We start from the raw sequence: 123,408 nt of genomic DNA on the forward strand, positions 1-123,408 counted from the left end.
GGTTTTGGGGTGGTCTGCAGGTAGGCTGAGATACATTTGGGGTGGTCTGCAGGTGTTTTGAGAGGGGGTACAGCGGGTGCTGGAGGCTTTCCCTGAGCATCTCCAACTCCACAGTGCCACCTCCATGTCACCTGACTTTTGAGCGATGTGAGCCCTGGCTACTGAAAGCTCCTGACCTCGCACCCAACGCCAGAAAAAGCCGTAATCTGTGTCTGAGTGAAAGCAAAGAAAGGTTTTAGGAGGGACTGGTTCAGAGGCGGTGCAGCCTCTGTCTTTGGGGAGGGGAGGTGCAGGGCACAGCCGGGGTGATCTCTCCCAGACATGATCCTTCAGGTGGAGGTTGGAGCACTCCGTGGGACAAGTTGTAGAAGCAGTTTCCATAGCTGAGCTGCAACCCACTCCCGAGGCGCCTTATCTTCATCTCTAATTGTGTCTATTCACATGCAATCAAAACCCTCGGGGTTTGGGATTAGATCTGCTCTGACGCTACCCGGGGCAAAACTGCAGTTGGGTGTAGAGTGTTTGTTTTGGGTGTTTGTGCCATGGCAGAGGAAGAAGAGGCTGCGATGCAAAGCGGCTGCGAGGTAAAGCACATCTCAGCTTGAGTCGTGGCTCGGCTTTGCTCAACAAGTCATCGCTCTTGCTTCCTCGCCTTGCTGGTGACTGCTGTGAACTTAAAGCCCAATGAATGGAAACACTGGGGGGGGGGGGAGGGAAGGAGGGTTGAAGTTAAAATAATAGTACTGCCAGGATTAGATTAAAATAAAATAGGAAAACCCCATTTAGAAATCAACCGCCACTAAATAATTCATCTCTCTCTCCCGTGGACCCTATTTTCCTGCCTTGTGCTTCAACAAGTAAAACTTTTTGGTTGGTGGAGCAGTTTGGAAAAAAAAAAAGGGGGGGGAGGAAAGTTGCTTAAAAAGTAAGTCAAAGGCTCCAACATGTGTTCTTGGCTGGTTGAATTCAAGATGAGGGTTTTAGGCTTCCCGTGGGAGCTCCCTTTCACAGCTCTCCCCTAATCCTCTGGAAATCGCCTGTTCCCTACAGCTGTTGGTTCACCAGATAAACTATTTGTTCAATTATTCTTGGCCGAGATGGCGCGGGCTGCCTCAAAGGCGGCCGGCTCCATCCCTCGGCCCACTTCAATCGCCTTCGGAGGAGCCCCAGCCCGTTTGAAGCCCACCGTCCTCCTCGCAAGACCGTCTCCGCTCCTGCCCCCGCATCCTTTTTTATCTCGCCACGGCGTCCCCAAGCGCGGCCGACGCTGCTGCCGTGCGGCTGCAGGGGCGGGTTGGGAGGGCGGCTCCGGTGTCGGAGCGCCTGGGCGAGAAAATAATTACAAATGAAAGAGAGATTAGCAGAAGCTGTTGCGACAAATGCTGCCGAAATGGTTTCTGGAGCGGCGGCGGTCCCTTCTAACGGAAGAAGTCAGCTGCAGCTGCCGTCCCCATGGCGATGCGGAGAAACACGGGTCCGCTGGGACCGCGGCATGAAAGCCTAAGACCCGACAAACTGCGGCTCAGGGGGACGAGATGACGGACCGGGGCAGCTTCGCGTCATACAAATGGACCGGTAATTAACACAATTTTTTTTTTTTTTTTTTTTCTTCCACATTTGTCTGCCGCCTCCGTCCCCCGGGCTCGGGTTTTGGAGAAGCGCTCAAAACCATCTAATAAATGGCTCGCAGCTGCTGAAAGATGGCTCTGGGAATCGCTCTGGGTTCACCTTGTGAGGGGTCTGAGCCTTCAGCCTCTCCGAAACGGGCATGCAGCTCCTAAACGGTTTGCCTTCATTCCACATAAAGCCCCGTTTCAGTTTGCCAAACCTCCCCCCATTTAACCAAAAGGTGAGGATAACACATCATGGCTATCCGAGTATGGCTGGACACGGACATGCGGCAAAAGCCTTGATGGTCTTTACGTGTCCCCTTAAATAGCTGATTATTTGTGGAAGGAGGAGAGATGGCTTTTGGGACGTTCTTCCTTCTGGGTGCAAGGCTGAAAGCATCCCACATGTCTGCCCATGCCTGGCTTGGCCCAGCCTGGGGGGGGGGGAATCTCTGATGGAGCCAAAGTGTGAGACGGACAGGCGTCTGCACCGCGAGAGAGGGTGCGACGACACACCGCTTTCCTTAATTCCTTAATTGGAATGGCGGTGGAAGAGCCAACTCAGTCCTCGTGTGTAACACCTACACCGTGCAGGCATGAGGTGAGCCATGAGTGAGAGCTGTGGAAAGTGGCAGTGCCCAACTGATCAGCATGCTAATTATGGGGGGTTTGCCCCCAGAAAATCAAAGTTGAGGGCTAACTAACCATCAGACCATCTGGAGGAGCAGCACTCCCGCCAGCACACAGGCAGAGCAAGAGGCCAAGGTGAACTCAGCCTCCTTGTCTTCTCCCGGCCATCCGGCCTCACACTAACCAAAGGGAATGACTGTGTGGGTTTTCCTTCACCAATAATGCTTTAATCACCATCTCTTATGCTATAGGCAGCATAAAAAGTATTGCCTTTGGCCTGGAGCTATGGGGAAGCTCTGCCTTGATGACCAAGGCACGGTCAAAGCTTGGTACTCCTGTGGGATTAGATGTGTTTCCCTCTTCCTCCAGACTCCGAGTTTTGCCCCAGTGAGCGGAGATACCGGCTGCGTCGCTGTCTGAAGTGGTGTGGGACAAGGAGAAAAGCTATGGTGAGATGCGCTTCCCTCCGGGCTCACGTCTCTGTGCCTGCAGCCACCCAGGGCTTGGCGCACCTGAGCAGAGGTACTGCTTTGGGTTTTTTTTTCCCCCCAGTTTCTAAAGTCAAATGGGATGTGCAGCCTCGCCACGTCTGCATTCCTCTCCCAGCCTCCCTCTTATCCCCCCCTACCCTTCACCCATCCTCCCTCCATCACCCCCCAGGTCCTTCCCAGCTGCTCCCCGCATCTCCCAAGTCCCACCAATTGCTTTTGAAACCACACGTCAAAACACCATTAGCTCGTCCCCGGCCAGCCTGGCTCCCTTCCCCGGCCGAAACGGCGAGGACAGGCTGGCGCTGAGGCATCCCGCCCGGTACTTTGAAGCACCCGCCCGCGCTCGGCGGGGACAGCTGTGCCATGCCACAATCCCCACGGCCCTTTGGGCTAAGCCGGGCGTTTTAAAATAGTCCCCCCGCCCTTCCCCTACCCAACGGTGACAACTGCGCAATTATTTTAGACGCTGTTTACGGACCCGCGGCGTAACCGGAGCCAGCGGGCGGCGGGAGGAATGGGAGGTGGTGGGCGAAGGGGGTTGGGGGAGAAAGGGGGAGGGGTGGGGGTCTGCCCTGCGTGGGTTTTACCCTAATTAACAGCCCCTTCGTTTCTCACAGGGGCTGGAAAACTCATGTTTGCAGCACCGAAGAGATGGGTGGCTGAGAACAGGCGCTTTGCTGCAGTCCTTATTTTTTTAAGGATGGTTTGAAACCTTTGGCATCAGTTTTAGGGCTCAGTCAAAGGCTCCTCGCTGGAAAAGCGATGCTGCCGGGTGGGCTGGGACGGCGGGTGGGGATGGAAACTGCCCCGGCTAATGCCTCGCCTTGTGCCTCAGTTTCCCCATCAGTAAACCAGAGATGCGGTGGAGGACACAGCCCTGGAAAAAGAGGCGAAGGGACCAGGGTAGAGCTGGTCTTCCTAAAGCCGGCTGCTGCCAAGTGCCTTTAGCAGAGGGAGGGCAGTGTCAAAGTGACACAAGGAGCTTCTCGCAGGCAGCGTGGGGCCAACTAGGGGAAAGCCAACCCCGAAATGGGGATGCGGCCCCCAGCCCCCCCAGGCCTGCAGCCCCTGAGCATCCCTTGGCGGTGGCGGCGGCGTGGGAGCCTTTCTGCGAGCCCTCAGCACCACCTAGTGTTCCCAAATTTTCCTGGGGTTCATTTCTGCACACCCGAAACACGTTTGGCCACGCCGCGCGGCTCCTGGTCCCCAAAGCCGGGACAGCAGCAGCATCCCCCAACCCTTATCCCTGCATCCACAAGGACCCCACACACACACGCTTTCTCCCTCTCTTCTCCCAGTGAACACCCCCAAATCCCTTGTGTAAACTCTCAGGTGTGAAAGCTGCTCCCCAAAAACCCAGCACCCGCTTCCCACAGCATCCTCCTCCCCGGGGCACGCGGTGATGGGGCAGGCTGAAACGCTTCGCTGGTGCAGAGCTTGGGGAGATGCCGGTTTGGAGCATGTCGGGGCTGTATTTCTGTCGCTAAAGGTCAATAAATAACAGGTTTTTGAATGTGCCGTTGCCCCCGGGTACAGTTTTCGACGAAATGCAACTTTTAGGGTTGTTTGGGATACTGAATATTAGCAGAAGAGAATTGGAGTGCTGGGGAGGAGGGGTAGCAGCAGGCAAAAATTGTCACTGATGATAAATACGGGGAAAAAGAAAATATCGGTATTTTCCCAAACCTGATTTAAAACCCAGCGAGTTTAGCGTTAACGTGTCAAGACGATGCACTGATTTTTTCCCCTCTCTCTTTTCAGATGAAACTACCCACCCCGTCTGCTCCAGCCCACCCCTCGCAGCCTCACGTCCCCTCTATCCTCACCAGCACTCAGAGACATTTATTCTACCTCCCGGTGCTCACGATCAACCGTTCCCCGAATAAACGCCACTTGTTTTAAGAGGTGACAGGGGTTGGGCACAGCCGCGGGGCCGGGGAGGTGACATTCCTCCCTCCGCCACCGCGATGTGCCCTTGCTCCACTCACTGCCGAATGGCAGCTCGAAGGAAGGGATTAAAAAAAAAACAAAACCCGAAAGCCAAACCTCTGGGAAGTAATTTTTTTTTTTTTTCTTTTTTTTCCTTTTTGCTGTGCCCTTCCTCCGCCTGCACCGGCGCCCTTCAAAAGGGCCTGGGCAAAAATGGCAATTTATATAGCCGAGAAGCGCTGCAAATTGTGCAAAGAATGTGGAAATAAAAAGGGGCAGCTCCCAGGATTTTAAGATTTCATTTGGCCGGGTAAAATTAATGGCACAGCCCTCTGGCACCTGCGGGCAGGGGGTGCCCAGCGCCCCACCGGCTGCCTGGACCTCTCCCTGGGGGGGATGGAGATGGGTTCATCCAGCATTTTGTTGCCTGCCTGCTTTTTGGGTTTTTTTTGTTCCACATTCAGCTGTGAGTTTGATTGTTGTTTTTTGTTTGTTTTTTTTTTATTATTATCCTGCTTACAATTTCCCACGGAGTTTCGCCCATTCTCTGCTCCCTTTTCGGTACAATTGCTTTCACCTTCAGCCTTCCTCACCTCTCCCTGTATCTCCCTTTCACTGTTTTCTTGCTCTCCTCTTTCTCTTTCTCTTACATTTCTTTTATCTGGCTACAGAGTTTGCTTTCTAATGATCTTCTATCCCTTATTAACGCTTTTGCCTTGCCCGAGCACGCTGCTGCGCTGGCATCCAGCTGGGACTGATGCGGTTTGAATGGCATCGTGGCTCAGCTCGCCCCGCTTTTATTTAATTCCAGTCCCCTCTCGCCTGTTTCTTACCCAGCCGGGGTCTCAGATCTGTGCACGCGGGGGGGGCTGTAATAGAAACCATTGAGGTTTTTTTCTTTGCTTGCGTCTGCTTTCTTTGCCAAGCTCTCCCCCAGAGTGATCCCTTTTCGCTCCAGCCGTGCACGGATGCTGTTCGCTCTTTGCAGCTGCAGATGTGCCATATTGGATTTATTCATCTCCTTTCGCCATCTGGCAAACTCCTTCCTCGGCGTCTTTGCGAGGGAGCAAGAATTGGGTCGTAGTCGACAAGTCCCTCGCCATCTCCCTCGCTAATTCCCAGTTTGCGCCTCCCCGGGGGCTCTTTTCACTCCCCTTCGCAGCCCGCGTGGGGAGTAGAGCTGCCCAGGGTGAGGAGTAAATTGTGCTGACGGTAGTTTGGAGGCAGATCTCTGCCCCATCCCCTGTTGCGAGCTACTTCGGCATCCCCGCAAAGCCGGCTTGCCTGCGATGGGCTGACAAAGACGGGCGAGATGGGAGGATGTTTTGAAGGCATCCTCCCCTGGGTACCAGGAAGGCTGACGGGACAGAGCTGCTGGCTGTCACATCTGCACGCGGTGGCTCATTTAAAAAAAGGGAGATGTGGGTATGTGACCATATATTGCCCACGGCGGGTGCTACATTGCACAGCACCCACTCATTTAGGTGGGTTTTGTGTGCGCTCATACACAGGTGCGGGAGCCGGGGAGGAGGGGGGGGAAGGAAAACAAGGCGTAATTATCCTGGTTGGAAAACACGTTGATATCCCAGCGAGGGACCACATAAGCATCCGTGTCTGGGCGAGCGTGCCAGGCAGCTCTCCAGCTTGTTTTCCCATTTTCCTGCATCCTAAACCTGCCGGCAGCCTGTGCGGCTCGTCTCTCCGCATGCGGGTGATGACGCTTTCACCCATCCCCTCTGCCAGCACACGGGAACCGCGGAACTAATTCCCTGGCACTGACGTTCCATCATTTCTCCCCATTTCTCCCAGTAATTAATTCTGAGCTTTTCCCGAGCAAATTCACACGTCGCTCCCTCCTTTCCCTCCTGCGTGCTCCCGCCTGTATCTGCCACTGCATCCTTGGAGATGGCAGGTACCAGTGTATGATCTTCCCCGAGGGCATCCTGAGATGTTCCCCAGAGCAGCAAACTCCCGTTTTCCTGGTCGCTCCCTGCAGATTTGCGTGTTGGTGTGAGGAGATTGGCAGGCTGCCGTTTGCTCTCAGAGGTCCTGCGGGTATGTTTAGGGGTTGCAGTTCTGGGTGGGACAGGCAGGGAGGAAAAAAGCCATCAGGAGGTGGAAAATTAGAGACAGGCAGGACACGAACCAGCTTTGCTTTTGGCGTCAAAAACTCCTAGAACAGGAATGGGGAATTTTTTCCAGGACTGATTTCATGTGAATACAACAAGATTTAGAAAAGCTGCTAATCGGGACCTGAGCCCCGGGGTGTTTTTTATTTGGCTGTGCGGTGCGGCGTGGTGACTAGGAGTCCCACCTCCGGTGGTAGCCCAGTGCCTGTGGCTGGTGAGAAGCCAAAATCTGGACAACAGGTCAGACGACAGCCTTTACGTGGGATTTCAAGGCCGTTTAAGGAACTGCGAGGGTTTTAAGGAGTGGCTGAGCTCCAGCTATAAATTAGAGATGACTTTGTGTTTTGATGTGTTTTATCGGGAAACGGTTGCTCTGCACCGTGTGGAAACGAGAAGTTTTGCTGAGGTCGGATTCTGTTTCACCTCCAGCGCGGGGATGGTCAATGCACATGGAGGGGTTATTTGTTTCCTTATAGTAAGATCCACACCCACACCCGGTGGTTTCGTTCCGCAAATATTTGACGGTGCAAATTTCCTGGTAGCCGAGAAACAGCAACGCGACGCAGCAGAGAGTTCGGTATGGGCAAACTCCTGTTGCAGAGTCAGGTTTAAGCTAAAGGTTTCGTTTTTAGCTAAACTCAGCCTTTTGAGATGAGAGGAGCTGTGGGATTTATGTACTGGGTCCTGCAACTTCACCACTAACAACCATTTAATTTGAACAGCGTTTTTGGTGCTTCAGTTGCATTTTTGGACATGTTCTCTCGCTTTTTCTTTTTTTTTTCCCCCTCCATGAGATCGCACAGAGAAGCAGCAAATTGCCAGCCGAATAATTCTTTGCGTTTCCAGGCCCTCCATCCCACCTCTTGTTTTTCCTCCCATTTATTTCTCAACCTCAGTTTCAGGTGTAGGGTTGTTTTTTTTTTTGGGGGGGGGGCTGGGGGGGGTGGGCGTAAAGCCTCCCATGTGCCTGCAGCACCCCGCTTTATTCTGATTTATTCCAGGGCATGCAGGACACCCATTGACATGGCAGCAGGCTCCTAGGACCTTCATGGAACAAGTTAATAGAGGAGCTGCCTGGCTAGAGGAAAAAAATGCCTGAAGCTTGGCTTTTGCCTCTGGAAAATTTGAATCGCCCCCGCCTGAAAAAACACGCACGGTTTGGGCATCCACCCCCCCCCCCCACCGATAAAATCAGCGGCGAGAGGATGCCTGGGGGATGCCCAGCAGCACCCACCTCTCCCAGCGGTGAGACAGGATGAATTCATGGATAATGAAGTCACCTGTTTAAACAGCAGGGTGAGGGAATGGATTTGATTTTAATAAATCAAAGTAATAATAATAAAAAATAATAATAATAAAAAATAATAATAATAAAAAAAAGACAGGAGATTGCCAGACAGCGCTTCTAACCATGAAGTCATTTATAAAACTGGGTGGATGTATTTAAAACGTTAAAATTCAGCTTTCTCACTACAAATTCCCTGCGGCAGGTGTATCTGCTCTCAGTGATGTAAGTACCTGCGCTGCTCTGTAAAAGTGAGTTAAACCCAGGGCTATTGCACAGAAGGCTCTGTCAGTGCTTCTTTTACAAATAGCGATAATAACGCTTACCTCTCTCCCAAGGGCGTCGTGGGGGTTAATTATTTAACATTTGTAAAGCACTCGCCAGGCTGGAGATGAAAGTGGAAAGTATTATTAAGAATAAACTACGTTTTATAGGAGGCCTGGTCAGAAAATTGCGTTCGGACTTGAAAGATGGGTTATGAGCGGGGTTCCCCGGAGGAGCATCCATCATGACCTGGGAAGCACGGAAAAGGAAGTGTTTCCAAGAAATTAATTCGTTCTGCAGTGGTTCGTGGCTGGGGGGGGTGTGTGTGTGTGCAGGAACCTGGAGTGGGGGGTAATGCCCCGTAGAGCCCCCCTTGTATGAGGTGGGTGATGGGGGAGTCTGATAGGAATTTAATCATTGCAATGAAATGTGAGAAAATAAAGATTTGGGGGTAAAAGCCTTGAGACAGACAGTTTTTCAAGTCAGATGAGTTTTGGGGGAAAAACCTGCAAATGTAGGCACCCCATGTGCCCAACAATGGGTTGTTTGTTGTTTGTTTTTTTTTAACGTGTCCTGGGTCATCTTTGCCTTCTGGCGGGGGTTTGGGGAAAGCTGGGAGCTCCAAGGGCTGGCAGGGAGGAGGCAGGAGCTGCAGGCAGGGAGGAGGCAGGAGCTGCAGGCAGGGAGGAGGCAGGTGCCGCAGGCAGGGGAGGAGCACGGCTCACCTGGGCGCAGGTACAGCAGCGGGATCACCGGGGCAGGTAAGGGTCCACTGGCCGGGAAATGGCACGGGGAGGGGGGCTTCGTGTTGGGAAAGGGCTGGGGAAAGTCACCCCGAGCCGTGGGACTCACCCCCCCGGCGCTGGGAGGGGAAGGGTCCCCATCCACCCACCCTTTGGGTGGGCAGGGATGGGGAGACCCCCAAATTTGGGATCCGATCAAGCCCCGTAGGGAGAGAGGAGAGGGGTTGGGGTGGGAGAGACTGGACCCGCTCCCCTTGGAAAAGCAAATTGTGGGGAATACGGGGGGGGGTTGGGGGGTTCCTCAACCCACCGGGGGGTCCCACCGCCCCGGGGTCCCGGCGGGACGGGGCAGAGGAGGGTTTGCTGGTGCCCCCGCTGCGGCGGTAGGAGGTGATGGGGCAGCCGGGCAGCAACGTTTTCCGAGGAGGAAGTCAAAAAATAAACACCACGATATGCCGGGCCCGAAAACAGGCAGAGGAGAGAGCGGGGCAGCCCTGGGGGGCACAGCGTCGTCGTCGTCCCCCCCCCCCAAAACCCCCTCCAGCCCTTCGCTGGGCTGCTTGTGGGGAGCCCTGGCCGGCTCCCCGCTCCGCTCCCCAGCCGAATTAAACGCGAAAGCTCTGCCCAAACGCTAGACCCAAATCCCTGCTGCGTGCCCTGAACCAGAAACTCCCTCCCCACCCTCCCCTCCTTACAGAATCGCCGGGAAAAGTCTCTTTCAGGGAGCAAAAATGTGCGGGTTAGGAGGAAAACCAGAGTCCCGGGGACCGCCCTGCCCGAGGGACGGTGCCTCCCTTAGCGGGGCGCTGCTGGGGACGGGTTTCTTCCTTCTTCCTACCACCTCGTCGTTAAAAAAAAAGCCTAATAACATCCCGCTTTTGCAGCGCAGGGTGCGACGGCCGAGGCACGGGGCGCCTGCAGAGCTTTGTGTGGGGGCAGCCACAGCTGTCTCACAGACCGTGGGGTGGCCGCGGTACCCAACAGGCTCAGGTTTATGTGTTTAAGGTGAATAACTGCATCTATCGCGATACGGTTCCTTCAGCAGCTCGTCTTGGACGGTTTTCCTTGAGGGATGTTGAAGGCAGATGGGAGGAGCGCTGAGCCTGGACCGCACCGTGGGGCAATTGGGGCGGTTTTAGCATCTCGTCTTTGGAAAATACCCGTTTTGGGGGCATTGGTGGTGGCGGCAGTTTCGAGTCCCTGTTTTGTGTGGGTACTGGGTGAGGGGACAGGGGTTGGGGGAGTCGGGGCTGTTCCATCATGGGCCGTCGCGGGGCTGGGGAGGCACAGACCTCGGCTCGCCGAGTCCCACCGCCGCCACCGCCTTTAGAAAGCACTTTAATCTCATAGGCACCGTGCGGAGGCGAAGAAGAAAAACGGCCTTTGAGATGGTAACACGCATTTCCCAAACCAGATCATTTTTAAAGTCAGCCCTCGTTGCCTCCAAACCACAAATAAACAACTGCAGGTCATAAAGAGAAGCGAAGGGATGATGAAGCGCCCGCTCCGAGCCCCTGTAATTAAGATGGCTTTGGCTAATTTGTTTTATTTCTCAGCTTTCTCGGCTGGGCTGTAACTCGGAGCTGCTTCTTGCTGTTTTTCCGACGGCGGGGCTCAGGGCAGGGGTGGGGATGGAGAGCCCAAAGCGGGGACCTGGAAAACAGGAGGCAAAAAGAGGCGGCGGGCAGAGAGCGGTACCCCCCCTCCAGCCCCGGCGTCTCTTTCCAGTTGGCTCCGTTGCGCCTATTATAAAGAGATCTCAGGTCCGGCATCCCGAGTGCGACGTTTTCATCCCGGTTTGAACGTCCACGCTGAATTTTCCCCGTCGCAGCGTTTTTGGCTTAGGGCGGTCTGTCTCCTGTGTCTATCAACAGCCGCTGTACACGCTCCTGCAGCACCTGACGGTCCCTTCAGATATTCCCCGGCAATTCCGCCTAATAGGTTCCAATGATGATGATAATTTTTAACCCAAGACTAAAACCCCTAAGGATCCTTTAGAGGCAGAGAAGTTGCTTTCCTGGGCTGGCAGATGCGGCTGGGCTATTTGGTAACAAATAACATGATTGCTCGGTGTCACCGTCAGCGCTCCCCGGTGCGGATGGAGGCAGAGACAGAAGAAAAACCGGGGATAATGGGCTGAAATGGTTCAGAGTGGGGTTTCAGTCTGACATTAATGCATTAGGGCTGCAACTCCTGGGGGAGCTAATGGAAGCGCTGCTATGATTAGAAGTGCCTCTGCAGACAAATAAGACAGCGCTGGTCGGGAGTGAGGCAGCGCAGGCAGGCAGCGGGAGAGCTTCTATTTGTAGGTGATGCCTCTGCCGACGTCTCTTGGTGCCTCTTCTGACATTTCTTCTCCTCTGCCATCTTTCTGCCCTCAGAGGCGCGGTTATGTCACCTCTGCGTCTCCAGTCGAGACCGCTGCCTTCCCTCCCAGCCTCCCGGGAGGAGGGGTGTTTGGGCCGGGGGGTTACGTTGCGTTGGGAGATGCTCACGGAGAACACGTTGGGTAGGAAAGGGGCTGATGGAGGGTGCTTTTTTGGGCCGAAGCGCCTCAGCTGCTGTCTGTCTGGGTTGGATGCTGTCCTCCTGCAGTCTCGGATTCAGCATGAGGAGACCCAGACCACCACGAGAGGGCTGGAAATAGCTTGGTTATATCCAGGTATACACCCCAGTGGCATTCCCCAGCTCAGCCTGAGCTCAGCCTTTTTTTTTTTTTCCTTCTTCACTGAGTCAGCCTTTTGCCGGGGACCGTCCCTGTTGCCCGCAGACGCTGCGAGAGCCAGGCGGCGCGTCCCTCGGTGAGCAAGCCGGCTCTGGGGTGCCCAAACTGCCCGATTTGCGGAGGTCAAGGGGCAAAGTTAATTGCGGGGGTGACGGCTGCGAGCTCTTCCCAACGGCGAACTTTAGACTGTCGTTTCCAAGCTGGGGAAATGGAAGCGATGCCCTCACCGAGATGCTATCAATGCACTAAATAAAACCCTTACCAAAAAAAAAAAACCAAAACAACCAAACCACTCGGTAAAGCAAAGGAGACCTTTGGAAAACTCCAAAAGGTCCAGGGTTTGGTTGAAAAGGGATTCTCTGTGGGTGCCAGGGTAAGGCGAGAGGAGGAGGCGACAACCCCGTGGGGGTCCTCGCCACCCTGCGGACGCCTGCCCGGCTGGTTGGGCGCATTAGCCCTAAGCCAAGAGGCAACCAGCTCTTTTGGGAGGTGATAAGAGCAGACGAAAACAGTAAATCATTAAGCCGGCGCGGCGCACGGTGTTGGAATAAACAGGGGGCAAAGTGCATTCATTACAAAGCAGCAGGGACGTGGGTATGTTATCGAACGCGCAGTTAGGTGACGAGGGAACGGGGCAAAGTCGGGCCCTGCAGGGATGCCCCGCAGCGGCGGGTGGTGCTGCCCACCCCACCATCAGGCGGACCTTCAGCTTTTTCTTTTCCCCCAGCGATTGCAGGCAAAGCCTCGTTGCGTTTAGAGCTGTCGGGATAAAGGAGAGCTGTTTGCTCACAGCTGAAAACGTAATTGTTTGGTTTTTTTTTTCCACCTCCCCTCTCCCCCCACGCTCACCTTTTGCATGTTTTCAGAGGAGGAAGAGAAGCAGGAGAAATAGTTTTGCTGGTCACACGTCCCAGGTGAGCTGCCCTGCTTCCTGCTAGCGAAGCCATCGGGCGGGTACGGAGGGCAGCGACCCCGAAAAAGTGCCCGTCGCCCTGCCGAGCTCACCCCAGCACACGTCAGCCCCGTAAGGGGGATGTGCTGGCTGCCGTACTCCATTTAAGTGACCTTTAAGTTTCTTTGCTCGATCAGTGCGTTCTTTAGTTCATCCTATTTTGGCCGCGGCGATCTTATGTGGGAAACCATCAGGTCGCATTAAGTATCTGCCTTTAAGCTATAACTGCTTAATGGGGTTATGTATTTGACTATATGTTGCTGTGACAGTGTTCTAATTATAGCATTGATATGGCATGATATGGCTGCAGTACTTCTTCTGGTGGTATTCCGGGATCGGTTCAGTTCTGCTTTCAGTCATTATCCGGATGTTCTACCACTGCGCGTATGTGATGGGATTCTCGGCTCACCCCAAAAATACAGATTTCTCAGGCGTCTCCCTGGGTCGGGAACACTGCTCCCCTAACCCCAGCGATACAGGTGGATGCTCCGATTCCCCGCTTGTCTTTTTCAAAGGACTAAAAAGACCATTGTATTAACCCACTGGACTGTGCTACCATTGCTGGTGGATGGCGTCTTGCTTTGATTTTGTGTTTAATTACCCAATGCACCCGCTGTCAATAAATCTCTCCTTTTAAGTCATGAAATAGGCAGAGCCTTGCAGTGCCGCTAACAGCAGCCTGCAGAGCTGCTCAGCCGACAGGGTAGAAAATAATACTTCCAGGCACGGCTTTTCCACCCTGGGATCAAATCCCCTCCTAAATTTGTTTGCAAGAACCCTTCAGCGGTAGCTCATGGGAATTTGGTGAAGGCAGGACTGCGGGACCAGCCTGGAAGGACGTCAGCCGCGTAGCTGCGTGCACCGGGGTGGTGTTTGCAGGAGGAGGCAAATGTTTGCTTCCCTCAAGGTGTTGGATTAGCTGGTTTGGTTAAACCAGTTTGAATCGGGCAGGTCGGCGACAGGGTTTTAGCAGGTCTGGTCTCACCCCAGTGGATTTTTCTGCCTCGGGGAGATGGTATCTGCACGCAGCTGAGCTCCGGGGGCATGGGCTTAACGGGGCGAAACAAGGTGCCCCCGGCACAAACCGACCTGAAATCAGATATTAATAAAGCCAAAGCGACCGCTCTCCCCTCTCAAAGGCCGCTGGCAGCAGCAAGCCGTCTTCACCCTCTTGCCCAAGTTACCCTTTATTGTTGTGGAAACTCCATCCCTGGAGGTGTTCAAGGCCAGGTTGGACGGGGCTTGGAGGGAGGTGTCCCTGCCCAGGGCAGGAGGCTGGAACGAGATGATCTTCAAGGTCCCTTCCAACCCAAACCATTCCGTGAATCTATGATTTGTGCGGAAGGCAGGCAACAGCAGAATAAGAGCATTTTTTTTTTTTTTTTGGTTTATATTTCCAGCGAGTAGGGACCGAAGCCCAAAACGCAGCTGGGGAAGACAGTTTAAGGAAAACCGGGTTGTGGGGGTCTGGGATGGGGGGGGACTCAGGTCCTGTGCCAAACTCCGCAGCCCCTTGCTGCATGGATGGATGGCATCCACGCCACGAGGGAGCTGGTTTCTGCCCGGCGTTAAGCTCAGCCCAGCGCGGAGAAGAGCGTTAATAAATGGCGAAGGAAGTCCTGGGTGCCGGCAGCACAGCCTTTGCTATCAATTAAAAAAATCCTAATTGACCAGCCTGACTCAACCGACCTGTGATCGCGCCAAGGCAGGCCCCCGAACATACGCTGGAGCCCACATCAAAGAGCTAATCGTTTCTCCACCTAATTAAGCAAACCAGCAAATGGCAAACAGGAGCCGGATGGGTTTTAATTGCTGTAATTCTCCTAGGAAACGGGTCCCCTGGCTCTCCTCCAAATGGTGCACGTGTGTGCGCTCGGGCACGGAGGCTGGAGCGGCTCGGCTGGGATCCCGGGGCTCCGCGCGGTGCAAATCCTGACTTAGCCATGCTCCGGAGAGAGAAGAAGGGGTGGGAGGAGGCGGTGATATGGGGAGCGAGTTGGTTCCTTTGCCCAGAACCAAAATGTTTCGTTTCCCACAGTTTTGGGGGTATTTTTTTGAAGCTATGTTTTTAACAAAACGCTTTGGCTTTGTGAAATAGATGTGGGGTGGGTTTTTTCCCCTCCGTGGGCTGAAAAAATTCTGGGAATTTAACAAAATTTTGGACATAGCACATCACTCCCGTGGCCATTCAGGGAGCTAAGGAAACCCACTGATGTTATCCCTAGAGGTTACTGCTTTCCGGGTGTATTTTCTCTCCTGCCTGGTCCCGAAAAGCCCACCTTGCCCTGGTCTGCAGCGGATGCTTTTGCTCGTACCTGCAGAAGGGTGGGAAAAGCAGGAGCTACAGCTGGGAGGGATCCCAGGGGTGCAAAGTTCAGGCTGGGATGCGTCAGAGATTGCAGCAGATATGGGGCCTCTGCTAAACTAGTCCGGGCTCTGGCTTTTTCAGCTATTTCCTAATCTTGGGGCAAGGACCTCAGAGAGGTCCCTGATGTTCCCACCTCTCACCCTCGGAGGGTTCCCCAGTGCTCCTTCCTATTCCTGGTCAAGCCTTTTCCAGTCCTCCCTGAAAGGGAAATCCCATTTCTCTCAGCGTTACGTCAAATAACCGGTGTCAGCTGTATAATGACATTGTTTTTCTTTGCCTTGCAGCCGGAGGACGTTGTCGGGATGGCAAACTTCAAGGGTCACGCGCTTCCAGGCAGTTTCTTCCTGCTCTTCGGGCTCTGGTGGTCTGTGAAATACCCGCTGCAGTATCTCAGCCAAAAAGCAAATAAGAAATCCCACAGGACTTATTGTTTCCAGCGTGTGGATGCCATCGAAGGGGGAATCAAAATCATCTTTGCTGTAATAGGTAAGGGTTATATCTGACTAGCTATGCTGGTAACTTCCCAGCCTGTAGCGATAGCTGTACTGGAGCCCTTACTCCAGAGAAACTGGTCCAGACATGGAAGGATGTGTTATAGAATCATAGAATTGCTGAGGTTGGAAGGGACCTTTAAGGTCATCAAGTCCAACCATTAACCTACCCTGACAAAAACCACTTCTAAACCATGTCCCTAAGTACCGCATCTACGCTCTTTTTAAATACCTCCAGGGGTGGCGAATCCACCCCCTCCCTGGGCAGCCTCTTCCAATGTTTGATAACCCTTTCAGTGAAAAAATGTTTCCTAATAGCCAATCTAAACCTCGCCTGGCATAACTTGAACCCATTTCCTCTCGTCCTATCACTTGTCACCAGGGAGGTCATCCCCCGCTTTCAGGCAGTTGTAGAGGGTGATAAGGTCTCCCCTCAGCCTCCTCTTCTCCAGGCTAAACAACCCTAGTTCCCTCCGTCGTTCCTCATAAGATTTGTCCTCCAGACCCCTCACCAGCTTTGTAGCTCTTCTCTGGACACACTCCAACACCTCAATGTCCTTCTTGTAGTGAGGGGCCCAAAACTGAACGCAGTACTCGAGGTGGGGCCTCACCAGTGCCGAGTACAGGGGGGCAATCACTTCCCTAGTCCTGCCGGCCACACTGTTCTTGATACAGGACAGGATGCTGTTGGCCTTCTTGGCCACGTGGGTACACTGCCGGCTCATATTCAGCTGTCTGTCCACCAACACCCCCCGGTCCTTCTCCGCTGGGCAGCTTTCCAGCCACTCCGCCCCAATCCTGTAGCACTGCATGGGGTTGTTGTGACCCAAGTGCAGGACCTGGCACTTGGCCTTGTTGAACCTCATACCATTGGCCACGGCCTATCAGTCCAGCCTGTCCAGATCCCTCTGTAGAGCCATCCTACCCTCAGGCAGATCAACACGCCCACCTAGCTTAGTGTCATCTGTGAACTTACTGAGGGTGCATTCGATCCCCTCATCAAGATCATTGATGTCTTTGATGTTCATCTTCTTGTGATCTCTAATAGAGTTTGATGTGAAAAGACCAAGTCTCGTAGCCCTTTCCCAAAGCTGAGCTGCCATTAATACAGGATTTTTATATCCAGTCCTTTCCCCCTAATGCTTCAGAACCCTCCCACTCCCGCAGCAATGAGTAGCATCAACCATCTCATTGCGTATAAACCATCAGAAACGACATGCTCTTGCGTGTCCACGCAGGGATGCTGGCGGAGCAGTTCGTCCCGGACGGTCCGCACATGTACCTCTACAGCGGGGAGAACCACGACTGGGTGAAGCTGATGAACTGGCAGCACACCACCATGTACCTCTTCTACGGCCTCTCCGGGGTGGTGGACGTCTTCACCTACATCTCCCAGGTGGTGCCGCGGGGTCTGGACCGCCTCATGCTGTCCGTGGCTGTGTTCGTCGAAGGTCGGTAGAAGGTGGCGCTTAATTCAGGGAGGGATGTTGGAGGGTGAGTCAGAGAGGGACCAACATTTTCCAGCCGGAGATATCGCTCTGAACGCCCCTGAAGGTAGGACACATAGTAGGTGATATATTACTGAAGGGTGGTCTGTAGCAAGATGGGAAATGCAGGCATCAATAGGTCCTGGCTTCCCCTGGTTTGGGATTTCTGGGGTGACAGCAGTACAAAGCAGCAGGCTGAGTTTCCTCGTTATGATAAATGGCGGGTGGACGCCACATTTATCTTATATCTACAGAGCTGTTTGCGTGCCCCACGTTGTCCCCCGAGAGCCATTAATTGCAATGCAGGCACCATCATCCTCATCTGCTTGCGTTGCACGTGGCAAATTCAAGTGACTTATTCTGGCTTCAGCACATCATGAATATCATTTTGTCTTCAGGCTGTCTTGTGAGTCGCCAGCCAGGATTTCAGACCCCTCTTGGAAAAGACAATAGGAAATGAAGGTCTTGCTTTTATAGAAAACCCCTTAATGAGGGCACATCTCTTGCTATTTTCCCTTCCCTGACACCCCTGGTTTTTGAAGCAGCAGCGGGGGCAGCTCAACAGGCACAGTTTGGTGTGAAAGAAAAGGAAACTTATCATTTCCAGCTCCTAAGAAAATGGTGAGGTTTAGCGATAGAAAAGCAGGAGGCAGCAGAAGCCTGGCTAGGAGCAGACAGTGATCTGAAGAGGTGACAGCACCAAGATGGGAAGAAAACCACCCTTCTGTTGTCCTCTGCCTTTGGTCCCCATCTTGCCCCGATCCTCCTTGCCCCAGGGTTGGGCATCTCATCCCTCCAGGATGGTGGGATATTAGGAGACCTGGTGGGATGATGCTATGTGGAGTCCCTTGTTTTCACGGTGACCCGTCTCAGTCCACCAACCGGGCAGGTGATTTACTCCACCAGGGCTTTGTGGTCATGGCTGGTGTCGTTAATTCTACTCTAAGGGCGGTACATATCTTGGCAGGTTGTCTCTTTTATTATCACGTCCTTCACCGCCCCATGCTGGATCAGCATATCCACTCCCTGCTGCTCATCGCCATCTTTTCAGGGGCCTGCAGCATCATGCTGGAGGTCTTCCTCCGCGACAACATTGTCCTGGAGATGTTCAGAGCCAGTGTCACCATCGTCCAGGGAACGTGGTTCTGGCAGGTCAGTTCTGCCTTCTCTTGTGGAGCAGAGCACAGAGGTAGGAGAGCAATGGGGCGAAGAGGAGAAGAAGCTGTACATCACGTATCAATCGCGCGTCTCCGAAGGATAATTTTGCCGAGCTCGCTTCATAAATAGATCATAACCCAGGATGAAAATTTACTCATCACAGGTCATCTCCGATGACTGCTCCTGCTGAAAGAGCTGTTTGTCTTGGCTTATTGCTTCTCTGGGGGGAACAGCAAAAGCGAGCGCTCGCAGCGAGCGAGCAACATTCCGCAGTATCTAACGACCAAGTACTAATTGCTTAATGTGTCTAATGCACCCCGCAGCACTCCCTCTGGTTTAGCGGAAAGATGCAAACCCCACCGAGCAATAAAATGGCTGAGTAAAAATACGGCCAGCTGCTTGCCTTGGTAGTAGTTGGAGAAGCAAAGAAATTTTGGGAGGTAACCACTCCCAAAATTAGGCTGCCAAAAAGAAATGTGAGTTGCCCTCCTCTGTCCCAGCCCCAGGGGCTGCTGTGCCAACTCCAGATCGGAGGTTGGAAACTGTGCTGAGCTCACAAAAATATAAACTGTGGAGTTTTTGCAGGACAGCTAGGACTCTGCACTGCAGAGGGACAATTGCGCTTGGATATTGTACAGAAAAAAGAGGGAGACCGCAGGCACAGACTTGCTTTGTGTGGCCTCTCGTTGCAAAGCGGGACTTCACTGAGACCAGAACTGCCTCAGCAAAAATCCACTGTCCTGGTCAGGGCTCAAGTCCCTCGGTCACCACGTGGATCGTGGTGATAACCAAGATGGACAGAGGGGTGCTGGAGTCCTTCAATACCTTGATTCTTTTTTTTTTCTCCCGAGGTAATAAATTGCTTGTTCCACCCAGATCGGTGTCGTGCTGTTCCGGCCATGGGGAGGTCCGGTGTGGGATGAGGAGGACCACAGCAACATCATGTTCCTCACCATGTGCTTCTTCTGGCACTGGGCAGCCGCCGTGGCCATCCTGGCTATAAACTACACCCTCGCTTACTGGTACGGCTGGGGCATGAATTTGGGCAGGAGCATGGTGGGCAGACAGGGATGGGGACAACTGGAGTGAGATGCAGATGTTCTCCAGCCGATCCCGGAGTACAAAGTCACAGCTGAATAAGCAGCCCCTGACCGCTGCAAGTTTTAGGGCACGGCGGCAAGCGAGCGCGTTATTTGTTGAGTGCACAGAATGCAAAATCATGTCAGCGAGCATTAAACACGGAGAAGTCAAATAATCGAGCCCCCGAAGCTGCTGCTGGAAGTCATGCCGCTTTTTTTTTTTTCTCTGCACCGGGAGCTGGAAGTCAAACTTTAATTCGATAGAGAAAACAAAGCATGACCAGGACCCCCTGACACGTTGTCCCCTCCCCTGCGAGGATTTCAAAGTGGTGACGGTCACCGAGTTATTAAATGTACAACACCACTGTCTGATGGCTAAAACGTCGCCAGCCGCAGCTACACCTTCTCCAAGGAGATGGGAAGGGGACATTATCCCACTATCAAGGGTGCTCCGACAGCTGACGAGGCTCTAAGGGGTGCTGCATGGTTTGCCGAGACATGGGCTACAGAAGGGATGGTCCAGTCTGTGCAAGCAGATACTTTATACAGAATAAAAGGCCCCCAAACAGCGTTTTAGGACCTCTATAATAGTTTCTCCCCTGAGCAGTTTGGTGAAGGGCGCTAGTTTTGGGGGGGGGGTTGCTAACAGTGGTTTATTGCTCATGTGTTCCAGCTGCATCCAGAGGTGCCGGAGAGGCAGCGGAGAGCCCTACATCAATCTCGGAGTCCGGCAGCAAAAGTGCGACACGGGCTCCCAAGCCGCCTTCTTGAATGGATCTGACGAAGAGTGAAGAGGGGGCGATCTCCTTCTCCAAATACGCGAAGAATCCGTTTACTAGAAGAAAAAAATAAATTTAAATCTAATGAAATATTTATGTTTTGAGAGAGCAAAGAGAGGGGCCACCGTTCTGCTGCTGGGAAGCACTTTGAGCTCACGGGTGGTAGCTGCCCTCCATCCGTACCCGCATATCGCCCTCTCTGAAATGAGCACTGTTTGCAGTGATTTTTAGCAACAAAATTAAGTGCAGAAATTCAACAGGACGAGATCGCTTCGTCCTACGGGTTCCCAGGCGTGTTTCCGTAGTGATGGACAGCATCCTTTGGCCAGCTGACTTTTCCAAGCGCCTGGAGGCTTTGACCTGCCGTGATTGAAGTCAAGGAAACCTCCAGGAGGAGGTCACGTACCTCCGGACCGAGGCATCATCCCAAGGAGGTGGAGTAAAAGAGCGTTAAATGCGAGATTATGTCAAATTTGCAACATCATGGCTTGATTGTGCACAATACTTGAACTAAAGAGGGGTTTTGTTAATAGTTTTCATGTTCACTTAAAGGCTGAAAGAGCGCATAAATGCGAAATAAAAATCTTCACTGAGCTGATATCCTTAAATTTAAGTCTGATAAATTATAGAGTGTGTAATAACAGCTTAGACAAATCCATCCCTCAGACCTGTAAAGCCTGAAGGGCTGTAAGATGCACAGCTAAGCAGCAGGGATTCATAAAACGTCCCCGTTTTCCATTGAAAATAAACTCTTCAGCTTGGAAAGTGGGATGAAACGGACACACGTGTTGTTTTTAGCCTGCCCGTGCCAGCTAATTTATCGCGAAAAGTGACTGGAAATGTCACCTCCTAGATAGGAGGAAAATGTGCCAAAATGTACTGGGATTAAATAAATGAATGAATAAATAAATAAATAAATAATATAAAATAAAGACCAGCGCAAGCGGAATTGCAACTGTTCGTGTCTCAGACCCTGGGGCTGGAAGGATGCTCTGCACGGGCGTCTTCTCGCTGCTGCGGTGACGGGGTGAGATGGATGGCAGCTGATTTTTGTGCTCGTGTTCATGCCCGAAGAGTAAAAAGCAGCGCTGAGCAGGTCCCGGCGTTTGCGACGGCGTGCTCCCACCCGGGGAAATCGGCAACGCTCACCTTTTAACACCCCTTCCCCTTGCGCAAAGGGCTTCTTGCAGACTAAGGGGGCTGTAGCTTGGATTTTATTGCTTATTAACAGTGCTGTAAAGACTAACTGGCTTTTAAAGACTAACTGGCTTTCCTTGAATGCCAGCTTTCCTGTATTTCCACCACCGAGATGGTTTATTTTGCAGGGCTGGATAGCGGGAGCTGCAAACAGGCTTGGTGTGAAGAGGGTTAAGCAGCGGAGCAATACCTCTCCCTAAATCCATCTGATAAACGCCGCGCAATTAGGTCGCGCGAGTTGTAACCGCTGAACACGGGGAGCGTTTTGCAGACACTTTTTTTTTTTTTTTTCCCCCTCTGCCAAATGGGGTGGTTTTTCTAAACCGCCCAAATTCCTCTTGCTGCGACGATGAGCCGCAGCCCGGGGAAGAGCGATTTGCCGGCTGCCGCCTCCACGCGCGCAGAGAAAACCCTCTTTGCAAGCCGACAAACCGCGTTACCTGGAGGGCTGCAGGACTCAAACCGAGCTTAATTGGCGCTCTGAATTATTTCTGGTCTGCTCTGCATTCTTTTCTTTGGGGAAAAAAAGACCAAACATCACTATTCCCATTAAATAGCCGCACGAGGGCAGCACCGGGTGGCAGAGCCGTGGAGGAACCCACTCCGGTCTGGCTGAGGTCACGGTCACCTTGCGGCCACCTTCCTCTTTTGCCGCCCCAAAAAGTCAGAGGTTATTTCCACCCGAGGGCAGGCAGATTAAAGCTGACCTCGGTTTTTAAAAGCACTCCTTGCTTTTCAAGGTGGGAGAGGGTCGATTTAATTCCTCACGGCTCCCTTCGCTGCCGTCTCCTTTCACCCCGAGTTTTTCTTTGTCCCCTGTCACCGCGTGGCCACAAAACGCTTTTCCCCTCCATAGCACTCGGTGTCTGGAATGGTTTCTGTCTGCCTCATTAATTCCCCTCTCCTACAAACATCCCCGGACTTTTCAGTATAGCGCTGGCTAATTTGTTTTCCAACGCGGAAGCACATTCTTTCCCGAGGTATGAAGGTCAGCAAAGGAGGAGAGATACAGCCTGCGATTAAGTAAGCAAATACAGGTGCTGTTCATTTCTGCGTGAGAATTAAGGATTTTCATTTCAGCTAAAAACCCACATTCGCAAATTGCCTGGGTACCCAAACACGGGCATGAAGATTGCTGGGGGCACAGGAGTTGGTCCAGAGATGGTTTATCATGTAGTGATGTGCAATCATAACCCATCTTCGTATTTATTGCTTTAGGTGATAGATATATCAGGACAGTCCGAAACCGAGCATGGCTTTTAACACAACCTTAGTATCAACCAGTAGACCTGGATTATGTTTTTCACTGTATAAATTGAATTATCAGCGTCTTTGTACTGGACCCGTTGGCTGTGCAGCTGGAGTGGACCAGGGGTATATTTGTAGCTGTACCCACAGCTGGCTTTGCAAGGACCGCGCTGCCCTGGACAATGTCTCGGGGTGGGTTTTGTCTTGTCTAACTGCAGCCTGATGTTGTTGGATGGTGATGACCAAGGATGGGGGCTGCCCTGCCCAGCCCAGGCAAGGAAGGAGCTGCTGAGCATCCCAATGGTGGCACCTAACCTCCTCTTACGGAGGAACCCAGCCAACAACCCCCCCCCCCCCCCCGAAATGCAGCCAAATAGCTTGGCAGCTGGCTCTTCCTCCAGCTAGAAAGACAGGAGCCCATCCCCAAGCCGCCGATTGCTCGGGCAGAGATAGGATCTGCCGCTGCCGCCCTTCGGGGCCACGTTTATGTAAGGCTGAAGTGATGGTGTAGGCAGCAGAACAAGCCCTGCCTGTGCTCGTACCACCTGCTTCACCTCCTCTGTTGCCTGTTTATGAGAGCCGGTGTTAGCATTCGTCATAATAACAATAATAATACTTTGCACTTCCCGAACCACCATCCATCTGCAGCGCTCGGGCTGCTGGCAAACCTTTAATTAGATTGTGCCTCCCACCACCCCCAGGAAGCAGGCAAACATTATCACATTTTTTCATTAGCACCGAGGCTGATGATGAACCTTCAGGGAGAGGATGTTGCAGTTACAGCTGAGAAAAAAAAAAAAAAAAAAAAAGAAAAAGAAGAAAAAAACCATATAATAAATCAAATTCAGTTCAAGGTTTGAGCTTGAGAACATCAGAGGGGCTGGAGGGGGTCGCACATAGATCCGCCTCCCCGGGAGGAAGTGGAAGGCAGGCATCTGCTGGTACAATCCCATAATACTCCACCGTGCCTCAGCGGTTTGCAGCTCAGGAACTGTAATGGAGTTGTATCCGTTCGTGCCTGCAGTGATTTTAGCAAACGCGGTGTGGGAGTGACACGCTCTGTGATTTGGAGGGGGGGGGGGGGAGGGAGGGCAAAGAACGTGCTGTCCTTTCCCCGGGTGTCCCCTCATGGGGCTGTTGTTCCCAACCACTTGTCACAGTTTCACCCTCATTTTTATCGTGGGGTTGGTTTGAAAAGGCTGGAGAACCCTTTTCCTCAACCATTTCATACACCTATAACTTTTTCCGCTGTCTGATTGGCAGCTGCTTGAATACGAGTCGCCTTTTTCACAGAAACCTTTCTCCGTGTGCTTTATTCTTTTGTGGTCCTTTAAGCCCCGTGGGAAAAGGCACCTCCAGCCTCTGAGCAGATAGGTTTCAGCTGGACCTCGTTCCCTCCCCTCTTCCTCCAGCTGCTGCCCTCCCAGCTCACATTTTCCCCACTTTCTCCAAGGATTTGGCTCGTCCTGCTTGGGAAGCGGCTTTGGGCTAAGCTGCCCTTTGGGGTGGTGGTTTGCCGAGCTGGGCGGTTGCAGAAAGAGCTGCGAAGAGGTCCCTGACGGTGCTGCTGTTCTTTTTTTCCGGCAAGAAAGGTATTTTCTGTATATTTTTAGGGGTTGGTCCATAAAGAAGAGCTGCTATGAGGGTTGTGTTTCTCTCTGTGCTTGAGCGTGGTAGCAAGCTCCTGGACCGTTAGCTTGGGTGAAGTTTTTGGAAGCCCCTCTGCTCCTTGGGGGTTTCCCTGATGTTACAGGACCCTTTTGCGTGTGTGCTCAGCCTTCTGCTACACGTTTTGGAGGTGAGCAGTGATGGGTGTACGCAGCAGCGCAGCTGCAGCGTTCTTTTTCCTTCCTTCCTCCTCCTTGCTACTGCTGGTATGGAGATAATGGGGTTAAAAGAGCTCCTGGCTATGGCTTGGTGGTTTTTACGGCTGTGCTGGAGAACAGCCCATCGCCCTGGGGAGGGTTGTGCAGGCTGGTTTGCTTCCATGCTATTCCAGCCTCAGGGCTTCCCTGGGGTGCGGGCTCACGTGTGTTGGTCTCGGCAGGGCTGGGCACGGCTTGTCCTGCGCCCGCGCTTGGGGTGGTTTTGGTGGCACGAGGAGTTATGTGCGTGTGGTTGCCACCTGGAGAAGTACCGTGTTGGGAATGCGGGGAGTGGTTGTTAGTGGTCCTCAGCTGGTGGGAGGCTTGGGTGGTGCTCCTGAGCATGTTTTTGCACCATCAACTCGGTGCTTCGGTGGGAGATGGGGACGCCAGGGTGGCCCGTGGTATTTGTTTGCCTTGAGGCACTTGTGTTGCTCATCTATGCAGCCGGCAAGGTGCTAAGGCTGGGCCGACAGATTGGGGGTGGCCTTGTGTCTGTGGGTGCTTGGTGTTGGGCAGCGTCTGGTATTGGATAGGTAAAAAGGAGTGGAAACAGGCTGCTGTGTCCTGCCAACCCATGTTTTTTTTGGGGGGAGAGGGCCATCACCCCCCTCCTCTTGGCTGCTATGGGCTGGGAGATGGAGCGCACAAGGGCTCCGCTCTGGTTTGCGAGCTCCTGGCCCAAAATCTCCTGTCTATAGGCACCTTTTGTAAGGCCAGACCCCCCAAAAGGATTATCGTGTAGCTGGCAGCCCAGTTTGGAGATTTCAGAGCCCTTCCAGCAGAGACTGGCCACGTCGGGCGATACTGTACCCATGTCTCCTCTTGGCTCCTTCCCCAGTCAACCAAAAACCCCAACATAATAACTGAATATACACGGTTGCCATGGGAACGGGGATTGGCCGCTCATCCTGATTTTTGTGGCAAACTCTGGGAGGAATTGTATTTATTTTTTTTTTTCCTTTAATAACAGACAGGAGGTGTCCCAGGTTGTGAAAGCCGGTTGACTCAGCGCGCGTTGAAATGGCCCACAGGATGTTCGGCTCTAAACATCCTGTCTGAGGGCCACCTCCCCGTGGTGGCTTCTCCCTTTATCTGCCTCTTCTGAGTAATAACCGCTCCTTGCTGCCACATCTGGAGAGGGAGAAGGACAGGCAGGAGTCGCAGGTAAACTCTCTTAGCCATAGAGAGAAATACGTTGGTGAGCAGCTGTACATGGGATGGAGGTGGCTTCCTGAGCTTGCGAAGAAGGCAAGGCAAAGGTTTAGGGTGACAACAGCCACCGATAGGGCTGGTGGAAGTGGTGCTGATGGAGGCAGTCTGCTGGCAATTTGTGGCTTTAGCTTTTCTCAGGGGAGTTATCAGGTTTTGGAGGTGCATCATGGCAGAGGAGTGGCAGGAGAGGGAGCTTGTGCCTCTTCTGTTGGGTGAGGGCAGTTGGCACAAGAGAGATGTGCCTGGGTAGCAAGGATGGAGGAGGATCCACAAAGAGAATACTCTCCAGATGTGCATGGCCAGGTGCATTCAGGCTGGCTGTCCTGGGCTGATGGTCACACCCATGGGTGCTTGTAGGGGATGGTCATGTGTCCGCATGGACAGCATCTTCCTGGTAGCATCGATCCCCCTGCATCAGCGGGAACAAGCCCCTGCCTGGAGCCAAAACCATCAATGCTGATGGACCTGGAGCTGCGCCGGCTCCAGGAGGAGAGCCTGGAAATCGGGTAGAAATGCCATCCTTCCCGAGCCGAGCCTGGGGAAGATGCGAGCAGTCAGCGCGAGGCCCCGTAAGGAGAGCAGGCAGCTCCCGTATGGCTATTAAGCAAAAGCATCGCAGCCTGGAAACTGCGGAGGGAGAAGGGCAGCTCAGGTAATAACTTCTGACTGCAGCCATATTTCAAGTCCTCCGACAGACAAAGTAGCTCGCAGGAAAAATAAATAACCCGGGTGCCTCTCCTCAATGGGTGCGCTCTTCCCTGGCTGCGGCTCACTTGGAGCTTAATCAGCTTTTATGCGAGCGTGGACCCAAATGCTGGGGCTGGGGGAAGCCGGTGGGTGAGAGGTATCAGTTCTGGGCTCGGTGGGCTGGTGGAGGGGCTGTGTGGATGGGGGGGTGCGTGTTTTGCTGTGCATTGAGTACCTGAGCTGTGCAAGTGGACTGTTGCTTTGGAAACACGTCTGGTTTCTCTGCTAAATGGTGGCTGTTTTCTAAAAGAAGGTGGTTTTGGTTGGTGGGCTTTGTTTGTTTTTTTTTTTTTTTTGAGTGGGTTACATCCAAGCTTCTGCTTGACAGAAAGGTGGGTTTGGGACATCTTGGCTAAGTCAGAGATGCCCCAGGATATGGGATGGCTGAAGAGCTGGGTCTGGGTGGTGGGAAGCAAAGAGGACTTGTGACAACTACCAAAAGCCTTGCTGAATTGGGCTGCTGAGAGGTTACAAAGCAAAAGGGTCCCCAGCACCAAGAAGAAGAGGAAGAGTGAGGCTGCGCTGCTGGGGAGAGGGATGGTTGGAGTAGGAGATGCCGGGGACAGCTCTGAATCGGAGTGGTTTGGAGGCTGCTGGAACGGAAGGTGAAGAGGGAATGCCCGCTGGATGTGGGGTGATAAATGCCTGGGTTAAAGCTGGATGCTGTTGTGACTTGGAATTGCAGGTGGGAGGATGTGTCGGTTGTCATTTCTGATGCCTGGGCATTGGGATGTCTCTGCTCTCCTCCAGTTAAGCATGTCAAGTTAACGCTCCTGCTGTGTGACTTGATCAGGGTATGCTCCTGACTCCAGCTTCAAGCTGTTGCCCTTGTAGCCACAGTACCAGTAGGACAATGGTAAAATTTGGTTATGCATCATGCAATTGTGCGCTGCTTAAATGTGCTCTAATCTCGTTTGTTCTTAGTTACTTCAGCGTATGGATGTCTGTGCAGGGAAGATACATGCCCTGGACCGGGTGTCCAGGCTGTAATGAGGAAAGACATGGGGCATGAGCCGTGTCATCCCAACGCAGGCATCCAAAACAGAGCAGAAAGCCATCACCATCCCAAAACCAGCTCCTGGGATGGGGTGTCTCTCCCCTACCTGAAAGGCTCTTTAGTAACTTCCCTCCTAAAAGGAAACCTTGACACGGTGTAAACAGTTCGAGCCTTTCCCGGGTTACCCGTGTCCTGGAGATGCAGTGGATGATGATAGTCTCTCAACCCAAACGCCACGCTTGCCCACGCAGGGCTGAGCCAGTTCGACCGACTCCAGTTCTGCAGCCAAAACCCAACCGGGGACGTCTTGCAGAGCTCTCCCTCACCTAAGGCACTTGCCACGCCACATCCTCCCCTTATTTTGTGGTGCCTAATTACTTTCTAGTGTGGGAGGACTCGAAAAACGTGCTGGAGTTGTTCATCCAGCCTCTGCAATTTGCTTTGGTATTTATAAACACGGCGAGGATGTGATTTGTGATGCAAGGGCAAGTCAGTGTGGTAGCTTCAGGATGAGTAATGCCTTCTTCCATGCACATCTGAGCTGCAGAAAAGGACCAGAAAGCCTGGGAGGAGGGAAAGAGAGAGACCTCCTTAGGTGGTAGATGCATACAGAGAGCAAGGAGAGAGGTCTTGCTGGAGGAAACAAGACCGTCCCAAGGTAGCATCAGAAGCTCGCTGCTGCAAGCGTTTAGATCGTTACTTATTCCCTTCTGTGCTTGCTGTTCTGTTTTTTATTTTTTTCAACAGTTTGAGTATGGGCCTAAATACTTTGCAGGATATAACGTTGCACTGCCGTACCGTTGCTCCTCTCCATCCTTGCTGGTACTTGGCGGCGTTGGTCTGGCTTAGCGCGAAGGCAATTTTCATGCCTTTAAGTCTTCAAGCTCTTCCTACTGGAGATGAAATCTCTTTCCCTTGTGTCAAATCACTGCTCGTGTGCTACACAAAGGTTGTGGGGAATATGCATGAGGCTCCTTTTGGAAATGGTGATGGTTCCTGGGTTGCCGCCGCCTCCTGTTGCACAGCCCAGCAAAGCCTTGACTGGCTGGAGCTGCCGATTCACGCCCTGGTAATTAGCTAGTTTGGAGGGAGTTTATGTTCCAAGGAAATAATTATCACGTTGCTTTTTATTAGCAAAAACTTTGTTATGGTTCCTCTCCTGATAGCATGTAGCTGTTAGTACTTTCTTGGGCACTGATGCGTTTTTTCTCTGGCGTGATGAAGTCCTGATGATTGCCCTGCGTGCAACCACACAGATATCTATGTACACATATATCTACAGTGGCCCGAGGTGGCAGCTTTCCCAAGGTGGTGTCACATCTCTGGGACTACCTGTTTACAGCTGATTGGCAAAGCTGTGCGCACCCGCTCTGTTGGGATGCAGCTCCCCGAGGACACTGAGCAAGCGAGCAGCCCGACATCTCTCTTGGGGGTGATTTGAGTCAGTCCCTAGGCACTGTTTGTCCTTGCAGGTCCAGCAAGCGAGCCCGATGCCAACAAGTTTCCTCGGCAGCGCCCTCCGGGGCACCTTCTTCTTCATTTTTGGTCTCTGGTGGTCTGTGCGGTACCCCCTGAAATACCTCAGGCGGAAAGCCAACGCCGAGAGCCAGCCAAGCTATGGGGTCCAGCGCATGGAAGTCTTTGAAGGGGCGGTCAAAGCTTTCTTTGCTCTAGCAGGTAAGAGATGATGATGAGTCTCTGCTTTAACATCTGCTGGCACTGCGGCCGCTCTCTCCCACGAGAGCTGGGGCTGTTTGTAGTGGGAAACGGCTGTGGGAGGGCTTGGGGATGTGCTGGTGGCATGCTCTGTGATGGGACCTTGGTAGGGTTCCTCTGGGCAAATACGACTTCACCATTGCAAAGAAAGCTTTCCTACAAGCTTGTCCTTTCCACTCTCTGCCCAGGGATACTGGTGGAGCAGTTTATTCCTTCCGGTCCTCACCTGCAGCTGTACAGCCCCAAGACACACAGCTGGACCGACCTCACCCACTGGCACTACACCACCATGTACCTCTTCTTCCTCCTCTCCGGCATCGTGGACATCTCGCACTCCTCGCTCAAGCTGCCGCTTGGCTTAGATCGGCTCTCGCTGTCCGTGGCTCTGTTCATCGAAGGTAAATCGCACGCAGTGTCCGGTAGAGTAGGGAATACGGGACAGGGGCAGCACTGGGAAGGTCACCCATGTGCGGCAGCCCAAAATCCCTGGGCTGTTTTGAGGCTGGCGAGGTATTGTGCAAGCAACCGGAGCTGGAGGGTGTGCAGATGTGCAATGGCACCCCCTCCCTATTCTTTTCCAAATATGAACCTGGCCTTGGCAGGGTGCCCCAGGTACGTAGGGGGCACGAAGCCCTAGGGATGTGTGCTTCTCCTGGTGACAAGCAGCTGGCTCTCCCTGGAGTTACAAAAAGGCGGTGTCCCCCTGCCTCGGTTGGGTGCACAGCAGGACAAACCCTGATACAAAACTCCCCACCGCCTTCCGAGTCGAAGGTCCCCATGAGGTGATTCTGCCCCTCTATTCTACTCTGGTGAGAACCCACCTGGAGTACTGCTTCCAGCTCTGGAGCCCCCAACAGCAGAAGGACACGGAGCTGTTGGAGCGGGGCCAGAGGAGGCCCCGGAGATGCTGGGAGGGCTGGAGCCCCTCTGCTGGGAGGACAGGCTGGGAGAGTTGGGGGGGTTCAGCCTGGAGAAGAGAAGGCTCCGGGGAGACCTTAGAGCCCCTTCCAGTGCCTAAAGGGGCTCCAGGAGAGCTGGGGAGGGACTTTTTACAAGGCCACGTAGTGATAGGACGAGGGTAAATGGCTTCAAACTGGTAGAGGGGAGATTTAGAGTAGATATCAAGAAGAAATTTTTCACTTTGAGGGCTGTGAGCCCCTGGCGCAGGTTGCCCCGAGCAGCTGTGGCTGCCCCATCCCTTGAGGTGCTCAAGGCCAGGTTGGACGGGGCTTGGAGCAACCTGGGCTGGTGGGAGGTGTCCCTGCCCAGGGCAGGGGCTTGGAACTGGATGATTTTTAAGACCCTTCCAACCCAAACCATTCTGTGATTCTATGATCACCGTGCTCCTCCTGACAGCCCTGGCCAGGGATCCCCACGGTTACGGGGGCTACTCTGCGGGCAGAGCAGATCCCGGCGCTGGGGGCTGCATGGTCCTCGCAGAGTGAGGGTGATGACAGTAGGCTGTTTGCCCTTTGGCTCTTCCCAACAGGCAGATCACAGCAGGACCTGGAGCATAGTCTCAGTTTTCAGATGTGTGTTTGTTGTGTGGGTTTTTTTGGTTTGGTTTGGGTTTTTTTTTTGTTTGTTTGTTTTGTTTTTTGTTTTTTTTTAAAAAAACACCCAAATCTCAGAGCATCCTTTTCTAATGCAGTGTGAATCTTGGCAGGTTTGCTCTTCTGTTTCTATGACTACAGCGATGGTGCACTGGACCGCCACCTCCATTCCCTGCTGGCCATGGCTATCTTTGCTGGAGCCCTCTGTGCCCTCCTAGAGGTGTTTCTCCGAGACCACATCATCCTGGAGACCTTCAGGACCAGCTCCTTCCTTCTCCAGGGCTCTTGGCTTTGGCAGGTCAGTGTGCATCCAGTGCTCTCCTCCGAGCAGTGGGCTTCGCAGCCAGGAAGGCAAGCGGAGGGGGGCTGCTCTGCCCTTAATGGCGTGTCTGTAAGGGTTAAACTTCTAAGCTGGTTGGAATATCTTAGTAAATAAGAGGAGGGAAAGTGCCAGAGCCGCCCTCGTAGAGATATGCGCATTTAATGTATGCAGCACGGGCAAACCTGCATGATAAATGGAAATTAGACCCCACGAGCGTGGGAAACCACAATCATGAGGTTTGTATTCTTTTTATTACGTCCAATTTTTTTCCCTCTATGTGTTCCAAGTAACTGGAAATATCTGGAAACCTCTCACAATCACCCAGCTTTGGGTCTAGGGAGAAATGCACAGCCTGGCAATGCAGCCTTTGGGTCGTCAGCTTTCTCTGGGGATGCTGGGCTGCGCTGTGAGCCCTAAGGCTTGTCCTCAGAGCATCCCTCTCCTCCTGAAACATCCCCCCCCGTGTCAATGTGGGGAGGCAAGTGTGCTTGGGGGTGCTGGGGGCAATGGTCCGGGTGTTACTTGGGATTATCGTGCCTCTAGTCCATAGCCAGCTGCCGCAGCGTGGCTAAAATCAGGAGGAAAAGAGAGGAGGGATGCGCTAACACCTGACATGTGCCGGTGCATAACATCTCTTGTGTCTGCGACCAGATTGGGTTCGTGCTCTTCCCTCCGTGGGGAGGACCGGGCTGGGATCAGACCGACCGCAGCAACTTCGTGTTCCTCACCATGTGTTTCTGCTGGCACTACGCGGGCGCGCTCGCCGTCTTGGCAGCAAACTCTGCTGCATCTCGCTGGTACGTGGGGGAGGGGGGTCCCGGCACCGTGCACGAGCTGGGATGGTCAAGAGCAACACCTAGACCCGATGCTATGCTGGGAAACCCAGCCACCGGCATCTCATGGGATAAGAAAAGCGGGTGTCCAAGCATGGATGAGTCCATGGCTTGGCTGGAAAGGGTGGGTTTGGTGCCACCGCGGAGCAGACCGTCCTTCGCATCCTTCCTGAGTGGGTTGGGGGTGTGCTGATGGCTCTCGCTGCCCACAGATTCCTGACCAGTGTCACTGTCCCTCCCATAGCTGCAACGAGTCCTGCCAGCTGAAATTCGGGGACATCGACGTGGAACTGGACTGCGGCATGTGCATCCGCAAAGGCAACAAGAGCTCCAGCGGCGCCCTGCTGCCGGAGAGCGCCTCGGATGACAAATGAGGCCATGGAAACATCTTTCCCGCTGTGGCTTAGCGCTCTTGAGATGAAGTTTTTAATTAGTCTTGATAAACTATGCTGGCACTTGATGGTGGAGCATCAGAAGTGGGAGGCGGGACCCTGAAGGCAGAACGCGGCAGGAGATGCGAAGCCTTTCCCATGCATCCCTTTGGCGGTAGCAAGAGCAAACCGGGCTCGTCTGAGAGGCAGGTTTTTAATTTTCCATGCTGCATCTGGGGCTGTGAACTGCAGGACTGGTTTGCTGGTGGAGTCCAACTGGTGTTGCCGATCTGGCTATTTTTTTAATGTTATTTTCGCTTCTGCTCCTGCAGAAGGGAGCCAATCCAGCGTTTGAAGCTCCTGGTGGCTGTTGCTCACTCTGGTGTTAATTGGAGGGTGTTTTGTACAAAGCTTAATGTGCACAGAGTATACGTGATCACCAATAAAGTACTTCAACAAACCACCTCGATGGATCTCTTCAATACGATGCCTTGAGATTGAAGGTTAAGGTGATGTCTGGCCTCAAAACAGTTTGGGGAGGGGGATGAAATATCAGAGGGAGGGGAATGTGTGTGGCTTTAATGTGGCCAAACCTGCCTGGAGAAAGGGCTGATGGCCAGGGATGGGGTTTTTCCCCGTTAGCACTGGCACGTAGCTGCTCTCTTGCATGTTTTTCATCAGAAGCTCAGGATGATGTGGATAGGCGAGGCAGCCTGTTTGCAACGGGTTTTGGCATGCCTGGGAGATGGGGTGTTTTTGCCGGGCAGGGTTCAGCTTAGGGAGAGGCCCTGGAAGCGAGGTGGTGGCTTCAGCCGGTCCGGGCTGGGCGTACGGATGCTCCTGGTGAGTCTCCGAGAGCCGGGCTGTGCGGCGATCTCGGAGCAGGTATGGCTTTTCTTCTCCTCTGACAGCTTTATTCCCTCCCTGGAGCTGGTCAGAAACAAACCTGTCCCTTCTTGGTGTCCAGGGCTGTGTGTTTGGTTTTGGTTTTTTTTTCCCCTTTGGGCCTTTCATTTGGTTTGCAGCAGAATAGCACAGGGAGATGCTTCCTGCCATCAAGATCAAAACCTACTTTAAAAGATGTCATTAAACAGGATTAGTGGAAGAACAGCAAGTCCATCAGAAAGTTCATCATCAACATTTTAAATATGTGTGCCGTGTCCTTCGCTAAGGGCTGGGCTAGTTGAACAGGGGAGCACAAACAGGGTTGTTATTATCTTCTAATGCCTTTGCTGTACTGCTCTCGGACGTACCAGAGACAGCTCAGTCTAAACGCATCACTGCCGGTCTGCACAACTCCAGAAACTCAAGCAAGCGTCGGGAGGAAAGAAAAAAATCCTCCCTGGCTCAAAGCAGTTGCAATCCCCAGTGCCACGGGAGGTCCCTGGAAGAGTGAGCACTTCATATTTTATTTTATTTTATATTTTCTCCCTTTGGAGCAGGGCTGGAAGGAGAGCAACGCTTCGTGCTGCTGGCGGCTGTCAAGAAAAGGACCTTGAGGAGCAAAGAAACCAAGGCGAGTGCTGCGTTTTGGGCTGCCAGGTTTTTGCACCCATACACCGAGGGCTGTTATTTGGGGTCGTAAAGCAGGCTAGCGCTCACAAGCGGAGGTTTCTGCAGGGTCTGGTGGGAAGCGTTGCCTTTAACTCGGGCTGATGCGGATCTCCCGTGCCGGAGCGAGAGCTCCGAATGTGCTCCGTGGAGGTGATGTGCTCTGGTTATTAATAATCCTCATGGGACGAGGAGCCGGGTCATTCGGTCAAGTTGTTATAGACTAGCTGCCATTAACGGGAAGCTTAGTGCATAGGTTATAACCCTATGTACTGCACTTCGATTGAAAAGAAAGGGGGGGGAAAAATCTCTTTCTCCTTTGATCAAGTCATGTTCCGTTTTTTGTTGTGTTTTTTTTTTTTTTTTTCCTATTTTTTCTTGTCCTGGTGTTATCTAAGAAATGCTGAATCCCCCTCTTAGTGAGGTTTTAGCTACTGAAAATGTAGGTGTTTAGTGGGGATGTTTGTTCTTTCCTTGAATAAATGCAAATAAGAGCAAACGCTCACTGATCATCCTGGCTGCGTGTTTTACCAAGCGTTGTTGGATCACGCTCTGAGCCTAAAGCGAACACGTGGGGGTTTCTTTGAACAGGGCCCGCAAAATTACCTGTCGTCTACTCAGGTGACAGAGGTGCCCCATATCTGCGATATGACTAATAGTTGGGTCAATAGAGTAGAAAGAAGTAATGGGTTGTTGTGGCTGTAATTGCCTTTGTAGAGCGGTTCCGAGCCAGCCTGCGTGTGGAACCGAGTTCCTTGGTAACGAGCCTTTAACCCAAAGCACTTTTTCCCATTGAAGCTGGAAGGCAGCAGAACTCACGGAGGAGGCAATGCGGTATTGGCCGGCAAAGCCTGCGCTGTCCACCCAAAACCGATGGTCTCCATGCCGGTACCGTGCTATGGATGGACACGGGCGGCCCTGAAATAGGATGGGAGCACAGAGCTGTGATGCCATCCCTGCCCCCACCAGGGGGGTGACAACACGTGCCTGGGTGGGTTTAATTACCGGGGACCTCGTTATTATACACAAACCCAACTGATGCTCTTCCCCTGATGATACAGTGTTGATTCCCTGTGGAGCTCCTGTGGTCTGTCCATGCTGTTGGTCCCCAGGGAGACGGCAGCGTTGCGGATGTCCCATTCCAGCACCGATTTACCTTTTTTTCATAGCCTGGGATGTCCGGTGGGCTGTGATCTATCCCTGGAAGCACCTTGGCCAGAAGGTGGTGCCGCGTCTCTCTGCTGCTCCACACATTAGCCAGTTGTTAAAGTTTAACCAACCGCTACTGCAGGAGCTCAGGTAATACTTACCCACATTTTATCTTTGTTTTCGGCCTATCAGCGTACGGAAATGCTAAGATCGATGTTTTTAACGGCAAATACTTAATGGCTGCAAGCGGACCACGGAAAGGGGGAGATGAAAGTTTTCCCCTTTCCACAAATCCTCTGCTGCTGGCGAATGTCAGGGACAGGCTTCTAGCCCGGAGGAACCGGCCGTGAAAGCTTAGAATGGCCGGTGAAGGCATGGTGTGATTCGGGGTACCCTCTTGGTGCCGCTGGAGGGAGGAGAAGCTTCTCGAGACCATCTGGAAAGGTGCTGCTGGAAGAGCTGAAGTGCTTTGTAGACTCTGAGTACCCGGCATCTGTACGCCAAACTTTGTATTGTTATTGCTGAGAGACTTTGCTGGAGATTCAGAGTTTAAAGAGGAGTTGAAATTAGCACTTTAAGCACCACTGAAATCTACCGTTTCAGTTTAATTAGTGAATTTAGTTTCCAAACTTAGTGCAATTACCATTCAGAGGACAATTCGATTTTATAGGTCACCTTTCTCTTGCAGAACTTTTAATTTTGGGGGGTGCTTTTTTTTTTTATCTTAATGCATTTCTTGCCGATTAACCCAAGCGATTTGAGTAACAATAGTAAGCAGTACGTGCTTACGCATCCCCTATAAGTATCTGTAACTCGAATCTCATCCAAAACTCGGGGATAGGCTGCGTTTGATAACAGCAACCGGTAACAAACAGTTCAGCAGTTTTAGTAATGCGATAGCTGGGTCCTACCTCTGCTGGCTGCCCTTCGGAATTTGGAGGTTGCTCACGGACCTCAGCTGCAAACAACCGTCCCGGAGCAGTCAGTAAGATTCGTGGCAAGCGGTACGGCAATATTTGGCCATCGTCACCCCTGACAAATGCCGGGGGCGGGCTAGCCTCCAGCTTGCACACCCCAGCCAGGTCAAAGGAGCGATGTTGGATTGGGGAAGGTCCGTCCCCGAACGGGCATGGTTTTGCCCGGTGGGCGTTTCCCGCAGTACTGTTGTGGAAGGAGTGATGCACTTCACTCCTAAGAGGGAAGGAGCAATGTGTTTATTGATGCAAAACAATGATTTGGCTAAGTTTGACAGTAAATGTGACAGGGTTTTGACAAGATTTGATGGCAAGGCACACTTGGTTATTTACTGCATGGAGCACAGGGCCAGACAGAGCTGTCAGGGAGACCCTCCTGTTGAGTTGAGGTTCAGAGAGGACCCCCTGGCTTTTTCAACTCCTTCTCAGAAAGGAGCCTGGAGTGTGGCTGGATCCAGTCCTAGTCCCAGACTTGGTCAACGGCTTATGCCTAAAGGATGATACATGCGCAATTGATCCTTTATATCACTTAGCTAAGAATTTCAAAGTTTAGCATGCCAGAAACCACTTACCCAGGACCTGGTTGAGGAATCTCTTAACCTCGAGGAATAACCTTAAGAGGTGTCCCTACCCGAGGGGACATCATAGAAGCATAGAATGGTTTGGGTTGGAAGGGACCTTAAAGACCATCTCATTCCACCCCCCTGCCGTGGGCAGGGACACCTCCCCCCAGCCCAGGTTGCTCCAAGCCCCGTCCAACCTGGTCTTGAACACCTCTGGGGATGGGGCAGCCACAGCTGCTCTGGGCAACTTGTGCCAGTGCCAATTCGGCACTGATCCCAGCATGCAGCCCGCTGCTCTGCAGGAGATCTCCAAAGGCTCTTGGGCTGGTCAGTATTCATGGGGGTAAGACGATTGACTTCTAGTCATGTGTGCGTATCGACCACAGTACCGGTGGTGTGGTTAGGTGGGCGCGTTGCTCCGGTTATCCCTGGGCTATTGTGGTGTTACCTGTCTCCCTGAAAGCATGTTGAGCAGGATGCCACCATCACGACTAGGTGCAGCCATGATGACCACCGTGGGTGGGTGTTGCTTGGACAGGGTTACAGGAGATAAAGGTCAGGTTGGGGATAGCACACCCTCCCAATTACTGCTTGAAACAGCACCCATGTCTAGATTTTCATTGCAGCAGCCTTAAGAGATGGAAGAGGATCCAGAGCGGGATGGATCAAGATTGAAAACCTGAAGCCAGAGGTGTTCATGTACCCTGTCCTTCCCGCCGGCTCCCGGGAACAATGTGCACGAGGCATCGCAGCTCCTGGCTTTATCTCCTGCCAGGTAAGAGGTATTTTAAGAAGAAGCAACTTTGGGGTTGGGGTTCAGTGAATCTGTACAGATGATGCCTCTGGGGCAGGCGGGGGGAAGCGTGATATCTATCCTCGGATAGGCAGAGGGTCAAGATGTGGGAGATTTGCTTTGCTAATAGCATTAGAGCTGTTCAGAGCAGGTGTAAATCCTTCCTTCCATTAATGAACAAACTGAGTATTTGGCTGAATAAAGAATAATAGAATCATTTTGGTTGGAAGAGACCTTTAAGATCATCAAGCCCAACCGGTCACCCAGCACTGCCAAGTTGCCGCTAAACCGTGTCCCTCACCACCACATCTACCTGGCTTTGAAATACCCCCAGGGATGATGACTCCACCACTTCCCTGGGCAGCCTGTTCCAAGGCTTGATACCCAGAAGAGGGTGCAAGCTTTCACAGGAAACCGAAGCATAGAGGAGGGCAATGTTTTCCAGCTATGGCTGGGATAGTGTTTTTTTTCTGGTGAGGCTGCTGGGGCGTTCGTCTGCTGATGGTGTGCTTGGTAAGAGACGGAGCGTGTTAAACTTAGGGAAAGGGTCCCGTACTGATGTGAGTGCTTCAGCATTTCCCTGGGTGTTTAGCGCCGCGGTGGGTTGAATTCCTGGCTGGTGCACGCTCATCAGTCATCCAGCGCCTTGGGCTGTGTCAGGATGGTGGCCATGAAGTGGTTGTGGAGAAGGTGGTGAGGAGGCTGCTCTTTGCTGCTCGGTGCTCTGCTGTTGTGTAGTTTTAGGTTTCAGCAGGAATAATACAATGCGGTAGAGACGATAAACGACTTGTTACTTGTTAACATATGTGCTCTAAAATTCGTGGGATTTCAGACCAGCAAACGCTGTGCTGAATGCGTGTGTTTGTAACGTGCTGCTCGTAAATCATGCATTTTAGGGGACCCAGTGACGCTTGCATTAAGGTGGTGTTATTGAAATAATGTTTGATTTTTCCCTTGGTATATCATCTGTGGGGTCTAACCTGCTCAGGTCACTCGCATCTTGCCTGACACACGGACAGGTATATGAATTTTTGGTAGTTGTGGGTCTGGTGTTTGTTTTTTGTTTGGGTTTTTCTTTTTTTTTTTTTTTTTTTCCATCACTGCTTGGAAAATAGATAGGAGCCACTCTATTTCTGGACGGGGGAATAAAACAAAAAAAACCCAAACAAGTGGGCCGATGTGCTTCATAAAACAAATTGCCGTGTTTGTAGGGCAGCCTTTGGTATCAAACAGCAGCCCTGTAGATTTATGGTTGTTCAGCGAACAGGCAAGGTGTAATGCGCTTGGTACTTCAGATAAGAGCAGCTGCTTTGCCAAACATAGAAACCTCGGCAGCTTTAGGTGAGCCAAACCCCCTGGGTATAGTGGAGGTATTTAAAATATACTAAAAAACCCCTAAACAATTGCAATCTATATACTTACAATCTTATACATAAGGTTAGTAATACCTTTTTGCCTTACAGGACATGGTGATGTTCATGCATTGTGTCTACCTGTCAAGACTGGTCTTGGGCTACCTAGTAGTGCTGAATGGCCAGCTTGTGCTGGCTCTGAAGTTCAACGAGAGCACCATTGACAGTGGACCAGTACAGCGTTGCTGGTCACCCACGAAGTTCCCAGGTCAACATCTTGCTGAGAGAAGGCCGTTTTCCTCGGTGGCTCCAGGTAAGTCCGTGCCCTTGTCACTCCCCAGTAGAGCTCAGCAGCAGGTGGAAAGGTGTAGGAGGAACATCAGCGAGTCGGAGCCCCTCCAGCTTTCCCCAACTACCGCTCCGCAGTTGGTGCGTTGATGCTGTAAAGATGAAGGCAATGAAACACAGCAGGCAGCCGGGGAACAGATGCACACACCAGTAGTGCTGGTAAGTGCTCAGCGCTTCCGATGTTTCCGTACAGCGGTGTCCAATGAGTTTGTAATTACCTGTCCTACTGTTTTCCTTAAAGAAGTTTGAAAACATCTTGCGTGCAACTGCTAAAAGGCGGTAAACCTTTTGTCCTCGTTATGCCAAGCAGACCCGCGGTTGTCCTCGGAGTCCCCGACCGCAGCAGCGGTCAGGTGTGTCCCTACAGCTCCTGGCTTGGGCGAGAGGTTGGGTATAAATATAAAGAAAGGTTGTTCTAAGTGGTTAGTATCGTTGTTAGGACTTTGCTTGTCTAGAATCTGGTTTGATTGCATGTGCTGGATAGAAATAATCACGTGTAGCGATATTCGGCCAAGGGCACGGGATTCTGGATTCTGGATTAAACGATGTGCTGCCAGTGCTGCTTGGAAACACAGCTCAAGCCATTGATACTCTATCAAAAAGTGGAATAGTTTTTGTAAGTTAAGCTCCATAACTGGTGCTGCGATGATGAAAGAACAGCAGTTGCTTCTTACCTGCAGGCTTTCCTCCCCTGGTGACTGTCACTGCCCCTCGTTTCTCTAGTCTGAGGGTGATACTGTTGGAAAATGAAACATCTGTAGTACCCGCTTTGTTGCATGAGCTTAGTAGAAAGATGGTTTTAATTGTGAACCTATTAGATAACCCACTGTTTTTATTTGATTTGCAGCATATTTGTGATACATCTTTTTTTGGCGACCTGGCTGCTCCATCACCTGGTGAGTACTGTCCCTGAGATGCCAGGGTGGAAAAAAGGTCTGCTTTGTTGGGGTTTTGGTTGTTGGTTTTTTTTTTCCCTGTGGGCTAGTGGCAGCTGATGGACACGTGCAGCTCTGTTTCCTCCCCATTGGGAGACTCTATTTGCAACCCAAGGGACAAACCCCCACCCAGGTCTCGAATTTGCCTGGAAGAGGTACCCGGACAAGCCGTGGCACGGCTCAACTGAAGGGCTTGAAGGAGATGTCCGGGTCTGAATTAGAGCTTGGGACCCAGCAGTGTCACCTAAATAGGAAGTTTTATTCTTAAAATCGCAATGGAATGAAACTGATTTAGTTTATCTTGAAAATCAAAATATTTGTCTTAGATCTTTTAGTGTTCTACACAGGGCCAGTAATGGTGTGTTTAAGTTCTTTGGGGGTGAAAGTTTTTGCTTTGTGCTGTCATTGCGCATTGTAGTTCTGCTTTAAATTTACACTGCACCAAAACTTTTTGTTACAGAATCCTTTGGAAGCTGCAGCCAGCGAAGAGGTGGTGGCCTAAAGTTGTGCGTCTACCCTGTATGGCTGAGAGGATCCACAGAAGAAGGATGGAAAAGGCTCAGCTGCTGTTTTATTTTAGTGACTGAAGGAAAATGATGTTATTGTGTGTGTATTTCTACAGTTGAAGCCTTGCTGATATTGTTCTGCAAAGCACAGGTAAGACTCAAATTTAACTGGCACCAAGACAGAAGACTGGAGATGCACCTTACAGCTTAGTTCCTGGAGCCACAGCTGGAGCAGTTTACTTCATAAACTAATTGATTAATTATCACTTGAGCTCAGAGGCTGGGACTTTTGTGAGTCATGTATGACTTGATGCTTTTTATGTAGAAACTAGTTTACGTTTTGGACCAGGCTTAAGCACGGTGTCGGAGCCTGTACTGATGTCAGCCCACGATGGATGTACGGAGATGAGTGTAGAGCTGGTGTGCTGCTCTCTGGGGGTGAAGACTGAGCATCTGTGCCTGGTCTTGTTTTGACAGAAAGCTTTTATTCAGTGTTTTATGTTTTATATATACGTGTTATGTGTTATGTTTTATATATGCATGCTTTCTCTTGTTGTGATTCAACAGGTGGAAGTGGAGAAGCTTCACAATGAAAGATGCTTTATCCCATGTGCCTGACATCTTTTATCTTGGTCCAGTTCCAGTTAAGAGTGATGTATGGATGCAGATGAAGGCACACACCTCTCTGCGAACAATCATCTCTCTAAGTCTGTTCAAGTTCAACATGCTTTATTTTAGGCTTGTGATGGTAATAATTATTAGAAGTTAAAGTAAAAATAAAATAGTAATAATAAACAACACAAAAAATAATAAAACCACAACACCAAAATAATAAAACCAAACTAACTCCTTAAGTTACCCCTCCTCCCCCCTCCTTACCTTGGCTCTAGCCCAAACGCACGAGATAGGTTCCGGCCTGACGTTTACTACTGTAGAAAGGAAAATTGCAGCCCCCCCCCCCCTTAGAGTTTTTACAAGGAAAAAAAAAAAAAGCCGCCACCCCCCCCCCAAAAAAGAGGCTAAGTCCTGCATTTTTTTATTCAGCATCATCTATAAAGTACATAACAAAGAGGACTTGCTACTGCCATTTCAGTACAAGCAACAATACTACACTGACAGGAGCTTGGCATGTTCCTGTCCTCTAAGCAGCCATGGACATGTAATAACACAACACAGAATACTAACATCTCATTCAAGTGAAGAAAAAAGCCTAAGTCCTTCATTGAAAAAAAAAACCCAAACATAAATTCCGAGCTGAAGCTTCTGTCTTCATAAAGATATTTCAAACGTTACTGTGGAGCAGGTTCCCCCGCTGCTAAGTAGTGCGTTGCTGCATGGACTCAATCCAGTCCCGCATCCCTTACTGATTATGTAGTCTATAAAAGTAGAGAAGACTTGAACGCCTCAAAAATAAGCCAATATTTAAGTCCCTTGTAAAAATATGAACCGACAGGAAAAAATGCACCGCCTAAGCCAAGAGCGTGCGATAGCCGACTTGCAGCGCTGCTCTGCTGGGGAAGATGCAACACCACTAATGAGTTTAGGTTGTAGACAATTCAAGCGTGCTCTCTTTTTACAAATAAACTCAAACAAATAGGCCTGGATGTAAAATACAGGCGCTTTTCTCATCTTCAGCTTGTAGTTCTTCATGCATCATCTGGAAAAATGAAGGATGCCTCATCTCGTAGTGGTAGTGCAGTAACGTCCTCTCCGCTGTTCTTGGTATTCACCTTTGAGAACAAGGAGACAGCAGCAAGAAAAAAAAAATCTCCCTGAATTATGAGCAGAGGGCACACAATATACAAAATACACAGCGGAATAGCTGTGAGACCCGAGAGCTCGGCCCAAATGGCGCCCTGGGACCGTCCCAGTCTGGCTCTCATTCTCGGCAGCTGGACTGAGCTCCAGCCCTTTGCTTCACCAGCAAGTGCTCAAAACCAAATTCAGCCCAGAAAAACCACAAAGCACCGTAAAGGTATCCCAGCAAAGAACAGCCAGATCATCGCTTTTGCCTGCAGTTTGTTTCTGTTCCAGCATGCGGGTACTCACGCGGCAACGAGCCCTTCTCCAAAGACGCTGCGCGAGGAGGAGTGTCACCTGCTGAGAGTCCACATCTGCGCTTCTTCACAGGATAAGACAAAATCTCGAAGCCTGTAAAGCAGATTATCCCGTTCCATCAAAAGAACAGATACCAAACAGAAAGGCAGCCACACACAAAAAAGTACATTTGCCTCGTGGAGGAAAAAAGGATGCCTTTTTCCTGTTAGGGTGGAGTACGAATTCACCTTTACTGACCTCATATAATTATTCACATAGTTTTTTTTGTGCCCCAAAACCCATGGAGAGGGGAAGGGGAGCCGCTGCAGGAGAAGGCGGCATTATGTCCAGCGACCTGATCTGACTTTGGAGTTGGCCCTTCCAATCTATATATCTGCACCAGCTGCAGGATCATTCCCTGCCAAACCGTGCCACGCTGGAGAAAATGATTATTGCTCACCTTGCATTTGATTACGCGGTGCCAGCCCCCAGAGAATCGGCTCCCCTTTGTTCTTGGGCCAGTCTCCTCCGCTGCAGAAACCGGAGGTCCCGGTAAACACACCGAAAAACAACTCCCCCCTCCCAAACACAGCCCGCAAACACAAGCAGCCCACCATGTAACTTCGCTAGGTGTTCAAAGGCACGTCCTGGGGGCACCAAGCCCTGCTCCAGAGGAGGAGTTGCAGGTCTCCGGGTGCTCCTCAGGGAGCACAAAGGCAGAGCAGCCACCCAGGGAATCAATCGTTCCCTCCCTTCCTCCTCCGGCTCAGAGAACAGGAGCTTCTGTCTGTCTTCATTAAGATATTTCAAATATACCAGTGAAGTAGTGCGTTGCTGGACAGACTCAATCCAGTCCCGCATCCCTTACGGATTATAGTCTATAAAAGTAGAGAAGACTTGAACATCTCAAAATTAAGCCAATGTCTACTTTCTACCACTTTCTCCCTGCAGGTGTTTTCTCTGAAGCAGATGCGCTTTCAGCTCCAAAAAAAAATATAATAATTACTTAATCCACCCTGGCACCATCCGACAGACCAGAATTTTCCTACATTTCGAGCTTGCCGTTGCTGGACAGACCCAGCAACCTCAGAGACCTTGCAGGAGGACGCACTAAACAATTGCTACGATCCAACCCAGAAGGGATATTCAATCTAACGCAGTCACAATGACACCTTCCCTACTCCTCATCTACATTGCCAGCAAGTTTGGCTAACGTGGACCTTCTCAAGGTTTTGGCACCAGAGACGCCTCTCATCAGCTTTACAGCTACACACGAATTCCTAAAGTGACCGCGGCTTATATGCTATGTAAAGTACCTTTCATCCTCGTAACAAAGAGCTTCCTTTCTCGCAGGAAATGCGCCTTCTACTTCCTCGGAGGGAAGAAGCCCCGCAGCTCCTGGTAAAGCCGACGGCGCGCTGCAGTCTTAGAAGTCACCAGGTTGGCATCAAAGGCAGCCTCCGCCGTCCCGGGGGGAATCGCATCCTTCTCCGCTCTCCCAGCACAGAAACCCGGAAGAAAACACACAGCTGGTGTGAGCAGAAGGTTCAAAGCAAAGAGCAAACTACGATTGCTACGCAGTGGGGTGGAGAAAAGCCATGTGGACTCGGGGGTGATCCGTGGGGCACACCCACGCCATCCCCAGCCAGAGGATGGACGGGCTCCCCGCCACGGAAGGGTTTTGCGGGGGGCAGGTGAGGAGGAGGAAGGGCTGAGGCTGCCTTCTGAGGGAATTCGTGCTCTCGCATGAAAGCACGGTGAGAAGCTCCCGGCCTCGGGAGGTTTCTGCCTCTGGAGCGGCCGGCGTCCCACGCTCCGAGGAAGGATTTGGACCAGCTCGCGTTGCCGTGGGGACCGCAGGGCATTAGAGGATGCCAGGAGGAAAACTCACCGGTAAAACTGCCTCCCCCAGCCCCTTCTGCTCTCCCTTCCAGAGATCAAAGGGACCATTGGGGGAAGTCTAAGGGACGGCCAGCAGAAAACCCTGCTAAATCACGTACCTTCCCACCGCACACACGGCCGGGCTGTAGGACCCACAGCTCCACGGAGCTGTAAGGAAGGAGGGTGAGGAAGCCTCCGGAAAACAGGAATATCCCCAGGTTGTTCCAGCAATTCTAGAAGAGGATATGAAGCTTGAGACTCCATCACCGCCCCCTCTTTACCTCTGCCACGCGGGGCCTTGACACACCCCATGTCCCCTTTTGGGGAGATGGGACCCAGCTTTTCCCATCGCTTTCAGCCCAAATGCTCCGGAGCACCGCGTTTGTCCGGTGACCGGCACGGAGAACCTCCCAGACGCCATCCAGAGGGCAGCTGATGCTATTTAACAACCGACTCGGTTCAGCCCGCCGCCTATTCTCAAATTGCTCTCGGGAAAGGCGAGCCGCTTGAAATAAAACAGGGTACAAACCATCCCGAAGAGGCGACAGGCCAGAGGCTAAGCGCTCCTGCGACAAAGCACAAGCTCCCCACAGGTCACCGTGGGAAATACAGCGAAACTCTTGCGGTTTCACATGCTCTTTCCTGCAGAATCACATATACGCGCGTTACCGCCTCGTCTCTGCTAAGCGCTGCCCTCAGCAGAGCCTTCTCACCGCACCTGCAGCGCGGCCACCAGTGCCCGCTGGCAGCAAAGGGTGAATTTGGGGAGAGCGGCATCCAAGCGCCAGCTGGCACGGGTTAAGGATGCCCCGTGCCGCTTTCCACGCAAAAGACAAGGGAGGTGCGTGAAGTAAATCCGCCCACGCTACATCCACTCAGCACTGCGCGCAGAAGGGTTTCGTCGTACGTTACCCCACCGCACCCTCGGAGAAGCGGGATTCACACACAGCTTTATGGTAAGAAAGGAGGAGACAAACCGAGCCGGCGCTTCCCCCTCCGCTCAGCGCTCCCACTTCCCAGAGGCCCCTCTCTCAAAAATCCTTCTGCCTTAACCGACAACTACACCGCTCCTCTTCAAAGGTAAGCGGGGGACTACTATTTTTTTAAAAATCACAGTTTTCTTCCGAAATGCAGCTCTCTGCGACACTCTGCAAGTCTTTTACTACACCACAGTGCTTCAGACCATCTAATTTTAAGTGTCTTATCACAACGACACTTTTGACGCTTCCCCCAACTGCCCCGTGGCCTCTGCTGGGACACCGGCCCTTCATTTGCACGGCTCATACCAGTAACGTCTGGGACGTGTCTTAGCACCCGTCATCAGGCCAATACTTTTAAACATGACTTTTCAGAAGCTGCGGTTAAAATCCATCATAAAGAATCGATCCTGAGCACTTGGCAGTCTGCGCCAAAGCATGTAACTAATAGACTTTGATTCCAGCCTGACGTATTTATTTGGTTGGACTAATAGAATTTATCGAAGGAAAAATCTAATACCCAAATTCAATTCTGGAATTCAATCCACAGCCTCTGTAATCTGTTTCTCTTTCAGGTCACCCTACCTGAGGGTGCAGTTCAAGACACAGCTTTGGACTGGAGATATGCTCTGGCATCATTGGAATTAAATTTACAGTTTAAAATCAAAACTCTTTCCCAAGTAGTTGTGACAAGCCAACAGACGGCATTTTCTAGGACAGCATCTGTTCTCTCCTGCAGAGTCTGAATAATTTAACCAGAACATGGAAGTTCCAGTGGAACCGAGGAGCCCACGATTAAGGAGAAAGAGGACGCACGATTGTTTCCTCTTCAAAATCGCTAAGCCTTTGGGTTTCCTCCTACCTCCGCTCCCCCTCTTCGTTCAGACCTACTGGGAACTGCTCAGATCAACGCGAAGGAAGATTAATTCTGTCTCTTGGCCTCCTAAAACAGCGTTCAAATGGCAATGACTCTTCGGTCACTTCACCGAGACACGAGAGAGGAGGAATTTGCGTTCGAGGTCACACTTCAAAGGAGGCAAATAGAAGAGGAATGCCATACGGGAGCAGAGACAACTGGGAGCCTTACACAATGTTAGATTTACATGTTCTGCAAGAGAAAGTTACACCAAACAGTTGAGTTATTTCCCTTTGTAAAACAAAATGAGTAGAAGTGATACAAAAAACACCAGTTAGCCAATTACTGCCCCGGGCTCTTTACGTCTCCGTTCAACGTATTTCAGATCCGGTCATCCACCACAGGAAGCGTCCGAGGAAATTGTCACTGTTTGAAGCTCGTCTTCTTCTATGCCGTCTTATCTATGAATTTGAACGCTTCCTGCAGCCCCCCTTCTCCTGTCCAACCCTATTTCTGAGACACGCGGGCAATACAGGCCCCGAGCGCAAAGCCGGCCCCATCACCGTGCTAGCCAAACGCAGCTCCCCACTACCTGGAGCAGTTCCTACAGCTCGCTGGGAGTGCAGGTGGACGGCCGAGCGACAGGAACAGCTTGCTTTGGCAGAGCGCTTTGGCTCTGCTCGCTCCGAGAAGCCGTGCCAGCGGCCGCCTTCATCCGGGGAGCGGTTCCGGCATTTTTACTGCCGCAAAACCATTCGTGATATCTTCTACAGCCAGCCAGATGACAAACAGCAGCCACCGCTCTAACTGACCTGCGCGCCAGCGTCTAACGGCTGCAGCGTGAGGATGTCATGCTATTCAGGAGTCCCAGCCTCGGTTTTGTATCGCGCCTTCTCCTCTCCGCAAAGGTCAGCAGGATCTGCAAGTTCCACGTTCCTTCTCGCCGAAGCGAAGGTGGACAAAAAGGTGGGGAAAGGTCTCTGCAGGTTTGGCGAGCACACGGTGGGAGGAGAAATTCAAGCAAAGCCGTGAATAAAGAGAAGAAACCATCTGGAAGTTAAAGTGTTTATTGATGTGTTTAAACTTTGTACATTCCCCACAGACCACACTAAGGAGTTTGCAGGTAAATCTGTGCATAGTGGGAAGAGACACGGAAGGGGGAAGAAAAAATAAAGTCACAGGAAAAATAGAAAAAATACACCACAGGTTACCAGAACCTCCAGATTTAAAAAAGCCGTGAGCATTAACACCAACTATACAAGCATTACAAAGACATGATGGCGAGTGGAACAATACCCCTGTTGTTCTTCTCAGGGCCTACGCATCCAATTTCCCTTAAAGCAGGCAGTATCCCTTCCCCAACTTACCCCTCTCTTAACCCCAGTTAAAGTGAACTCCACGTTCATCAGCTCCCAAGGTATTGATTATTGCGGTGAATTGTCAATTCCGGGCAAACACCCAAAGCCGTGCCCATGGCCCAACATCATCGAAAGAGACGCGAGGGTTCAAAAACCTGCGTCTCTTAACTACTTACCACGTTGGTGAGGCAGGAGAGCTGGGGGAAATTAGAAAGTAGTAGCAAGAGGGGGCTGTTAATGCCAGGTGAGTACTGAAGGAAACTGGTTCAGAACGGAGGATTTAAATTCAATACCGGGAACTTCCAACTCTAGAGCAGAACTGAATCTGGAAGGGGAATGTGCAGACCCCAGTATGCACAAACCATGTTCTAACATTCCACTAGAATAACTATAAACAGAGATGCTAGAAGCCTTTTAACTCCTTGCCTCCAGGGAGTCTTGATTCCTAGAGCCCAAACTGCTAAGCAGCAGGGTGCACGTCACTGGCAGATGAGGATGGGGCTTTTTTTCTTTTTTTTTTTTCTTTTATTTTTCTTTTTTTTTTTCTTGTTATAAGGATTTTTGTTAGTTACCATTCCCAACTGCTTCCTTGCTTATGCTGTCATAGATGCTAAACCTAAATTAATCTCTTTGCAACTCCCAGTGAAGTTCACTTAAAAAAAAAAAAAAAAAAAAAAAAAGGAAAAAAGAATACTGCTTTATATATAAAAGCCAAAATGACTGAAGAGCCACAACTGTCTCCTTTTTACAAGGCGGGCTGGTACAAACGACCCTCAATATACAGGTGGTCTATCAGAAATAAAATCAACATTTTCCATTTTATATATATAGAGCTTGTATCAGACAACAGTACAACAGAACTGGTATTTTTCAGATTATTAAAAAAAAAAAAAAGAAAACTACATCTCAGTCAAATATCTGCAATAGATCCATTTTTCCCATTTAAGGAGATTTATATATCATATTGTTATATTATCATTTCTTCACCCATTTAAAAGAATGGAAATTGCAACTCTACAGTAGTAATTATAGTCTTAATGATCCAGGAGTTCTGAATGTAAGATGAAGTCCTCTCAAAGCAACTGTTGGTCAGTAGTTGATCCAAAACGCTGGACCACTTTGGCCCTCCGCCCTGCGCCTTTCCCAGTCAGGGCTGTTGTATCTTCATCGCTTTTATATCTGCATCTGCTCCAGGTATTTGTAAGTGGGGTTCTCGTAGCCGTGGTTTTGCATCTTGCTCAGATGCCGCTCTTCTGGAGTAAGCATCGGGTCGACCTTTAGAAAGACCGGACAGTTACTGGTCAAAGGAGGTACTTGCAAGCCTTATTTCATAGGAACGAGAGCTGACAGACAAACGTGGGATAAATACCGTGGCAAGCAGCAAACAGGAAAAAAACATCGGCCACAAAAAATAATTTGCTTAACAGAGTTCCTCACTGGGGTGCTAACGCCTCCTGCCTGCCCACGCCTCTTGGGGATGTTCTCTATACATCATAGAACGGTTTAGGCGGGAAGGGACCTTAAAGACCATCTCGTTCCACCCCCCTGCCCCGGGCAGGGCCACCTCCCCCCAGCCCAGGTTGCTCCAAGCCCCGTCCAACCTGGCCTCGAACACCTCCAGGGACGGGGCAGCCACAGCTGCTCGGGGCAACCTGCGCCAGTGCCTCACCACCCTCACAGGAAAGAATTTCTTCCTAATATCTACTCTAAATCTCCTCTCTTTCAGCTGAATACCGTTCCCCCTCAACCTATGGCTGCACTCCCTGATCAAGAGCCCCTCCCCAGCTTTCCTGGAGCCTCTTTAGGCAGTGGACAGACCTCTAGGGTCTCCCTGGAGCCTTCTCTTCTCCAGGCTAAATCTCTAATAAGTTAGCTAACGTTACAAATTTGGGACCCACTTCTCTCATTAAGGAGGTCGTTACAATTTCACACATGGGTTGGGCAAAGGGGAAAAGCAGCTTTCTGCAGACTCCATTAAGCTGTCATTAGAAATGAGCACATTGGAGGCAGAAGGAAGAAGAAGGAGACGCTTCTCAGCGTTCAGCCGATCGCACTGTCTTAATAGTTGTTACATTAGTTGGGAGGACAAATTACTTTAGATTGACTGACTTACTCCCCTGCTAAAGATATCGCCCGAAAAGCTCATTTACTGCTAAATCCTATCCTGAGCCAGACAGGGAAGCCTAATTGAATTCCTGGTGACAAGCGAATACCACTGTGAAGTGACAGGTCCCAGCATGGCACGCCGATGACTGATACCTGCATACTAATAAATAAGCGATGAAGATGTCAGCAGCTACAGAGTTAAGTCCCATCTAGCTAGGAGCAGAGCAGCTGATGGCTTGGCAGCTACTGCCATCTTCGCCCCCTACACACAACATGTGATTCAACGCTGACTATTTTCATCCTCGGTTATGGAGCAGGAGTTGTTTCTCACCTCCACAATTCCATGGCTGATGGTCCCATACTGCCTCTTCCTCAGCATCACCAAGCTGATGACTATAACGGTAGCTATGGCAACAGCGATCACCAACAGACCAATAAGGGCGCTGCTGCTGAAACTGAAGTCGTCGCGAAGGGAGTTGTCATTATCCTGAAGGGAAGAAAACAACGGAGCGGGTAGAGGAAGAGCGATGCGGGAGATGCACTGCAAAATGCAAACCTAAAAGGCGGCCACCGATAAGGTCTTCAGCCGTCTGTGGTATCAAGACATGACTGATTACACTAGACAGTGTAAATGTTTCACTTCTAAACAAATATTTTACCACAAGGATAACGAACACAAAATTGTTTCCCCACTTCAGCACTCTGGAAGGCACTGACCCACACCGCTTTCCTATCCCACTAAACTCTTTCGCAACTAAAGAGTCAGGATTGCATCTACGCGCGTTTACTGTTTACATCTTTACGCAGAAACGCTGCACTGCATTGTACTCTGTGTGAGTTCTCGGAGCAGTGTCGAGGCACCAAACCCCTGGAATTCAGAAACATACAGGGACCAGAATCCAGCTTTAGGAATTCGCTGATCACTGGGCTAGACTTGATAGACGCATACATACCGGCTCGTCCACCAGTCCACCGACACGCTCCGCGTTGAAAATCATTTCCTTCACATCGAGGGTTTCATCAATTACCTGAAAACAGTCACAGAAGCGTTTTATGAAAGGAGCCACACAAAACAGGTGGGAGAAGGAATATGAAGGCAGACAAGACACCTTTAATGAACACTAGCAAAGGCTCAGAACCACCTACCATCCTTCCCCTGCTCTCAACAGCGTGAGATGTTCTCCGACTTTTAAAGCCACTTGAGTTAGTGCCGCAACCATTTGGACGGTCAGACTACCTCAAACTAAAGACTCAGTTTAAAAACTAGGCACTTGCCTGGGACACAGCATTCTTCTTGTGTCAGATCTAACCAGTGGCTTTAAAACAATTTTAAAAGGGAACTCTCAGAAGTGGTCGTTTTTTGTTTTTTTTTTTTTTTACCCCAGGGAACTGAGGCAACTCGTCTGCCACTCTGACCTAGTGAATTCTTTACACTGCAGACAGAGCTAATACCTACAGGGTCACTCCCCTTCAGAAGGCGGCAAGGCCTTTCCTGCCATGAAAAATAGGTGGGAAGACAGATGGAACACACCAGCATTCCGCGTATTCAGACAGCAAGCTACCTAGCTAAAATAAAGGCGTATCAAAGGGTCTCTGCTTTGGGAAAGCAGTTAGTAAATCAGATGCTTCTCCAGCTCCGAATGCCAAAGATCTAGATCTCTCTCCTTCCCTCACCCTCCCACCCTTCTGATGCTAATCAGTATTAAGAGCCTACAATAGTCAGAAAACTGACTCCCCCACACCATATGGATAATGAATACACTGACATTCTGTAAGCAGGAAGGAGACATGGAAATAAGCCACCGCTATTAATTAGCGTCCACGGCAGGCTTTGCTTTACAAAATAAAGGTGGAGGGCTCACCACATTTTCATCCACTTTGTTCTTGCTGTTAATCACTTTTTCTTCAGCACCAATCAGCCCATCCAACTCGGTCATGCCAGAACCTGCACCAAAAGAGCAAGATAGGGACCGTTAGTCAGCCCCCAGCGACGTTTCGGAAGGGTTACCTACTCTTTGCAGAGCTGCCACAGCTAGCGCGTTTAACCGCATGGACCGCTGATTATTAATCTGTCTTCATGCTGTTGTGTCAGAAGGGGAGCTCATAGCTATGCTACAGTGACAAGTGATTAGGGGGGTTCTGTTAATGAGGGGAAATGAGGTGGCAATGAGAGGAGCAGACAAGACTCACCAAACCCAGGCTGGAGTGTAAATCCAGAAATACCATACTGTTAAAGTACTGCTGTTAGAGAAGGTCCGAGGCAACACGTAACAGAAACTGTGAGCGCGCAGTTCCTTTCTGCAAATGTCACCCCGGGTCACCACCGCCTCAGCGTGACCCCCGTGGCGGAAACGCACATCCCCTCTCTGTGGAGAGCCAGCGCGCAGGGAACGCTTTCAACCGCACCGTCAGCATCGCCCATTCTTTTGAAACCAGACGCATCAGCAAGTGCCTCGGGAATGAGAATTTCAAGGTCACCCAGCACGGCTCTGTAATGAGCTGCTGTCCCGTAGCTGGCACGAGCCCAGAAACAATAAATCCCAGGGCAAGGGAGGAGCAAAGAACTACACCAGCCTTTGTACCAGAACATCACTCACCCATTTCTAGGCTGAAACTAGCATAGGCTCAAGAGAAGAATATCAATTAACAGTAGGCGGCTGCTCTGCATAAACTGTTTTGATCTGAAGCGTTTTTTATAAATAGATCAGATCAATAACAGAAGAGCCTGTTGCAAGATACTCAGACCTAACACCATAGCAAGTTAGGAGCACGCCAGTTTTCCAGTATCAGTAGGGACAACCTAATGTCCTCCACAACACCTACACCTCCCTGACGCAAAAGCAGGACAGAGAAGCCTCAAACCTCCAACGGGGTCTCTCCAACGAGGAGCAGGAGGTGGGGGAACTACTACTACAGCACTTAACTTATGTGATTGCATACACCTCTCCACAAGCTGCTGAGCTTGCAGGATGCCTAAGACATTATGCCAACTGCTGCTGAAATTGGCAGCACGTTCTTTGATGAGATGCAAGGAAAGGCTAGTTGGCTCCAAGGCAAGTTTTTACAGTGACAAGCTTTTACTGCCTGAAATTGCCAAGGAAACTAATGTTTCACTCCAACTCCTCCCAAAAGCAGCATCTCGGGTTTTAGTGCATCCCCTTTTTCCTGTACTGTTCTTTGGAGACTGTAATCAGATTCCAAGCACGGCCAAGACTGCCAGTCTGATTTCTCACGGCTGTCGAAGCAGGTCATGTTATTGTGAAAGTCAATGATTGGGGTTTTCTGGAGAGACTAGCCACAAATAGTTTTCAGAGAACTCCTGTGTCAGCTTTTGGCCTATGGCTGCTTTATTTAATTCTCAGGAGCCAATGTAGCATAGTCTCCAGAGCTGGGAGCTCAGCTGCTGCACCGAGCTTTGCTATTTGCCACAGAGTGCTGTACCAAATAACAGACCCAGTTCTATGTAGCTCAAAGGCACCGTTTAGATCATACACTGCCCAGGGAAAAAAACCCACACAGACGCACAATAAAAAATCCCCCGACACTCCCTATCAGCCCTCGTGAAATGAAAAGGGAAGGGAGAGAAGGGGCAAATGCAGGATATAATCTTGTCCCCAAGTCATCAGAAACTCTCCCATTCCCCCAAACGGGGAGACCGAGCCTATATTTATCATCTTTAGGTCAACAAAGCAGTTGTCCAACAAAACACCCTAAAACAAAAAAAATCGCAAACTACAGGCTGCCCCAATTCTTTCCAGAGCAGTCAGTACACTGAATTAGCTGTACGCTGTTCCACGAGAGGGATGAAGGTGACTTACATTTGTAGAGAAAGGCTGATAATGAGAATAGTTTCAAGCTATCTGGCTTTCACCATGTTACAAAACTATTCGTGTTCATATTAAATGGTTATTAGCAAACTCCTTTGCTCTCCTTTGAGATTCTGCACAACGTATTGGGAACCAAAGGCAGATTGAAATGCTGGGTTTACGCCCCACACAGAGCACGTGTACCACCGCTCTGCAAGAGCATTTTAGGAATTAGCCTTCCATTTCTACTTCAGGAACTAGACCTGTGGTAGCAGATCAGCCAGGCCCCATCTCCACCTGAGACCGTATTGCTAACAGAGGATTTCATTTAATGCCAATGTTTCTATGCCGCTATGAAAGCCCAGGCAGACTCTTTTTAGCCAGGCACTGAGTTACTGCAGAATTAATAAGAGCTAAAGGAGAAATGGATTATCACACAGGACTTTGCTAGCATGGAGAGATGCCATATGTGAAGAGGTGATGCCGAGGAGACCACAAACACAAAGAAGGAATCTCTTAATTTATCTGTCCCAGACCGGCTGCACTCTATAATATCTACGAAGACATTTAGGTTGGAAACACAGCCTATGTCTGCTGCAGCACTCTCATTCCTAATTTATCATCGGGCTGTAAAGACAGATTCCACAGCAGGCTGAAAAGCCTCTACACTATTTACCATCAGCACTGCAAGGTTTATTTTGAGAAGTGTCAAACAGGAGTACACACGGACAGGTGCAAAGCACGGCCCGGTTGCAGACAGACGGCTAGGCCCATATTTCTTGAGAGCAAAGAAGCTACTCCGTGCACTCCGAGACGCCTTGCGAGCCCATCAGAGGGGAACACACACAATCAATTAGATGCTCAGACTAGCTCGTTTCTTTAACACTAGGCCTAAACAGGCTAAATTGAGTTACTGATCTAAATGAGAGCAGGGAAATGAAAATAAAGGTGAGTATGAAACTAAAATGAAGCTATCAAACACACTGAGAAGGTAGGAGAGTGATCGAAAGCACTGTGAGGAAGCAGCTAAGAACCAACCTTTTTTCATTGGATGGTACAAATCCGGCTGAGGATCTAGCAGGAGGGAAAACAAAAACAAAAATAGCAGAGAAAGGAGATTAAGAGAGAAAGGAAAAAAGGCTTGCGCATGATTTCTGACTCAGACCCTGGGAAAAGCTTTTAGTCTACAGCTTTCTTTAAGCTCAGGACTCTGTTCAAGCATTTTTAAAATAAATACACACACGCACACCAGCTGTCAACACCCAACGATACAAAAATATAGATAGATATTTTTACAAAAATAAAGAGAATTCCTGCAGCCCTTCAGCAGGTCACGGCACAAAGACTCAACATCACACGAGAGAGTTTTGGTTAAAGACTGAAAATCAATTCCAGAGTCAAGCCACACAGTAAAAATTTAACACTCCCTGCAAAACGGAAAGAGATGAAACAATTTTGCAAAGAGAAGAATTGGAAAAATCAAGACAGCAGCAGCTCAGTGCAAATTACTACCGGCACTGCCTCTTTCCAACGGACAGAGTCTGAGGGGTACTGCTGGGGCGACTGCTTTGCTCTTTAATCACCCAAAGGGATGGAGCTTTCTGTGCCACTGAGCTGAGCCTGCCAGCTAAGAAAAAATGCCGACATTTTGTAAAGCCAGTGAACCCAATTTTCAGTTCCACATACCTTCACTTCCAGGCAAGGCTGGGAAGGTTTTCACCTGGAACGGACGGAAAGGTTTGCCCTCCAGGGGAATTTCTTCGCTCTCCTCAGAGCTCACTCTGACATCCACCTGGGATTCAGAAATGGAGGATGTGAACTGATCCATGTCTGCGCGTTGCTCCTGAAGCAGCTCATCTGAAAGGAGTAAGAGGAAATATTACACAAACTGCATGAAGCCTGGCACGAACAGAAAGGGGCAGATGGTTTGAACCTAGCTGAGGCAGGGCTGCAGGGGAACACTGTTCGGGGCTGCCAGGTTATCTTATCTTGCATGCTCTGAAGTCTCATCTGGAATTCTCCGTAGAGGCGTTGGCCAGAAATACATACAAATAAGGGCCAAGAGGTTTGATGTGGCAAGAGGTTTTGGCAAGATGGGATTAAACTCCTATAAAGCGGGAAAGCATCTGCTTATTTTTATGAATCTTTTTTATCTCCCTTAGAGAGAGAGCTTTGCTTTTCCGAATTATGTTGACTTTTTTTAAGCAGACAGTGAAAGTTCTTAGGAACGAGCTATTTTGACTGGCTGTGTTGCAAAACCCAGTGAATATCTGCCCTGCGGTACCTAAGCCTAAGCGCTTGTTGTTGAGGGCACCCCATCAAAGGAGTTAGCAGTCTTTCTGGAGCCCACCTCATTTGATATAAAAGCTCGTAGTCTAACACGGTGGCGCGGGAGCTGGCATGCAGAGACACTCACCAATCTCATCCTGGATTTCTTCAGCCACATATGGCACCTTGTAGAGCAGAGACAAGCTTTGATTCATCCGCTCCTCAATCACATGGAGATGCGTCATCACCTGCAAATGTACAAGAGTATGTTGGAGTAGGCAAAGACTGTCCGTCACTTGATCGGTACGAGTACGTCACTTGTTTAATAAAATACCTACTACTGGTGGATCTGCCGTGACAGACAACAGAATGGGACATAGGTCCATCCAGTTCAGTTCTCTGACTGACGCTAACACGTCATGCTTCACTGGAACTGGCCGTTTGTACATGGCTCTCCCAGTGTTCTGGGAACGGATGGGGGTGAGAGAGAGGACTCAGCGGACTCCCGCTGTCACCAGCTCTCCACTGGAAACACTGAAGCGCTGGTATTTCCCATATGCCAGATACGGTCATAATTCATTTCTTGCAGCAGCTTCAAGCAAGTACTTTATTAAATGGATTATTGTTCCTGACTACTAGAAAAGATACACGCAAAGGGAGCAGACAATATTATTTATCAGCTCTGGTTTCAGAACAAAGGCGCCTTTCAGAACAACAGTGGCATTACATTTGTCTTACACCCACTACACCCACCCACTGGCAACAGCGTTCTCCCTTCATTTGAGAAATAAATTCAAACTCCACACAACCTCAAATCGCTCTTCCCTAGCACATTAAATTCACTGGTGAAGTCAGGCCTGACCTGAAGAGGGTGCTGCATAATCAGGGATCACGCAGCCCAAGAAAAACATTTATATGGATGGCCAAATGTTGGAAAAGCTAAGGAGTTGAATGGACCCGTTTTACACTCTGACGTGTACCTGACCTTTAAGAGCAAGGATGAAAGCAATTTAATTTTACATGTGGCAGCTTGTCAATCAAGGGAATCGATTGAAGAGCTTAAAGTGCATCTGAAAAGTAAAGCAAATGGAAATTGAACTGTACCACCCACATCCCTCGCATGTCGATTTGTTGACACTGCAGCCTTCAGAATGAATTAAGGACTGTTTAGGTTTTAGCTTAAGAATACAGTTCACACACTCCCTCTTGGGCTTTGGCAGCATCAGAACAAAGGGTCAGGGTGGACTGCGCTTGATATGCTAAGCTGTCTCTGCAAACGCTACCACATATTCTGCACCACAAGCCAAACATCAGCTTGTAAATACCACAATCGCTACCAGTCCTTCTGAGGATGCGCACCTTATTAAGAATCTCAGAATCGGTGGCAGACAACCCGAGAGACAAGAGCTGAAGGTGCACCGCTAGCACCCAGAAACAACATGAAACCCAGGGGACCGGGCACCTCCAAGTGTGAGGTTCGCTCCTAGAAAATCACTGCAACGCTACTCTAAACTTCATCAGAGGTGACAGTAACAGACTCCAGTCCCTGTATGACTCTTAAACCACGGTATTTCCATCTACTAGTTATACAGCCAAGTAATAAAGCTTTTCTTCCCCGGTGAAATGGGACTGGCAAAACATCGATTACATTCCTACAGCTGTGACTGGACAGTCAGTTCTCTCTGCTTCTCTCTGAACTTGTGAAAAGAAAAAACCCTTATGAACAAATCTTTCTGCGTTAACAGGCCATTCTTAATTTGAGTCTTAGCCCGTTCAGTAAATCTTTGGCCGTTTTAAAAGTGGGTTGTAAAAACAAGTAACAGGACATAATTCAAAAGATTTGTGGAGTACCTGCAACTACTCTTACAAAGTACAATGGCCAGGTTTGACGTGCACTTGAAGCAGCGTATTCACATACACTACCCAGCAGAAGGAAAATTACTTTCTGGCTGTTCAGGAGTAAAATATATTGTAACAGCACAAAAAAAATTCATCAAAAGAGACTTTCTAATAAGGCCAACAATGATGATCAAGTGCTTGCCAAGGGTTATGTACTACGCTTTGGAAACAGGGCAATAATTCTTCAGAGGCATAAGAGAATTCCCACAAACCCAAAACACAGGCATCGTGAAGAACAAGCCTAATGACAGGAACACAGGGACACGAGGTCTTGAAAGAAGTGAGGAAAGAAGCGTTCAAGGATGACCAAGTCCCCAGCGAATCATTTCATGAGTGTTAGACAAAAGGAAACATAAAAATCATACCGAACTAGTTCAAAACCCCCAGGCTCTTCATTGTGACCAACAATAATTTGTGGCTAAAACCAGAATTCCAATTTTTAACACTGAGTCAAGTACCAAGGAAAATGGTACAGACAGCATCTCTGGGGACAGGCAATACACGTTCAGAATGGGAGATCTCTGCATGAGTATGAGAAGTTGCTATAGCACCCAGCAAATTAGCGTGAGGACTTAACGCATGGCTTCTAGAGTCTCCGACTGCCAGGGCTAGGTAACAATGCCTCCCTTGACAGAAACATTCTTATACCTGAGATTTCATCTGTGCAGCCTTTTCTGGGTCAACTGCCAGGACGTGCTGGTAATGGCGGATGGTGTGCAGACGGTCCTTGTTCTCAGCACGAACATAGCGCTTCAGAGCTTGCAGGATGCGGTGGGGCTGCAGGATTCGAGAGGGGAAAGAGTTCAAATCCATTCGATTCAAATAAAATTCACAGCTGAAATACAGCACTTCAGATGTGAGCCTGCTTTGTTACTGGACAGATCAATCACCTGCGCTAACCTCAGAAATTTTCTTTCTAAATTAAGTCTGACTCAGAACACTATGCCTCATGAACACTAAACAAAGCCAAGGTTTTTTTACCCAGGCAGAAAGGAGAGCGAGTCAATTAGGAGACCCGCTGCTAGGTGTTCAGCACAAACTGCCACGATGGAGGAAGCTTTCCTGGGAACCTATTCCCAGCTTCTGCCCCAGCAAGTCACAGCCAGTCTTCTCACCAAGACATTCCCACCTTCCACCCTACCCATTCATCGTAAGGAAACTCACCCGCGGCGGGTCAGCTTGCAGGGCAGCCAGGTAGTTCTCCAAAGCAATCCGACGGCGATCATTCAACATGGCTTCCACACGAGCCAGGTGAGTTTCCACAAGCTGCTGCTTCTCACTTGCTGCCTCTTTCTCCAGAGATTTAACCATTGCCTGGAAGTGCTGGAACAAAGAAAGGAGTCTGTGCGAAATGCGCTGTATGCATCAGGGTCACCTACTGTCTCTCACATAACTCCTTCGAACAAATGGAGCCTGTCACACTGCACGTCCTAGGCTTTTATGGTAGAAGAGAACAGCACCGATAGATGTTGATGCAGTTTGATCTCTGCAAATTCAACAGTGACAATTTGCCTTCAAAACTTCCTGCACAATCCATTTCAAAGGTCTGGAGAGGGCACATGGCCTTGCAGATAACAATCACGTTGAAATTGGGAGATCCAGACTGTACTGAACAAATGACAGAGCACTACGTCTTTCCCTCAACCTAGAAACAGGATAGATCCCTTCAGCCTAGAGCCATTAATCCGAATTTGCAAAAGTTTACACAGGTAAACTTAGGGGATTTTTCATCAGCGTGCCATCAGATCAGATCAGATCTCTATATATGCTATTACAAAGGTCATTAACCACAGCTCCAAACGAGCCAGGAAAGTCCATTAAGCATTGTTATATTTCAACAGAGATGCTGGAAAACTCTTTTGGACTTACAGTGGCTTATGTTAAAAAACGTAGAGAGAAAACTGTGTTCCAGGATAAAATCCAAAGCGGGCTTAAGAGCTGGAGTCGGTCACTTAGTTGTACATTGGTTTGAGGGAACCTCATATAGTCATCGCTGCCAGAAGAGCATGCCCCGAACAATCCCATACCGAGACTATCCCTGATTAACTTCACAGTCTAACTGAACTCTCCTCATAAGGCAGAAGATTGGCATTCTGGCAGCACACCAGCTTTATCTGCTGCCTAAGTGGTTTCCACTAAGTCTGCCCGAACAGGAAATGTGAGTCCAGAGAGTCAGGGCCAATCTGAACTGGGCTGTGAGGCCACGGGTTAGTGCAAAACGGGCCAAAGGTCTGAAGTTAAAATTTGGTTCTGCTGTCGCTGCGCTCAAGGGGTGAGATAGCTTCCTACTACTGGGCCTAGGAAAGGACCTGGCACAGTATCGGATCATCTCCAGCTTTAAGAACAAAGCACGCAATTGAATCAAATCTCCTCTAAAAGGCAGCTGTTGACAGAACAGGAAAGATGTTCTTCCATCTCAGTCGTCTTTTGGCTTTGAATATTACAATCTCTCATTTAGTTTACTGAGAAGATGAAGGCCAAGCACCAGTAACTTTCCTCTTTAGATCCTCCAAACTCTTACCTGAATGAGAGTCTGCCTTTCTGCCTTGGGGAGATTTACGGCTTGGTGTTCTGCTTCCTCCCATTCCTTTTTCACCTGGACAAGAAAAGGACAGAACACATCAACAAGACACAAATACACATCTGATCTTTTCGAGCTAATTTGCCTTCACAGGTAGATCCTTGTACAGCCTGGCTAGGTTCTGAAGGCACAATAGAGCTGCTGTGGGGTTTAAACCTAGCATTTAAGCCCTCTGAGCAGCAAGCCAAGTGTTCCCACTGAATCCTCTCTCCCAATGCTCTAAAGAAATGAAAACTCTAACTGCCACAGTGAGCTCATACCGCAAGAAACACAGGGAAGCCTGGCGACCCGAAAGGAAGTCAGTTCCCCATCAATTTGCCCAGAAAAAACACAGGCAGCAACTACGCAGGGCAGCACAAATGACCGAAGCTCACCCGGTCCATGCGGTTGTGGTGCCTGACCTCCAGCTGCTCCTTCGCCTTCTGGAAGCGGGCATGTTCGTTGTCATCAGCTGGGGTTTCAAAGTAGACATCCACATCATCAGTTGGCACTGCAAAGAGAGGGTAAGGATAAGCAGAGGTTTGGAAAACGGCAATCCTGGATTGCAAAGGACAGGTAGGGAGAGGAATCTCCACGCCTGCATAATTAACAATCTGGCAGGCTGAGTCTACTGAACCGCCACCTACCAGGCGTCCATTTTGGTATTTTTAAGCTGCCAATTTACTGCACAACACCAGTTAGTTACATCATCCCGAAAACACAGTAATGCACTGCGGCAACCGGCACCTGTTCGGTCTTCTCATTAGTTCTGAGACAAGCATTATTCAGCTCCAGCAACAGAATGACTTGGATTGCAGAATAAAGAACTTGTTTTCTCTTCCCTTTCGCATTGGCTTTGGATAGTTTAAATGACATTTCGTGCATTAGCTGTTCGCTGACAAGCTGGCTCCAGACATCATTAATATGATTAGGGAGCTCGACAATAAATCTGCACAAAACACTACCCAATATTTTACACTTCAAACCTACCTTCCCTACCAGATGCACCATGCAGGACTAACAGGCAATGATATTAGACAAGACAGCAACAGAAGGAGGCTCAGTGTGACAAATCGACTCGTCCAATAAACTGGATGGTTTGTATCTTTAAGACATTCAAATCCGACATGGGGAGAAATAAAATTTCAGAACTGACAATTTCAAGCATTTGCAAAATCCACAACAGGGGGTCCATGCTCCATATACTGCAATTCAGCAAACACTGAACAAAGTTTCTGTGCTCTAGTTTTTGAAACTACATATCCCAGAGCCCTTTCTGGAAGGATCTACGGCAAACACGATGCACTCTGTTGTTGCCCTTTAGCAGAGGGAGGGCAGAAAGGGAAAGTTATGGCAACCTTTCAACCATTTTAGTAATTTGAGTGGAAAAAAACCTCCAACACATCATTGAAAGATGGTGTGCCTCAGAAAAAAAATTTACCTTGCAGTTTAGCATGCACTTGAATCCACCAACCTTTACTCTAACTAGGGAAGAAGGAGTGAAGAAGGGGAAAGAATTGTTGCGTGCGAGGGACAACGTCACATCAGCACAGTATTCTGGGTCTGCTCATGGCATTTCTGAACCAAGCTTGGATAAAGAGAACTCTCTTTCCAGTCCCAAATCCCTCTGTAACAGGACAAACTTTTGTACAAAAAGCTCCTGACATCCACATCTTTTATTTCACCACTTCAGTTCGATCAGCCCAATCTAAAGCACTTGCATGAAGCCCATTTTGTAAATAGGATTATGGCTGTATAGTCAGACTGCCAAGCCCCAGATAACACAAAAAGCCTTTCAAAAGGCTTTAATGGTAGCTGAAGTGGAAGTGCTGGAGTTCAACAATAAGATTAATAAGGAGGTTAAAATGTTTTTGGTAGTTTTATCATCTGACATAAAAGCCGGTTGAAATTGGTGCCAAAAACCTCAAGCTCTCAAAAATGCAGGGAGTCACGATTCATATTTCAAACCGAGCCGAAAGTGGGAATCTGAATTCTGCAATACTTCTCTGATATTTTCCCAAAACACAATACCAAGAAAACGCCTGCTACCAGGAGAATGGCAAGTAGCCGCCTGCTCTTCAGGACAGACTGGTCAAACATATGCACAGTAACACGACTGGGAAAAGCAAGTGCTTCCTTCCATATATTTGGAAAAAAAGCCAGTTACGCAAACAGGCAAGCTATGTGGTTTTCACAAGATGTCAGAGACAGCCCCTGGTCCCTGCTATAGATCTGGAAGATGAAAACTAAGAACTTCGCAAGAGCCGCAAGCCAACGGTGAGCACAGACAGCATATGTCGAGAGCCACTTTCCCCAGGAAAGTTCACCCTAAAGACCTAGAAAAGCGGAGACAAGAGGAAACTGCTGCAAAAGGACAGACACAACTGCTGCAGACACCAGAACCAAAAGGATGAGCTACACACGTATCCTCTCTTGACCTGCGCAAGAGGAGAAGACACCAAACGCCACACAGACAGAGGCTAGCTGCAAAAGGGCCAGTGGGAGGCAGGACTTACTCATCTTTTTACACACAGCCATACAATACTCCTCTGACTCAAAATTGTTCCTGTTGCCTCCGCAGCCTCCATATATAAAGCGAATGCATTTTCTCTTGTTAGGGTCGAAGTACCAACGAGGCATCACAGCCCGGCAGGGCCCTGTCATCGCCTCCTGGGAGCAGACAGCTGTGTGGAGACGGGTTAGAACATGAGCTAGTGAGGAACACAGGCCCTGCCAAGCGACTTACACAAAGCAGTGATAGCTCTAGTTCACACTTTCTCGCGCTGGGCACTCGCGCTGGTCTCGGCATCGCTACTGCACTGACCAAAGGGCTTTTGTCAGCTTTTTTTTGGGGGGGGGTGTGGATTTTTAACATTGCAAAAGCATTCATCACGGGGCTTGCCAGCCCTATTCAGGGAGGTGCCTACACGCGGTGCTTTGGAGCAAATGCACAGCAGTAGGCTACCCGAGCAGTTGTCTCAACACAGAGCTCTCATCTGCAAAAGCCATTTCTCCTTAGCTAGAGGTTGAAACAGCAAGGATCTATTTTGCTGATGCCACAGCGTTATGCCTCGGGTGTCCCAGTGGTAGAGCCTCCACAAAACCCATTAGGGCTGCTTACAGCATTCAAAGATGTCCTGTTCCGCTGCACTCTGCCTGGATAGACACTTCTCATCTTAAAGGTGAGGTACTAAGAGCAAGTGAAAAGGCAGGCAAAGCAATATGAACACGATTGCCATGGCGTTCTCAGACGCTAGGTTTTTAAGTTTTGAAACATCGATACACTAAATATCGAAACTCCAGGTAGCCACGGCATGCCGACTGCTACACAATAAGCGGGCAATATAAGCAGTTGGGTTATTTTGAGGCAAGAAAACAGATACCGTGTGTAAGTTAGCAACTATTTGCGGTACTTCAGGGAAAAAAGGCTGCGTGCCCCCAAAACAGACACCCCAATCACATTGTTTCCAGTCTGTTTCAACACCTGCAGATCTGTAACAGTCCTGCACATATATGAGCTAAGCCTCGTTTCAGCAAGTAAAATTATCTGCAGCATGCTGGCATTTTACCAAAAAGATGCAAGAACTGCTGGCAATGATTCAGTGATCTGTAGCTAATTGAATTTCATTCCCTCTCCCCTCCTCCTTCCTCTGCAGACACTTCTACACATAAAGCATAGGACATCGCATAACGCTGAGGCACCACACAATCAGCAGATGCCCTCTGCAATGGCACCCACCACTTAACAAAAGCTACCGCAAGTATAGTATATATTACTACTGCAGTAAGTGTGTATTACTCATATAATAAAAGTGGGCCAATTGTGTTGCCTGACTCTCTTTCATGAAAGAGAAAGGTTTATGCAAAGGCTACTAAGGCAGCACCAAGTATCTTCCTCACCCTTAAATGGCCAGATGGTACCTTTATGCCACCTCTGCAGAGTACGGCCCACCACTTTCAGCTTCCTTTTCGTGAGCTGGTAAAAACCACCAAATCCAAGATAATCACCCAAAACTATGATTTCAAATTCTTAGCGTACCCCAAATGCCTCTCAGGTTTTTCAAAATTAGCCCGTGCAGATACAGTTTTCTGACACGACGCTGCACCTTCATGGAGGTGCTGGTTCAATGTGCCAAACACTGGGCTTTCTGCCAGCAGAACTGCTGTTTATCTGGAAACATATGGCCTGTGCTCTAGAGAGTTAATTTCAACACTCGAAACATAAGCATCATCAGCTTTCCTCTGTTTGCTAACTTATCTGGCAAATAAGACTTCCAAGTGGCATTTATTGACTTGATCAAAAACCCATCACCAACTGACAGCCAACAAGAACGCTCTCAGGGAAGCAATAGGCCTGTAGGCTAGAATGTGTCTTACATTTCATATCGCTGCTGACTTCTTTTTCGGAAACAGCCTTGTCGTTGCTAGGCTCTGTGGGGGTCTCTTCATTGTAATCGTCAACTTTGTAGCTATCATAATAGTAATCGCGATCTTCTACCACATCCTCCTCCTCTTCGCCTTCATCTTCTTCATCTTCGTCTTCCTCCACAGCTGTTCCTGTGAAGTCTTCTACCCCTGCCTCTGTAGGGAACTCACTGAAGGGATACAGTTCAGTTAGGGGGTACAGTTAAGGCTAATCACTTTGCAGCCAACCTTTGATGTACCAGAATAAGGATTCTCTGTTCTAAAAACGCAAGAGATGGGGAAAAATAAATGTACCAACTATCGATCAGCCCATCAAGGGCAGCAACGGGACTTCCAACACGCTTGCTATTGCAGCCAGGGCTTCTCCATGCCTGACTTCATGGGGTTTCCTTACACTTTCTCATCAGCTTCTTTTCGGTAAGCGAAAGTCTACCGTATCTGGGGGATGTACCCCAGTAGCAATCAGACAGTCTTTTTGACTGTCTAAGGAAGAAGCGGGGGGGCTTTATAGCTCCTCCAGTAATAGGAGCACTGTAAAGCCATTTGTCCTTCCGCAAGGCTTTTTCAGACACAGGACACTCCTTTGGGAAATTCAAAAGCACAGAAACTCTCCCTCTCCATCCTTACCGCAAGGGAGTCACTGTGTGACATATTCACATACAGCAACTAAACATACAGAGCTGTATGTCAGTAAGATCCCTACCTTTTATAAAGGTCGTAGTCTTCATCCTCGTCTTCATCCTCTTCCTCTTTGGACAGAGCCTCATCCACAACCTTCGCCTGAGGACAACACACATATTCTGTTCCATGGAACTGGTCTACTCCACAGGGCAGCAGCATGCCGTAACTGTGCAGGATCATCCCTTCTGTCAGACAGGCCTGAAAGAGGAGACCATTGTGTCAGTTTAGCATCATGCTCTTGCTTTGGATAAAGCTAAAGTTTGCCTATCATAGATCCCAAGAATGCTACTAATGGGCTAAATTTGACGGCAAAAAGACAACAGCAATGTACGACCTAAGTCTGAACAGCAAAGGAAAACGGATCTGAAACTTGTAGCTCAAGCAAAATCCCCAGAACACTCTCAGATTCAGAACCATGCAGTGCTTCCTGGGGTTAACTTATTAAGCACCCCCCAGCCCCTAACAACCGCTGATTTGTCAGCCAGGCTACGTTCAGAAAAATAACTAAATGTTTTGTGCCAACTCGAGGGAGAGAGCGCTTGAAAGAAACAGAACTGTTTGCTTTTCTGGGCTGGCTATTTCATTAAACTTTATCTATTAAACTTTACATTGGAATAAGTGAATAATCGCTCAAATGGACTTTATGTCAAGATTATTTTAACATGCTGTAGATGAAAATCAATCAGATAATTCAAGAAAAAGCCAAACGCAAACTGTGATTAGACATTATGTCTATATACTTCTCTTAAGCTAAGGAAATACATGGCTTTGTGGTGCCCCAGAAAAGAATGAAGTAAGAAAGGCTTTATTATGTACATGAGAACCCTTTTGTGCTTTCCTTTGTTACAGCACGGATGTAAAACGGGCCAAATATTTCTGGAAAAGTTCTCCAACTACGCTGAAAGCAAATGATTTTTAAATTTGCTAGACATTAACCACTTTATCCTCAATTAAAACGTGATTCCTCTAGCACAGCTTTACTTAGATGGGGTTTTGCTCCCCAGATTTTAAATAAATAGGAAGTTTAACTGGTGTGTCCTTAACCTCATCTTTACTAGCACAACCACAACTAATCATTGAGTTGCTGTTTCTACAATTGCTGTTCCTACCAAATGGAAAACATGTACATTTAGTCATGATTTTGTTTTTATTACCCCCAGTTCAAACGGGTGTGCAGAGAATTTGCAACATTTTAGCTAGTCAGATAAAAAAACAAACACAAAAAAAAACCCCATGGGCTAGATTTATTCTGAGAAGATAATCCATCTCTTATGTAAAACCTCCACTAATCAGTCACAACGAAACTCAGATTGTCCCCAAGCAAGCACTCCCAACTAAATCCCCAGCAGCAGCAGGTACAGTAATGCAAAATGGGCAAGAAAAATAGGAAACATCCTATGATCGCTGTAGCTCTCTGCCCTGGAAAGAAGGATGCGCCACAGGTTAAAGCGGTATCCCACAGACCCGATTTCAATTCCGAGCTCCATCCTGGAGTATGATCTTGAGCAAGCTACTTAGGACAGATTTTCACGAGTGAAAAATAACTCAGCTAGCTATGCAAGTTTTTTAAGTCACTTGAGTACTTTTAATTCTTTTTTTTCACTGCTCTGCCTCAGTCCACAAACTTCAACATGGGAATAACAGATCCCAGAGATGAATGCTGTTATGCTCCAATACTACAAGCATCCAAGCGGAGAGATCCAGAATTCCTGCCACGGCAGCTCAATTACCTCTTTTGCCACAGTGTGCCAGTGCTGATGGCTTTCACACACATCCATCCGCTCCTTGTGGAAGAATCGACACTTCTCTGGAACCAGCAGGACATCACTGACAAACTCACCCACTGAAAAACAAGAAACATCCATGGTTCACACGTGTCCAACTTCCAATGGAAAAACAAAGCCGGTATCAACTCCCCCAAAGCACATTTCGTTGCAAGTGCCTTAAAGGTTTGGTATATTCTTAACAAGGACAGGTCACATCAGAAGCCACCTCTGCAAATTCACAGAAAAACAGAGCCTCAGAGTTTCTGAGGTAAAAACAGGAGTAGGGTCTGAAACATTATGTGAACCCTAAGGCCGAACTGAAGGCAAAGTTTACACTGCAAGTTAATAAATAGTTGTTCATGGAACAGACAGGATCGACTGAAAAGATTTCACACAAATCTTTGAAAAGATTGCATCTGCACATGGAAGTTTTCAAACCACTTAATTGCCAATTTCTAAACGTGCTGTATCATTCTGAAGCTAGCTCATGCTGTCTGGTGCTGTAACAGCCTGGAAATTTTTACGTGCCATGAGTGTTATCTATGTTTTCAGTATCTGGGTAACTTAGTAAGACTTGTTTGTTTTTGTTTTGTTTTAAACAGTTTCCAGATGGTTTAATTCAGGATCAACTGCAGCACATTCCCTGACTGGGACAGTCCTAAGCAAAACACAGAGGGCTGTAAAAATAAAAACTATACAGCCCAAAAAACAGATTAGAACCAGAGTCAGCAAACACACCACATTCCAGCATTTCGATAACCACAACCTCACCAGCATGATGACGTTTTGGCACAATCTTAAAACCAGACGTTTGCTTTTGAGGAAGGCAGGAGGTAGAGAGAGAGAGTCAGTCTGCTCTACAGACTCTGGATTAGTTGCACTTATACGCTACTTAGCCTAAATTTCCACCACAACACAGTTTGGCACCAGCACCCGTCAAATAAATCTCAGAACTACATGAGCGTTACTCGCTGTTCTTCACCCAGAAGTCCTAACAAACATTGCCACTGGAATCCAAAACGTGGAATTTTCTCAAAGTTGAGATTTTTCTTTCTTTCCTGCAGATTTAAATGCTGAATCTTGTAATTTAAAAATAAGGAGATATCTAGCTACTCCGAGACGACCAAGATCTTCAGTTCAAGTGTTTCAAAGCATCATACCTTGCACACCTGACCGGTAGCTTTAGGAATCCTTAGTTAGAATTGGAGAAAAGGTCTTTAAGCCAACTGCCTTTTCTCATGGAATCTCCACATAGCAGAATTATTTGTCCAAACAACCTTCAACATTACAATTCCAAAATAAATTTTAATACTTTTCATGACCATTTTTTTTCCAGCCCCTTAGTACTGATATTAAAGGCTCACGGACACTTCTCCTATGCACCATACACAAGCCAAGTACAGTTCAGGGACAGATTAACTGATGATAATTGCAAGATAACCAAATCAACTAGCATTCATCATTCTTTTTAAATGAGTTAAATTTTGAACTAATAGACACAATAGAGAAATGGTATTTTCCCCATCTTCCTCACTCAAAACAGGCTAGTTACAATTTTGAGTTAGGAATCCTTCCTCCTCACTCTCACAAGAGGTTAGTTAAAACATATCTGATTAGAAAGCTAAAACTGACCAAACTTTAAAATCAACAGCCTGTGGTTCTGGGGACTGAGGGCAGAAGACTCAAACTGATCAAATACAATAATCAGGCACAGAAACCAGCCATTAAACAGCTATTTTGAAAACACTGAATCCTAGCACCTTCGCATAAGACACATGGAAGTTTTTCTCGGTTCACCTAGGAACTGGAAAACCCTTACACGCTGTGCGTTAATGGACACCTTCCCCATTCACGGCCACCACTATCAAAAAAGAAAAATCCTCTCCCTTTTCAGATCAGAGCCGGCATGAGAGGTGTTTCCATGCCACCTAACAGCCTAGCCAGAACTGTCAACAGTTTGTCTTTTCACACCTCACCAGGCTCAGCCCTGCTCCCATCATCCTATTGTTACCTTTATTTTACAGCTCAGTGAGAGTGCTAATAGGTTCTCCTCGTCTCCCCTCTTCACCTTTGAAATACAAACGAGCTTTCATTGGGGGGGGGGGGAGGCAGGAGAAGGTTAAACATGGTATGATAGCAAGATCCTACCTCAAGAACCCCATGCATTAATGTAGCTAGAAAAACACAAGCAGGAATGGGAACCAAAAGAAACATAGTTTGACTATAATCAAAAAGTCATACACACCCCAGAGAAGCAGCACATCATCCACTTACAACAAGCAGTTTGCGTGCTGCTAAAGACAATGAAAAGGTATTTTATACACATATGGACTACTGACTCACAACCCAGATCTGGAAATCAAAGCTGCCTTGCAGGCTGGGCCAAACAAGTCAAGAATACTGTGAGAGACACTAATTAAGAACTTTAACCGATAGTTTAATGCTTATCAAATTTTAGGGCTCGGGGGATGATTATTTCTAAAAGAGATGACTCCTTATAAATCCAGAGATCTTGCTTTCATCCTTATTTCCATTAGTTCTCAGTAAACTCAGCTGGGTTTGGTTGCCTCTCAAACCTGAATTTCCACATCTATGAAGAGATGCATCTTTCTCCCAGGATGTATCCACACCAAATTTCATTTGGGTCTCGTATACAGGAGAACAGTACCCATACATACAGTTCTGCAGATTTGGTTGCGTCCTCCTATGTCAAACCATACGCTAACCTGAGATACAGATACAAATTACGAAAACTGGTTGCCACTGAAAGCTCCCAGCAATCAGACTCTCCAAGATCGCACACAAGCCTTCTTGCAAAACAAGTCTTTTCCAGTGGATAACTGAAGAGATTCAGCCGGCTGAGACTAAGCTTACTACTAAGAACACATGCAGTGCAGCACAGTGTCAGGCACAACCTACAGGTCAAAAGCCGCAAGGTAAACAAGCTAAACACGTTGCCCAATTCAAGTGGGTGGATAGATTCTGGAAAGCACCGTGAAATCCATCATGGTTTATCTCATATTCTTTCACAGTTCAAAGTGGGGACATGGGATACAGCTGCAAGACGCAGGGCCTCTTTGAAACAGCAAAGTTTAAATATAGTCATTGAAATAGAATAGAGATCTCTTGCCAAGACCAAAGCAGGAAGCCTGAACACACTGAGCATTTAAGTCTCCAAGGCAACAAAATATTAAAGCTCCACAAAAATAGGATCAGAGTATTAAATCCCAATGTCTTTGTGATACTCAAATACAATAGCCTTCAGGTTTTTATGGCAGTTGCAGAGAGAATGGGGATTTCTTTTTCACACCAGGCACCATTATTCCACCACAGCTGTTATCAAGCTGTCGATCTGTTTGAGAAAGGCAGAGTTCCATCTTGTGGAAATAAAAACGTTTCAGTGGAAGCTGGATGTGGAAATGGCAACCTGATATGAGAGAAGCCTCATAAACTCAGTCGTTGTCTCTGTAAGCAGCCAGGAGGCAATTCTTTGCTCCTCCCACAAGAATGCACAAACACATCATAGCACGCACTCACCCAGGCACTTGTAGGGCACGACAATATGAGTGTGGTCCTTGCACTGTTTCTTCCCTCTCTTGCACCAGCTGTCAATGCTGACAGGTTGATTGGCTTCCACAACATTTGTAATCTGAAGGTCTGGATACATCTGTTTAACAAGAAGCAGAGATACGTTTCTCCCCAGAAAGGACAAAGAATGTGTAAAGTGGCTCCTAACCAGAAGTAGCAAGGCTGATTCTCTACACAAAAACATGTTCAAATTTGCACAGGCACACACATTCTCTTCTGGATCAAGCTTACAACAGCTGAAGGCATAAAAAAGGCTCCAGCTGTTTGTCAAACAGGCCTTGAGAAATGGAATGCGTCATCAGTTCTTTGCGGCAGGGGAAAGCCAGGTCAGGGCCAAGAGCCTTCATCGGCACTAAGCTGAGGTGTTTGGCTTTGCACAGTAGCGGAGGAGAAGTATTTATCTTTTCTACTCTGTTGGTGCAGCACGATATCCTCTGGAAGAGGGCAATCACCGACAAATAAGGTTTAGTAACATCTTCAGACTCTCTCGCCCCTTGTCAAGCTAATAGGCACCTACCTCCTCAGGTTTCCTTATGCCTGCTCCATTTATGATGTATTAATATGACCCCTATGTCCTGCTCGAGTTCTCAAGTCCAGACACTGACTTATATTTAGGCTTCTGCTACGTGAACCAAATGTAGCCCCGCTTGTGTCAGCCTTGTAAAACGGTTTTAAATGTTTTCCAGTCCAGACACGGTGTGCTCTATCACTTTCCCATTTAGAAAAAAAACACATTCCTTGTGCTATTGTATGTGCCTGTCACCTCAGAGGAGCAATTAAAGACACTTATCAAGGCCAATACGCTGCAGTCTATCTGGAGCACACTGAAAGATTGTTTTTTACAGTGAAGCATGAGGAGCCTAAAAATACCATCAACGTTTTAATGAAAATATTTTTCTAATATTCTGGCTGATCTGAACACGTCCCCAAGAACACCACAGCCACATTCTAACTAGAATAGATGTCAGCTTCCATTTTGCACAGACATGGAGCAAATGCTGGTGAACTGGCTCAGAGGCAGAACATCTAAAGAAACTCCTGCAAAGACAGACACAGATACCTCTCTGACTTACAGACCAAGGACCTTCTGTGGCAGTGTAAGCTGATCTAAACAGAGGTAGGTCCTAAATCCCATGGCAGCATCCTCCCTGCTCCTTCTGGGCAGTAACATAGCTAGACAGCTCAGGGAACCGAGCTAGTCAAACTCAAGTTAGTCTCCTGCAGGGTTAATCAGCTACCGACCTGCTAAATTGGAATCCAATTCCTTAGCAGCGGTGAAGATTCAGGATCACACAGAAAAACTCACCTCCTGGCAGTACTGCAGAATCTCTTCCTTTCTTCCAAAGCAGCTCTTGGTCCCAGAAGTGTCAGGTTCCCATTTCCCAGTCTGGATATTCACATGCATATTTAGCTTCCCACAGAACATGGCAATTTGAGGCTCTGCCACCGCAAACCCCGTCCCAGCATTGGCTGCGAGCGCCTGTAAAGACAAAGAAAAACAAGACACGTTGACTGTATTATCTGATCGAAAGAAGAACAACTCAAAGAACCAGAAACCCTCTGGCACCTTCTCAGAGAGCTGCTGCTTAATTCAGAATATCGGTGGAGTCTCACAAACTATTTTGTAACAATATTCCTTAAAGCTGGCGAGCCCGCACCAAGTTTTCACCAGCCAGGTATTTGTTTATCCAAACTCTGGTTTTATTATTGCAAAAACAGCTTACCAAAACCAAGAGTAATTCACACTTAAAGGTTGCTCCCACAAAGGCTAAAACAGATGTCTGAAACTTAAACCGGCATTTGAAGATAACTAACTAATACTAATAACTTTTGGCAGCAATACCTCTATGAGGTTACACATAAAGCAAGTATTGCTACTACTGATAAAATAACTGCTTCTCACTGCAAGAGTCCTGCTCAGAGTCTGAAGCCATGTGCTTCGCCCAAAATCTTAAAATACTTGGGATAGATACACCCAAGCTTCTTGCCCAAACACACGAGTAAAGATGACTTCTGTTGAATAAGAAAAACAAAGCTGTTGCTACCATCTCCTCAAAGCCTGTTGTCTCTCATTCAGTGCACTCCTATGGGTATTTGTACTGCCTGGTTCCTGATGCGTATTCTGTGCACTTCTCACCCTGCACCAGCAGACAAAAACCCGACAACCCAGACCCACATTCGGGTCAAACTGCAGACTGATCAATGAAAACAAGGTCAGGATCCCTTTCTGAAATCTTGCTGGCTGACCAAAAGAAGAAAAAGGGGATTAAATTAAATTGCAGAGTTGGGGTTTTTCTGAAAAGACTGAGTGGATGCTGGGAGCTGAACATCCTCTCCCTGCATAACTACTAGCTGTTGTAAAAGAAAGAAAGAAAATAAAAGAAAAGAAGTATGAACCAAATGAACTCCTAAATCGAAAGCTCTTTAAAGGGTTCAGGGGAACGAAATCCATTTCAACTACTTCAGACAAGGCGTTTTGGAAACAGCAATACACAGAGGCTTCAGCGCACCACTGCCCCTAAGCTTCTTTTTTCCTGGCAGGCAGCACTACCCCAGGCCACCAGCCCTGCCTTCGTATTTAACTTTTCATGAACTCAAAAATGCATATGTTACTGTGGGCACTGTTCATCCCCTACTGCCTGCAGATCCCCGTCAACTGATATCAATAGGCGTACGCTTACAGCAAATAAAGAAGCCAAGAGAAGAATTCAACTGGACAACCCCTGTGCGCAGCTCACAGTTGCTGGATATTAGGAAAAAATTAACGCCATTATAGTCAGCTCATTTCTCCCCCTCCCCATTTACACACAAAATCACTGCCTGGAGATAAGACATTTCAACACTCAGAGAGAGTCAAGGATTGTTTAGCGCTGAACGCGTGGCTAGCGCTTGGGGGCTAAGACCAACTTGAGACACAAAAGCATGAATTCAAGTCTTGATTTTAGAAATATTACCCCTTGAGTTTTAAGAATCATTCAAGTACACATCACTCAAATAGTCTTCTACAAGTGGCTTCTATTTACTCTAACCCTTTCAGCCAACAGATGCTCACAAGAGCAAGTTTTAACACAGATCACAAAATAATGACAGATACTGGTATGGATGTCCCTATCAGAAAATGCTTCCAAGTTCATACATACTTTTAGTGTAGGTACATTTGTTGTACTCTGTCCTAATGGAGAGAAAACAACAGTTGCAGACTTCAGGTATAGAAGAACTCCTGATAAATACACTGAGGCTGGGTAACAGGACACAATAACTTTGTTCTTTCATAAATCAAACCGTTTAATAAACATGTGCTTCTAACAAGTGCCAACTGATACCACTCAGCAAAACCTAGGCTCTTGCACTGCCTTCCTCCCTGCCACAACGTTTCAGAAGAAAAAGGCAAACATAGAATGATCCTTTATAACTCTATAAACACATACATACAAGCTTTGCACGAGGGCCTTTCATCTCTCTCCAAACAAACACCACTTTGGTACCAGCAATCACTTTCCAGAGAGCACAAGACTCGACATGTTAAAGGAAACAATCCACAACACAGTTTTATGACAACACTACAACTACATCCAAGACTCAAACTGAACTCTAAAAAGAACAAAAAGAAATGCAAGATCAAGTATGCACAAAGCATTAACCCTTGTAAGAAGAATACAGTGCATCAAAAGAGAATAAAATGTACGCGTTATGAACAGTTTGGCGATCATTAGCACCGCCTATGCTTGAAATCTGTTTTCTTCAAAGCAAACTTAACAAGTATGCAGCAAAATAAGGTAAGTGCATAAGCAGGAGAGGTACAGGCTCCAACCGGAGAGGAGGAAACATCCATAAGTAATCCATTCATAACAGCTCTTGCATGAGCAAAACTCCTGTTCAAACACATACCAACCTCCTGAAGTCATCAGCACCCCCTATTTACATACTGATGCGAGCTCCTGTTTATTTTTGCTGTCTCTCCGGCCTGACACCTCGGCACTGTGGCAAAGGTATCATTCCTCCTCCATGGATTGCTCAAATAGTTTGCATATCAGTCGAGTGCTGTTGCCGTAGCTACCAGAACATGCTAAGCCCCAATTCACAGCTGAACAAACGAGACTAATTACTTGCTTGATTTCATCACTTTTAATCAAATGGAAGAAATCTTTTCTTGAATTGCACTGTTGAGTAAGTTAATGAACTTTCATACACACAGGTTGAATCTTTAACCCCATGGCCTGTAAGATAAAATTTTTGAGTGATGGGCTTCCATTTTTCACCACTGACAATCCACTCCAGCCACCAAACGCACCAGTTATTTAATTTAGCATTTTACTCTCGTTCTACGTGTAATGAGAGAATACAGCACAGCAAACTTCATCTGTACCAGCAAAGGGCACACCTTTAACACTGCTACTTAAGGAGTGAAGAAAGTCACCTACAAGAGTTTTTTGGGGACAAAGTCATTATCTGTTGCTCCCCAGAATTGCCTTCAGTGTACCAAAAATAAAAGCAGATTACGCAGGCTGATGATGCCTGATGTTAGCTAGTCTACAGTCAAGCATCATTTTGCAAAAGGAGGGTTGGGGAACATGTAAACCAGCAGGAAGCTTGGGATCAAGCCATGTCCTTCGTTAAGCTCTTCAGTACTTCAGAGAATTCACCAATTCCACATTGCAGAGGGATGAACAAATTGACAGCACATTTTTCTTTGGGAATTTCCCAGCCATAAATGGAAGCAGCCGCCTCTTTTAGTGCTGGGGAGCAACTATTCAACCTCTTAAATAAGCAGACTGACAGCTTGGGAGGGGCACCATACACATAATGGAAGAGAGTTCATCCAGTTGTGCGCATACTCGGTGAACATTATTTCAGTAGCTATTATCCTATTAATATATATCCATAACATGAGAGCAAGATGAATGTTATTTGGGAAAAGACTGCTACATAAACCATTACTTTCTGCACTGGCACTTGCATTTACAAGATGTTTCATGATAAATTCCGCTCTGCCTTTTGGTATAATTCTGTAATCCAGTTTGCTTTCCAAGACCAAAGAAGTATTTGATTCCACAAACACATAAATCTCTGGCCAGTTAATGTCAGTTGAATTCCTCACCCTGTCATGCAGTGCCTGATTTATGGTCCCAAAACACTGGAAATCAAACCTCTAAATCTTCTTCTTCGTTGATGGAAGTGTCCCTGCCCAAGTACCCAGTCTTTTATTCACTACTAGCCTCTTCAACTTGTGACAGCAGGTTTGATCAGTGAGCTTTATCCATCCAGAGCCCTGGGCTCTACACTCTAAAAACAGGTTGTGCCCTTTCTTCCTGCAAGTATCTACCACCTCAAAGGAGGGATGCAAGGTTAGAGAGATTAGGGGCACTGCACAGCACAATGATGCTCTTCAGGGAGGATTTTTTTGTGATTTTTAAGTCGTTCCTACTCTGTGGTGCTCCTTTACTTCAATGCTGGGAATAACAATGTACAGGAATTCCTATCAACATATGTAAAATAAGGAACGTCTTATATCTACCCCTAAAATTTCTGCACTACATTGCAGGTCAGGCTCAAAAAGGCGTTAACATGAAGAACACAACCATTTTCCTTGCCCTGTATTTCCAGGATCTGTTAAACCTCATTACAACAGAGCTTATTGAGCATGCTGTCTATCGAATGCTATTCAGGAAAGCCTTCTGGCATGCTGCTGGGCACTTCAGTGTAGAAAGGTGATTGGAGTTTCTCTTTTGTGATGAGTCGGTTGTTCATTATATTTCATAGAACTGAGTTCCTGAGAGCTTTCCTTTATAGCCCAAAGGTATCTGCAAAACGTCAAATTTAACTACATTCTGAATTTTCCGTCAGGTCAAACATGACAGTAACCTTGCCCATCTGATCAGATTGGCCAGAATATGAGTCTTTATTCCCGCAAAAAGAGAGAGGATGGGAGCTTAGATTCCCTTTCCGCTTATGCTAAAGAGCTGTTCACATAGCGTATTGCTTCTAAAGAAAATCGAGGAATAATGTATTATAGAAAATCACAGGCTCGCAGCATTTGGTGCAAACCTGTCAGCTACCGGGCACGTGCAGTGGCCGTTGCACAAGCCCGACGAGAGATGCTGGCCCCTGGTTACAAGGCAGAAGGGCTGCAAGGCTTGAGAAATACCGAGAGCCTGCTAGGAAAACTCACGCTGCTCGTTCTTTCTATCAGGCTTCCTCTGCCGCAATACACAAGCAGACCTGGCTGGATAAACCACGGAAGATTAAGTTGCTTTAAAACTGAAACTCCAGCCTCTAGAATTTATAAGCTGCTGAAAAAAAAAGCTCGAATTGTGAATCGCGTTGACTTGGCAGCCAGAGAACACAGATTTATAGCTGCTGAGGGCATTCACTGCCTCAAAAGAAAATGCGCAGCCTTTTGCAGGATTGTCTGCAGGTCGGATCAGATTTCCTGCTCATAAGAGTTACAAGGATTCCACAACTATTTGGTTCTACACTGACAAAAAATGCCAGGCAGTACTTCGAAAGATTACTTGCGCTGTTTGTTTTTAATTAAGTGAAGCCCCATGAAAGTAATACCGCTTATTAAATCAGAACTCACATGAACCACAACCTGAGGGACTTCAGAACATGCCGTTCAGCACAGTCCCCATCCAGATAAATTATGCTTCCCACCTTTACTTAATTAAAGAAAAAAAAAAGAATAAAAGAAAGAAGCTTTTCTGCCATTTTTTTTTTTAATACGTTTCCGATTCTATCTGGAGTACAACACAACTCTTCCTATGTCAGTATAATATCCCCAGATATGGAGGATATAAATTGAACTCTTTCAAGACCACTGAGGAATTCTAACAGTTCCTTTGATACAAAAATGAGCCTTGTTACCTTAACAGCCTTCCTGTGAGCACAACCCTTGATGGCTGCCACATTTAAATGTGTGAGTATTCTAACTTTTCACCCTTTCCTTGGCTGAAAAACTGGTACGCACATTTGTGCAGCAACATGACTGCTGCAAAGCCCACCTGCACCCCCCACGTTACTGCTGCCTACGCAGCTCAAGTTCATGGGCACTTCTTCCATAAGGAGAGGCCAGCCCTTGGCAAAATAAAAATTAAAAAAAAAAAAAAAAAAAAAAAAAAAAAGATGACATGTTGCAGTCACAAACTCTACCACTGCCACCCGACGTGAGGCGTTAAGCTGAAGCTTTTGGAAGGAGAACAGCTAGATTGGCATTGCAGAGCTGAGCCTTCATGGGTCTCAACGTGCTGCGCAGCCTTTAAACCTAATGTTCGTTGCCATGAAGCTCACCTGTGAATTAACGGTTTATGGCAAACTAGTATTCAGGAAACCAACACTTCAATTAAAAAGTGAGGAAAGTTGGCAGAGGGATTTTACATACAAGAACTTCTCAACAGAATACTTAAAAATTCCCCTGGTTTTGGATTTAGAACTTGTAAACATGAGCAGAGCTTTCAATTCGTGCTTCAAATTGTGTTTCACGCTTTGTTTTCCTTAGCTTCTCTTCCTGCTTTTATTCAGCAGATAGGTGGCTTGAACCCAGGAAGGCTAATGAATGCCTGACACAGCAGGCAGTAAATCTACAGACTAGCAGCTCATCCTAGCTTTATTGCTTTATTTTTTTTTAAATTGCTGATAATTACAATAATGCACATGGGCAGAGGTCCAAGACAGGAAGAACTATTGTCTGCAGGCAGATCTGGTGTGAGCTGATAATACCAGCCTGTGTTTGCGTTTGAATTTAAATGACAGAAATCTCAGTAAAGCAGTCTTTGGCTTACTTTAACTTGCTGGAAGGGGTGGAGTTCTCATCTGCTCGTCCTTTATTGACTTTTGTGGTAGAGGATTCTGCACCAGCAGAAAACTGGAAACCAATGCAGGAGCTGCAGTGCTAGCTTGGGTGCAGTTTATATTTAGCTCACCACTGTTTGTGGCTAACATGCAGCCTCGAACGCTCGGAAGTTCAGTGACAATAATCTATGTACCTTCATAAGTGCCAACAGCAAACGTAGCATTACAAAGAGCAAAACATTCCTGAAGCCTGAAGCATTCCTTTCTGCTTTTGAAAGAGTAAGTTTGCTCTCTACAGAGAAAAGAGGAGATTTCCAAGTACCCGTGACTCACGGGCAACCTTTTTGCCCTTGGAGTTTATACTAATGAGGGAGCAGATTATTTCCCCCTCCTTCTCTAGTTTATCATGCTCCATAAACCAAGCCTACATGAGTCATTGGGCAGATAATCTGCCTGTCAGACATTTGCACTCAGGAACTGCCACATTCAGAGGGAAAGCAACACTGCAGGCAGTACTGGTGCGTAGCTAGTCTCAGGGATCAAATTCAGTAAAACCGAAATTCAGCATTAGTCTTGGCTTCCTGAAGTTGTGTAACATGGTTGCCTTTGGCATCCTCTTCTCTACCCCCAGAGAGACAAAGTTCAGAACAACTCAGTCGGAACATTCCCCAAACAAATGTTACCGTACCCAGAACAGTGTCCTTTAAAAAGGATTAATTGATAGGCCTCAAGCTTTCAAAACTAAGCCTTGTGTTACCACAAAAGCCGCCCTAAAAAATATAAGGGCAAGAGAAGAGGTAGGCAGTACTATGATGCATTACACTGTGCGCAGGTAGGTCCAAATAAGCTTAAGCAGTCTGGCAGCCCTCCACTTGTCACAAGGACATTAGGAACAATTTCATGCGACGTATCAGACAGCTGGACTTATGACCATGGCCTTCCCTTTTTCAGCAAAACACAGCAACGGGGCTCTCTACAGTACCCTTTTTTTACGGAGCGATTCTAAGTCGTACTACAGCACGTGGAGGCCAGACCTATTTATTACTGGACCAAACTAAGGCACAAAGTCAAGTGACTTGCCTAAGGTCACCCGTCAGTGGGCTCAGCCCCATTTAATCCTCAACCCCTCATCGCTCCAATCTGTGTCATCATTCTGTCTTGCACAGCAAGACTAATTACTACTTTCCCACATGAATTATTTGGGCATCTGAAGCACAGAGACTCAAGATGTCTTGTTAGCTAGCCAGCAAGTGAAAATTTCCGTGCAAGTTAATGTTTTCATGTACACTAAAAATCTACTGAAGAAAAAGGCCACGGGGCAATTTTGCCTTCCTGGACAATTGGATTGGAGATCCAAAACACTACGGCTATGATTTCATAGTGTTTCACTCCGCTTAGGAAAAACATTTGACTCTTCCTTCAGAACCAACTATCTTTCATTACTGAGCTGACTGTTAACATTGTTGGTCATAGCATAAAGGCTTCACTGACAACAGCACATGTATGGAGGAGTATTGAGATATGCTATTTTGTAACTAACTTCTCCACATGGTATGATCGCAAGTCCTTTCCATCTTAAGGCACTTTAGCTACATAAGAGTTACTGAATATAACCACTGTGGTTACCAGGATACTGATGTTCCATAATACACAGGAAAGTACATTTACAAAATCTTTCATCACTTCAAAACAATGTGTTGAAGCAAAAATAACGTCTGGACTAAAACCCATCACAACACACATACACACACTTGTCCACCAGCTTTCCTACTGGACAAAACTGGTAGGAAGGAGACCGACAGAATAATTTATTAATATCAGGCAGGCAAGAAACAAACCTTTACTATCAATTCAAAGAGATTTAGCACTCCAGGGGGCAACAAAGCAAAACCAAAACAAAAAACCTCTCCCAAAACAGCATGACTATCTGTTTTAGAGATCTCGTGAAGCTCACTGGGAGCTTCACAAGAAAGCCTGCAGTGGAGAGACCACTGCAGGAACCTGTGGTTCCTCAGTCTAACCATGCATCTAACCACTCGAATGACTTGAGATAAAAAGCCTGCACAGATTGTGTTTTTATCTAACACAAAGCAAGCAGGAAACTGAAGGGCATATTTTAACAGAGCACCAAGAATTTGAAGTGGCAAGGCAAAATACCTGGGAAAAAAAAAGCAAGATAAAGGAAAGATAATAAGCGGGAATGAAGTTTGCAATGCAGTTCGGCTTTGGTTTCAACCATTCGTAAGCTTGAGTATCCCTCCCTTTATAGATGTTGTTCAGTATCACACATCAGCTATTTATGTGCACAGACTGCAATTGTTTTGGAACATGATAAAATACTCATTTGGTATCTGCAGTCCTGCAATTCGGCGACACACAAACTTGCCTATAGCACACAGGAATAATTCAGCAGGCATTGCTCTAACCCCGCTGGAGCTCTGCGGGTCATGATGATGGCTTCCCATTCCCAAATTCATGATCCTCTAAAAAGAAAAAAAAAAACCAACAAACTCAAATTAATTGGTAATTCAGCCCTCCAAACAGTCCAGAAGAAACTTCAGATCTGGAAGAGGAAACCATGCGGTTTTTAAGTCCTGGCTTTCCAAGCCATGCTAATGACTGTCTTTTGAAAATAGGAAACCCACAGCTAAAATACAGGGTTGCTTTCATCTTTGCTGCTGCTCCCAGAGCTTTGCCAAGTGTATGCTGAACCAGACCAAAATTAACATGTTACCAAAAAAATTGCGGAACAGCCTTGCTGTTTTCAGCATCCAAACTGAGGACATGTTTATACTTAAAACTTTGAAAGTTCTGTCAAAAGCACAGGTTACTTCTATAAATTAGAGTTCTATGAAAGTAGTCAGCAGTTAGTAGATATTATCGAGAATGGGTAACTTCACTCTAGCTCCTATTAAATGTATTTATGAAGTAATGCAAATTGGGATTTTAAACCAAAACCATCTTCCTACGCACCTTCCCACACACCTCCTCCTGTTATTTATTCTGAGAACTGCTTATGGCTTGTTATGGAGCATCTTTCAGGCAGCGCCTTACATCACTGCTCATGTACAAAACAATCTTTTAAGAACCTTTAATGTCTAGGGGCGCAGAAATCAGTGCTTTAAAGAAATCTTTGTATTTGCTGTTTAAAGATTCCCATACTGACATTGCAAGTTTATTCAGCTACAGTAAATGATTTTTTTTTTTTTTTTAATAGAAAACCTCAGTGTGAACATCAACCAAGAAAGTTTAGTTTTTGGTTAAGTGCTCATTAGGAACAGTTCCTATCATTTATGGCTAAAAGATAAATGCAAGAGAATTGACTTAGCAAACCTATCTCAAGTTCTCGCAAAAAAAAAAAAAAAAAGAAAAAAAAAAAAAGTCTTTCATTTTCCTGACTGCAGCTCTTTTTGATCCCAGTAATCAGCAATAAAACTGAAGCAAAGCTGCCAGTTTCCTTCCACTAATGCTGGCAACCCGGAGGTGAGCGCACAAGCAAGCAAGAGCAGGATAAAGAATGACAAGCGCTTCCTACTTAAGTAGCAAAGGGGCTGAAGGGCGGGAAGACGGCTCGGAGCAACACTTCTTACTTCCAAGAGTCAGATGGCCAAAGCCTTACTTGTTTATTTTTAAGCTTGTCACCCAACAGCCAAACATGTCTCAGAAGGATCCTGCTACTATTAGCAGAATTTAGGCTCAAGTCTCATAACTTTCTTCCTTCTTCCAAAGCTGAGGATAAAAGGTGGACTTCTCTCTATCCCCTAGAGCTCAAACACCTAGACTTAGCAGCCTGACACAAGACAGAAGTCAAACGACAAAGAGCCTTTTGAAGTAACCCTAAAGTTTTGTCAGCTACAGGGTCATAGGAAGAGAAGAAAGGACCTCGGTAACAGCTTAATGGGTTTCAATTTTTTACATTTTAAAAGCAAACCTGACTAATTCAGTAGCATTTTATTTCAGAAGCATTAATTTATCAGCTGGGGTTTAATAGTCACAGCATCATAACGTAGCTAGGCTAGCGCTATGAAACTCTAATGGACATATTAAACAGTTCCTTTAAGAGAAGCAACAGATCTCTACTTAGAATAACTGCTTAATGCTATTAGAAAATTAAGTGGTAATTTATAGCACAGACTAAAGCTGGCTAGGTTGAGATCCCCTTCACTGATCCAGAAAGTAAAACTAGTTCAACAGAAGCTAGCCTAGAACCTCAAATATTTCAGGGCTACCACTGCATAACATTTAACTGGCTCGGTATGTCGTATGAACACACCAGATTTTCATAGCTCTTCAGTCTATTGAGCTCTATCAGATTGTGCAGCACCGCATGGAAACAAAACAAAATGGGAGAACTGATTTTTATCTCTGACAAAATGAGATTTCAACTCATTAGCAATTTCTTCCAGGTTTCAGTGGGAAGAATCTGTGTACACCGATACCTATTTCCTTAAGCATCTTCTGGAAAATTTCAAGGTAGGGGATAGAAAGCAGCACATTCTTTTCTGTCTGCTTAGTTGAACTACAATTGAACGTGAGATTGGTGGAAGTTAAATACTGCAGCCGCATATGCCCAATGGTCAGGTCTTTGAAGAGTTTTAAGAAATGTGACTCTTCAGTAAGGGCTTTAAAGCACAAAACCATCATGAGCTGAAAGCTTGATTACAAATCTGGAAGCAAACCCTGCCTGTTCTGCAACAGTGGGGTGAAATTGCTCTTTGAAAAAGAGCAGGCAGAACAGTTTTAGACAATCTAGTTATGTCTGCAATAGGCAGTACACACTGAGAACTTCCATCACCTCAACAGAAATTCCTCTGAAAGGTACTACTATTGCTATTTTTTTTTAAACCCTTTGTCCAGGCTGGCCATCTTAGCAGCATTTTTATTTATTTATTTATTTTTTGCCAAAAGATTTGGTATCCTCCAGCTGGAGGAACAGTCAAGAAAAACTTCAAGATGCATTGTTTTGAACACAAGGATTCCAAACAAATTCTTCATTTTCCTGTTTGTAAAATGCTGTCAGACAGAAGAGGAGGACTATTTACTTTTTCTTGGAGAAGCTTTTTTGCCTGCTCAGATGCTCTTGTCCAACATGATACGCTCGTGAGTGAGAAAGAAATAAATGGTCAGTCATCACAAGCAAGTTTTACTTTCCTGGACCCTACAAGCAGATATGGACAGCAATGGAAATGCTGACTTAACATGTAAATCCCATCAGTAGGACAGTGATTGGGGGGTAGATTGATTTGTGTATTGATGCAATAGGCCACTCACCATTTTCCTAGCCATGGGCTGAGCAGCTTCAATAGAGCTTTTGCAAAGTCAAAGGAGAAAAATGTTGCATAAAGTTCAAACCCCAGGGACCAGTGGTTTTGTTTTTCACTACTTGACTTCAGACATGGCCCACTAAGGCCACACATTTTTAATTCAGAATCATGGCTGTGTACGCACCTCAGCTGCAAATACTAACCTCGCCAGAATCTGACAAATCACTGGTGTGGATTAGCCCTATGAAATATATGCTGATGTCTCGCATCGTAACAGATCAGCACGCGAGAAAGCCATGTTGGAACTACAGCTTGATGATGCAATAGCAGGAGACAGCCAGAAACATTCTCATATCCTTATTTTGGACATTAAAAAAAAAAAAAATAAAAATAAAAAATCGAGAGTGCAATCGAGCTCCTTAACAGACTACGTCTTAATTATCTTTGAGGCTGCCTCTCCCCGCACAATCCCCAGCTAGCCTAGACAGCAGTGCAACGGGTACTAGACAAATTTGTATTATGAGGCTAGGAACATTTAGAAGACTGCAAGAACATGGCACTGAGAATTTTTGTGTCTGGTTGTTCTATCAGTTTGAGGAGGAAAACAGGTTAGGTAAACGGCACAAAATTAATTCCCGTGGATCAAGGCTGTGTGGCAATTCTAAAGGCTGCACAGCAAAGGCAAATGGACTATCCAGTCGCACTATTCCATTGGAGGTCATCTGTATTTTCATAGTTATACTTATCAATAAGAGTGCTGGGAATATTATCGCAGAGACATGAATAATACAAACAGTCCTCTGCTTTGAGGCCACTATTTGTTCCCAAAGTCAGCTCTCACCACTGCAGGAAGTATCCTAACAAATACCGCTAAGCACATGATTTTAAATCAGGAGCCAAGGTGTTGCAGTGGAGACCAATCCTCCATTCATACACAGGAGAGAAAAAGAAATTTAAGTTTTTCTGCAGACAACAATAGGCCGAGTGTTTCCATATGCAAACTCAGCCCCAGTTTCATCTTTCTGCAATATGAGCAATTGAAATTTGGCTGGAGTCAGAGATGTACACATCCTGATGTGTTCCAACAGATTGTACCACTCCATCATGTTCAGTCTGTCTCTATCTTTATTTTGTACTTTACATGACATGTGGTGTATTTTGCAGATTAATGACTATTTTAATCCTCTTTATCACTGAAGAACGTCATCCTAGATGTGATGTAAATAGGTATTGTTAGATGGATGCTGCTCAGAGATGTATTTGAAGAGATATTCCAAAGCACAGAACTCATTCCAAGGCAAATATTACAAAACAAAAATCTCTGCTTTACTTGATCAGGAGTATTTAAAGCTAGCTGCTATGAACAGTAAAAATCTACCAGAGCCCTGTTACTGCATGAGAAGAGGATTACAGGCAGGTCAGTAGCATCCTCTTAAAAAAATAAATAAATGAATAACTGTGTAAGTGGCAGTGCATCTCAAAGTCAACACCAGGGGAATAGCTGCTGAAAGTTTAGCTACAAACAGCTGTGCACATTAAGCCCATTTTAGACAGTCAATTTTGCTGCCTGCTGTAGCTAAATGTTTGTTATGCTCTCAGTTATATGATCAAAATAAATTTAATAATCACAGACTATTAAATAAAATAGCAGAATAGTATGAGTAAAGCTATCAGCCGCTTACATAATGGGGAATAACGATTTAACTTTTTGCAAAAACCTTTAAAGACAGTGACAGGAAACACGAAAAGCCAAACTGAAACTCAGGACAGCAAGGCAAATGAAGTGAAGTCATCTGCTTTTGCCTCAAGCAAAAGGCCATTTAGAGTCTTAGAAAGCAGCGCCTCACTTCTCTTCTACAGTACAGACGAAGCTCACAGCCCAAAGTTTTCTGGGTACCTTCACAATATTCTTCTCTGGAGCAACCACTTCAGCTGTTTGCGTACACACGACTAAGAAGTATGACACTGGCCGTTTCAGAACAGTAATGCTCTTGAAATACATCAGCATCTACTACAAAAGGACTACAATGATGCATTCTAGGCAGCGCCCTGCAATGAAAGAGGGAATTAACATGCTACAGATGCCCTGTGGAAAACCTCCCATACGGTTATACTTTGAAAAGTATTCTTCTCATCGTGCTAATTCCCATGTGAAGCAAGTAGCAAAAGCTTGCTCAATATAATTGAGCGCAACAAATCCATCCAATCCTAGGAATTTCAGCCTCGACTTCAAAATGCCTTTTGTCTGTATTGTGGATTTTACATTTAAGCAAATTTGAAAGAAGATTTCCTGCCATCTTAACAGCCCTGCTACATTAGGGACCTGGCTCTTCTCCTTAGCCTTCCTTGGAGCCATGCTGCTGAGCAAAGGACCTGGTGGACAGGAAGAGAAGACAAAAGGACTTTGAGGTGATCAGCTGGTTGATGTTTATTTCTTTGTCTCTTAACCTGAGAAATGAAGACGTTCTAAAGCAAGAGGCAAGCATTAAAAAATAAAGGACAAATTTATCTAAAATACTATGCATAAAATACAGTATTATGGATTCAAATGTAGGTAACAGATTTCAGCTCTTGGTGTAAGCTCTTATTCTCAAACTCAAATATATTTTGTACATGTGTACAATGAAAAGACCAGTAACAACAAAAGCATAAGCATGTAGCCAGAAGGTGAGGGACCCAAGCAAATCACAAGCTGCGATTCAGACCATAAAGCCAGCTGCGGACAACGCAGGAATACAGCAGTGCAAAATATTACATTGCATCGAGCCTGCACTCTGGCAGGCCATTCATCTCCTGCCTTTGTTATTGGTAAATTGCTTCCGAGAAAGCGGCTGTTGCCCTAAACAGAATATCCACATACTGACTGGCTTTGTTGCAGAGCAAGTATTGATGCAATTTGAACAAGACAGCATTTATCAGGAATGACGGGGGCAGGAACACTTTTTCCCCCCTGTTTTTAAAGCCTCCGGCGAGTCTCTCTTGCTGCGACATGATGCCCAAGCTTCCCGCATCCACAAGACAACCCTAACTTCATTCCATGGCCCCCATCAAGAATTCACTGAGCCTCTTCTGGGGTCTGGCTCTTGCCCAGGTAAGTCTGCAGCACCGCATACATTCGTGTCCGAAGGCTGAGCTCTAATACACCAGTATGTCGCAAACACAAAAGCCCAACGTTTTTTGGCTGGCTACCCAGAAAGAAAACCCTCTCCACTGCTTGACACTTCCAGTGCTGAGGTTACATGGCTCTACTTAAAGACTCTGGAAATGAAGCGGCTATTTGAAACCCTGCAACTCAAACCACTTAAAGGCACTTAATCTTTTTCCAACAGTCCAAATGGGAGCTGCGAGCATCCTGCTCCATTCAAGAGTAATAACTGGTTTCCACAATAACGTGCACCCTCAACAATTTCTCAGTTTTCCTTTTTCCTGACGGGCTGCAACTTTTAAGTACATGCACGGGCACTGCCATACCCTATACTTGAGAATTAATCTTTGGCCAAGATCGTTGCCCAGGCTAATGTGCTTAGCTTGGATGCTGACACTGTTTCATTCTTTAGGGTTTCTAAACGCCTATGTGATCTTGCTGCGTAAAACGAAACAGACATCAAATTCAATTTCTTCAGCAAGAGCTTTGATAAATTATGCAGAGAAAGACTCACGTTCAGATGCCGATATACTCACTGGGAACTCAAACCACAGGTTTGAAATAACATTTTGCATTTAATCTTTTGAGAGGAATACTTAGCAGATTAAAGCAAATCTGCCCCTCTCTATTTCAGGCCACAATTATTGTAAGACTACCAGCGTAAGAAGTCAACTAGTGTTTGGTATTAGTGAATTATACTAATTCGAGCAGATTCCTCTAGGACCATTTTTGGCAAGTTACTAGTCCCAATATGAATGGGAAAATATTTAATACCGATAGAAAACCCTACTACTTAGACCTGGCAACTTGTCATGCCAAGTTCACAACCATATAGAGAATTTAGTGATTAAAACCTTTGCGCTGGAGGTAACCATGCATCTAAGCAGAGACCAGCTTCTGTTGTGAACGTGCAATCCAAATCCGCTTGAAATCTAACATGAGTGCATAATGTTTATTGTAACAGATGGTATCAACAAGATTTTTCTTTTTGTTGCTGTCACTTCACACTACGCAATGACATCATAACTAGGGGGATTCATCAACCCGAAATCCAAAAGAAAAGGGACAAAGCTTTTGGCAGAGAGCTGGAGCTAAAAATAACATAAGAGCCTTTAAAGAAAAGCCCAAAGCTTAAAAATGCAAATGTTTGGCTTTTGATTTAAGCATCTCGGTACTGAAGTCAGCATCGGGCAATTCCTGGAAAATACCAAGTAGTTTACCAAATCACTGTTTCATCTTTGCAACAACAACATCAGAAGACTATTTTTGAGGTCTCCTCACTTTTTTAGTGCTTTGAGGTGGCAGATTAAAGAACGGAAGCGCAGCAGTTGTGTGAGAAAATGCAAGTGTCTGTTATAGTAGAGTGTTAACAGAATAATGAGTCTCTTGAATGCAAGATTTAAAAAAAGAAAAAAACAAATGAAATAAATCCTCCCCCAAAACCACACCACACTGACCAACACGTCAGAACATACTGATTTGAAAATATAACCTAAGCAGCAAATGTTTGTTGGAGGAGAAAAGACCTAAATGAGTGAGGGAACTTTCAAGGTTAAACACTACTTTTAGTTAAACATGAAGACGTCAGTAAGGAGATGATAATTAGCTACTCTTAAATGGAAACTACACTAAGTATCAAGCTACTCTTACAGTAAGGAACCAGGGCCCAGCCATCTCTGTGCGCTTCTATATGTCTGTCTCTCTCTCTGTCCTTGACCTGAATCAAAATACACATTTGACTGTTGTAATTTTGTTAGAAAGAAGCTTATGATATGAAATTACTTAAATGCATCCCTGTCACTGAGCCAAAGCCTGGAATCCCAGTACTGAAGCACAGTTATCATCCACGCCGCACCTTTGCGTGATACCATGTTTTGGTCACATTGTCAATAGTGGAGGTGAACCCTAACACTGTAGATGACTCAGTGCCTTACCCCGCAGCTAAGACACACAAAGCTTTACCGAGACAACCAGGAAACGAGAGCCAACTCCCATCTTCTGTGCTTTTTTTTTTTTTTTCTTCTTCTCCCAGGCCGCATCTAAGTTATGCTGGCAATTTTTAAGCCCTTCATATTTGGTGACTTGAAAAACTTGAACTCAAAGTCATAATTTCATAACGATTTTCAGTTAGTCTCAAAACACAGAAAAGCCATCTGAGCCAAACAATTATTGATTTCGTCTCCTCTATAAACTTCTCTGAAGCTCACGTACTGCATGGAATAACAACTTCAGACTCTGCTTCATCAACCAAAGGGCTTGTCTAAGCCCCATCAGCCTGCCGCACCGCTCACCTCTGTGGGGAATCCGAACAGTTGAAATAACCAGTGAAACTGTCAAAGGTTCAGGAGAGGAATTCCCCAGAAAGGAACCCGCAAAGAAGATTAAATTAAACTCTGTAGCCAGACACTGTTTAGCAGGCTTGAGAGCTAAGACTTGCTCCAAACCACTGCTAAAAGATGTTACTGCATGGCATAACATAGTCATCTTCAGAAAAAAAAAAATCTGCAGGGAAAAAAAAACAACCCTCAAGTGAAGCCATTATCCTTGCAGTCAGCACACCAATGTTGTGGTAGCCCCAAAACAGCAGCAGCCGCCCTCCCAGGCTACTGTACCAGTTTGGCCAGGAGAGATCAAGTCTCGATCTCTCAAAAAGATGAAGAAATACCTACGTACATGTTCAGGAACCAGGCCTGCCTGGAGCAGAAAACAAAAGACTTTCTGGACTACTCTTCATCCATCAGTCCTGTCCCTTATGAAACACAGAGAACCAACGTGTGATTTGACTTTCCACAGTCACCAATGAAAATGGAAAGTGAAATAAAACATCAAATGCCACAGAGAGCGGCAACATTTGACTCTGCACACTAGTTAAAAGTGACTAGCACGTTGCTAGAGATACAAACCAAAACGAAGGTCTGCAATGTATAATCTTGCACAAGAACCTGATCACTGCTGACAGCATGAAACAGGACAACAAAACATTACAACTAAATTTAATACATATACGGGTCGATCTCTCAAAAACAGTGAAGGCATTCTTTTCCTCACCAGCTATATACAAAATATCCACTGTAATACTTCAAAATGAAGTGCTGGTAAGCAGCTTAGCCGCATGCGTTTCTGATCAGGTGGACACCTGCTTACACAAAGCCAAGTGGGATATGTTTTGCTGCTAGAAAGATTAGTTTAACACCATTTGCAGAACATTAGTATTTTGACCATTCATCCCAAGCTGGAAAACTTTTACAAATACACATAAAGATGAAATATTGCATTTTAAACATCAACCCAGTCAGACTGTGGAACAACCATTAGAACTTATCATCCTAGAAGGTGAATTTAACTTCTGTCTGCGTTTGTATGTGAATTTTCTATGTTCTCACATGAAGTAGCACAGTTTAGAGACAGCACAGTCAGAAATATATATTTAACTCCAAGTGAGAAGGCAGATGGGGCTGAAGGTAGTAAATCTAGTGCTGAATAAGTTTAAAAAAAAAGCGTTATTCACATGCAAGATGTACATGTGGAGTATATCCCTGCTTACAGTTGCAGAAATTCATATATTAAAAGAAGTGCAAATCTAACGTTAGGAAATCACTCTCAAAAAAACCCCCAGCCAAACTATTTCTCCCGAAACGCACATTTCCTTGTGCACTGCCTCTCATGAGCGAAGGTACATTTGTTTCTTTCCCCGATAGCACCCAACCTGAAGTACAACCTGCCCTATTTACACAACAGTAGTAACACGCCAAGGTTTCCTTTTAACCTACTGTATCCAGCAGGAGCCATCAGCTCTCCTGAACCAGAGGAAAGAAATAAGTATGCCATTTTGATCAATCCATGATAAAGAGAAACCTGACAATTTACTCTGCTCACATCTTCCTTCTTACTGCGTTATCATTCACACTAGTAAGCACTCTATATATACATATGGAAGAGTTACTCTGAGACTTTGCATAACGCTGTCGATCCAGTTCCTCTCCCTCTCCCCACAAACCTGAGACTTACTGGCACCTACTGCAGCAAAAAGCTGAAAATTAAAATACTGGAATAGAAACTACAAAATTAATATAGTCAAAGTGCCCTAAGGACTTCATTTAAGGTAGATAGCAAGGTAAAACCCATGACAGGATATGCCATTTGCCTGTGACAAACTCGCTACTAGTAGAGGAAGGCCCATCATGGGTGTAGACAATGCTTCTGCAGAAAAAAAGGAGCAATCTTGCAAATTCAAGTACAGTTCTGAATTAGAAGCCCTACCAGTATGGTTTCTAGGCCACTGCAAGTATTTGAAGCATTCCAACTAAGAGAGAGCATCATCTTAAATTAACAGCATGTTTCAGAGGTGCTGACTGCATGAACTACGAATCAATGACACCAAGTTTTACTGCACACAAGTAGCATAAGAGCAAGCATCTGAAGGATAATGTCAATTTAGAAAGCCTAAGTAGTTAACAAGAAGAGTCTGGAATGACAAGTGTAGAAACAGAGGTAAAGGCTTTGTTGTTCTAACAAGAAAGAGATAGCTGGGGATAGTGTATTTCAAACTTAAAAACAAGGTGATGGTTTAAGTACATTTAAAGAAGTAGATGCTACAGTCAAAGTAACTTATGTTTAGAAGATGGAGTCCATAAGCCTCCAAAATACACATACATAGGAAAAAAGCTAAGGCAGGATTTTTACAAGCAACATCTAGAGAGAAGCTTATGCGGTGTATAGAACACAGTGCATTAATCCTTCCCCGCACCATAAGGCACTGAAGGAGGAGCAATATGTAATAATAAAACTCACATCCAGCTAAAGCCACCTACAGAATAGGTTTTGAATAACTCTCAGGCAATGCAACAAACATTAACAAAAAAATCATTTAATCCCTGGTAGAGACATTAATGCCTAAATAACATTTAAGAAAGGTCATAAATATTTCACATGTGAAGCAGGGAGAGCTGAAGGCCTTCTCCAAAGAGCAGAGCTTACCTTCATGTGGCATTCTACAACACAGCAGAAATTCCACAGCCTCTCTGCAATATCAGATGTCCGTCTGATTTGCTTTATTTCTTTATACCCATCTCTGCTTCAGAGAAGCTTTTGTTGAGGTTTAGATGAGGAATTGCATATAATGACTTTCATATGAAAGTGTATTTCCTAACACTTACTGGAAAGTGAAGTTTTAGGAACTGAAAGCAAACTGAAGGCCACATGCTCAAGACTGGAATTTTACTGAGCTGTTTCTACTCAGGACTTCAACACCGAAGTGGAAATTTCCCCTAGGTGGAGTTCTTTGTTCAATGCAGCAGGCAATTAGAAGTCCCTAAGGTCTGCAGAAATGGCACAAGACTGATATTTTTGTCGGTGAGAATGTAAGCATACAATACAAAAATAATAACATGAAAGGCACAATTCTGCTGTAAAACACCCCTGGTTTTTCCTCACCCCAAGTCCTGGTAATTTGAAACAGACAGGTAACAGACGTAAGCATGCAAGATAGCTTTGGAAAAAGACCACTAAAACCAAATGTGATTTAAAAAAAAGCAGTATCGAGTCTGCATCACCTCCAATTAGATTATACAAAAAGGTCAAGTGGTAAAAAAGAAACTTTGCATCTTTAAAGGCCTTGAGGGCACAGCAAAAGTAGTTTATCATTGGACTACAAATCAAATTAGAATAGATTTATTTTCTTTTTCCAGTTGGCATCAGCGTCCTATTTGAAGTTCTCGGGAACTTCAGAAGCAAAACACAGCAGTCACTGAATTAAGACACAACCCTAGGATACATACTACCATGCAAAGAAAAACATTAATTGCTGGGTATCGATGATTTCTCTAAGCTCTTCTATTCAAATTTATCTGGAAGAGAGATTGCCAAAGGTTATCTGCCATCAACACCCGAAGATCTGAAAGGGAGACTGACTGTCACCGAGGAGCCCTAGGAAACGCCCTATTCAAAGGTTCACATACCAATAATTAAAAAAAAAAAAAAAAGTGCCACTCCCCTTCCTCTGTGCAGGAAAGAAAGAAAAACAAATTGTAGTTGATAAGAAGATTACCGGGTGTTCTAGGGACAGGGACTGGTAGCTAAGATAATCAAGCGAAAGAAAATCCAACTAATGGGGCTGTGCCAATCCAACTAAACTGATAATTGCAGACATTGCTACGCATTTTCCTAAAATCCAGTACACTTTCAAACGTCATCTTTATTATTGGAGGGGGGGGGGAAATCAATCTCTTGCATATTTTTCATCACATAACCTGATAGCATCCAGTAACAATCACAGCATAAAACCCAAGAACACTAACCATTTCGCTTCCTAAGCTCTGCATTGAGATACTATTCTTGAGAAAATCAGGCAGCAATAAAGACTCAAGAGCTGCGGTCCCCCACATACTGAGAGAGGAGGTACAGGAAAAATAAGAACTAAAATGTCACAGTTGACATTTTGGGGCAGCGGGTTCAGGTGGCTGGCATGCCTTCAGAGGCTGCAAATTCTGCTGCAGGAATGGCCGAACAGATCGAGGAGGCAGCGAGGACAGCCTGCTGCACTAACATAACCCCACACCAGTACCCAGTCGTACTGCTGCAGGTTGGGAGCAACTGCGCAGCCTGTAAAACCAACCCAATCGTGATCCTCTGAAAAAGAATGAGGCAGGAAAGGTTTCGTTTTAATCCTTTTCAAAGAGGTCAACACCCCCATTCCCTGGGGTTGCCAACCCCTCCTGGGGTGCTGAGGTGTGACGCTGCCTCTCGCCTCTCTGTGCCAAACCCTTTGTCAACCCCGTGACTGGCGAATCCCGGGATCTGCTTCTTCAGACGGACACAAGTTCAGAATAACATTACAGCTAGGTTTGTTTTCCAAGTTGGCATTTTGTAACACATGTCCGTAAGCAACAGCTTCCAGAAAGGATGTGCATAGCAGCCGAATTTGTCTTGGATATGGCAGAGGAAGTGATCTACCGCCAGAGGAGTTTCCAAACAGGTGAAAGAGATCAGATTTAACCCGGCCACCGCAGAGCAGCCAGGACAGTCCCCTACCACCAAGGCAATGCCAAGTAACCTGATCTAGCCAACTCAGGCTCCCTCGAGCAGTCCCACCAAGTCCTAAGTTATATCTCCTGCAAGATAAACTCCGCACAAGTTCTTCCAAAGACAATTACGGCCGCGTTCCACTGATTTATAGAAACTTAACAGAAGGACTGGTACAAAGTAGGTGGAATACTATTCCTCAAGAGCAGCTGAGTAAGCAAAAGTCACTGACTAGGCTAATTTCACACAACACATATTAAAAATATAAAAGAACCATGCTTATTGCCAGTTAGTAATTATCGCCAGCGTAGAGCTTCAGATTTTTGCATCGCATTGAGGTAGGTGTTCTGCTTAACCAAGCTTGTTAAATTTAACTGTAAACTGCCAAATCAAGTCATTCACAGGTAGCCACAAGCTTGTTCTTTATCCATCCCTATATATCCCAGGACATAAACAAGACAGATGTAGCTGTTTCGCATTTCCAAACAACACCCAGGCGTAGATTATTAAACTCTACTTATGTGCCATGTTTGAAGCTCAGCATATACTTTGCTCTTTGTTTTGCTGTTTCACTCTAACACACAGGTTATAATATAAAGTTTTTAAATCGACAAGATTTTTTCCCTAGCCATCTTGTCGTTTGGATAACCAGATTACACAAGGTGCTTATTTTTAGGGATAAAGTTAGAATGTTCCCCTCCAATTACTTTCACATACTGAGATACAAATGTAATATATATTCTTATATGTACACATGTACATGTATATATATGAACTGCGGCATCTAAGCCATTTCCATATTAAATGCACACCCTTTACACTTGGCTGAAGCATCTCCTCCAAAAGATAAGGTAACAGTTCAAACCTGAGGATTAATTCGGGATCTATCAAGCAGATACCAACCAAATGGATTCGTTTAACCGAGGCTCTCCTCTACGAAATTGCCCTCTAATACTCTTCTAAGCTTCTAGACCAATCTGAAGCTCACAGCTCTTGCTACCGTGCCAAGAATGCAGAGGTCACTTCTCAAAAAAATACCCCAACAAAAAACAAACCAACCCAAAAAACCCAACGAAACCGAAAAACAACCCAAAACCCCAAACATCCCAGTGGAACGAAGCTGCTAAACCATGCCAGGTGAGAGACCTGCGGGTTCTGGTCGGAGTGTTTTCCCGAAAACAGGGGGAAAACACCAGCCCATCACCGCTTACCCCTAGAAGGTCTTACAGAAGCTGCTCAACCTCCAGGTCTTTCCATGCGAGCCCAGACACCTCCAACACGCCGCTTACCTTCATCCTCCTCCCCCCCTCACCCACCCACCCACCCCAGCAGCCCAGGGGCGGGCTGACCCCGGGCGATAACGCAGCCCGGGGGAGGGGGGGGGGAAGAAAAGCTAAAAAAAAAAAAAAAAAAAACCAACCAAAGAGCCACCTGAAAATGGCGAAAAAGTCACCGCCTCTCCCCCACCTTCCGCTAAACAATGCCCGGTGCCCCCGTGGGAGCCCGCCGGCAGCGGGGCCGCACCCGCCGCCTCAGCCGCCTGAGAAGGGCAGCGGGCGCCGAGCCCCCAACGGCCGCCCGCGCGCCCCGACCAACGGCCGCCCGCGCGCTCCCACCCCGCAACGGCTGCAGCCCGGCCTCCTACCCACCTCGATGTAGCCGGCGAGCGTAGCCGCGAGGCCGGCCAGCCCCAGGAGGAGCAGGAGAGGGAAGCGCAGCGCGGAGCCCATGATCGTTCCGCCTCCGCCGCCGCCCAAACGCTACTGCGGCCTCAGCGCCCCCCTCGGCGGCGCGTCGGGAGCCGCCTCGCCAGGCCCCGCCCCACCCCGCTGCCCTGACCTATCGCGGCGAGGAGGAGGAATGACGTCCCGCAGCCCCCGGCTGGCGGCCAATCGTCGCGTCGCCGGGGAAGGCCGTCCCCGCCCCCGGGTGAGTAAGGATGGCTGGGTGAGGGCGCCACGCCTCCTTCCCCGCTAACAGCCAATAGGAGGAGGCGCAGGGCAGGATGGCCCACCCACGGGGGGGGGGGGGCTCCCTCCTCCGGGAAATGGCGGCCACAGAGGAGGGCTAAGGCGGCGCCTGGGCCTCGAGGGGAAACACCCCAGGGGGATTCTTCACCCCTCTTTTATTTTTAGGCTGCTGTATAAATTAACCACCCGCGTGAAAGTCCTCGCATCGAGGAGCCTAAAGGGCCGTGGGCTTGTGTGTGGGTCTGTGGACTAAAAGCCCTCCTTCACCACTCTGAGGAGGAAGGGATTCCTGAGGTAATAACAAGGAGAATGAGGCAGTTTACCTTAACTAAAAGGAAAAGAATAAAGTTTCCCATTCTAAAAAGAAAACCAGCTCCACATCTATGCTTGATTTCTTGAACCCCCAGACCCATGGTGCTACTAGCAAGTTCCAAGCCCTTCTTGCTTTCCAATAAAAACCAACACAGTTGTGCTTTCTCTTATTTCTTTTTAATCTTAAAATACAGCTACTGAAGAATAATCATAGGCTGCTCCATCCCACCACCAACACTGAGGACTTCCACTGCCTGGAAGAGAAGACAGCACACATGCACGTGCTGCCAACCTGCGTAAAGACAGCAAAGCTGTCGGTAAACTTCAATTAATCAATTTTTTTTTAATTTTTTTTTTTATCCCCATGATACATCCCCACCTTATCCGGTTTGGCATGAGACAGCCATGCTGCCAGTTTCACTCAGTGCAGATGTTCTGCCACAGCTGGTGCCACTATTTAAGAAAACATTTCTGGCTTTAAAATCGATTCTGCCAAGTTTGCACTGAAGCTATTATAAATTCACCATGTTACTTATAAAAAAAAGTTTAAAACAAACAAAAAATATAAAATCAAGCAGAGCTGCTGATACAGTAGCCTTCCCATAGCAGTGCAAAACATTTACTAGTCCCTTTTTAGTATTTTCTTTGGCTTTCACGACGAGAACGTACTTCAGTCAATTCAGGGACGACAAATGCCTGCCTTGAAGGTGTAACCACTAAAGTTCCTGCTGGTTTCAGTGGCAAGAACATTTTTAGATGACACCTTTAAAAATACAATCTAAACCAATAAAATTTAGACTTCTGTTGTTTTTTTTAAAGCCATAACAATCAGTAAACCCATTAGAATTATGTCAGAAAAGTAGTATCCTATACATTCTATATATTCGCTTTCATTTTTGTATGAAAATACATCAGGTGCTGAACATGGGCAGGGGAAAAAAAAAAACAAAAAACAAAAACCTTTGTACAAAATGGCGCACAGATATAAACCATTTCCATTCTCAACTTCCATGTTCTTTAGTGTCTCTTACGAGTGCTATTTTCTGAAATGGTTGAAGGGAATATTGGTTGCTGAAATGTTGCAGATGGGGGTAAATCTGTACAATAGATCAATAAGCAGCCCAGTTTTAATTAAAACAGCTGACTGGTCCACTAGTCACTTATTATAGTCTTTTTTTTTTATAGTATTTGAAAACCCTTAAATCTCTTTTACTGCAGTTCTCTGGCATATATAATTTTCTTTTTCAACTTGGCCAAATGCAGGTGGAAAATGGAGTTAACAAGTGCTTTTTAAAAATGGATACATTTTAATGCAAGTATTTTATTGTGTAATATGAATACATGACTAAATAGCAGGACTTTCTGAATTAAGCTTTTCCCTTTTCCTAAAAAAAGGAGGTATTTTTCTTTCTCCCCAGGCCAAAAAATACAAGCTCTTTATAAATCTTTGGATAGGGCCTTTCATTCGAGGTTGAATTTATACAGCATTTGAAGTGCTGTATAAATTAATATACTTTTAATGCTTAATATTTACATAGTGTTTGGTGAGAATTAATGTTCACAACCCTTCTGGGAGCTAATGCATTTAGAGGATGGCAAAAACGCTACTACAACAACAACAGGCTTGTTAATTTGGGTAACAACTTGATTTTTGAGGCATAGCAGAAGCAGAAGTAATTGGTTGCACATCACGGAGCACCTCTTGAAATCAAGTCACACATGTTTAAGGACAGAAGCATGCAAAATACAAGGGCCCTCGTGAAGAGTCTGAATTTCCATGGTCACGTGGAACCAGCATCAGAGGTCAGAGCAACACTACAACCAGAATACACCTAGTCCACTGCCTCAACCTATTCAGATAAAATAATTTATGGTAGGATATTGGCTGTTAAAAGAAAGCAGCATCCCCATGCCCTGGCATGACATAGCCAACAGATACTTGATTCACTTTGGAGTATTTTTACTGAAACAGTCTTGATTACAACAGTGTTATCCTCGTTTTTCTGAAAAGCGGTTTCAATCCAGTGACTTTTGGGGAAATCTCACAGATAAGCATGAGGTACGACTTCAGCTTCTTTCTCACCTCCAGTAACACAGCCTGTTCCTAGTACTACACTGTAGACACACCAGCATGCAAGAACCAAAGTCCTGCCGTGAGGCTGCAACGCAACACATTCCTCTTCAAAAGCAAGACCAGTTCGCTACCTAAAAAAAACAAGCAACAAATTAAAGTTTGAAGAATAACAGCTTCCCCTTCATAGAGAGATCAGTCCTTCCCAGGAAAAAGTCCCCAGAAAAAAAAAGTTCTAATCCACCAGATCTTGTTCTTTCCTTGGTGCTCATCAAGAGCTCTGAGTGCAACTGAATTCACATGGCTGATGGGAGGAAGGGGGGTTGAGACAGTCTCCAGCAAAACACAAATGTGACTCTAGCAGTTGAAAAAAATGCTTTAAGGTGGGAAAGGCCTTGGAGACAGTTGCTTTCAGGTGAGTACTAATCAACATAGGACACTACTGCAGGTATGCTGACACCCACAATGGTCAGGGTGAATTCAACGTGTAGATACATTCCAGGTGAGACCTGGTAGTTATCTGCTGCCTGTGACAACAGTACCAGTTTGAATGAACGCTGCAAGGCTGCAGCATTCTCGAGAACACCTTTCCTGTTGTTAACCCTGTTAGGGAGGTGGCAGCTTTCGTTTCCTTCCAAGAATCCCATTTTATATGCTCGGTTCCTCGGCTTTTAGTGCCCTTTGCCCAGCACACGTGTGCTAATGAAGCCCCGAGAAGCTCATCCTCACCTTTGGCTGCTCCTGTTTATTCTGCAAGAAATGTTTCAAGTGAACATCTCTGCCCATTATCACTTGCAAGGCCACAACTGTGGAAACAAAAAGAGCATATTTATGATCATGAAAATGTGCCCTGAAAGGCAAGGTTAAACTCTTGATAAAAAGGGTGAACAGCAGTCTGTGAGGAATGTGTCTGGTACCGTTAAAGTCACTGGGAATAGCCACTTTAGCAAACTGATGTGCCGAGATCCTGCCAGTACCTGGAGAATGTGTTCACAGAAGTAAAAGTCTTTGAATATTCTCACTATTCTCTTAAACTCCACAAATTAAAGCATAAAATTGATCTAGCCTGTGAATGGTGATGTTATGCAGCTCTTTTAATTAAAAAAGTTAATTGAAGATTTAAATGGTGGATCATATCATTTGTATGAGCACTACGCGACAGATATGTAGAAGTCAGATGTTGCAGAGGTAGAGCTGAGTCAGCCTTGGTTTTTGGAATTGAATTTAGAAAATTACTACAGTACGTGGTGGGATTGAGTAAAGAGAACTTATTCAGGCACAACTCAGCGATATAAGACATGCTAAACAGCGCTTCTCGAAAAAACGTATCACCCAACTTGCACGAATGAGATACAGTTAACTGCCACAACTCATCACGAGCCATCCTGCGCCTAGGACAAGACCTCTATCTGTTAAAATAGGCTGTATGAGGGGCATAAAGCAATGCAAAACTTTTATTAGTCAACTAAAACTTGAGCCAACATCCATCTGTATAAATGCCTTTGGGAAGTAATACTTCTCCAAACCCCATAAATAACATCAGAAAGTTGCCAACCTGCTGTGGAATTGGACATCTATATTTGGCTGCAAAATCTCTTTGTGGAAGCCTAGGGTTCCTGCAGTTCTGCAACTCAGCCTTCCATCTGTAACTCAAAAGGACAACACACTGCAGACAAGGTGTAGAAATCCCAGGAGCAACGAGAGGAAGGAAACTGCTGAAGAAACTGGGCTTAAGATACAAGGTACACACAGAGGATGAAGATGTTCCGTAGAAAGAGGGTGACAGAAAAGATGCAGAGACCTTCTAAGGCCTTGAAAGATAACACAAGGCAGACAGGAGTTTAAAAAAGGAAAGGTCATTTCTATGGGAATACAGTGAAGTTTAGAAAAGTGAAAGGATGGAGAATAAATGAGATGTGTTGCCAGTGGATTTTTACCTTAAAACCAGGGATAAGCAGAGTAATTGCAGGTGTGAGGAAAACCAGCACAGGAATCTGTGACAAGGAAGTAACACAGTAAATGGTGGTGGACAACAAGCTTTTCTGTTTCTACTCAAAGACATCTTTAAAAGGGCTTGGCAGGGAAGAGAGGAAAAGTCTACCCTTTATTGTATCAACGAATTCTTAACTCTCGATGGCCTTTTTTCTACTGCTCTGTTCTTTACCCAAAACAGTGCCATTAATCTGGCTTTCACGCAGGTGTTCCAAGATTTTTCTGGGGGGAGATTTAAACAGCAGTTTGTGCTGTGTTAATCTCAAACAGCATGATCCTTGCCTACAGCACGTAACAGACTGTTAAGGTAAAAATCACAACATTAATATTCCCTCTCCCATAACCACAAACTTCAAAACAACCCTTTCTTTTAGGTTTAGAAATATTACTGCTTTGCCAAAGCACATCAGCAGAGAAGGTGGCAATGCATTGGAAAATGAAAAATACATCAATCAAGGATGCTTAAGGCTAGCACAACAAGAGCGTGGCTACTAAAGGAAGCCTCTGCTCCTTCAGTACTCTGCATATGCATCTTAGCATCTGGAAAACATGTTCAGTCTATGATCTCCTCTCATTTTCTAGATGGAGGGCAAACCCAATGATCACAGTGAATTTAACTGGACAATTTGTCTGTCTGAAGAGGAGGACCGCCCTAAACAAAAGCAGCGTCTGAAAGGCAGAAGCAATCCTTTTTGGAATAGATTAGCACATCTCTAGGATTCACTGTCCAGGAAAGAAAATTACCTCTGATACATAATTCAATAGAGTAATGAGCCCACACTCAGATTCAGGATCCCAAATACAAGAATAGAAGAGAGCTGAACCACCTCTTTAGCTAACCATCAGTTTTCAGAATGTACAAACTGTGTATTTATGCTACTCATTTTCTCTCTCCAGATGGACGCGAGGTTTTGGGCACTGGCAGGATCTCAAGGCAGAATAATGCCTGATGCTTCTTCAAAGAGCTGTAACAAACACTTTACCTGACACGGGAAACTCAAAAGGTCTAGAGGTCAACAAATAAAGGCATAGTCAGACACTGGAAGGGGGGGAGAGGAAGGAGACGCTGCATTGCAGAAAATATTTAGTAAACTCTCACCCTCTTGCATCGTAATATCTTCCTACAACATGGTGAAGGCATCCCATCATCTTTATCTCTTCTAGTCCACCTGTGAAGAAGCAAGTGTCCTTTAGTCTCTGAAGATAGCAGGATCAAGGCCACCAAACCATTCCAACTTAAACATGCAGTTTGTGGTAGAGAAGCCATATGAGAGCTTAAAGAGGAGAAAAAAAGCACAACTAAACAAAAAATCCACCACCAACTGAGCATATTTTCCCACAGATATTGGCTCATTATGATGCTGAGACTTCTCCTGTTGTCCTTGGACAACATTTCTTTCCTCTCATCTGCTTGCTGGTCTCACTCAGACAGTCTCATTTCAGCAGTGTGAAAGGTTGTTCATTTTATAGAGGTCTTTCGTGAAAGATGAAAATTCAAATATGTTATAATTAGCTGCAGTTCCACATAAGTCAGTATTATTGCAGCTTTCATATTAGATCTGAATTTGTCCCACAAACGTGTGCATCAAATATTACAGTAGAATGATTAATGATATCACACATAATAGAAGGATTAAGCATTGATACAGGAGCGTTGCTCGAGAGGAACAATTTTAACTTCTTTCCACTCATAATATATTCTTGTCCTGTACTGTAAAAGAAACATGAAATTGAAAATAAAAATGGCTTTTCCTACTGGCAAGCAAAAGAAGAGATCTGATTCACGATTGAATTTCTCATTCAGTATTCATTGGTGGATTAAAAGCCAAATCATCTTAACAAATGGCATGGCAATGAACAACAAATATAAAAACCTCAGGACTTGTCCTGCTGAATAAATGTAGAATCATTTCCAGCAGCTTTGAAGATAAGTGCAATTCAACAACAAAAAATCTACCCCTCCCTCCACAATCAGGTCTGATTCAGCGCCTGTTACATCAGGCACCGTGGAATAACCTGTGCTAACAAGCTCTTCCATGGCACACTGAAGTCACCTTTTATTTCCCCCCCATCGCTTGTTTGTGCGGTTACTCAGTTTGCAAGCAACAGGGTGTGTTAGGAGGTAACTCATGACACAGGAACAGACAATAAGGAATTTTAAAATAATGTCTAGGAGACATGTCATGTCTGATACTGCAAAGCTTTATTACTGGGAACTGTTGTTTTCCATCAGTTGCATGATACTTTTAAGTGCTTATTTTTCTGGTGCGCTGAAAAGCAAAATAACTTCACTAACAAAACACCCTCCTTTAATTTGATATCAGTGCAGACGGTTGCAGTTTGCATCATTCTATTTAAACAAACGTTAAGGTACATTTCCTTTTACAATCATCATTAGAAGCCTGGTGGCTCCCAAGCACCCAGTCATTCTTCTTATGTCAACACAGGAATATTTATTTTAGTTTCTTGAAATACGCACCCTGGAGCCAAGGGAGTTGCACACCAGGTGCCACAGGGACGTGCAGCTCTGCCCTGCGGTGCCTGCCATCAGACCACGCTTTGGGAAGGAGCTGAAGGGTCTTGTACTGATTAGCAGCCTGGTCTTCAACTGTGAGATGGGGGGGAAAATCAGTGGGATTTTGGAATTCCCAGGCACAGGAATTCATATTTGCAGACCTCGCTCTACAACTTTTAATTTAAATGCCCCAAATACAGGCTGCTCTCTAGTACTATTTATTTACAAACTCATTTAAGACAGTAGCTTCATATTCTGCACTGGTTCTTTTTTTGTAACCTTTGAAATCTCGTTCTTTGAGGGGCCACAAGAAAATGAGAAGTAGCAGTACTTTTGCAGCTTTCAAACTCCTAAGGCAGCAAGAAGTTAGAATATAGGTTCCCTTGGCGATCAGAAATAAAGACAGACGTGTATTTGAAGTCTGTTTCAGTTGAATAAAGTCATACAGCAAGACACAGATGACGAACTGGGACATGAGTAGAAGATGAATCCCAACGTCTCCAAGGGAAGGAGTGGACCGCCTACAACTTCCACCCGCAAACCCATGGCCCGAGGGGGAGAACAGCCCCCTCGATTCCTCTCCCGAATCACATTTTCTCAGAAGATGAGTCAGCCCCCAAGAGATCTTTGTTTTAACAAAACCCATATCGCTGCTCCTGTAACTTTCCGATTGTCTTTTCCCATGTCTTGCAAAGCGATGAATTAGAAATTGCTCTTTTTATTTTACAACTGTTTTTTACTATGATTTTCCCTCACACATGGGAAGAGAATAGTCTCTGCTCTAGCACCCCGGTTTGCCAAAGCTTGAAGGTCCTTTTCACCCCCCAAACATAAAGGCATTTTGCCCCACAATAATGAAACCATCAGCTCGCAGGAGAGCTTTGCACTGACACCAGCATATTCTGCATTTTATGAAGCAAATTACAAGGCTTCTTCCAAGTCTAGGTTCTCCTGCCTTGTCTCAGCCATTTGGTTGACTCCCTGAGGTCTCTGCTGAGATGTAGCTCATTGGCTAAGTTATATAAAAGGAGTCTTAAGTAGAGCACTCTATTGAGGTTTGAGTTTTCCCTTTAAAATGCAAATGGCTGGTAGTTAATTCCCTTTTGGGATTTAAGAGCTGAATTTAAAATGGGAAATGATGATACAAAAATATACTTCAGAAAGCATTGCAGTATGAGTAATGAAACATTCGCCACATGAATACAGATTCTTCTGGTCAGCCAGACATTTTCATTTATCTGCATTTTAATAGTTTCCCTCAAAACTGCTTTTGGCTAAATTTTTCCTCAACATATTACCTGGTGCAGTCTCAGCGGACTGCAACGAGGGCAAAATTTGACCACGTTTTCTATTTTTTAAAATATCATATATCAGCACATTTAAGTGTATCAATATTCTATCAGGTATTATAAATATCGCCCTCTTTTCTGTTAAAAAAGTCTAATGAGACCTTTTCCATGCTTCCTGAAAATACCGCTGGATGACAGACCTGTTTGCCAACTCCTTTGTTGACTGGAATGGCTAAAGAGCTATCCAAAAAAGTGTCTGCTTAGCAAAGATTTTAAACCAGTATTTACTTACCAATTTCAAAAGGAATGCTTTCCATCTCACTTTCTTTTTCAGAATTACCAGCCTGCTTCTAAGGGGGGGAAAAATAAGCATGTATAATGATGTCCTTAGATCAATTTATGCTTAAACACATACATATGCACACACAGACACACCCTGACAAGCTTACACGGACCTGGGGGATGCAAAGTGCTCTAACCTGCATTTAAAACTCAGGGTGCTCTACTCCTTGCACGATCAGGCCTTAAGTAACTCAACTGGATTCCTTGTATTTGTTCTGTCTTCCGGAAAATATACCTTTACATAACCCTTCAAAAGAATTCGTTTCTATGCACATAGACACTGGCATAAACACATACACCAGTTTTAATAAACCTTATACCGGTAAAGGACGGAACTGTGTCATCATGATATGAAACCCACAGATCACATGTCTAAAATGGAACTGCAGACTTTCTAGCCTAAGTTTAGAAGGGCCTAACCCTGTGGTCTTGTCAAAGAACTAGAAATTCTTTTTATTTGGATATGCTTGCTTTAGCACGTGGGCACAGAGCCGGAGCAGATGCAGTGGTATGAAATAGGAGCAGACCCCAGCCCGGGTTCCAGCACCTACCTGCTGATCCAGCATCACCTGCGGTAGCTCAGCACAGGCACACAGGTAGATCCCTTGGCAGGGTCAGCACATAAATACCTACGCCTTCTAAAAACCTGAAAAACAATGAACGACACCAGTCTTATTTCAAGTTTTTCCTCTGTCTATACAAGAAGAGACAGAATACCTCAAATATTCAACCTTTTCCTTTTGCCCTTCTTTTGTTTCCATGTTTTTCTGCAAATTGCATACAGTCCAAGTTCTCAGGGCTCTGTTCTCTCTTTTCTGTTAAAAACTGACTTCAATCAAACCCTAGATCTAAAAGTCCCCAAACAACCAACAAAGAACGTATTTCAGTACGTTAAATTTGAGAAGTCACAACAAGGGCTGTGGTATAATACTGTGATATCACTCACAACAGACTATTACTTCATTGTGAATGAATACAGCATCTGGCACGGGGCAGGAAATAATTTACCAAAAAAGCATCTAAGAAGTACAGCAACGAAAAATAAGAATCAAATGAGTTTGCGGCTATGTAAGTGGTTCTCTTCGTTACCTGTTCCCGCAATGTCAAAACGTTTCTTTAAAGTAAGGGAAGGAAAAATACCACACACGTTAAGTCTTCTTTTTCAGCCTTCGACTCAAATGGTTGCCAATAGCTTTTCAACAATTGCGTGATTCACTATTGAGTATTTCATCGTGAGAGAAGCCTGCATTCTGTATGGTAGAGGGCTCTTTCATTCATTTAGATTTTGTATTTATGTTATCAACCAATGTGTCAGCTGCTAAAGAAAACCTGGTGAAAGACGATGAAAGGAGATAAACCCCCAACAGGTGTTACAAGAATACCGAATTGCCTTTTACTCTTAATTACACCTTTAATGTGTGTTTTATGCTGCGTTGCAGTTGCTCTATGTAAATGAAATAGTACTTTAATTTATTTTTTTTTTTTCTACAGTTTCTGCAACCACTATAAGAGAAAGTGAACGGGTCCAAATAAAACTGCATCAGGGCAAACCTTGGGAAGGAAAAAATTGAAAAGGGTATCAGCAGTAGATTTCCTAGAAGTTCTGCAGGCAATTAGAGATGCAAGGGCAGAGAAAGGGAGCCAGGCTCTGGAATTCATTATAAAGATTAACACAGAAGGAGACATTTCACTACAACATTTTGCATTTGAGGAGGACCGCAAGCATGTGAAGTGGCTCATTCAACTTCTTAAGGTATTCTTGGGTGAAACAGAACTGGTTCACCAAGGATGTGAATTCAGCCTTATCAGACTGATCTGAGAAGTATAAAATGACCTTGGTGTCTTAGGTGTATTCCTGTCTGCCTTCCTGAACACCTCAGCAAGGGAAATAATAGCTTTCAATGCAATCTGACCATGGTGGCAAAAAAGACATTTCGGTGTGAAAATTGGCTACTGATTGGATGGGCCTGCAGCTGGCAACTCTCTTGATCAAAATGACTACAAATTAGCTTTAAGAAATGCCCTTGCTGTTACTGGGGTCCTCTATTATTCAGGCAAATTCACTAGGAAACAAATTTCAGAGCATTTTGAATATCAGGTGTCAAATTCTAAGATCCTTTGATAAGACATACAGCCCAGATCCTACCTGAACTCCCACTGTAGTGTATTAGCTTTAAAGACGGTTTTCCCAAACAAACAGATTTTAGAGCACTGGGAAATACCAATTCTACTCTGACAGCAAAACTCTCAAAACAAATCTCCAGAAGAGGCCCTGCGAAATTAAGGCAGAGCAAACCTAACATGACACAGGACTCACAAGCCCTCTCAGCTGGAACTGCAGCAAATATGTTATTGTGAACTGCAGCCTCATGCTCAGGCGAGCAAATCCTGAATTTCTCCACTGTATGCAGGCTGAGGTTACAAGAGTTCAAAGCAATAGTTGAACAATCCTGTGATAACAGAGAAATGCTACGTACCCTCATAACTGTGTTTGAAAGAATGCTCTCATCTAACTACATAAATCCACTGCTTTGAAGACAACACCTCTGTTCCGGGTCAAGCTGGCCAGGTGCCTGAGCACACCTGGAATACATAACATTTGGGTGCACCTGAATAACATCACATGAGCTTTGACAATGAGGAGAATTTCCTGCAAGAAAAAAACAATAAGGAAAAAACATAAGACTGGCTCAAAATAAGTGGGTTATGTTCTGCTCACTAAAAGATTTTGTGGAAGCAGATTGACGTGCTATTTCTTCATAGCCTACAGTATCTGCATCCTTCCTCCAGTGTCATTTGTCTGAAGGACAGTGGAGGATGTGCCAGAATTCCCTGCCCTGGGCAGCAAATTTTTGTGTTTTTCCAGTCTGGCTGGCAACAGACTATCCCATTTGTAGCCACCTGCACCAGAGCAGAGACTGTAGCTTCAATCTTAATGGCTGTCTCAGGCAGTACCATTTTCTTTTGGTCAGCTTTAGAGACAAGGCAGCATTGAACTCACAGGCAAATCTTGGCACTCACTGTAAGTTTACTCCATTCGATACCCACTGTTCTCTTAAGACGCTTGTTTTCAAAGGCATTCCAGTATCCAACTATAGCATGGGTGGAATACACTTACTTTTCAAACTCCATTCAGTTTCAAAACATCCCCTCCTTTAAACTAATCAGTCATTAGAGTAAACACTTCTACTGAGACAACTATCCTCTTGAAGGACACAGCCCACTGCAAAGAACTGCTCTGCAAAAATATTTTGAATGCAATCCAAAATGACATCTAAATCAATACAGCCCCACGCTGCTGCAGGTGCCTGCTCTCCCTGCAGGGTCAGGTATTCCACCACAGTCTCCTATACCAAAGGTGTTGATAGCAATACAACGCTGCTAATGCGGCAAATGTTGTTTTTCTTCCACTCAACCACAAAATCCTAGACCCCTGTGAGAAAGTTGCAGCAGCGTTTTTCTTCTCGAAGCTCTAACTTGATAATTGTTATAACAGAAGATTGAGAAAAAGCTTGAAAACACAGTTAAGACTCTGAAAAGAAGCAGAGCATGCATCAACCTCCAAAACTGTTTTTTTTTTTTTTAATCAGACCCACAATGTTTTAATAAATACAGTAACAGTACAAACCTTACATTTACAACACACCCTAAAATAAAACAAAACTGGGGGGGACAACATGACACGACAAAAAAACACTCCACTGAACATCAGAGGTGGTATAAGAACCAGCTTTACCTGCAAAAACCAGCTACCAATACAACACCCTACCAAGGACCTGAGGCCACTAATAAATCTTACTGATCCTGAACAGCTTCACCTGGGGCCACCACCCATGGGGGCTGGGAGCTCTATTTAAGCTGAGCCCAGGGACCACATTCCTTGCTTGAGTAGTGCTAGAGGGGTGCTGGGGTTCAGCTTAAGGATGGTTATATTTGGGGATGGAACTCCAGCCTTGCTTTTTCAGCTTGATTTGGAATCTGTCTTATCATTGTGGACTTGGTAAGTGACTACTGGGTTTTGCCTAATCCCAATTGTCCTCACTAGACTGTATCCTGACCCATAGATGTAATTCCTGCACCTTAGACCTGCCTTATCCTCTTGAACTTGCCTGATGACCTGGATTCTTGAATGACCCTGATGGGCATTTCTAGATAAGCCTTACTCATCTTGTTTGGGTGCTGAAGGATGAGACTGCAGCTGGTGAGTACTTTTGCAAGCATAGAGATCAGACTCTTGGGCAAGAGCTAAAAACTTTCTAGGGGAAGGTTTTTTACCTTTAAAATGGACAATGGTTTCTAAAACTGCTTTAGAAAATGCATTGTGTATAATGAAATCTTCTTTTTTAAAAGCTCTGTTGCCCTACTCCAGTAGAGGGGTAAGACAGATGGGGAATGGGGAATGTGTTATACAGTAGCAGATGAAAGAAGTGTGGCTTGCTTAGTCTAACAAAATAAAACTTCAGGAGAGGCTATGACTGCTGTCTATAAATATATCGGGGGAGTAAACACTGAGGGGAAAAAATTCCCTATTTAAACTGCATAAAAATGTTGGCACAAGAACAAATAAGTAGAAAGAGGCCTTTGAAAAAAAACTTGTTTTCAGTGATGTTTTCAGTCCCTCATTCAAGGCTGTAAGAACAAATACCCAGTTTCTCCTAAGAGAAAGCCTGCTCAAGTTATGTATACTGTGGTGTTTGTGATGGAGAGGACTTAGTGGCTTGGAAACCCCCTGCCAACTCTTACACTCATGAGAAGGTCGGAGTTCTTAACTTTGAATTCTGGGGAAGGAGAAAGACTGACCATTTTAAGGGTAAGTGTCTCTACCAATATTGAAAAATAATGAGTTTTCTCAGCTAGGGGATTTAGTTTTTGCTATTCTAGAAGAAGCCCAGAAAACCAGAATGGAGAGTTGGTACATATATTAAATGATAAAATATGATAATTTTTTAAATGTGGCTGCTGTCTAAGTATCTACCATAACTTATCACTGAACTCTTTTCCATGTTGCCTCTCTTCTTCATCTACTAGGCATATCCAGAAGCAGGAGGAGTGTCTCTCAAGATCCCTTCTTTTCCAACAGAGGCTGGGTAAGACTGACTCTATCATCACAATCATTGCTTTTTTTAAAAATGACTGTCAAAAGCATGTGTATTAACAAGTCCTTTCCCAGAGCTGGAGACAGGGAAACTTTCAAGAAAACTTAAAGTCCTGTAAATCTTTATGGTGACTTTTTAAAGACTTCATTATAATGCCTAGATACAGGACTAGTTTTAATGGAAAATATTCTTTATTCAGCTTTGTAGCAAACTTGGAAATATCAAAAAGAATTGTTAACAGTCTTCTGAGTCATCCCAGCTCGCTTAACAGAAAGGAAACCAAACCAGCTTCTGTTTACTTTGCAGTTGAGGCACAAATTATTTCCTACTAATGACAATGCTTCTACATAACCAGAACTGGGTAGCGGTTGAAACCGAACTTGAGAGAAAAATCAGCCCACAAAGTTGGGTACTCTTAGTTTTGCAAGGCTAATCATGGCTGAACATATTTCCCAGAGAAGAAATGCATGTACTAAATAAACAGTAATCCCAGATGAAGAAGTAGTTGACCTGGATTTGAAGTTGAACTACATCTGTCAAGCACAGATTTCTGGGAAAAGCTCCAATCATCAAGGAGTCTCGCAATGCGAACAACAACTCTGCTGCATCGGTGATCCTGTACTGGCCACAGCCTGTGAGCTGGGGCACTTGCTGGTACCACGACCACCTGGCAGCCTTGCTTAGGGGCTGGGACTCCCCAGTAGCAGCTATGCACAAGAAGACTGAAAAATATTTTTCTCACCCTGGAAAAGGCTGCAAACAGGCAATTTACATCAAAAGTTGTGAAACGCAAAACTCTTCTGGTTGATTTTTCTTCCTCTAAACACAAAGATCTCAAGACACCATCAGAAGCAGCAGCCTTCAAAAATACTTTTCTAATGGAGTCGGGGGGATATTGGTGTATGAGTGGTAAAGTATTTTCCCTGCAGGCATTTTCACAGCCAGAACTCACTTTTCCCATCCCTATACCACAGCATGGCTTTCCTAAATATGTTTTCATGGTGAACTGAACGACTCCCTTTTCCCAAGACTTGATGCAGCTTTTCTCAAATGCACAATAAAGATTGGGGGGGGGATTACGTGAACTGTTCCCTGACTTACTACTGTGCCTGTTGCCTGTACTTATTGAAGGATCAATGCCATTTTGGCGTGTACAGAGCAAACAAAAGAGTAGCCAATATTGAGTGTATGTGATGAAACACTTTCTCTAATGGTATGGTTTTCCATTTAGCTTTAAGCAAACCCACTTTTAAAATTTTGAGATGATTAGGTAGATGTCATCAGAACACACTAACCCCCAAACTTCTTTTAGTCAAACCTTTCCTTGCAGTATAAGGGGATAATTCAGCTTGGTTAAAAAAAAAAACAAAACCCTAGTTGTTTTTTTTTTTTTGGGGGGGGGGAGGAAATAGGATAACTTTGTATTTGTATGTGTTTTACATGAGGCTACCTTAATTAAATTTATTGTGGCTTGCTCTGCAACCAGTAAACTCGTATCACTACCTTCAACCCTGTTTTGTATTCTCTGTGCAGGATATAAAGTAATTACATTTCAGTTCCATTATAACTTAGCAGGTTCTAACAGAAACAGGGAGAGAGCTGAAGTTTTTCCATCTTCTCAATTGGTGTTTTAAATCACAGCCAGACACTGACTTGCACAGGGAAGCTAGATTAGTACCACTATGCACAGCCCAACTCTGTGCACAGTTTAATTTGGAAATCTAGGCACAAGTACCTACTTATCATGCACAGATGTAGCCTGGGAGGTCAACAGGGCCAGTGAGGCATCATCTGCTTCTATAACTCAAATGGGTTTACAGCACTTAAGCATTTTTCTTGGTCATGTTTGAAACTACATCATTCTCAAAATGGGATAATTCATGAAGAAAAAAATCAAATAACCCCAACAGAACCAGAAACTAAGAGGTATAGGAAAAAAAAAAAAGCTTTCTAGGAGATCTGAAAGGAGATGGAGAATTGGTGAGCAGCTTCAGGGAGAAGTGCCCCAGCTGTGGGAGGCTTGTTTTTTAAGGCAAAGACTTGTGATAGTGGTTTTACTAGGTGAAGGGAATGGATGAGGAGGTTCCAATGAAAGAGTTAGGTCAAAGATACTTGCAAGTAAATTAGATGGGGTGGGGCTGCAGCATGATTTTCCACCTGGAATCTGAAATGAGGGAGAAAATGGCACTGGCAGGGAGGATGTTGGTACGCACGTTTTGATGGGGCAGAGTGGCCTGGAAAGATGAGCCTTGTAGTGGCCACAGGGAAGAGACAAACCAGGCAAAATGGGACACGTGCAGCAGAGGAGTGCTGAAATAGTATACACATGAGATGATGGAGATACAGATCTGATGACCCAGGAGATGAGAGGGGAAAAGAAGGATTTGATGGTTACAGCGCTGTTCCAGACAATACAGGCGAACGGGGAAATTTATTTTATGTAGCTTATTTGAACGATGAAAATTAGAAATAAATAAATTTAACCTACTGTGAAGGCTCCTCTCTCTGACAGCATGAGGCTATTGGAAAAACAAAGCCTGTGCTGGAGCATCAGAAACAACACATTAAATGTGGGAACTACAATAGGCATTACATCAGATTCCAGATACTGCAGATGATGAATCAGACCAGCATGCTTGTTCTGCATCTGGCAGCTTGTTGCATCCACTGTACACTTGCACTGAATCTGTGTTTTCAAGACAAGAGGGGAAAAAAACCTGTAGAATAACTTCCAGAATAAGACCCATGTACCAGTGAAGGACACCCCTGAGGTCCTGTGCCGATTTGTGCCCAACTGTAGAATTACATGTCTGCACGAAAACATGGCACAATAGTATGTTTGTGTCGGAGCTAGTAAGTTTCCAAAATGTTAGGGAGACTCTTGAAAATCCCAAATAAAAATACAACACTGAAAACACTTTGATTTTTTAAAAGTAATACATATAGCTGTTAAGACTTAGAGGAAATAAAGCAGTTTTGTTTGGTCTTATGTATTTCTTTCTGCTATTTGGTAATCACAACGTTTCAGCATGGTATAAATGGAATTGAAACTGTTTTTATCGGCTAGAGGAATAAATTGAGTCTATAACTTTCATCATGCAAATTAAGAGAACTGGCCAGAGGAGTAAAAAAGTATTGTGGAGGGGAAAAACCCTGAGCTTCTCCGAACTGGGTAACTCATTCTGCTCACTTCAGTTTTAAATTTCTTTCTTGCCTAACAATTTAAGTTTAATTTACTAAGCACAAGTTAGAAAATTTGCATCTCTTTTTATCTTGATTGCTCATGGAAGAGACAGGTCAATACAAGAGGGGATGATTTCAGTATACACCTGCACGTCTTAATTTATAAGGCTTTAAAAAGACAGACCTAGTGGAGAAGTATGCTTAATTGCACCAAGATCTGACCCTCTCGCTTTTCTCCTAGTACAGAGAATGAGCAGAACCAGTTTTTGTAAAAGCAGTGATTCATCTTTAACCAAAATTTACCCTTCCTCTATTACTGGGTGTTGGGTCAATTGGCCGCAATAGCCCATTGCAAGATCCGTTCATTGCTGCCCACACTTCAGCAGAACAGTGTTTATTATGTACATGCAGTTCGTGAAGCCATTTGGAAGAAACTTAAAAGGTACTAAACACAGAGATGGTCTTATTTAAGAAATATCTACTGAACTACTAGATCAAATAGCTTTCTGAGCATATGCTAATGTCAAATAAGGAATAAGAAAAGCAGTATTTTTCCATGCCACCATAATACAAACACCTCTTTAAGAAGAACAGTGACAAAAGTACAACGATAACCCCACTGGAATGACCAATTAGTTAAATTTCTGAACAATAGTAATTATTATCCTTCTCTGAGCTGACATTTAGGACTCAGAGACATATACCATGAAAAGAAAAAAAGAAATGCCAGCGCCAGTCTGGGTCCCTTTAGGCAGAAGGAGCCCTTTTGGGGGCATTTCCTCACGGGATGACCCTCGATAGATATTCACAGCTCTTGCTTCAGCTTTTAATTTATAAGTATATGAGTGAAATTTCAGTGAAATGCTATTTTTGACACAATCTCAGAGAATTATGCTGCGAGGGGCTGTGGAGTATGGTGCCTGGGAGCCCCCTCCCCAGGGGTTTCAGGCTGGCCTCCCTCTCTTAGCGGGGAGAGAGACGGACCTGGCCCTCCCTGCCCTTGTTAAAGGCACGGGGACGGGGACGGTGACACCGGCTGCCCCCATAAATCACTGCCCGCCACTCGGGGTCCGCCCCGCCGCTCCTCCCCGCCGGCAGGGGGCGCTCTGCCCCACCCTCACCCCCCGCCCTCCCGGCAGGGGGCGCTGCTCGCGGTTCCCCCCCCCACACTCCCCCACCTCTATCCCCAGCAGGGGGGCGGAGCGCCGTCATAAGAGGCGCGCTCTGATTGGCGGCAAGGCGGAGCGGGGATAAGAGCGGCGCTCTGATTGGTCGCGGCCATCGAGAGGGAGTAAAGGCCCAGGCAGGGGTTTCCCCCCCCTCCCCTCCCCGGGGATGCCCCCCCCCCCCCCCTCTGCTCCCCGGCCCCCTGACCTGGCCGCCTCCGAGTCTTTTCTCGAAGACTTTTCTCCCCCATCTTCTCCGGGAGGAGGCGTTTCAGCCAATCAGCGTGCGGCCCGACGGCCTGTTGCCAGGCAGATTATGGTAATGAGGCCCGGGCGGCCGCCCGCCCCCCCCCCCCCCCCCCCCTCCGCTCTGCAGCTACCATTGTGAGGTGAGGACAGGTGGGGGGGTTTGGGGCCGCAGCGGGGCCGGCGGCGGCGGCCGGGACGCGGCACCCGCACAGGACCCCCTCAGGTAACGCGATGGGACGGTCCGGGAGGGAATCCCGATCCGGGGACGCCGCGGGGACCCGCCGGGGGTTTTGGAGATGTTGTTTTAGTCGCACCCAAGATGGCGCCCGGAGCTGGCGGCTCCTTAGCGCTGGGGACGGGATAAACCGTTCGCTCCCGCGAGTGGGGGGGGGGGGGAGCGGGGCGCAGTTATTCCCCTTCCCCCCCCGCGGGAGAGGTACGGTCCGCTCCCCCCCCTCCCCGCCCCAGCCGGGATCCCCCACCCGCCCCGGACAGAGGGAGAAGGGGCTGCCCCCACCCCTGTTTCCCCCCCTCCCTGGATGGTACAGTCCGGACCCCGGCACCTCAGTGGCGGGGGGGTGGGTGTCGGAGCCATCTTGCCGTCCCCCCCAGCACTGTGGACGCCTCAACACCCCCCCTCCCCCCCCTTATTACTTTGGGTCGTTCGTGGTTAGATCGGCTTCCCTCCTCTCGGCTTGCCCGGCCGGCCTTTTTCCTCGGCCTCTCGCCGACAGCCCCCGTTGTCCTCCCCCGCCCAGGGCCGGAGTGGTTGGGGCTGACTGACCGTTGGGAGCCCTCACGGCGGGGGCGGGGGGCTGGCGGTGCCTCGCTCTTTCTCGGGGGTTGCGAGGGGGGGGTGTTCCTCACACTGGGGAGCAGTGGCGGGAAGCGGGCGGGACATCTGCGCCTCCTGATTGGCCGCGTGCCTCGCGCCCGTGCCTCCCATTGGCTTAGTTAGGGGAGGGGGCGTCGCACCCCCCCCCCAAGGGATTGGCTGCCGTTGATGGCGGTGGTGGGGCGCCGAGGGTATATAAGGGGGAGCGGGTGTAGGTGGGTCTACAGTCCGGCCTGAGGGGAACGAGGGAAGGTTGTTGGTTCGGGTGCTCTTTAGGCACCGGTATAGGCCCCAGCAGGGCTGGGTGGCCCTGAGGCTCCGTGTGGAAGGGTGGCGGCTCTTTTCCCCACCGCCGTGAGGTGCCAGGAGGGGGATTGTGTGGTTATGCAAGGGCGGAGCGGGAGCAGGCCGGTGGGTTCGGGCCTGCTGCTGGCTCCCAACAGTGTGAGGTGGTTCCATCCATCGAGAGGCTGAAGGAAAGGGCGAGGCCCGCCTGCGAGCAGAAGCAGCTTCTGCAAGTAGAAACTGTGGTGTTTGCCACCACTCTGCTAACATAGGTCTTCGTGCCAGTGGTGGTGGTCGCCTCTAGCAAATGCGCCTGTTGTGTGACATGTGGTTATAGCATGTGACTGTTTGATTTGAGGACCCTCTTGCTACCTAGGTTGTGTTGAGTTGCCATATTCCCCCTCCTGTGCCACGGTTGCATCACAAAACTGTTAATGGGAGCTTGTTAAGTTGTTAAATTGGAGTAGAAAAATGAGGTTCCGGTGCTCTGTCTTTCAGACCTCCTCATCCAAAAGGGACAACTCGCCCTTTAGAGGATTAGTTTCCCTGTGTGAGATATTTCAAGTTATGCATGGCCATCTTTTACTCCTCAAGTGCTCATTGCTGACCCTCCAAAGGGGTTTTGCAGGGGTCTGTATATCAGAGTTAAAAACCTGGTTTAGGCTACTGAGCTTCATCGTCCTGAGAGTGAAATGAACGGTCAGTATTTGTGATTTTTGGTATCTCTGCACCAACCTGCCTAGCGTATTACTGATTTATTGGTGGTTGCAAGCCTTTAAAGAAGGAACAAGCACAAAGCTTGGTGTCTGTAAGATGCCTATCGCTGTTTCTCTTTCAGAGTTTCAATGGGAATAGAGACTATGTGGAACTTGAGCTTTCTTCTGTTGTTTTTTATCAATTTAACTTTTTCCTTTTTTGTTGATTAAATTAGAAGATGAAATGCTAATGAATCATCAAGTGATTTTACAAGAGGGTTCTTTGCATCTTTTGTGGAAGTAAAATAACTGACAGTCTCAAGCTTTCTAATGCCTTCATTTCTAGGGGAAAAAGGTGTAAGAGTGTGTATTTCTCTGGTCGGTCCTTAAATGGAGAACATATCGTGATGCTTTTTGGCACGTTGCTATATGCGTGCTTCTCTTGTATGTTAGGTGTTTAAAATGAAAACAGCTTTATTATGTTGGTTATAGGATGAGATATGGATGTAATTGTTATTATCTGATGGAGTAATTGTTTTTAGAGAGAAATGGGTATGTGCTTGTCGCTTGCTCTCCTCTAACACCCTTACTGCTGACCTGCAAAGAAAATCCCTGGATGAGCTCTTATGGTAATTTGCTCTGCAGCCAGCAGCTACTTTGAGTCTGTTTCTGACCACCTGCAGCTGCTGTCAGCTGTGCAAACTCAATTTTAATTGACTTCTAAGTGTAGATAATTGCGGAGGCTGTTTTGGTATTGTGAATTTTGTTTTGACTTAAACATGAGATCGGGTCTGTTTGTCACTTTTATTTCATGCTAGTAAAACGCAAAGAAATAGAAGTTGTGCTGTAGCCCTTAACTGGTGTTATATGTTAAGTCCCCTCCTGTTTTAATGTACAGATAGCCTAATTTGTTCTCTGTGGCCTGCAGTACTTCAGAGGAGCAGCTATTCTGAAAGAGACAAGTTGAGGTTTTTTTAGGTGCAGAAACAAGGTAGTTTTATCTTTTGAATTTTAAGAGCTCGAAGTAGAGGGATGATTTAGTTCAGAGGAGACTTTTGGGGAGATTTTGATACAGACCCTCTATTTTCCTTTTTTGTCATGTTGTAATGCGTTTTTTCCCTGTATTCTTGCTTTAACAAACTTCTCCCTCTATCATTTATAAACCAAATCAATTAAGTGGACAGGGTCACTGCGTCAAGCAGCTGGAGCCTGAGAATTGTGGTGTGTGATAGTAAGAGATGATGATATCCTAGGGACATTCAGAAGAAGATGAAGAACGTGGTCACAGGTTCAGGAGGCTGAGGATGGGAGGAAGAAATTAGTTGCTGGAGTAGATAGGTAGATGCTGAGCCAATGGGAAGAGAGATGACTTAAGAAGAGCACGTGCATATAGAGAACTGTATAATTAACTTGTCTCTTTGCTCACTTGGAGGTGAAGGACAGATACTGTGAGAAACACTCTGATAACTGAATTAGGACTAAACAGGGGTGGTGTTAGAGCAGGAACTGCATCTCCGAGTCGGTGTCTAGTCCAGCCTGTGGTAGTCCCCCAGGAGGATGTTGACCTCTCCTCTTGGGCCTCACTTGGAGTGCTTGGTGGGTCTCCTGTATTTTGTGGTAGAAAGGGTTAGGCTTTCAGTTACTTGTCTGATACTTTGTGAGAAAACATTTGCAAGAGACTGTCTGGTCTCACCTGTAGTGCTTGGGCACCGTCCCTTTAGGAAAAGGAGAGTGTGACACAGGTTGGACACAGTAGAGGGGGACTGGCCTTGGAGGTCTAAGAGATCTCTTCAAGCTCATTGTTGCTTTGATGGATGTGCCGTAAGAATATAGATAGATCATTTCATTATGCACAATTTGAGTAAAGAGTGAGTTTGTGTTTGGCTGAGCTCTTCTATTTGTTATATGACTAAATAAATTTAAGCCACTTTTCCTTTTGTGGAAATAAATAATCTTAGTTGCCCCAGCTCTATGTATGATTTCCATTTCGAACTCACCAGTAAAACATAAATATTGTGGTTATATATTACCTGATTATTAATATTCAGCCAAAATGCACCAGAGCCAGGGTTCCTTGAAACAATATGTGCTTTTGATGGATGGGAATGCAGAGGAGGAGATGGCAGTGGTGACTCAGTCCTCAATGAGGTTAGAAACCTTCTTGCCGCAATGAAAGCGTGTTCTTGCCAAGGGATCTCAGGAAATGCACCGACTCTGCCTTCTAGGCAAGCTGGGGTAATTAACTTAAGTGTTGGATATAGCTTTTTGCAGACACATGTGATGTTCCTTTTGAGCATAATAAATCATTTTCATATTAAAAGCTGGAGGAAGACCCGTAGTCGTAAAATGCCCTTTTGTAACAATCTTGCTGTCCTTGCATGTGGTTGGCGGTGAAAAGAGTGGTCACTGAGCTCAGTGCTTAAAGGATTAAGCTAAGAGCCCCTGCTATTATTGCTGCAGGGAACCCCAATCTATATGCAAGCCTCTTTTACACTGGGGAGTAAATCACATTAGCTGTTTTATGCACCATTATTATAAAGTGGATTCTCATTTGCGATACTGCAGTGGCTTTATGGCTCCCTGAGCAGGGAGGTGGACTTTCCCCCTTGCCCAGCTTTAATATTCCCCCATTCTTGTTGTCTCAAGAGAAGGGACAAAAAGGAGTGTTTGGCAGCCCCTGGCTCGGGTGCTTTCTCAGCAGAATGTCCTTAATTAGACTTGGAGAGGTTGCTGCAGATGAAGTCCCCAGAGTTTTTGTCTGTGTATCTTCTTGTGTAGTCCCAGCATTGAAAGAAAGTGTTGTTCCTTAATAGCAGATATGCCAAGAAAATATGGTTACCGTTCAGCATCTTTTTTTGTTTTTTTTTTTTTTTGGGTGGTGCTTTTCTCTGAATTTCAGAGCGGAGCTTTCCTTTGAAGCACTGTGTGAGTTCACTATATTCAACTTGTGTCAAAAACTCTTACAACAAGCCAAATACAAAATAAAAGTGACTTTGCTGTTATTGAAGGTTTTTTTCTTAAAGCACCTTTCACTTCCATCTCTTAGGTGTTAGGATCTAGAGGTGCACCTACAAGGTGATGTGGCATGGGTGCTGCGGTGGGGTGTCTTCTGCTGAGGACAGCACAGCTAATGAGGATATTGCTGTTGGATAGTGAATGTGGCACTTTGGCCCCTGAGTGGGGCTTTCTCGTCCTCCGGAGCTGAATGCAGTGACTGGGGAAAGCTGCTGATTTAATAATACAGCTTCAGAGAAAACAACATGCTGCAGGAATAGGAGAGAGGGGTTAGAGAGTATTGCAGTGGTCAAAAGGAGTTTTCAAGGGAGATTTACAAAAAGATGAAGAACTGTTCAGACAATGACACAAAGGTGCTTTCCAGGCATCAGGAGCTGCAGAGGAGAAGCTTCAGCGTTAATGAGATTTTTGGATTGGATGTAAAAGGCAAGAACTAAAGAGGAAGGCCACAGGTCTCTGACACCAGCAGGTCCCTAGAGAGTGTTGAGAAAAGCAAGGTAAATGAGAATGGCATACTGAAATGAACCTGTTTTTTCTGAAATAGATGGTGGATTTACTTGCACTTACCTGATGAAGCAGACAGCTGGATGTTATGGGTGCACAGACATGTAGGAGGATGCTCATCCTGCCCTGTGTGTCTGCTGACTGTGCTCCAACTCTAGATTGGATGATTTGTAGTTGTATTTAGCACCAGGTTGTTCCTGAAACGATAGCATCGCCAAGAGATAAGCGCAGCAACGCATTAGTTAGTGTTGCTTCCTAAATCTGAGCGTGTGTGAAAACCCTGGGCACATCATAGGTACCTCAAGGGGAGCAACCATGGGTGCTGGCTCAGATAGAGCTCCAGCAAACACAAGTCAGAATGAGCTTATCTTCCACTGGAGTGGAAATTTTGTGTGCCAGGATGAGCACCAGAATTTGAGTATGTCCAAGGTAATATCAGTGTTTGAATTTAGATGTGCCTTTCTTTTAAAATAATGGGAGTTTTGCAGGTTCTTGATTCATGTTATATCTTATATCTTGATTCACGTTATATATGACACACTGCGTCCTGCCACTGACGTCCTGGAGTGATACTGTGTTATACTTATTACCATTTCAGCTTGTGCCATCATCCAGCATGGACTGGTTGAGGCGTGCCTGCTATTTTGGGTAGGAAAATGCTGTATTCACAGTTTCTGTAAATGGTTTAGCATTTTACGTGTTGGCATTGCTTCTTGCTCATGTGCGTGACGGTTATCAGGTTGTACACAAGCATTAGGGTGGTGACAGAGTTGCAGTTGATATCTTGGGTGATAGGTCTCATAATGTGAGTGTGTCCCCCTTGGATGCTGCAGAATTCGCCATTGAAGTATTGGCATTTAGCTTGTCTGAAAATGTCCAATGCAAGTGAGATAGGGGGAGGAAAAATCAACAGTTGCAAAGGATAATCCGTGGGCAAACTGTGGAGAGCAAGTAGAGTGTTCCCTTGCATGCCAGCTGTTTGGCAAGGCAGATGCCCAAAGTTTCACATTTATTTCTGCTAAAAAACAAACAAAGCAAGCTTCCAGCTAGACCCTTTGAGAAAATAAGTCTTTTCTTTATCTATATCTTCCAAACTGGTATTGCTAACAGGCTCAGCGTAGAGGCCACATACCCTAATGTACTTGTCACAATTCTTCTGCAGCTAATTTGAAAAAATATTGTGGCTATGTACGAGCTGGATGTCTGCTGCTTCCTTGTGCAGTGAGACGTCTCTGCTGAGAGAAGGACCACAGGGAAATCGTTAAAATCTTGAGGCATTGTGGCTGTCAGTGTCGTGGCTGTAATTGATATTGAGAGGGAGATTTAAAGAAGAAAATAAGGTCTTGCAGCATTAATGAGGGAGAGCGTCCTATGGAGGACTAGCGAGCAAAGTCATTTAGGTCTTTCTCTGCCATCAGTGTTGGAAAACTTAGTCAGATGTTTGTGTTTCCTGGCAGTTTTGTGGTCAGTGACTTTGGACCAGATCATGCTTTCCAGCTCCTGACCTTAACTGCAGGTCTTGTTTCACTATTGGCTTTTGTACCATCTGAATTTTAATGCTTGATCCTGCCTCGTGCCCTCTTTATTGCCTGGCCTTGGGACCTCTCTGGGACATGGCCTGTCTGCTCTTGCACTGACTTCTCACTCAGCATATCCACGTTTCCAGGGAAACGTGCTTTTCTCTGTATTTTGGTGATGATAGAAATGATGAGAATTCACAGAGATGCAGTGTTTGGTAGGAATACATACCAGAGAGGCAGATTCTGGGATGTATTTTGAAATACAGAAATTGAAAGCATCAGCAAATCCTGCAGCTCCTCATACTGCCTGGTTTTGCTACACAATTGGCAGGGTTGAGCGGTATATTTTTTTTCAATTCTGAAGAACAGCAATAACAGTACCGTTTATAGAAACTGCACCACAGAGCCACTGAATTTGGCTCAAGCTTGCTTTTTTTTTTTTCCCTGAGATTTGAGCTTAGCGTTAACCTTTAGAACTATGGCAAAACTTGAAATTCCTGCCTTCTGCTTTCTTTCCTAAATTTTTGGTACTATTTTTTTTCAGATATGAATCTTAATGCCCAGTATTGTCTATTAAAGACCTGTCTGAACCCCTCAGTCTCCTTTCCACTCAAGTTTTAAGTTATTTGAGCCAAAATGAGTCTGCAGGAGTGAGTCAGCTTCTTCCTTCAGACCTTCAATATCTGCTTGTAGCGAAGGTCAGCCAAAATTTCTGCTACTTGTTGTGCCACGTGGAATTAGCCAGAACCGTGCCTTTCTCTTAATTCAATCACTGGTTAATTTAACTACATTCTTATTAACAGGATAATTATATTTTAAAAGACCCAAACCACCTAAATGTGAAACCTCTTGCATTTATTTTTATTTTTCTGACCAATTAGGTAATTGATTAAACTACTGGCTATTGTTAGTGCAATTACCCGAATTGGCCCTTGATTAATGATATCAGTCAAGAAAAAGCTGTTTGGGATAAACCAGCCAAAGAATATCAACAGGATAGGCATTTAATTTCATGTAAAAGTTTTTCAGATTATGTTACTGACATAAATGGTGACATGTTTCACACAAGCAGTTCTAGACCTCTTGGTGATCGTATACCTGATAAAATGAGCAATGGAGTTAGTGACAGTGGTAGGATTAGGTATGAGAAAATCCCTGAATTAATCCTTAATAACATGACAAGTAGCTTTGAGGTAGCTGGATGAAAGATGTTATGTAGGGTTGGATATTCATTTAATATGAGAGGTTGTGTGTGCTGTAATATATAAATAAATATTATTTATTTGTAAATTACCCTGGCTTTCAACACTTGGAGAGCAAGGCTGGTGTTTGAGTTGTAATCACTGTTTGCTGCACTTAATTTTTTCATGCTAATGAGATCCCCTAGCTAAAGCGTTGCACGCAGGTATGTGTATTTCTTTTTTCCTTTTCTCCTCAGTGCTTTTTCTGCATGTTTTGCATCAAATAGTATGAGTGGAGACAGGGTTTCTGTTCCTTTATCCCAGAACCTAACGATGTATGGGTCTAATAGAAAGTGAGAACAGCCATAGCACTGCTCCTCAGTCTCTGCTTGTGCGGGGGACTGTGTGGCATGCATGTGCTGTGTTGCTCAGCATGAGACAGCAAATGTTAGGCTCTAGTCACCAATAATGGCACGACTTACTGTCTAGCGATGCCCAGAAATATCTTTCCCACAGTTTTTCTTTGTATATGTGGAAGTAATATGTTTGGTTTTTTTTCCCCACCATGCAGTTCAGTGACGTTAGCCTGAGACTCCTCTGCACTATTGATTTATACATTCTGGCCAGGACCAGTGGTACAGTCAGTGCTCGGGTCTGCAAAGCTTATTCGTTGATGCTGAAATTAGCAGAAGGCTAATTTTTTTTTCCTCCTTATCTTTTTTTAGCTTGTCAATGACAAGCCAACTGCTAGCATTTATGGGAATAAATTATGACTAAAATAATTTGCATTTAAAATGCAAATGAATGAAAGCGTCAGCAAGGAGCCTTCTGCTTTCTTCCTGGTGCACAGACAGGGTACTGGCATTGGATCAGCCCAGTGAGGCACTCAGTATAAAATAAAGTTAATTGGACTAGCTGAAAAATGAAATGGGCTCAGCCTCATGCTAATTCCTGGGCCTGTGATTTAATATGACATTAGAGACGAAGGATTGGGAAGGTGCTGAACCACTGACTGAACCAATCACCAGGGCTGTAAATTACACTTCTGAGATTCCCAACGGCAGATTGAGAGCCCCCAATAAAATTGCGAGAGGTGAATAAAACCTATCTTGGAAGCAATTTGTCAGGATCTTAGGTCTCGCATGAATTAGAGTTTAAGCTTCATTGTTCTTTTTTTAAAAGTTGTCTATTGTAACACTGCCTGAATACCAACTGGGACTGCAGTTTTGTACAAGGTGAAAGCTGCTTGTAAATGTGAAGCCAGTTGGTTCTTGAGCAAAACCTCTTTCAGACAAACTGAGAAACTGGTGACGCGTCTCTGAATGTAGCATTTCCTTGTTGGAAGCTTAAGGTCAATTTTCTGCATCGTTTATTGATTTCTGGGACTCTAGGTGCCAGAAGAACAATG

At 46.5% G+C, this 123,408-nt stretch overlaps 2 protein-coding genes and 1 long non-coding RNA gene across 7 annotated transcripts; 1 reads left to right on the plus strand and 2 right to left on the minus strand.

Annotated features, from left to right (window-relative positions):
* Nucleotides 1-15,428: 15,428 nt before the first annotated feature.
* TMEM45B (transmembrane protein 45B) lies at nt 15,429-32,187 on the plus strand (the record flags this gene model as incomplete). Its single annotated transcript, XM_082493898.1, has 9 exons — nt 15,429-15,612; nt 16,856-17,068; nt 18,072-18,256; nt 19,139-19,318; nt 28,862-29,066; nt 29,294-29,503; nt 30,772-30,956; nt 31,632-31,777; nt 32,058-32,187. The coding sequence occupies 9 exons, from the start codon at nt 15,429-15,431 to the stop codon at nt 32,185-32,187; spliced, it is 1,638 nt and encodes a 545-aa protein (XP_082350024.1).
* Nucleotides 32,188-47,157: 14,970 nt separating this feature from the next.
* APLP2 (amyloid beta precursor like protein 2) lies at nt 47,158-95,527 on the minus strand. 5 transcript variants are annotated; one of them, XM_082493858.1, is made up of 18 exons: nt 95,430-95,527; nt 71,870-72,043; nt 70,513-70,642; nt 66,940-67,052; nt 65,232-65,407; nt 64,481-64,698; nt 62,620-62,787; nt 60,499-60,614; nt 60,065-60,139; nt 58,708-58,866; nt 58,192-58,320; nt 55,793-55,892; nt 55,063-55,233; nt 54,415-54,450; nt 51,433-51,515; nt 50,524-50,598; nt 49,902-50,057; nt 47,158-48,739 (listed from the first exon to the last, which is right to left on the minus strand). In XM_082493858.1, the coding sequence occupies exons 1-18, from the start codon at nt 95,508-95,510 to the stop codon at nt 48,638-48,640; spliced, it is 2,262 nt and encodes a 753-aa protein (XP_082349984.1). In that variant the 5' UTR covers nt 95,511-95,527; the 3' UTR covers nt 47,158-48,637. The 5 variants fall into 5 exon arrangements, with proteins under 5 accessions (XP_082349984.1, XP_082349981.1, XP_082349985.1 ...); XM_082493855.1 differs by lacking the exon at nt 62,620-62,787; XM_082493859.1 differs by lacking the exon at nt 54,415-54,450.
* A 2,368-nt stretch (nt 95,528-97,895) lies between these two features.
* LOC309680249 lies at nt 97,896-114,798 on the minus strand. Its single transcript, XR_014269914.1, has 6 exons — nt 114,620-114,798; nt 104,823-104,917; nt 104,222-104,279; nt 101,225-101,294; nt 98,863-98,939; nt 97,896-98,267 (listed from the first exon to the last, which is right to left on the minus strand). It is a non-coding gene; the product is annotated as an uncharacterized lncRNA (long non-coding RNA).
* Between the last annotated feature and the right edge of the window lie 8,610 nt (nt 114,799-123,408).

Source organism: Vanellus vanellus (assembly GCF_965231255.1).
Source record: "Vanellus vanellus genome assembly, chromosome: 21".
NCBI classification, from domain to species: domain Eukaryota; kingdom Metazoa; phylum Chordata; class Aves; order Charadriiformes; family Charadriidae; genus Vanellus; species Vanellus vanellus.

Excerpts from the sequence above, each read along its gene's own strand:
- APLP2 (XM_082493858.1), bottom strand. The coding sequence starts at position 95,510 with ATGGGCTCCGCGCTGCGCTTCCCTCTCCTGCTCCTCCTGGGGCTGGCC. Across the intron at positions 64,699-65,231 it reads GACTACGACCTTTATAAAAG|TGAGTTCCCTACAGAGGCAG; the intron begins GTAGGGATCTTA and ends GTATCCCTTCAG. Across the intron at positions 60,140-60,498 it reads ACCACAACCGCATGGACCGG|GTGAAAAAGGAATGGGAGGA; the intron begins GTGAGCTTCGGT and ends TTTCTTGTCCAG.